This window comes from Podarcis erhardii, assembly GCF_964252035.2.
Source record: "Podarcis erhardii genome assembly, chromosome: 12".
NCBI classification, from domain to species: Eukaryota; Metazoa; Chordata; class Lepidosauria; order Squamata; family Lacertidae; genus Podarcis; species Podarcis erhardii.
In genome coordinates this window covers 22,176,153-22,298,048 of record NC_138513.1, presented here as the reverse complement: position 1 = coordinate 22,298,048, position 121,896 = coordinate 22,176,153, and the positions used below count along the sequence as shown (strand labels likewise).

Sequence of the window (121,896 nt, the reverse complement as noted above, 5' to 3'; positions counted from 1 at the left end):
AAGTTTTGAGGGGGATTTGTTTTAATGCGAAGTGGCTCGGATGTGACCTTTGCAACTTGTTCTATATGCACCAGAGATGCTTCAGTTTCTACAGCATTTGTTAGCAAGATGCAGAATCAATTATTTAGATTACCGAGGTGCTGAGCACCTGAACATGATGAGGATTTGATTGTGCTAAGGCATGTTATTATTCTATAAGGTGCCTCCATGTATTACTTGGTCCAAACTATAAATGCCTTTGATTGCCGAGAGGAATTTGTGCAAAAAAACGGGAAAAGCTTCTCTTAGAAGAAGGCTACCATAGAGAAGGAAGATAATGGACTTTGAAGTTTCCCACTGACAGTGCCTGGATAGTAGAGAGGGCAGGGCCACAGACCAACAATAGCCATATTGATGGTTTCAAATTATTGGCTACCTCGCTTCAATCCCATTAAACAGGATCAGCATGGGGGAGATTCTTCATGTAATCCCAATCATGTTTGAAACATACTATGCTATCTGTCTCCGGTAATTAGTTGCAATCAGACACTCCCACCACATATGTAATAAATGTGTCTTCCCTGATGTACATTTCCAACCTTTGGAGTGGGTCACTGAGTGAAATCCATTGTGTCTTGCAGGTCTCAAGTACCACTGCAATAATAATTTATATTGTGCCTCATGAATTGGTAAACGTAACAACCATCTTTCAGCTTGACTCCAGATCCTGTTCCACTGCTGTTCTGAGACTGACCAACATAGTTTCCTTTCCCATTATATACTGACAACAGCATTTCCCTCCCTCAAATCCCTTAATATCTTACAATACTTGAAAATATCACACTAATTAACAGTACAGTGGTACCTCAGGTTAAGAACTTAATTCGTTCCGGAGGTCCATTCTTAACCTGAAACTGTTCTTAACCTGAGACACCACTTTAGCTAGTGGGGCCTCCCACTGCTGCCACGCCGCTGCCGCACGATTTCTCTTCTCATCCTGAAGCAAAGTTCTTAACCCGAGGTAATATTTCTGGGTTAGCAGAGTCTGTAACCTAAAGTGTATGTAACCTGAAGCGTATGTAACCCGAGGTACCACTGTATTAATTACAAGTGTGTATGTACACACACACACACACAAACTAGGAAATGTTGAAGTTAAGAAAATTATGTTAGTTCTTTCAGTTTTTCACACATTAAGACACAACCTTAGTTACACACAAACACACACACACACACACACACACACACACACACACGTCCTAATGTTTGTGTTTCAGCCAATGATGGTATTCAAAGGGGTGCTAAGGTGACTATTCTACAACTCAAGCATTTCTGCTTGCCCAGTGGAACAGTCTCCCCTCTCTTCCCACCCTGCCATGTGCTGTTCTGAGGATTCTCCCAACCCTCTGGAGCAGATTTGGGGTGCATGCAGTGGAGGACCATTGTGTAAGTCCCATTGTGCAAGCAGAACTTCTTGCGCTTGCACAGCTATTTAATTGAATACAGCTCCAGACTACAGCTGGCAAGTACCTTTTGCAGCCAGGCCAGATGAAGGAAAGCCAGTCCATCAGGAGGCAGAAGCAAGTGTGCGTGCACCAATGCTAGCAGGGCAGAATACAAGCCCTCTTTGGATTCACATCAAGGGATCCTGGGGTCAAGTGGGGTCAGGAAGCAGCCCTACTCACCTTGATGGTGTGGTCTAGGTAAAGTGCACACGACCCTGTTTGCCTCTTGCCCTAGGCAGGGTGTGACTCACCCAAACCACTGATTTAGACCAGCTGCTGGCACTGTTCATGCCCTCTGCAGATGTTTGTTTAAATAAAATGTGGCCCTAATTCAACCAATTTTAGGTGTCTTGCCTTTTATTTCCTGCTTCCAGTTGCACAGGTTTGTAAAACGGTTTTGCTGTTCGGAAAAATTAGAAAGCACTATATTTCAAGGGCCTTTGAGACGTTTAGATCAGCATCTTTCAAAATGTCTTACAACAATGGTATCCTTGTCTTATTGCAAAATAAAACCATCCAATATTGTTTCCTACAACTTTTCAGTATATTGCCGTCAGATTATCACACAATAAAATGCACAAAAAGAAAAGACTAAATTTCATCCTTTACTAACACAGTTTCTGTCAGCAGAAATATTACAATTTCTCTTAATGATTCATCCCATGTACCAACTCTGAGTCTAGAAATAAAAAGGAAGGGATCATTTGGCTGTAAATGTCAAAAATATGCTTTATCTAAAGACCTGGACATGCTTTATTTATAAAAGTTGAGTAGAGATAATTTATATGGCTAAAGGAGTCATTTATTTCTTAAATTGGTTTTGTCTATAAAATAAAATCAGTTTGTTCTACATCAGGTAACAGAACCTAGGGCAGTATATGCCATAAATCTCTGTCACTGAGGATTAACGCAATATTCTATTTGCAAATACTACACGCCCTTAAAATTTACACTGCCTTGAAAACTTGTGATACGACTCCAGTCACGAAAATTCACAAAAGGCTTTGTCATGGGGTCAAGAAACAGACATCTATGTTGATTATGAAGACCAGGGAGGCCATCCAAGCCATTTACAGAGAAACGTGTTCAGAGTGAGATTGGGCTCTTAAAAAAAATCCCAGACTTTTTATTTACAGATTTTCAGACCCAGCATCAATTCCCAATTTAGCAATAACAACTGACTCGCTGTAGGATAGTTGCTCAACCTACCTCACAGGATTGTTGTGAAGATTAAAAATGTACCACATCTGCCATTTTGAGCTCCAGGGGGAAAGGGCAACATTGAGAACGTACTAAATACATGCAAATGCATCATTTGTTTATTAGAGAGGTTTCTAAGCTGCCAAACTGGGGGCAATGCCCCACAAGGCAACTTCTAATATATAATACACAACACTTCATTAATGGTGATGCCCAAGCATTAGTCATCCTCAGAGCAGACCTATTGAGATCAATGTACCTAAGTAACTTAGACCTATTGAGTTAAGTGTTTCTACCCTGAGTGCTACTTAGCTGGATATCACTCAAAGCATATCAAAATACCATAATTGTCAGAAGAAGAGCCTGCTAGATCAGACCGAAGGCCCATCTTAGTCCAGCATCCTGTACTCACAGTGGCCAGCCAGAGGCCTATAGAAAGCCCACCATCAGGACCTTAGTACAACAGCACTTCTGTGGTTTCCAACAACTGGCATTCTGAGGCATTCTGATCTGACAGCAGAACTGAATCACCATGGCTAGTCAAAGTCCTCATCTGTCTTTGAAACTCTACAGCTGTGGGAAAACAGGCTGGAAGTGTGATGAGAGGACTCTAGGAAGCTGAGCACTTCCTTCTGCCCATAGAGATCAAAAAACAAGATGCCACAATGTGGTGGGCATCTGCTGGCAAGCAGAGTCCAGGGCATTGGTCCCCAAAGGTCACACTTTGGAGGTCACTGCTCGGAGGTCATTGTGAGGGCACACAACCCTTTTTGATTTGTTCTTCTTAGAGCATTATTGTTCTCTAAGGGATATTATTTTTATTTTTATATTTAATCTGATTGACTGGGATGCTTCCTGGGAAGCAGTGTCAGGTGTGCGAGTCTTTTGGTGTGGAAGGACTTCACCAGTTTCTAGCCATGCTTCCTTCCCTTTATATGCTTGGAGATGCTTCCTCCACTGAAGTGAACAGGGAAAGTCAGAACATAAGGAGTGTCACTGGATCATACCAGAGGCTCATCCAGTCCAGCATTCTGCTCTCACAGTAATTAAGCCAACAGAAGCCCACAAACAAGAAATGAGTTTAATCCCACATTGGAAAGCCATTGTGGGTCTCTGTGAACTCTGCAAGGAACAGCTGAGCTGAGGTGACTATACCTTTCATAGCCACAGTCTGGCTAGGCTCTCCTGGCTTTCTCTATAGATGGAACGAGAGCATACAAACTCACGCACTGTTAATGCAACTTCCATAAAAATACATTCAATACTACATTGAGATTTTATGTTTTGTAATTGCAACGCCCACTTAAATAGATAATAATCTCCCGTCATCACAACACAGTGAACAATCACCATGAAGCATCCATTATCTGATGATAATGGTATTAAGTCATTAGGTTCTGATCCCATATGTGCAGAATCGCCAGGCAGTTATTCGGTGGAACATGTTACAGCTTATTAAGCATAGTAATAAAAACAACAACATTAGAAACACAGACAGTTGTAAAAACAATTTAAACCTAACGCAGGCTTCATAAAAATATTTAAGGTCGTCAATTTCTGTGCTCCAAAATTAGCACGCAGAGGTGCCCATCTAGCGTGACTTAATGGAGTGCATTTTTTCCCCTAGCCCTGTGCTCAAATCCAGTGCAGCTATTTCAGCACACAAATATCTAAAGATAGGTGTAGATAGAGATAACGGTTCTGCAGATGAATAAATAGAATTGCACAACAGGATTCTCCACCCACAGGCAATGTCCAAGAAACTGGAATGGGATAAGGAAGCTCACAACTTGGTGATGTTAAGTCACACATTCTGTATCCTTAGATCAGGGACAGAGGATCTTTCTCTGCTCAAGGACTGCATTTCTTAACGAAGAACTTTCCAGAAGCTACATAACTTTTGCCAGTGGCAGAAGTGGTCAAAACAATGGATGAAATGCTCACCTTTGTGCCTCATCATCATCATCATCATCATCATCATCTTATTTGTATGCCATCTTTCCATAGTTAAAACAATGCTCAAGGCGGCTTACAACATGACAAGATTTCCATAATTACCAACGTAACAAAAGTCATAAGCAATAAACAAAATACATCAAAAAGTACACAACCAAACGGAAAACAATTTCCACATAAATCATAAAATAGAAAACTAAGAATACAGCATTAATATCAATTGCAATTTAAAATGATATAGATAAAAAATAAAAGCCATTTTAAAATCAAAAACAGAGCCCTCCCTGCCTAGCAGCAGCAGCAGCAGCAATCCTTTATGGAGCCTGTCAGACCCCACCACAAGCCAGGTGGAGAGAAGCAAGGCCAGTCTCCCAGCAGGTCAGTCCTGGGCAGCGGCCGCAGTGGCAGCAGTCCTTTATGGGGTTTACTGTTCAGTAGGCTACATCCCAGCCATAAAATCCAGGCCTTTCAGCATGCAGAAACAAATCTCCCCATCCTCCCCATCAAAAGCAAAGAAAGAGGCCTTCTCACAGTTTGCCACATGTGTCTTCATGTAATAGACCATTTCCCCAACTTTCCCCTGGATTATTTGCTCAACACTATTTCTGGATCATGGCTAGCAAGGTATTTTAACTTCCATTTCTACTCTTAAAAAAACAACACTTACTTCCAACTCCAAGGTTATCTTATTATCTTGTACACCAGGCATGGGGGAACAATGGCTCTCCAGATGTTGCTGGACTCTCATCACTTTGACCAACAGCCATGCTGGCTGGGGCTGATGTGAGCTGGAGTCCAGAAATAGCTGGAGGGGCACAGGTTTCCCACCCCTGTCTTACACTGTGGTTAGCGTAAAACAGTGGCTAATAGACTGAGGTATGAACTGAGAAGTTCCCAGTTTGAAACTCACTTCTGCCATGGATTGACCATGCAATTTTGAACAAGCCACTCTTCAGTTCCAAATTCTGGGGTGATATTACTGACCTAAGCACAGTTGCTGTAAGGATTTCAGCAAGAGAATGTATTTATTGGTCAGCCAGCTTTAAAGCGTCTGCTTCCCTTTTCTTCATAAAACAAACTCAAAGCAGCTTACAAAAATAATAATAATTCAAAATCCAAACAAAGCACTGTTCAAATGATAGCAAACACAGGTCAAAGCGTTGTAGAACAATAAAGCCAAAAATGGGATAAAATCACTGGGCTTAGAAACAAGGAGGCAGAATTTTTATGCACTCTAGAAGGATGGCAAAATGTAAAGGTCTTAGCAGCTAAAGAGGGAAGAAGACAACTTAACTTCTGTAGGGAAGGAGCTTCACAACCTGGGTGCCGAAACAGAAATGGTACTTAAAAATGCTAAGTACTTTGAATTAAAGTCACTATGTATATGCAAAGTATCAGAGATGGTCTGCCAGAGGCAGGGTCTTTCCAAAGCCAATCATGGAAGCTTAAGCTAATAAGAGGTTTCCATTGCCATTGGTAACAAAGTCCATATCTCTGGGCCCATGGAATAAGTGGCATTGTGCATAAGAGCTGTTCAAACCCACTGCTACCTGGGCCATAGATATTTCATCTTCGAATTTGAGATAAGAGGTTTTGAGGAACCTAGGCAACAGAAGGAAAACACATGATTCTTAGACTAATTATGATGCTATCTACCAAAATGAATATTGATTGATTGATTTTTTTTTTTTAAGAATAGCACTACCAGCATAAAGAGAAATCATCCACTTTTTATGTTTCACCATGCATGTAACCTGGGTTTCTGGTGGATGAAACAATACCAAAAGTGTCTTTTCTATTCAAGGGAGCCTACATGTGCTGTTGCTTTTAAGGGATGGGGACTTACTGGGTGAGGTAGCAGAAAACAGCTCCTTGTTTTCTTTTCCAAAAGCTTTTGGAGGACCCAGGAAGATCCCTGCCGGTTCAAGGTAAATACCCATCTAATTCATCATCCTGTTCTCACAGTGGCTGGCCACATCCCCAAGTGGGAAGTCCGCGAGCAGGACCTGGGTGCAACAGCACTCTCCCAAATTACAATTTGCAGCAACTGGAGTTCAGAGGCAAAGGGCCCTTCCAGACACCCGTTTTATTGTGCATTTGCGACGATTTCTGCTCATGTTGGTAGCAGGGTGGTTATACACGATCCTGAACTATAGTGCAAATGTGATAGCATTGGGGAAGAATCACAGAACTAATAAAGTGGAATAATGAGTGGATAATCCAAAATAAACCAGAATGCACCCATAAAAAAACAAGAGCAATACCTAGCCTGGAGGAGCTCATGCTGCCTCTAATAGTGGAGCCAGATGATAGCCTTACTGTTCACAGATATGTCTAACCCTCATTTTAAGCCAGGAGTCAGCAAACTTTTTCAGCAGGGGGCCGGTCCACTGCCCTCAGACCTTGGGGGGGCAGACTATACTTTGAAAAAAATAATAATGAACGAATTCCTATGCCCGAGAAATAACCCAGAGATGCATTTTAAATAAAAGCACACATTCCTGTGTACCATCTCCTCTCCCTCTGTCCAGTTGGATGGATGGATGTTGGCTGGATTTAGAAGGTGATTGGGCCGGATCCCTGGGCCTTAGTTTGCCTACCCATGTTTTAAGCCATCCAGGTTCTCCTCTTGCTGTTGCAGATGGAGGCAGAAGCTATGCTCCTATGTACCATCTCCTCTCCCTCTGCCCAGTTGGATGGATGGATGTTGGATGGATATTATCTCATGCCATAGCATTCCTGCAAGAGCATCATTGGGGAGAATTGATGGTGGCTTCCCCCCCGCCCTCCCAAAAGTGACTGAGAATTTTCACTTTCATATGGGGCTGGGAAAGTATACAGTAATGCACTTCTCTCTCTCTCTCTCTCTCTCTCTCTCTTACGCAGCCCTAAATACAAGCCAAGTTCAACAAGGGGACAAATGTGACCAAGCATTTATATGGCACGAGGTTATTCAGAACAGTTCTTTTTCTGAAGGAGAAAGGTTGAAGACAAAGAAATGGTCTCAGAGGAGAATCAGCAAGTTGGTAAAGGCTTTAACTGTGAAATCCTATGAAGACAGGCCGAAAGAACTGAAAATTCTTAGCCTAGGGGGCAGTTGGAAAATTTGAAGATGGGTTATAGTGACATTTTCCAAATATTTGAAAGGATCTCAAAACAGATGGGGTTGTTCACCTCAAAACTGTTATAAGGACCCAGAAACATTTCTTGCATTGCATGTAATTATACAATGTCTGTAAGATATGTTTGCTCACATATAAAAATGCAATAGACCTGTCATTTGGCTTACACACAGAGCAGAAATGAGTGTATGTGTATGTATATATATAACTTTACAATGGAATCATTTTTATTGAATATATAAATATAACTTTAACAATGTGTATTACACAGTTGTTTTATGAAGCAGCTTACCAAAATAACTAAACTGAAGGGTATTTGCATGCCACAGCTCTAACAGCATCCAGCTGTAAACATGAGAGTGATAACTTCTGCACCTGAAAGTTGTAAAATATATATATATCGCAGAATACCAGAATTATTGATGAGATTTCATCTCTTTTTAATTCCAGAGCAATGAAAAATCAATGTTTCCTGAGATGTTTACATTTGGGTATCAAAACTTTATATAAATGTGAGCTGCTACTAGAGAGCAAATAAATTACATAGTAGGATTCATTTTTTGCCATAGTATCTAGATTATGGGATGAAGGTTTATCCCAGCACTATTAAATGAATCATACAAGCAGATCCATGTACACAATGCATTAAAAAATGTTTCTGCCACATTTAAGGGAATATGCTTTTTCTTACAGGAAAATTACCTTATTCCTGGAAAAGCATGAAAAGGTGAAGGAACCATAAAGCTGCATGTGGTGCTATTCTAGCTAGGGAATGTGAGCCACTGGGATACAAGGGACTTACTTCCAAATAAAGATGAACAGGATTGGGCTGCACAACCAGGCTGTTTGAACTACAAGTGTTGTAGGAGTAGTGAATGCAAGATTCAAGCTCTCAAGCGATTTTCTAATATTGAGATACTGTTCTAATTTTTTTGCACGGCGCATGCTGTCATGGTGCAATTATAACATGGCATGATTGACAGGTGGCTTCCCAAGAATCTGACAATCAGCTGGCTGTTGGGCACTTGGGAAGCACAGCATAAGGGGTGTTGCCAGCCCAATGCTCAGTGCTTATCCAAGTGCTAAGCATAGGACTAAGAAAGCCTTCTTTCTCCCCTCCACATCAGGTGATGGAGTGGGGGGGGGGGCAGTGGAGAAAGAAGTCTGCATCCTGCAAGCATGGGATGCAAGCAGGAGAAGTTCCTCTCGCAGCGATTGCCTGCAAAAAAATAGGGCTCCTTGCTTTGGCTGCATTCACCTGTTCCCAGCAGGGACCAGATATGCATAGCCAAACTGAGCAGGATTTAACCTCTCCATCAATTAAATCCTGCTGCTTTGGTAGGGACTGCTGGTTCCCTACTACAAACAGGCACATACCGTGTGGCTTGGGAGGAATGACCTTTAGGGTCAAATTCCCCTGGTGGGCCAAGATTGGCTCAGTAGCCAGGAGTTTCCTACCCCTGTTCTAATGGGTGTACTAGACTAGACAAACCTTCCCATTCTGATGCCCTACAAATGTTATTAGCTGCATTTTGCTTGCACTGTATTTCTAATGTTTTAAGTTTAGATCTTAAGTGTTCTTGTACACTGCCTTGAGATCCAGTGCTAAAGGTGGTGTAAACATGTTTTAATAAAATAAATGAATTAATGCATACACAGAGAGAAAACTGTCAATAATGTGTTGGTGTGACAGAGACCTGGTTGGATGAAGCTGATGAGCCTGTCCTTGCCGCTGCTTGCCCACCAGGTTTCTCTTACGCACAGCAACCCAGGTCATGCGGGTGGGGAGGGGGGGTTGCAGTGATTTTTAGGAAGTCATTAGTCTGCATCAGGCATCCTATTGGGAAGACCCAGTTTTCTGAGTGCATGTTCTGGAAGCTGGGCAATAGGGGCAGTATAGGATTCTGCACCAAGGATTCCCTGCCCGAGCTGCTTCAGGTCGTGGTGGATATGCTCCTGGAGACAGCTAGTTTAGTTGTCCTGGGGCATTTTAACATCCATGCCGACACAACCTTACAAGGGGCCGCTCGGGACTTTGTGGAAAGTATGGCCTCCATGGGGCTGTCCCTGAATAAGTTTGGCCCAATTCATAGCCGCGGACATGCCTTGGACTTGGTGTTTACCTCTATGGATGTTGTTGATCTAACACTAACTAAAAGCGAAACAAAAGAAGTATTATGGTCAGATCATTTCCTGGTGCAACTGGACTTCTCTGCAACCCTTCCCCTCTGCAGGGAGGTGGGACCAATTCAGATGACTCAAAATTCTGACTCAAAATTCTCCTCTATCCCTACAAATGAAGTATTTATTTCACATGGCCTTTATAGGATGCTGCATGGGGTGGAACAGGGTCTGGACATCCTACCCAAATCTGGTGTTGAAGATCTCCTAAATTACAGCCAGTTGGATATGCCCTAATCTAAGTGCTGGGGACACACAGGCACAAGCAGAATAAATTACTAAATGGGACAGGTTAATATACAGAATATCAATGCCTGTGCAATGTCAATAAATTTTCACCGAGTCCTTTTCACATGTTATCTTTGGATTTTTCTTGCCCAGTCCCATGGCCTTCTTTAAGCTTTGATAGGATTAATGTAAATTCATTTAACAATGAATATTCAGAGAAATGCTGGGCACACATGCTAATGCTGACCAGCCTAAAGCATTTGCTTGCTTGCAGTCATTGTCAGAATCAATGTGCCTGGCTGTTGTGAATTAACCCAGGGCACTATCCTACTTCTGTACTGCCACGATAAACAATGCAAGTGATCTGATCAGCCATTTATCAAATTCAGCCGAATAAATTATTAGGCAAGCCGAATGTGCATGTGCTAGGCAAACACTTCCTAATTGCTAATGCAATGGAAAGAAAACATACTTGAAATATGTTTAGCGGTGTCAGAAAACAGTACCGGCTATTCATAGCATGTTGGTATTCAATTAATTCATTCCACTACACCGTGTTGGGAGTTTGCAGGGGTGTGTTGTTGTTTGTTTTAGTGCTGACCTGTCATTTTTCTTCGAAACGGATTACAAGAGTAGACTCAAACCATTTGATAGTGGCAATTCATTTTGTGAGAACTATAGAAATAAGACAATATATCAACATTTTCTCATTTCAAAGTCTCATTTGGCGGGGCGGTGGATGAAAATAATCATGAATCTAGATTCTGATTTGTATTTCCTTCTGATTTGTATTTTCAGGAACGTTGCAGCTCACAACTCATCCTCAGCACCTGCTTCCTTCTTTCTAAACCCACTCATAATATGGCTTGTTTCTATTCACATGGGTAACATCCATAGGTGTCGGCAAATGGGTAACTTTTCTTGAGGCAGCTTGCCTCAAGATTGCATGGAAATCATATTGCAAATTATGGGCTCAAACACATGAAACATTCTTTGAATTGAACTTGTAAGTCTGAAGACCTCTTCAGGCATTCTTGATGCCATTGACAGCAATGAAACAACGAAGGGATGCAGCACTGAGCTACCCACCACAGTCACCATTCTCACCATTCTCCACAAGATGAAGGAACACAGGAAGTTGCCTTAAACTAGGTTAGACCATTTGTCAGTCCAGTTGTCTGCACTGCCTGGAAGTTGGTCTCTGATCTATCCCAGCCCTACCAAGAGATGCAAGGAGTTGAATCTGGGGGCCTTTTATAAGCAACACAGATACTCTACCACTGAGCTACAGCCCTTCCTTGCAGGACAACTGCAAGAACTATGGAAAGAGGAGACGGGACCACTTTTTAAAGTGGGCAGCCTCCCAAGTGCTTTAGGACCTTGACTTTCCAGGATTCTAAAATGCACAGGCTGCCTCCACAAGCACGGAAAAGCTCTCTCCTTCAGAAGACCACTTTCTAATTTGTGCTGAGAATGACAGTGAGAGGGATTGGAGCCAGTGAACTCATCCTTCTAGCCCGCCCACCACACCATCACAGCATGCATCCTCAACATACCAAAAGAGGGCTTGAGCATTCCAAAGATCTCTCCAACAGTTCAAATCTTCAACAACTGACCTTGCCTGCTGGAAGCATTGATACATGAGGCTGAGGAATGGCAGCTAGCAGTATTTGGGGGCAGGGGGATGTTTTGCATCTTGAATGCCTGATCCTTTCCCATTTCTTGTGGATCTTTTAAATTGATCAGGTAGTGAAGAATGCATGCATGAACCTTTCACAACTGACATGGCATGTTTTTTTTTAAAAAAAATATTTGCACTTCTGAATGAAAACACAAAATTTGTGTGAGAAGTCACATGTACTCCAGTCAGTTAAAATGGAAATGAATCCCACCTAGCAAGAATGGATTTGCTTCTTTATCACAGAAGATACCTAGTTATTTGTGAATAACGACATCACAATCACATTGATTCTTATTCATGCCCATATCTCATCCCACAATATCGAAGGTCCAATTAAAGCCCATAGATTTGGGGTGAGTCAATTATGGCATACTTTGTCTCTAGGGACCACGTGGGCAGAAGTTAATTAGTTGGAGAAATTAAAGCCTCTAAGTTCAAAGAGTTAATTTCAACAGCAGCGAGGTGGGCAGTGAATGCAGCACAACAATACATTTGCACAGTGGGAAGACCTAGCTGGAAAGAGCCAGTTCACATTTGGTATACAAATTTTACATAACAGAAGGAACCTCACAATAAGGTAAACATCAAAGGCCTTCTAGAAGAATGGTGATTGATTCCAAAACCATATTCCTTGGCGCAAAGGGTATTTTCATACACAATATATTATTTTTAAAAATTGCTGCTCTCACACCTACCATCTTGTTTCATATGCTGGCTGATGGTCTGTGACTGGAGTCGCCAACCTGGGGTGCAGCTGTGTCTTTGAGGATGTCCCACTGCTCCTTTCCTGCTGCTCCCTTCATAACGGAGCATAACGGTGAGGGTGGTTGCCTCTTCATCTCTTGAGAAAGGCATGGAGCTGAAGGAGGAAATAAAAAAGTGCAGGAGATGATAGGGGTTGTACTTCAGCATAAAGGTTCCCCACACCTGACCTAAAGGAACCTTGGCTGCTTGCCATTCCCATATTCCATTGCTCTTGGAGGTTGGTTCTCTGTATTTCTGTCATGCTACAGCGGAGCCATTTCCAATTTGGTGCTCCTCTGGATGCTATGGACTAAAGTTCCCATGCTGGCTGAGGCTGATGGGATATAAGTCAAAAACATCCAGAGGACATCAGGCTGGCAAAGGTTTCTATAGTGGGACAAAGTTAAAGCCAAAGTTAAAGAATGAAAAAGAAGTAGAATTGTAGAATTCAGAGTAGTAGACTTCCTATACAACACAATAAGGGCCCACCAAATCCAGCATCCTGTTCTCATAGTTCTCTCCGCCTTTGGGAAGCCTGCAAGAGGGGCAGAGCTATTTTCAGGGGACGTGTCAACGCAGCAGCAGAAACCTCCCTCTGAACTGCTGCAGCTGAAGTTGAACCTTACGATCAGGCTGCAAAGTGTCATTTGTAAATGTAAAGCAGCTCTAAATGGTGAATAAATGATTAGTAAATGTTTCCTGTAAATTACTAATCAATAGTTATAGATCCAAAGAACAATTTAGGAAGCTTAGAAGTTGCACCATCAAGCTGAGTTCCCCTGCAAAGATCGATCCATGATTCTGAAACAGCTTTCTCCAGTCTGGTATCAGACAGAAGTTTGGGTCTTTGTACTGCTTGGGGTTGATGAGAGTTATATAAAAACAGCAACAGCTGGAGGGCGCCTGGCTGAGGACAGCTGTTCCGAAGCAGATTCATACAAGCGTTGAGCCAAAGGTAGTCAGCCAGCAATGTACAACGCTCTCAGAGGGAGGGTCAAAAACAGACCCTGAAGATTTTGTGATCTTCATGGGTTGGGAAAATTTTAGTGGTGGCTGGTGCCATTTGGCTGCCTGCCTTCCACCTACCAGTCCCAAAGAGTAAGTGGAGAAAGAGCCAATGACAGGCAAAGCCATCTACTTCCAATTTTGTCCTCCTCCTCCCTGCTGGCTTCTACAGGGGCAACATTGAGTCTAAGGAGGAGAAATCTGGCAGGCTGTGCCATCCCCATGGACTGTTTGTAAGCAGGCAGGCAGGTGGGGGCTAGCTGAGAGCAGACTGGGGTTGGTGGGGCATCTGCCCAAATGGGCCAGCCTCAAATGCCAGAATTGCAGTGCTCTGAAGGGCAAAGTGGGCTTATGATGAAATAGATGATGCACTCAATAGTTGCAATCTTTCTTTTGCAGAAAAAAGAAAACTTTGCCACCAGTCCAGGCAACAAGAAGGAGCAACCCATTGATACATCTCTCCATGGGGCAGCCGTTTTATGTTTACCCAGAATGCCCCTTGGAATGGAGCCGTAATAATGGCATTTCACAGTATTTGATATCTCATCCAGTTCTCCTTAACATCAACAACACAAACACTCCACAAGTCTTAAAAAGATACTGTTTGACATTTCCGAAATGGTCAACATAGCGTTTTATCCCTGTTTCCCAATTGCAATGTAGATGTTGACAGTATAGAAATTACAGGCTTCCAATTTTCCTGGCAGAGTTCTATGTTGTATTTATTTAACAGCAGCATCACAACTCTCTCCTGAAGCCTTGTAATGTGAAAAGCAAAGCTATACTGGATGGATTTCTCCTTAGATGGGCTATTTTTATTTTTTGCTTCTGATGGGGGAAGGGTGACAACCCTTTCCTAACAATGAAGCCCTCTGCATGTCCTCTACTCAAAATTAAGTCCCACAGCGTTCAATGGACTTTACTCCCAAGTGAGTGGATACAGGATTGCAGCCTAAATCTGGTTTGTGTCAATAAACAATGGTTTGGATCCAGCCTTAGGAGGCAGTCAAGGAGTGTCTCATTAAACTCAGTGGAACTCACAGTACAGGCTAGGCATGTCCACTTAAGACACAAGTGTGACAATGATTATTTAAGCCAGCTTGTCCAACCTGGCACCCTCAATATGTTGCGAACTACTGTCACCCATAACCACTGTCCATGCTGATGAAAACTGGAACCGAGAACATCTGGATGGCTCCTGGTTGGAGATAGCTGGTTTGAACTTCCAACAAAGAAGGAAATAAAAGGCAATCTGTTCTTTATAAATCCAATCTAAGCTGCTGGACTGTTATCTATTCAGTTGAATATAATGGTACAAACGTGTCAGTCTCCCCCTACCCCTTAAATAAATTGTTGATTGAGAAAACCTGGTGATGTCTGAAAAATCAAGAGACTGAGATCCAGCCTACGCACTATGACCTTCCTCCAGAGGTTACTGTAAACAGCAGATTCGTATAGCACTATTCTGCCTGGAGAGAGAGTTTCAACTCCAGCTCCGCATGTTCTCAGTGCCTCTAGTGCGGGTCTGGAGACAACATTTGTTTTTCATTAATGGACTTTCTAATGGCAAAGTAATTTTAATAAGCACAGCATCCATTACTATGGTTCTTGTCCATTTCTCAGAGAAACTAAGAGTCACAGTCCCCATTTCATTCATCCCCCCAACATCCAAGCAAAAAAGGCCCCCATTCCTCACATTTCACAGGCAAAGAAGTGGGTGTCATTTAGATTCCTAATTGCCACTGTCAATGCAAGTCCACGCATGTCTCACTCATAAGTAAGTCTCATTCAGTTAAATGGGGCTAATTTCCAGGTAAATGAGCGTGGCTTTGTCGCCTGGCAGTTATTAATATTGTATCTCTTAATAATAGCCAAGATGGGTTCTAAGCAGCTTACAAGTATAATTAATTAAAATGCACAAAACCATTTCACAAGAACATTAAAATAAACATGCACCATTGAAATGTACAATAAAGCAAGTCCATTGAAACAGCACAATACCAGCTCCATCACTGAAGACCCAGGTACCCTCAGCAGCTAGAAGTGCCTTTAACCAGCTTTGATGGGTGCAAAAGCTGTGATCTGCAGAACTGACACCCATTACAAGTGCCACATAATACACTTTCCAGTCCTGTAAGAAATTGAGTGTGGCAATACCTACACTTTGGACTTCCCAGTCTGTTGACATCAGACAGGAACCTTTGCTATACCTTTTTCAGCAACTGCTTAAAACATTTTAGTTGAGGCAAGCCTTTCAGGACATATACAGTACATGTTGACTTGTTTTCATCTACTGTTGGTTTTAATAGTCTTTTGAATACTTTTAATTCCCATTTTAATCAACTAGTTTTGATGTTTTATTTTATATTGTTGTGAACTGCTAGGAGGTTTGTTTGGTTTTTTTTTAACAATCAAGCAGTATATAAATTATGTTTTAAAATAAATAAACAAAACAAAATAAAGATATAGATAGCTATAACTATTATTATGTTTTCTTTAAAATACTGAGCACATTTCAAAATCTTAAAATGCCAGAATCTCAAGCACTTGGCAAGTATTATTTTTTTCTTCAGAAGCGGTATAGGGCTCTCTTTACAAAATAAAAAGTGGTTGGAAATGCAACCTAATATCCTTTGATCATGGAATCTGCTAATTTGAAAAGATCCATAATATTTTGTGGCTTCCTTATTGGTTAGTCTTTGAATATTGTAAGAAGATCCAGGGAACAGACACAACTAATGCATTTATTTTAAAAACACACTCCTAAATTATATTTGGCATGCCATTTAAACATAAACATGAAAGGATAAAATATGGGCATTTTAGAATTAATTTTTGGATGTCATAGAAGTGTTTCTACTCATAGAATTTTGTTTTGAAAATATGCTGATCAAATGACGCACAAGGTCTACAGTAAACTAGCTTAACTTTTGAAAGCTTGGCTTATTTTATTGCATTTCCACAGAAGTGTGGGATTTCTGAACATGAAGAAAGACTACATTTTATAAACTCCTGAATAAATAGCAAGAGTCATGTAACTGCACTGGGATCTGCCACAATCAAAGCAAACCTTTTAAGCTGTGCCATCGAATCCTGCATCAGATGGGACAAAACTCTATGCTATTTCCCAGTTGACTGAAATTTTTTCCTATATTGACCTATATTTTCCATAGATTGTTTTCTCTCTGTGCTGCTTTGGTTTCCACGCGTCCCTTTTCCATGAGCTTAAAGCCCCCAAGTCATCACTGTTCCCTTAAAAATGTCTTGCAGTACACAGATTATTAATCATCCAAAAACAAGTTTTCTTCGAAATCAAACTGTAGTTCTTCATGAACTTTCAAAAGTTTTCCTAGATCCCGGCAACCTGATGGGTAGTTAAGATGTGCATTCTGGAACAAGGTAAGTGACCTACCAATGGTAAAGAAACTATTTGAGAGGTTACCTTCTTTTTCAATCCTAGGCGTTAGAAGTCCTACCTTGTTCAGTGGGGTTTGTGTTCAAGAAAACAGGAGCAGAGAGAGACCACTGGTCCATTACGTTCAGTATTGTCTACTCCAGCCTTCTCCCTGCTGTGTATGCCAGATGTTGAACTACAACTCCCATAATCCCACTGGCCATGCTGCGTGGGGCTGATGGGAGTTGTAGTCCATAACATTTAGAGGGCACCAGGTTGTGGGGAGGCTGATCTTACCTACTGACTTGCAGTAGCTCTCCAAGGTTTCCCCAGATTTATCTAAAGGTAAGTTTTGCAAAACACATGCTCTACCACTGACCTTAAAGCCCATTCCTTAATAGGCTCTGAACATGCTATCTTAAACATAAAAGGTAAAGGTAAAGGTACCCCTGCCCGTATGGGCCAGTTGTGACCGACTCTAGGGTTGCGCGCCCATCTCGCTTAAGAGGCCGGGGGGCAGCGCTGTCTGGCGAGCCAGCACCAGCGCAGCACACGGAAATGCCGTTTACTTTCCCACTATAAAGCGGTACCTATTTATCTACTTGCACTTAAGGGTGCTTTTGAACTGCTAGGTGGGCAGGAGCTGGGACCAAAAGACGGGAGCTCACCCCGCCGCAGGGATTCGAACCGCCGACCTGACGATCAGCAAGCCCTTAAACATAGATAATGCATAAATGCAGTTTGGGGAGTAAAGCAGCAACACTTGCAATAACTTACCTGAACCAGTGGTAGGGAGGGTGATAGACAAAAAGGTAACCTATTCTTTTTTTTCTTGAGTAGCTGCAGGTTGTTCCTCAGGTTTTCCTCCCTTCCTCCTTTGTCTCTAGATAAGTTAGCGTTAGACCTTCCATTTGTTAACTTCTTGACTCCATGATGGCTACATATAAGCTTCTGTTCAGAATGGCTTTGTTTGCCTTAATTTTCTTTATTCTTTTAACCAGTAGTCTTACCAGACTACCTATTTCTCCACTCCACTGCTATATATACAGTGGTACCTCGGGTTACATACGCTTCAGGTTACATACGCTTCAGGTTACATACGCTTCAGGTTACAGACTCCGCTGTCCCAGAAATATTACCTCGGGTTAAGAACTTTGCTTCAGGATGAGAACAGAAACTGTGCTCTGGCAGCGCGGCAGCAGCAGGAGGCCCCATTAGCTAAAGTGGTGCTTCAGGTTAATAACAGTTTCAGGTTAAGAACAGACCTCCAGAACGAATTAAGTACTTAACCCAAGGTACCACTGTATACCAAACTCCAACAGGCAGGATAGGAGGAAAGCTGAGAAATGGCGAGAGGCTGAACATTACCTTGAGCAAAATGGAAGGGGGTGATTCTGTGGGGAGAGCGATGAGCCAATAGCGAAAAAGCTAGGAGAGGAAAATACTCAAAGATGTATTGCAAGACGTAGCTACAGGAACAATACACCCTCCCCTGCAGAAAAGGTGGCATTTTAAGACATAACAGAAACCTGTGTATTGCAAATCAGGGTTTTAGACAGAGTTTGCCCCATAAGTCATACAAATTTTACAAGAGACATATCAAAGTGATTAACAGGACATTAAAAAAAAAAAGAAAAAGCATAGTGAATTCCAATAATCTCCCACCCAGGTCGCACTGTAAAAAAAAGTCTGTCACCACCTGGCCATGGACTGAAAACGGAACAGGTGCCGTGACCAACAGGATAACTGATCTTTGCAACTCAAGGACCCTGTTGAGGACCAGCTAGATGAAGATGATGAAGACAGAATATTAAATCTCAATATTGGGGTGTGGTTTCTTCACCACCACCCTGCACAGATATGTATATGCTTGCAGCTGGCTTAAATATTTAATTCTTTAATCAGGGGTTAAACAATAATAAATAGCCCATTTATATTCTTTGTATCATTATCAACTGTGACCCAGGATATTTAAGGATTTTGTTCTCTTTCAATTATTTCCTTAGAGTTGAGGCATAAGGTTCCCCCCCCCCCCGCCTGACTGCTTTGTGTTAATACCACTAGATGGCATAGTTATATTATAAATTCTGTTGTCTTTCCCTCTTTTAGGTGCTTAGATTAGAGGTCTTGATGACTTCATTGTTTTACCATACAAGTTTGCTGATATGCCAAGCAAACCAGCTGATTGAGACATACACTTTTTAAAAATGGACAGAACAAGAGGACACTGTTATCAATATAGAGTACAAATATGCATGAAGATCCCTGTTAAGATTTTTAAAATGCATTCCACAGCTAGGTATCATGCGTCCAAAATACACTTCTCAAACAGGGAACAAAGCCAGACTGTTTTGTTGCAGTTTACAGACTATTTTGTCGCACCAGATTCTTCCTCATCCAGGTCTTGTCCTTGATCATGCATCTTGCTTGTCTGGATGTGTGAATGTGTGCAAATTAATTAGCCTGTTCCATAAATGTAAAATTCATATACTCCAGTTCACTGCTTTGCATAATTTGCTTCCATGTTAAAGGCTGGAGTGGCTTTATGCACTTTTAAAATGTCTCTTCTAACATGCCTGTTCTCAAAATTAAACATTAAATGTTCAAACTTTTCCTCATGTAGGAGACTTGCTCCAGCCACTTGATCATTTTGCTTCCCCTTTTCTTAATCTTTTCTGACTTTACCATATCCTTTTTTGAAGCAAAACAGCCAGAACTGTACACAGTTTCCCAAGTGCGGTTGGACTATGGCTTTCTATAACAGCATTATGTGCTTCGTAGGGCCTGCTCCATTTGGACTGCCCCCTCCCCATCACAGGGCCAACAGACACCATCCGCCTTGTGAGGAAAAAAGTGTGAGAGGCAGGCACAGACGACACCAGGCCTGATGGCACCAGGGCCTGCTCCAGTCACACAGGCCTGTCCTCCATCTTACATTTGCCTAAGTACTTCAAAAACCGTCTTGGGTCCCTTGGCAGAAAGGCAGTATATAAATGCAATGTAGAAATAAATTTTCATTTCCTCCCCCCCTCCTCCCCCCTCCTTCTCATTTATTACATTTTTGTACCACCCTCCATCTGAGGAACACAGCACAGTTTACAATATAAAAACACAAAAATAGATACAATAATAACAAACAATAACTCCCTAGCATTGATTTCATCATTTTTCACAGCTGCCGCATACAGGGTCAACATCATCATCACAGATCTATGGTTCCAAGGTCTCATTCTATTTTGAATGAATCAAAGAAGTATATATAGTAGAACAAAATATGCATCAGTCATACTACATATATTCCAAAAATGTCAATCAAACCCCGTAGCGCAAAAATAATAATAAAAAAAATCACTAAACAAGCCACCTCCTTCTGTCCCCCAAGGTGTCTTTCCTGCCTCTCATCTGTAGAGACAGGTTTCACCAACAGGTCTCACCTAGGAGCACAAGCCAGTTCTTTGAATGACATAAAATTAATATATAAATTATGACAGACATGGCCGACATAGTGCCTTGCAGACGTTGCTGGACTCCCACTCCCATCAGCCCCTGAGACCATGGCCAGTGGTCAGGGATGATGGGAACTGTAGTCCAGCAACATCTGCAAGGCACTATGTCAACCATCCCTAAATTATAGTAGCAATCCAAGTAGAGTATTTTCAAGGCTCATTGATTTACTCTCCCATGGAAGTCAGCTAGCTCATGTGGCAAGCCCCACTTATGGCTTCAATGTCCGTGAATGCAGTATTATAAACTAAAGCTTGCTTTTCTGTACCACCTCATGCAATCTTTTCGAATGCCAGTAGTAAACTGAGATCCAAGTATGTAGTGCAGCACTCAGGTGACCCCCTTCACTTTGACAACTATCAATCCAAGCTGGCAAGGGCAGCACAGACTAATAATAATAATAATAATAATAATAATAATAATAATATCTGCTTGCTATCAACCAACCAATCCTGTTTCAACGAAATGAACTTCCTTCCACACATAGATTCTTATTCTTTATCGCAAGCCTGATTTTATTAAGACAAAATGATTTCAGGTACACATTTCTCCTTGCCAACAGCATTTAACAGCCATCATAAATGTAGTTGATTTAATTTTAATAGGCTTTATTTCTAAGGTGTAAGGAAACAAAAATCAATACGGTTCAAAATTCTTTAATCGCTCCTTAGGCTCTTGTGTACACGGTGCTCCCATGATAAATTATTAGAGCTGACACCCCACCATGGCAGAATATCTTTTTAACTGGCAAGAAAAAGGGAAAGGATCCAAAATTTGTGTGCATGTATAATGATGTCACATTCCCAGTCCAATGAATACTGGTTTGTTTGATCAGCATTGCACCTACGCACCCCGCCCTCGTCCCCTTCCCTTCTCCCTTTGCACACTTGGGTCAATACATTATTTCCTGGTCTGCTAAATCACCTGTTGTCATGATGTCCAAACTGGGAAACCATTGTTCAAGTGCTTCCTACAAAGCAGGACTGCAAATCACAATTGTATCCTGGGTTGTAATTATCCTGGCATAGATGCCAACTCTATGGGGTCTTGGTCCCTTCAGGACCCCCATAAAATACTTAGTGGGGCTGCCCCCCATATTTTTAAACAAATTGGTGCCTGCCTGCCTGCCTTCCTGCCTTCCTGCCTTCCTTCCTGCCTTCCTTCCTCGCTTAGGCAGCCACCTTGCCCCCAGCCAGGCACTGCCCTCTTTTCCTGGCTTGCTTCCTGGCTTTCAGAGCCATTTCCAAGTACATCTGAGCCAGGAGAGGTAGCTGGGGAGAGGCAGATGGGTAGGCAGGCCGGCCGGTAGAAGAGGCAGGTGGGCAAGCAGACAGAAACTTCTTGCTCATGAGTGGGTGTTGTAAGGCCAGGAATGATGGGTGTTGCAGTTCAGGAACATCTGGGGTGCCAAAGGTTCAATCAAATTAGGTTCAGTGACTTATTAGAAATTATGAAATTATGAAATTATGAAAGGGATTTAAAAGTGCTTAATTGTGGCTGTTAATGTAAGCTCGCGGTTCTTTCTTTTGGTTGCTGTTGTTGTTGGACGAAAGTTAATCTGCTTTCTCTGAAAACTAATTCCGCCCCCATTTCCCAGCAGAGCAATATCAAACATTTATATATTTACAGATTTTTTTTCATGTCAAACAATGCAGTGCAGCAGTCCCATGAGGAGCTTTGGGCAAAAACTGCTGTAAACATTCGGAACACACTAGCCTCAGACACACAGAAATTAATGATCTCATTGCAATTAATAAAACACAAACGTTTCATTAGAGCAAAGGAGGGAAGAGCAACTCTGATCCCCCCCGCCCAGCTATCACGGTTTCTAAACATGCACAGTTCCTTTGCTGTGAAGCTATTTCACACTTTTAATTATGCAAGCAATACAAATCAAACAAGAGCAGGAATGATACACTATCTTCAGATGCTTTAAGACCCATAGTTTTGCAAAGAGGGGGAACCCACCATCCTTCTCTAACTTTCAACAGCTCAAGGGTTACTCCCTGCGTGAAAAACAGAAAACTTTTCAATGTATTTTCTGTTGAGTGGATCTTAAATGTTTATCACCAGGCAGGAATGTAAAGTTTAACTGGGAAGATAAAACTATTCGATGCTGAAATGTGTGCATTAGAGACAAACAAAGTAAAATGCTTTTTTTATTCCCTTCCTTCACCTTGTAATCACTGGTAATTCAGCTGAGAGGTCTCAGCATCTGTCATACTCTTCAAAAAGCTGCAATTTCTCTCTCAGGTTTGCTCTCTGCAAAAAAACACAAACAATACTACAGCAACCTTCCTAAACATTTTGCAAAATCTCCTCCTCTGTGCTCTGCTAGCATTGTCCTGGAAACCCAGAGGATATTCCTGAGAACATGATAAAACCCACCTGTGGCAGACTTTGAGCTGTCAAATTTCAGTGGTGCCCTGTGCAAAGCTAAATTTTGGCATGTGCCTCCCACCGCCTCTCATACTCCATTCTACATCATCGTTGCTGCACTCTAAAACCGCCCCTGAATCCACCTCACATAGCATTATTTTTTCAGATCTACTGCAAAATGGCATGAATGCAACCTCCTTCAGTTCGGTGCTGCCCAGATGTTTGAGGCTACAACTTACATCATTCCAGACAATCAGCCAAGTTGGCTGGGGCTGATGGAAGTTGGGAAGATGCCCAAAACATCTGGAGTGCATCAGTCTGGGAAGGGTTGCATTAATGGCACTGCTAACTTTTGCAAAGGTTCCCTGGAGACAATTGGCTTGTATTCAGTTGTGCTCCTCTGCTGAATGAAGGTTCTTTGATCCTTCTAGGTGTGGGAAAACTCGCCCATGCTCTTCCAAAGGGTACCCCAACCATCTGGGGGGGGGATTCAAAGAAAAGAGACCATCTGGGGAAAAATGCGTCCATCCTTACCACTTATGGAAGCAAAAGCAGAGGGGCATATATGGATACAGCACAGTGGCTTCACTCTCTCCATTCATGGGATGACTAAGTGAGCGTTGGCAATTTCTGCTCCCGTTTCCATCAGAATTTTGCAACATCCCTACATCTCGCACAACCCATACCATGCAGCGCAAGGGATTACAGATGAGGTCCCTCCATTCCTATCGCAGTCCCCTATCCTGATGGTGTTGGATAAGTATAAATCAATAACTGGGCTATAACTGACATGCTCCTCAAAATATTCCATGCATGCAAGAAACAAAAATCCATATATTTAAAAGCCAGGCAATGACATAATGAGAACTGGTAAGGGAAGCATTTTTTACTTTTTTTTTTAGTTTGGATTTATGTACTTGTAAATTCATAAATTTGTTCTAGTCAATGTGATCTATCGTTGCTTAGGCAAAGTGCGTAAATTTAATATAAGGGAAAATATAAGGGAAATTGCTTTTAAGTACTCCTCCTCCTCCTCCATTAGAGCCCAGCATGAGGAATTTTATTTTTCACCCTCTGCATGATTTGTTTTAATGCTGAATGATTAATGATACAGTATAACTTCATATTGGGAAAACAGACTTCCTTTTATGACTTTGGATGGATAATTTAGCAAGAGAGTTAATTTAGGCTTTCTACTCTGTTCTCCAGACGAAGCTCTGAAACCAACTACTGTATTTAAATCTAGAAAGTACTGAATACTAATTATTCTGAATTAATGCACAGATCCTTCATGGACTCTAATGGTCTCAGTCTCAATTTATAAGTACTGTACAAGTGCAGACAAGAACAGGACCCTTGATAGCATTCTTTGGACATGTCCGCAAAATTAGTCCAGTCTTTCTACTGAAATTTAAGCCCTTTTCAGCCATGGACTGTTCTAGCTGAAGGTGTTTAAAAAATGGACACAAGAGGAATATGGAGGGTTGTAGCCAACGTTAGTTCAGTCACAAAAATGTCTAAGGCAAGATATGTGTTCAGCTAGTCCCCCTTGCCATTTGTTCTGTGTTTCTAAATATTTTACAATGTTTTGGAAATGTCAACTTAAGCCTGCACCCTCAACTTCAAGCTCACAAGGAGATGGACCTGAGACTTCATTTTTTACATTAGGTAAAGCCTCCATCTTTACAACCCCTTGACTAATGCCTTTCTCCTCTCAAGAATAGTCCTTGTATGTGCCTCCGGCACATATAAGTTGTTTTGGTTACTGGGTATGCAGCCAGCACGACATTGCTTTTGCAAATGTCCATTAAGCCTTTACAGTTGTATAATTGCAATGTAATGCCTGGAGGAACTCAAATAAGAGAGTTCAAAATGTCAATGTTTAGCTTTATGTTATCTGCCATGAAAATTCAACAAAGAGAGAAAACACAGTTTATAACTTCCCCGACCAAAGGATGATACTGCACCATGCAGAAAAGTTCTCTATGCCACCTTCAGGCCTTCAAGAGTCCTCAAACTAGCTAAACCTCAGTCTAACAAAAAGAGATTGAAACAATGGAAAAGCATGAGTTCCTTGGACAGAGATGACCCTATCATTAGACAGAGGTAGACATTACCTTAGGCATGACATTTTGGGTGCCATGAAAGAGACAGTGAGCAACCTGTTAAATTGTTTAATTTATTATGGTGCTGCTTTTACTCCCATGGAAGGACACTTGTGGGATTTTCTGCCTCAGGTACCAAAATAATTTGGTCATTCTTTGTACAATGCTGTTGATTTGGGCTGGAGGGCAGGGACTTGTGGTTCTGCCTCAGGCAGCAAAATGTCTTGAGCTCAGAATTTGAGCAGAAAGAAAAAGTGGCATTTTTACATGTTGCAAGCCTCCTTAAGCATGGTTTAAACTATGGAAAGGCAACATGCAAATAAAATGATGTTTGTATTAACTCCAAAATGAATGCATACTCTTTTGCATATCTCCTCCATGACATTAATGGTTTCATGCAGATAATTGCTTGCCATTAGAACTGGACCCATAGTTGCAACGGAAGGTGGTGTGCTTCCGTTGCAGATGCCAAGATCAGGGTAAGTATGTTTGGGGATAGCTCTGACTTATTGGTGCAGTAAACGTGTCATTTATATCACATCCAGTGCAAGATAATAATTTCCCATTTAATCCCACCTAAGGCTTTAGCCAAAGAGGTTTACATCCCAATTACTGTGCAATTAACAACTTGGCTGCTATTTAATTTTCTTGCTAAGTGGGTGGAGTGCAAGGAAAATGCATCCAGGCATACAGAAATGAATGCAGAGATTCCTGACACATACACTACTGCAGAATGCCAATCAAGGAAGAAATGAAATCGTACATAGAGCAGAAGAAGATTCCTAGTGACATTTACTGTGGGGAGTGATAACACAACCATAATTGCATTACAGACAGATATAGGTTTTCTGCATTGAATGTGATGAGAATGAGATGTTAAACCTTTGAAGATGGATAAGAAATGACAGGAAATAAATTAGGTTTGCAGTAATCTAACATAATGTTAGGTTGCCGTTGTTATACAAGAAGCAGGGAGGTTCTGTAGGAATACACAAAAGTGACCAAACAGAAAGTGGCAGGAAATCATAAGTAGTATGATTCACTGTGCAATTTGAGGCCAGTTATTCACGTCTCAACTTACACATAAAAAAGGTCAGCCACACATAAGCAAGAGGGAGCATAAACTCCTCCCGACACATGCTATGTCCTTGACCGTGTAGGCATGCCTATAAAAATAAATGTATGGCCAAGGGCAGGTCTTCAAGGTAGCTTCATACAAATAGCCTCTGAGTGGAGGCCACTTGAAATTGCACTACAGGCGGCAAACATTTTGCACGCGTCCAAATGACGTGTGACTGTTGATGCACAGGTCCTTTTGGATCTGGAATAGGGCAGAATGTGGAGTGGAATGGGGTGGGACAGGCGCAAGATGGGGGGAACAGGAACATAACAGGGAGAGGTAGGCTTACACATACTCCAAAGATAGGGGGCAGGAACGGAACCTCTGGGTAAAAAGGTTGCAGCCTGTATTTAGAGCTTGCTTTCTCTCATTCGAAAGAGCCAGGTGGACCTGGTATTTCCATGCTATTAGAAATGAGGGATGGAAGAATCTGTCAATTTCAGTTCCCAGTTTTTCAAAACTCAAGTTCACTTTGCACATCACTTTGCAATTTGTTTATTTAAAAAAGTCCTCATGATCATTCAAAAGCATTTTAGTGCTAATTTCTCCAAAGATATTACTATTATTATTAGAATTGCACAAGGTATGTCCTATGAATGTCATGGTGCACCACAATTTGCAGACTAGATACAAGGACCAGGTTGACCTTAAATGTCCTCCTTCCTGTCAGCTCCAAATACACAACTTGTGTTGCCACAAATAATCACCCGATCGTGTTGATGCTGACAGCTGCTAATGGGATGGCTTGATGTGTCAAACAATAATCTAAACCTTGAACCTGTGCCCAGGCTTCCAGGCTGGTGCCACCGCCTCCTCTAATTAGCAACTCAAAATTTAGAAACCAAAAGGTAATTAGTAAAGTCATTGCCTGAAAATATATGATAGCCACTTAGCAACAGTGCCTTGCAGCTTGCAAGAAAACATGTGCAGAATGGACTTTTTGCAGCAGGGGGGATTGCTACAGGAGCTTCTCACTTGTTTTGTTGAACAACTCAATATTTAATCCCGTTCCAAGATGCATATTGATAGGGGGTCTTTATTTTCCTTGATGAGAAAGTAGGAATGAAACTGTAAACTGGTCCTGACAGAAACAGATGCAGATTTTGCAGGGATCAAATAAATCAGGGAAGGGGAACCTTTGACCCATCAACCCTGACCATTGGCCATACTGGCTGGGGATACTGGCAGTTGGAATCTGCAGGGCCCCAGTCTTCCCACCCCTGGCACAGGTGGCATCAATGTCAGAGACGAGTCCAAGGAGTGGGGGAATGTGTGGGCAGAGGCAGGGGAGCAGGACAGTGACTCAGGGGAAGGGGCCAGTGATTTGTGGGATTCTGTGCCACCCGTGAGGCAGGTGTCGGAGTGATGGAAGAGGAGAGTCAAGGGGAAGAGACCAGGCAGTCAGAGACAGGTGAAAGGAGGTGGGAGAAGAGTTGCAACGAGTCTCAGAGGCAGAAGAGGCAATGATGCTCCCAGAGAGAGTTGTGGCTTTAGAATCTCCCCCGTCCTCCTCTCCACTGTCTCCACGCACAAGGTGGGACTTAAAGCCATGGGAGCAGCTGAAGCTGCCAGTCAGGGGGAGTCGTGGGGCGCTTGCAGGCACCACCATGTCAGACAATGGGGTTTAAGTAAACTGAAAGGGTCACACTGTTGCTCCCACTGTCAAAGCACAAGACTGTGAAGGAAGATTGCCTAGACAGCTAATTAGCAGGGGGTGGTGTATATAACCCTTGCACATTAGGAGCTGGTGTGACTGAGAGCTTTGCCAATAAAGATATAAACTTCCAAACGCATGTCGTCATTGGGTTGAGTGTGCCTGGGAAATCCACTGGTCTATGTGAAACAAAGCAAACCAATCTAGAAAAGCTGTTATTTAAAGCAGGACAAAAGCAAGACAGGCTCTCTTGATACTGAACATTTCTTGAGACAATGTGTGCAACGGCAGGCTATCCATTCCTTGAAACTCGAATCTGGCAATAGAATTTTCTTTTCTGTCTCTGTGTTTTGGGGGACAACAGGGTGTTTGTCAGTGTGGATTCAATGCCACAATTTGAATAATATGTTCAGCAATCGCCGCTGCACTATTCATAACCAGTTGATTCTCTCTAGCTACAATTACGCACCGTGTTTGTTTGTTTTTAGAACTCGCTATGTGGTGTTAATTTTCTGTCTTAAATAACATACATTATTAAAAGATAAAAATCTTCCCCTCCACGCAAGCCACCCAATAATTCAATCATTATTTCATTAAGCTGCACAATATCACCCTGAGGCAGGAAGCCCATCTTTAAAATTTACAGCAGGCTCAATCCACAACATATACTGGTAGTTCAGCCTGACCTCAGTTCATAAGATACAAAGGTCAATAGCACAGGGAATATTGCAAATTACTCCCATTTTGGAAAGCATTTTCAATCACTCATTCATCCATCTAAACACAAGCTGTATACCCAGAACCATTAGATGTTCTTCTCATAACTGTTTAACAATCTCCTGCCAAATCTCAATCTTTCTGGCTGCATATGATAATTTTGATTTGCAACGGCTCAGGATTGTTTGGCTTCCATGTAGTCAGTCATAACTGATAGAAAACATTGGCTTTTTAAAAAAATAAAAACATTGCCCAAATTATGGGAAAGCTGTAAAGAAGTCAATGAGGGCATAATCAATCAGTGAAACTAACTCGAGAATGGCTCTATAATAATAGATGGGATGAAAACTGCCTTGATTAACAGAATCTGAGAAAAATATAAGCAACAAGTATAAGCTAGATGGATCTTTGGAATGCAGGGCTCTCTTTTTCATATGATAGTAGGACCCAAAATGTGCCATGAAAGGGAGAATATGGAGTTTTTGAACCCCAGATTTTTTGAAAAACAAATACACACACATACTGCCTTCTTTCAGAATCCAAGGCAGCTTTGACTGTCAATTCACAATGGTCAATTCACAATTAGTAAGAATAAGTTGTCTTCCACTTCAAATACATACACACACATTCCCATACTGATAGTTGCTCAATAAAACTAGGTTTTAGCAGCAATTTTGTCCAATTCAATAGGATATTGGTCTAGAGTTACAAGTCCTATCCTAACACTGAAATTTAACATTCAAGTGCCTGCATTAATAAGATAGCCATCAGTATAAATAAATATTGCTGGTTTGAGTTGGTTTCAGACTTTGTAGCAGTTCTTTGTATACTTAGATTAAAACTATAGTCATTATTTACACTTGTCAAATTTCAATTTACACTGTGTACTTTTTCATGCATATCACCATAATTTTTGCAGTCAGTGTGAAAAAACGCCCCCTGAACTTTTCAACAAAGCATTGCAGCTGAACCCTAGCTATACAAATAAAAGTGTATTGCATTTATTCAACTCTACAATGAGATCTTTGAAAAATATTACACATGGACTGGAGAGAGACCCAAGTTTGAATCCTCATTCAGGTTTGAAGCATAGTCTGATGGGGCGTTGTAAGGGTAAAATGACAACCCTAAATGTACCTGGAGATGCCGGGGATTGAACCTGGGAGTTCCTGCATACAAGGCAGATGCTCTACTACTGAGCCATGGTCCCTCCCCGCACTCCTGCACTTGTCTGGAACCATAAGATCTCAACTGGGCTTCTTCAGTAGTGGTCTCACCACTGCCAGGGGAATCAAAGAAGGAAACCACACCACCACTCCTCTCAGAGAGGCCATAAACCACCTACAAAGTCCAGACACTCAACCCAGTTCAACCCAGTTCAGCTACATCATTGTGTAGCAGGGGATTTCAAAGATCTCCACCGGAGATCCAGGAGAACCTATGACAGTCAGATCTGCAAATGCAGAGCTGAACAAACAAATGTGCATTTTTTGATGTCCCTAAATGTAGAACAGGACTGTAAATCCAGAATCAATGGAATTATTAAACTCTTACAACCAAAGCAGCTTTTGCCATGAATGTGCACTATAATCTGGCTTTTCACTCCACAAGCAGAAACACTACTTGGATACAAAAAGTCAGTCTTAGGTAGGTATATAGTTCTGTAAGTATACAACTTCTGCAAGTATTGGCCTGGAGGATTTTGACAGAGATGTGTTCACTGGAGAAAATGGGGGGGGGGGGTGATCACTGAAGCAATGACCTCTGCAACACACCATTCACTAACATCCTAATTTCCTAATGGAATCTGAACTTCAGTTGATTGACAGTCCTGGGAGAACAAAAATCACTGTCCCCATACAATAAAAGGGTAGCTTCCATCTGATACTAGAAATCATGACTTTTGTTTTAACGGCATATATGTAAAAACAATTCCTTTCCTTACTCTTTTTTTAAAAAAAGCTTTTCATCCTCTGGAAGCCTGCAAGGAGATTCTAGTAATTCAAATAATAGATACTGAGTACGCTGGTTGCTATAGCATTTATCTGGTTACTTCATCAGCACCTGGGACCTATTACGAAGTAATTTGACAGATTAATTCCTGTTGTGAACAAGCGGGGAATCAAAGAAGGAATTTGAAAACCAACTTGCTAAGGATGTTTAGCAAATAATAATGAATTTAATGCATTCAGACCAGGAAACTAAGAACTCTAGAACATGGGTAGGCAAAATGGTGGCCTCCAGTTCTTGTGGGACTCCAACTCCCATTAGCCCCAGTCAGCATGGCCAATGGTCAGTGATGATGGGAGTGAGAGTCTACTATCAAAGGGAGGCCACATTGTCCACCAATGGTACAGATTATTCAATAATTTACTCCAAAAACAGGGTGGGGGTGGGTGCTTATTCCCATAACAAAAGCATCACTACCTATCCAGCTCTCACTAATGTTATTTACGAGCTCTGAACAGTCTGTTTTTAAGCAAGAAGGTGTTCATACTGCAGATTTGTCTACATTATTTGAAAACAACACCGCGATTTATGCTTAGCTTATAAGCAGCTAAAGCTGATTGGTAGGCCAGTCTTCAGTCACTTTAAACCAAAGTGTTTGACTCTTCTCCAAATTAGCCCCACAGGCTTCAATAGAGGTAGTCAATACAATTCATTTTAAGCATTTGAACAACTATAAGCTATGAATTGCGTCACAACATGAAGTCATCACTAAAATCATTGCACCCCAATGAGATGCAAAAGGTAAAGAACTATTCAGGGGACTGATTAAAGAACAATCTGTTTTTTAAAAAAGATGGTCTGCTTTTTATTGTTTAAACTACATTGACCATATAACTTGGGCATACAGTGGAACCTCGGGTTACATACGCTTCAGGTTACAGATTCCATTAACCCAGAAATAGTACCTCGGGTTAAGAACTTTGCTTCAGGATGAGAACAGAAATCGTGCAGCGGCGGCGCAGTGGCAGCAGGAGGCCCCATTAGCTAAAGTGGTGCTTCAGGTTAAGAACAGTTTCAGGTTAAGAACAGACATCCAGAACGAATTAAGTTCTTAACCCGAGGTACCACTGTATAATTAAAATATCTGAACTGGCATTGTGGTTTGAGGACCTGACCCCCCCCCCAAAGTGGAATGAATACACAAGGACACGTGATATAAGGTTAATGGGCAAGAAAAGGCCACAACTTTATTGATTACAGCAAGTGAAAAGGTATTGGCTTAGGCATTGGATTACATCAGCTGACTCCACCCCCTCAGAGAGGGGTGAGTCTGAAACAAGGGGGGGGGGGTTATTCACCAGTAGATGGAGCCTGTTGATGCTAATCCAACTATAGGCTCTCCCCTGATGTCACCGAGGGTCGTGCCATGGCCTCCCGCCAAGCAGGCATTGGACAGAATACACAACCGCCAGATTCCTTTAACGGAATACCCAAAAATTGAAGGCATAGGCAATGGCCACACCTAGCCCTTCGACACCACGACACATTATTCCAATGCCTAACCTACCCACCAATACCACGAAAGTTGTGACGATTGCTACGAGGTAGGCAAAAAAACCAAAAAGCCTAATGCCAAATGGAAAAATTCCTACCAGGTCCCCCGGACAACCAGGGCGACCAACCTAAGGTCCATAGCAAGGCCAAGGAAAACTAAGACCCTGAGCTCAAAGGGAGTGGAGGGTGGGTGAATCGCGACGGGACGACGAAGAGTGAGGCCGAGGAGGGGCTGGCGCCGCAGTATTAAGGCTGCTGTACACACCCCCTTGGAGGCACCTGGTTGGGTGCCTGCCGATGGGCGTGGGCGCCAGCCAGGTGAGTGGGAGGCAGGGGGCTAACGCCCCCTGCTAGAGACGGGGCTCGGGCTCCCGCCCACAACCACTCCCCTCTCTTCAGGAGGAGAGTCTTTAACAAACAAAAAACAAAAAAACCAGAACAAAGAGAAGCATGAAATGTTTTTTGCTAAAACATAACTACCAGAACCATTCTATGCAGCAACTTTGGATGAAGTGGATTTATTTAATTAATCTAGCACTACTGTAGGTTAATTTTTTACACAGCAAAGCAATATGAAAAATAATTAGGATCTCAACATGCTAATTTGTGATGCCCAGATGCCCAACAACATAATTATTTACGGGGTTGTACCCATAGCAGTTTGTACTAATATCTAAGTCTGTGAACCATATGAAAAAGGGGCCTGCAAATTTCTTCACTGATTATTGTTCTCCAGGTTCTGAAGGTCATTGTGCCTGCTGGTTCTTTGTCCACAATCTTTTAGACACGTTGCCCAGCTTTAACCGTCAGATGTGAATAATAAATAAAATCAAAAGTAACCAAAACACTCATTTCACTTACAAATCATCATATGACTTGGAAAATAGGAAGCTGTGCCTTCTGCATTATTTTGAAAGCATGAGCCATACTTCTCCTATTATATGATTATTCGAGCACACATTAATTATACAATTGCAAACATTTTTCAGCTGTGAAATGTAATTAATTGTTATGAATTGGTTCTCAAGCTGAACATGTTTGGCAGTTTTTAAACTACTAGAAATCTGTAGACGTATTTCCCTTCCACCACTCCCAATTCCTTCTTCAATGATATTCAAATACAGTATTGTATTGGAATGACAAAGTATAATTCACAGGAGACAGTCAAAATAGATGGAACAAATTTAACAGAGCCCAAAATGTTTCACACACATTAAAAGAGGAATACAGCCTGTGCGTTTTAAGTTCATTTCCTGCAAACTGAACCTCTTTTCCATTAATATGATTTTTCTGTTTATGAAATGTCTATTACAAATGTAGCAAAAATCATTTTGTTGTTGTTTAGTCGTGTCCGACTCTTCGTGACCCCACGGACCAGAGCACGCCAGGCACTCCTGTCTTCAAAATCATTTTAGAGAAGCAATTTTCAAAGGGAAAGTCATTATACTCTTTATGACACAAACGGAGAATCCTAGAAATACTGTTATCACTACCCTGAGCACAGTGCCAAACTGGACTTTCAAATAAGAAGCCCGAGATCCATGTGGTTCTTACACAACATTCCAATTGTTTGAACACAAAGCGTGAAACAAGAATATATGCAAGAGGTTCATTAAAAGTTTCACTCCTTTCTGCACCATTTTCAACTATACAGTATCTTTTTTGAGCTGGGGCATCCCAAACTGTATATAGCATTCCAACTGTGATTGTGCCAGAAAAGTGTATGATGGTACTTGCATAAGAGACCTTTGGCCTGACTTATTTGTTTTTTTAGATGGATGGCCTGTTGTATCCTCAAGGCTCTCTGTTTTATGGACCTCATGTGAAGGTTGCTGGAAAACATTCCCGCATTTGGCACTTTCAACATCAGGCCAGGGTACTATGTTCAGCCAACACTTACTACATGGACACCTAATCATTTGGAGTCTTCTGACAAATACCATATATTCCTGGTGGCCAGCATCACCAGCCTTGAGGCTCTCCATGGAACTTGGAGAAACTAAATGGATCCTGGGAGATGATGCATACCCAGTGCTATTTCTTTTAGGAAAAATGGTGCTGGAACTCACCACGAACACCTCCCTAGTTCTCTTAGAATGGCAATGACGCCCACCTGAGAGGTGCCGGAATTGAGTTCCTGTGAGTTCCTGCTGGAAAAAAGCCCTCTGTATACCAATTCCAAGTAGTCAGGGTGCTTCACAAGCATTATTAAGAGAGTAAGCTACAATACTGGGTTTTGTTTTTAAACTACTATTTGATAATTCTGCTCTTTGGTTGTAATTTTTATTGCTCTACAATTACTGAATAGTTCAACTGGGATTTATTAAGTACTGCACTTAGAAGTTTCAGCCATTTGCTTGGGACAATATGTGCCTGAGCTGTAGAAGATGGAGCGGAGGTGGCCACGGATGCTGGGGTTTGTTTTTAGGAGGCTGTAGGTATTTTTTTTATACCAACCCGGCATTCATATCATGGGTTATGTGATTTTTAGGTGTGGGTTTACTGAACTCATTGGCTGCTGAATTGCTGCTGATAGGACTTGATGGTTACTACAGGTAACCACTTAAGGCCTGGTTCTGAAATTGTGTCGAATGGGCCTCCTGATAAGATGGTACCTGCAGGATGCAGTTATTGGCTGGGTATATAGGGAACAAGGTGATCTTCGAGCTATCAGACTTCCTGAATCAGATAAATCTTCCATTTCTTTCCAAGTGCAGCCATTTGGCACTACAAGGTCCCTGCAGTTCAGTTATTAAACTCAACCTCATGGTGAAGAAACTAAAAGCTCTAGCCTGTACATATCTACCCACTGAACACAATGGGGCTGGTAACTGGGCATCAGGCACAATGGGATTTTCTTCTGAGTAGCCATATACAGGACTGCCCTGTAACACCCTCTTCTTCAAAAAAGGCTTTACATCCACCAAGCCAGCATTCTGCCTTCAAACTCCCCCCCCCCATCACTTTTGTCCACAATACTGTGAAAGAAAAATAATAATTTCCCAACTCCATTACAGAAAAGTACATAGAAACTGCCCTGGTCATTAGCTTGAAAACACCCTCCTGAGCTTTAAGAGAAGCACAATAATGCTGGATAGAGCACAGTACTCTAACTTGTTCCCCTAGATAACAAGCCAATTGCTAAATTACAGCACAGCAGGTCAGGGGGCACCACGAACTCTATGGATATGATGACCTTCCATATTATCTTCAAGCCACTGGAGAGGCTTGTTCTTTTATTAAAGGAAGCATGCGGCGATTTTCCCCTTTGAAAGGAGAGAATAAAGCAGCCTTGTCATTTGATCTAAGTTTTATCTGCTGACATAATAGCTTGTCCTCAGAAGCACCATCAGGAGGTTAACAAGTAATTTTAAAGTACAGCAACCAGTAGCAAGTCTGTAGTTCAGAGTTTACAAGTAATAGTAATAGTAAAGAGGAGGCATTAATTTCATGAGCTGTGGGCTGATTGGGGCTTTAATTGAGTCAGGCTACATTGTGAAATGCAAAGTTCTTTGGATTCTGCAGAGGGCAAACAGTGGCTATATGGTTGCTCATGCTCAGACAACTTCACAAAAATTAACTATAATGAACAAGCCACATGACACACCCATTTATCCTAGGCTACTATGCCCTGTACCTCTCCCTCACTCTTCCTGACAGACATTCCTTCTGTTGAAGTAACAGACATACTTTCTGATTTGTTATTTCTCAGATTTTATTATGTTTTGATTTTTTTATTTATTTAAAAAATCCTCTGTTTCAATATTGTATTGATATTTGATTTTTTTAAATGTCTACTACCCCAAAATCTACATTTTCGATGAAGGAAATAATAGATGTCAGTAAAGTCCTTAAAGTCCTTTAAAATCATAAACATTTATTCAGGTTACAAAACGCTTTGGGTACTTTTGTAATGATGTGGTAACTGAAAAGGTTAACAGAAAGCAAACTAAAGCCTAGATTTTGTACCCTAGAGGCACTGTCTAATTATATACTCTATACATTTATTTACATCCAGTTTAACCAGGCCTTTGGTTGATCTGATTTACATCCTATGCCCTTTTAAAATGTGCTTTTTTGTGGGGGGTGGGGGCAGCGGCTATTGGGTTGTTTTTGTTTTTATTAGGTATTTTGTGTGTCTATATCTTGATTTTATTCTGAGACCCCCGGGTATAGGGCGGTATATAAATTCAAATAATAATAATAATAATAATATCAGTAACTATAATGGTTTCCTCCAAAGCATCTTAGGAAGTGTAGTTTGATAAGAGAGCCAAGAATGCCTTTATAGATCCCTGACATCAGAAGGTAGACTGTAGGGTCATTATTCCTGGAGAGCCCACTGCCTATTCTGCTGCTGATCACAGACACTCAGTCCCAGCAGCACTGCTCTCACCATTGGAGCATTGGCAGCTGTGACTTGTGGCCACCATTTTAACTCTCTCCACGATACATTTGGCCTACATTGCAGGCTATAAACTAGACATACTATTAGGATTCTTTCCCAGCATTTTAAACAATAGGTTGTGTTTAAATTTCTTTCGCTTTTGAGTGAGTGTTCCCCAGCTCCATTACGACTATCTTTGAACTACAAAAACATTCCTTTCTTGTTTCCAAAACTCATTTCTCTTGCTCTTCCACTCACTCCATCCATATCAAAGCATATATTGCCTGAGCTTAATCCTGATGGAGAAACACCCAGATAAAGGTGAGCACCTTCTTCCTTTGTGCTGACAGCTACAGAAGCCAAGATTAGAGAGGTTAAGGAATAAAGTTAAGGTGAATAACAAGAATTTGCTAGGGCAAAGTTGAACTCAAAAGAAAAAAAATAAAATCAATCCAAAGTAAAGAGATGAATCCTATATCACCAGTCACCCATGACACGGACCTCACTTCAGGAGCCCATGAGACAGAACAGGTTGTCTGATTTAGGAACCCTACAGATGTCCTTTTTATTGTGCGTTCATGATTATTTTTTGTTCATGATGCTATTGGGATGGTTATACATAATCCCACTCTGCATACCCTGAAACTTCCTGCTAAAATTCGACAACTTTCCACACCACCAATGTTTCCTGGGTGTGTGGGTGGAGTGATCACATTATGGCTGCGCTATATCACAACAGTGCTGTTCCAGATGGCTATAATGTAGTAATATTGGAGAAACACTGAACAACACTAATATTGGAGAAACACTGAACAACCAATAAATCAGAATGGTATGTGGGCAGCCCAGTATAAATCCACCACTAATGCACTATTATTGCATCAATAGCATGTTGCAAGGAAATGGGCTCCTTTCCTTTGGGCTCCTTTGGAAGAAAAAGTGGGATATAAATTTAATACATACATGCATACGTTAACTGTTTTGAATTTTGTGTTTTGAATTGCAGTATTGTAACCTGACATGGCATCGACTGGTGAAGAGTGGGCAATAATAATCTCTCCCCCTCTCCCCCCCCCCCAGGCCAACCAGTCTGGAATTTGACCTCTTGCTCACATCTCTCCTTGCTTCCAGATGATGACTATGTTTCTGACATTTGCTCAAATCAGATCAAATCAAACTTAATGATATTGGTGATGGTGAAGATTTAAAACACTGGGCTGGGAGTGCACTGATGCAAGACTACCATGGTAACTGAGATGAAAGGAACTGTCCATTTTGCTCTTCATTTTATGCAGAAGAGATCTCTCTTTAATCTAGAGTACCCGGGAGAGAAACAACAGGGGGCATTTACTTGCTACATCAGATGACATATTTATCTGAAGGTAAGTCATCTTGGGTTGAAGATGTTGCTACTTTTCAAAATAAACAACTAATAAACATTTTGAGCACAAGGCAGCAAGCCAAAATAGGTATCAGGGTGTGTGCATAGAATAGTGCTGCAGAAGCCATTTCTGCTCCCTTTAAGACTTATATTGGCAAGGAGTTGCAGAAAGCAGGGTTTGCCGCACAAAATGATCAGTCCCTGGTAAAGCCCAGATGAACTTCAGGGGCATGGGGTACCACCCAAAGTGCCCCATCAGAAGATCTGTATGATGCAGCTGGATTTCATAGTTCATAAGTGTGTTGTTATAGCTGAAGGTCATGACAAACTTGTAGCAATAATGTTAGTAAAATAATACAGAGCATACATCCATCATATAAACTGACACCCATGATGTAAGAGAGAGAAGATACCAGAGACAACAAGCTTAAATCTAGCTTGATTTCAGAATAACCTCTGAATCACCAAAACAACTTAAAGCAATTTTATCTAACATTTTTTGGGGTAGCCAGTGCATAGAAAGCCACTCTTTGTGTTACAAAACTATTATTGTCACTCAAAGAAACTAAACCATTTCTGCAGGGGGTACCTGCTTGAACAAAGATTTCAGAAAGTGATCTCTTGGGACTTGTCAGGGAACTGCCATCAGAGCTAGAGGCGGAGGGAAGGCTCCAGAGGGATGCCGGAGAGGGTCCCAGTAGGGAGAGAGGCAGCCCATCTGCTGGGGAAGGAAATCAGCGTAACACCAGTGGAGAAGGGGGGCAGATAGGGGATTCGGAGAGAAGGCTTCAAGACTCTTCGCCAGAAACCAGCGGGAAGAGCACGGGTACTCCACTGCCCACTCCCTCCCTGCGCAGAAGACTTCCGCACAGGGAGAGTAGGAGGAGACTTGGCGTCAAAGAACTTCTTTGCTGGAAGAGATTCAAAAAACGCCCACTGACGGATTCTGCCAGCGACTGAGACAGCCACGCAGTGAAGGGCTGTCCAGACAGAAAGGGTTCAACCAGGCAACCAAGCCAAGAGTGGTGGCAACTTACGCACAAGCAACCCCTAGAACCATTACAGGTCTCTATATAAGGAGCAGGCTAACAGATAATGAGTGGTGTCTGAAGAAAAGGTCTGTCTGTATATGAGACCTGGTCATGGCAGCCATCCAAGACTGTGGTGGGCATCTTAAGCAAAGTGGTGAGAGTTTGGTCAGATAACTAGTTCTAAAATTGCTGTGTTCTCAAGAATGGATACCAAGGAGGAAACTCAGTGTTTTGAATTAGTTGCAGGTCCTGTCTGGATTCTATCCAGAAGAGCCAATCCCTTAGTTGACACTTATTCAAGGTTAATGCAGAGTTTGGTTCTGGAAGAGAATAATAGTCTGAAACATCTTGATGAGTTCCTTTATAGAGTTGGTTATCACCCAATTCCACATAGCACTGTGCAGGAAAATCCTCAGTTGGCACAGTAACAATTCCAAAACCTTAACAGAATTTGAATCAGAGTCCCAGATTTCAACGCCATAGGAAATTTGAGTAAGGACCTTGCTATGTATAGGGCAGGTACAATCAGCTGCCTTCCATTATTGTAATAGAGCTTCATTCAAAAGCAAGGATAGAGAACCTGTGAGTCTGCAGTTGCTGCTGGACTCCGACCAGTGGCGTAGCGTGGGGGGTGCAGGGGGGCCTGGCCGCACTGGGCGCAACATCTGGGGGTTAGGGTTAGGGGTAGGGTTAGGGGGCGCAAATCCACGGGTTAGGGGGCGCAAATTACTTGCCTTGCCCCGGGTGCTGACAACCCACGCTACGCCACTGACTCCGACTCCTATCAGGCACACAAGAATGGACAATGGACAGGGATGATGGGAGTTGGAGTCGGATTATACACACAAGGTACAGAGAGGATTGTTTGTCAGACAAATGGCCAGACAATAGTCATGAAATGCAATGAACTGCAGTAAGTCGTAACACATCTACTGAGAGTCAATATATATACAAGAGAAGAATGGAACAATTCATTCAAAACAAGAGTCACTGGTGAGGATGCACAATCTCATGCTTTATGTAATAGACACTATTTTTGTTCTTTATGCAATGGCCAATGTCTACAAGCACTGACTGAGTGAATACTATGCTCCCAGCTATGCCAATAGAACACCAGCGGTTTAATTATGTAAATTGAATAGAATCAATAATGCTTTTTCAGGTGTTCAGGTGTAGTCACTGAACACATGAAGAGGCTTCCGAGAATGCACCCTGCCAGCTAGACCCTGGCAACACAAAATGGTCATGCCACACCCCAACCAATTCACAGTTGGCATCAATCTGAAGGGGCCTATCTAGGTACAAATTACTAGGCTACATTCATGGTATGCAAACTCATGTAAGACCACTTCAGACTGGTGCTGATTTTTCACTGACTGGCAGGGAATGGACAGAACAAACATCAACATCTAGGTGGTGATTTTAGCTGAAAGCACCCTTAGAAGCTCCTTCATGAACATGGTACCAAGTCCCTGAACAGGGTTAAATCTGTTGTTGAACCAGATTTACAACTTAATATCTGCTAGTAGTTTAGGAATTTTACCCTGAAGCCTTCCTCTGAAGTCTTTTTGTTGAAGCATGAGGGCTTTGAGGTCAACAGCAGTGTCCCAAGAGACGGAAATGCTCTGTCACCGGTTTCTGAAGATTGCGATTTTTTAAGGTCAGATTTGTACAAATGTACCCATTTGTTATCTAGCATAAGGACCACAGAAAGGCAATGTTGGTCAATAATGGCATGCATCATGTTAGAGAATATAAAATTTAACAGATACGGGGGGAGGGAATGAATCCACTTTGAATACATGTATATTCTCTGCTAGTCTAGTCATTAAAGGTAAAGGTACCCCTGACCGTTGGTCCAGTCGCAGACAACTCTGGGGTTGTGGTGCTCATCTCGCTCTATAGGCCGAGGGAGTGGGCGTTTGTCTGCAGACAGCTTCTGGGTCATGTGGCCAGCATGACTAAGCCGCTTCTGGCGAACCAGAGCAACGCACGGAAACACCATTTACCTTACCGCTGGAGTGGTACCTATTTATCTACTTGCACTTTGATGTGCTTTCGAACTGCTAGGTGGGCAGGAGCTGGGACCGAGCAACGGGAGCTCATCCCATCGCGGGGATTCAAACCGCCAACCTTCCGATCGGCAAGCCCAAGGCTCTGTAGTTTAGACCACAGTGCCACCCACGTCCCAAGTCTAGTCATTAATCTCAGTTATTTACAACAGCATTCTTGGGAGGGGGTGCCCCTCCCATCGCTTGATCAAATTTATCCATATTACCCATAATGGGCCACACCCCAAACACTTTGCACCCATTCCTATGAATATTGCCCTTGTTACTGTTGTTGTTTTTGTTCCAGTATCTGGCTAAGGGCCAGAATAATTAAATGCAACAGGATTTCATATTATTTTCCTTGAAAACTACACCTCTAACATATACTGGTAAAGCAATATTGCAGCCTTTATCCACTTCCAGATTATTATATTTCTTTTACTTGTAAGCTTTCATGGAGGAAATGCAACTGACATTGTTTTGCCATGCAAGCCAAGCTCATTCATTATCTTGTTCCATATGCAACTGATTAAGTACTGGATAAGTGCTGTTGATTGTTTCCCACCAATTTCAATTAAACCTAGGCAGAAGTTTTCTGCTGTTTCCCCCTCTTCCCTCCCCGAGACAATGGAAAGTAGCAGTGGTGGAGGAAAAGTAGAAGTGAAAAAATAATATATATTTTTTCAGGAAGTAGAAGAATTTCCAAACATTTTCTTACTCTGAAGTGGGGGCTTACCATGATACACAATGGCGGCAGCAGTTAGATCACTGGTCTTCAGCTGGTTGCTTGGGGCCCATTAGTGGGTCATGGCCTGACTCAAGGTGGGTTGCAGCAGGAGCACTATCACCACGCAAATACATGGTAAAAGATTAAGAAATAGGTTCCCAAAGGCATGTTTGGGTTAAAAGTGGGTCCTGGGTCTGAAAAGATTGAAAATACCCCCATTAGAGTAAGCATTGACCAGCAGCAACAGAGCAGCAAGTGGTGGCTCAGTGAGCTGTTACTCTCTTCAAGGCCTATCCTGTTTTGCTGGGATATGGGGATCACAGGGGAAGCTGAAGCATGAAAGAAGAGCCCTGCTAGATCTAAGTAAGAATTCACCCTAGACTGGCATCCTGTTTCTTCACAACAATGCCGAAGTATAATTGTTTAATTGTACATTGAAATAGAAAATAACTGTAGGTGTACTGCTAAATGCATAGCATGTAAACTTCCACTGTAGCTAAACAAAAGAGTTGCGGAGAGCCTAACAGGTTGATAATCACCTTAGATCAGGCTTCCTTAACCTCGGCCCTCCAGATGTTTTGAAACTACAATTCCCATCATCCCTGACCACTGGTCCTGCTAGCTAGGGATCATGGGAGTTGTAGGCCAAAAACATCTGGAGGGTTGAGGTTGAGGAAGCCTGCCTTAGATAATTAGATAACTTAGATAAGTTGCTAAATAACTTGGGATGTATCTCTGTTACTCTGTCACCAGGTGTTTAACTTTAGATCACATGGGGAATATTCAATTGCAAATCTCCATTTTGTGAGAGTTAGTCTTTGTTCTCTTTCTCAAGCACTGGAGAAGAAAGGATATGTGCTTAATCTCTCTCTAGCAGAACACAGCATCGGGCTAATGCAGTCTGTGTGAGAGACAACAAAACAAAACAATTGGAAATAATCATTTAAAACATTAAGAACATCTAAAAACATGGGATGGGGGGAACTGTCAGGGGTTTTTTTCTAGCCGGAACTCAGTTCTGGCACCTCTCAGGTGGGTGCCATTGCCATTATAAGAGAACAAAGGAGGCATTTATGGGGAGTTTCGGCATGTATTTTTCTAGAAAAATAGCACTGGGTGTGACCTATAATTAATTTGAGGCTGGTAACAACATTGGGACCTGGATATACAGGACATGACAATGCCTCTGTTTGAACAAAGCTATGCCGGGATGTAGTGTCTTTCCAGAGGGACTGTGGAGAGGTTGTGGGGAGATGGGGGCCCTTTGCATCTGCAGTCAGAAGATTATTCACATTGGCAGACCTCTGTGCTCAGCCAGCTAACACAATAACCCCGGTCATAAATATGTAAGAATGAAATAACTGCCCTGCTGGATCCAATTGAAAGTCCACCTATCCTATCTTCCACAACAGCTACCTAGAATGATTCTCCCTGTATGGCCCCACCCTGCTGTTGCTCCTGAGCAACTGTAATTCAAACAAGTGTGCCACTCTGTAGATAGAATATTTGAACTTTTGAACTTTTTACCTATTAAGTGCTTTTAGTTTAATGTTGACCACATGAGCTAGATAGGGTGCAAATCTTTTTCAAGAGTAGCACAGACTCCTTGGTGCATCTTGCACAGCGCAAACCACTTCATTCTCCTGAGATTACAGAGAGTGGCTTGTAGGGTTGACCTATTGAAGCAGAAAATGCATCTTTCCTATAGACTTTATCTTTTTTTAAAAAAAACCACAACAACAATGCCTACACTTATCCTGTGGAGTGTTACTGCTTTCCTGGTGCCACAGCTGATGGAAGAAAGAAGTGAGGAACAATTTCTTCCTCTGACAGAAAGCTTTCAACATCGGTAATCATAAAATGCTGTTGTCCAAAATTGTTACAACTTGGCTTTGCTGGCACTGCCTTATCCTAGCTCTGAAAACATCTATCTGCCTGGCAAGGGGGTGGGGAATTGGAAGCAAGCAATAGAAGATGATGGAGATCCTAATCTTTGTCCCTTCCCTCCCTCCCAACTGCTGTCACTCAGCCTGACTGCACCAATGTGATGAGACAGCTGTAAGCTGATGGTTTTTAGATACCGAGTGGAGGGGGTGCAGAAGAGATGGCTCCTCAATTAATTCAGAGCTTTGGATCCCTTTAGACACCATCCAGCATCTGACAGATCTTGCTCTCAGTCATCGCTGAAGATGTTGCCACAGTAATCCTCCAAGACAAAGCACTCTTTGATTTATTCTGCAGAGATTTCTCAGCTGCTTGTTGTATCACGCGCCAGCACCATGGCTGCTTTAATGGGAGACGCTCAGGGTGCAAAACAAAATCTTGATTTGTATTGCTGTGTATTTCATGTTGATTCAAACCAACGAGCTGCAATATAACTGGAATGTGGCCCTCCAGATGTTGTCGGACTCCAGCCCCATCCAGCGTGATCAATAATCAGGGAAGGTGGGAGTTGCAAAGCCACATGTTATATAGAGGCTAACCCAGAACTGGGATCAGCACCCTTGGAAAACTCTCAGGGGGCAGCTTGCCTGGCAGGGTCCACCAGTAGCAATGCCACCCGCCACTCCTTGTTGTAGACTTTTCTGGTGGAAATGTCTGGGAAGCTGCCTTCATGTTAAATTCCCCTCAGAGCAATTAACATCATAAAAGTGGTACAAAGAAGGAATTTACATTAGTTGCTCTACCCGCTTTTGCCTCTAGTTCCATCTATCACTAGCATGAAACCCCCAGATGGCTGCTAAGGTGGGAACATGGTCCTTGGATTAGGGGTGGAAAACCCTACTCCTGGTAGGTAAAAGTAAAGGACCCCAGGCAGTTAAGTCCAGTCAAAGGCGACTATGGGGTGTGGTGCTCACCTCACTTTTCAGGCTGATATGATACTCCTGGTATAGTGCAACCTCATATCAGCTAGCCAGTGTTTCCCAAACTTGGGTCTCCAGCTGTTTTTGGACTAAAACTCCCATCATCCCTAGCTGGCAAGACCAGTGGTCAGGGATGATGGGAACTGTAGTCCGAAAACAGCTGAATTTCAAAGTTTGGGAAACCCTGAGCTAGACCCTTCCCGCATCACATTTTGGCTGGCAGGTCCTGAGAAGCACTTCCCGCAAACTCACGTGTGCATTTTGTAGTAGAAAATGACAATGACTTCAGAAAACAGGAATCCACTATCTTCTAAACAGAATATATGTGCTTTTTAAAAAAATCCATGATGCAAAGCTGTCAATCCTGACCAGAATCATCACTCACTGTAGTTTGCTGGTGTTTGTTAGTTAACATTTGGTTATTTGCATTTAGCTGACAGGATGCCTAGAGCACCCTTCCCTGGAGAGAGTGTCATGAATCTAATTTACAGATGGCCCTTATAATTATGTTGTAACAGATACACTCTGCCATTGAGCGTTCATTACCACCTACATACCAGAATAGAAAACAAAAAGCGTGGGAAAGGATGAGAGGTCATTTTGACCGTGGTATGCAACTCTCTGTTCCAAGGACCGACGTTCTTTCTAAACTTCTATAAGATTTTTTGCAAAATGATGGCCTGTTGATTCCATGATAAACACCAAGTTTAGGAAGGCAAAGAGGCATTTTTAATTTCCTCTGGAAATGAACTTGAGGTGATGACTTGTCTGAGAGCTTGCTCTCAAAGCTAACCAAGTCAGTACAAAAGTTCAACAGAATTTAATTAGGACTGGGACTAGTATGTGAAACAAACAGGGGCAGCACATCCTGTTTCACCGCTTGAGGCAACATGGGAAATACTGCCTTGCCACCGCCGCTCCCGCCACCCCTTACTTCCTGCTGCTGCTACCTGCCCTGCTGCTGCCAGATCTGCCACTGCTGAAGAAGCAGTTGTGCCATCAGCACCAACTTCAGCCAAGATTGCACTGATTTCGAGTGAGAACATGCCCAAAATGGATGCAATGTTGCCCAAAATTGGAGCTGATGGCAGCGGAAGGCAGGCGAGGCACCCACAGCACCCATGAGCCTGCTGCTGGTGGTGGGGGCTTCTGCCGCCTGAGGCAGTGGCATCACACTGCCTAATGACTGGGCCAGCTCTGGAAACAGAGAATGTATTGGACTTCATAACTGGTCTTTGAACACATATGGCTGGCACACAATGTTAGTTCACGAGGGAGAACACTTTTGACATGCTGTATCGCCACAGAGGCAGAAAGGGTTTTGTCCATTTAAAAGGATATACGAGAGCACTTGATCGTGCAATCCCACACCTTCATTCTGAAGTGTTGCAGTAATGAGATGGCTATTCATCATACTTTTCTACAAATACATATATTAACCATAAGTCATGCAGGGCAAGAAGGCCTTGAAGGCAGAGCTGAGCTAAAATGTCTCAGAAGGATACGTTTCTGAGATTTTTCTTTTCTTTACTATCCCCATCTCCAGAAAAAAGGACAATTTGCTGAATTTTCTCCATCAATTTTTTGGGGTGTGTGTGGATTTTTTTCCTCTGTACAATGTCATAGAATAACACTAGGTTTGGTGCTCTGGAGAGGATACAAAATAGTGGCCAAGCTGTTGCTGCTGCCATTGCCATTTCTAGTAGGAGCACACACAGAGAGAGATGCAGACCAACCTTACGGAAAAGCCTTAAACAGTTTTAAACTGTTAGAGAATTTCTCTTCCTCCTGGAGAAATTAAGTGAAATGATGCTCCTAGTTTTTCTACTCACAAACTAAGTGGAGAATTTCAAAGGCGCGGTGGCACTGTGGGTTAAACCACAGAGCCTAGGGATTGCCAATCAGAAGGTCAGTGGTTCGAATCCCCGCAACCAGGTGAGTTCCTGTTGCTCGGTCCCTGCTCCTGCCAACCTAGCAGTTTGAAAGCACGTCGAAGTGCAAGTAGATAAATAGGTACCGCTCTGGCAGGAAGGTAAACGGCGTTTCCATGCGCTGCTCTGGTTCGCCAGAAGCAGCTTAGTCATGCTGGCCACATGACCCGGAAGCTGTACGCCGGCTCCCTCGGCCAATAAAGCGAGATGAGTGCCGCAAACCCAGAGTCGGCCAAGACTGGACCTAATGGTCAGGGGTCCCTTTACCTTTACCTTTGCACCCAGCTCTCCTTGGAAATAGTTGCTGAGCCAATGCTTGGACTGTAGGCAGCTCCCAGTTTTGAGGCCAGCCGTCTGCAGAAGGATTTGAGCACATACCATAACTTTTTGGTTGGATTCAGTCTGTCTCAAGAGACAATGGAAAGTGCCTGCAGCCACAAATCGCTGCATTAGAAGCACCAAACTGACCTCCTCAGGGTGCAATCCTGAGCAGTGTGTATGGAGGTCCTGGGATACCCAGAAAACTGATGTGATCCAAAGGAAAGCAGAGCAATACGTTTGGCACCAGCTTGGCTGCAGGATTTGCCAGAAGGAGGCGTACCACTGTACTGCAATTTTCCAAGTTAAGAAAGCTGCAAATGGATATTTTATGGAATCAAATAACATGAAAATGAGTACTAAATATATGATTTATTCTATTAATTTTCTGCAAGTGCCTTTTACATCATGTGAATGCTAAATATAGCAGAAATTAATAGTTAGGGAAACATTGGGAAGATGGAATAAACTGCCATGCAAATGGAGCCGCAAAGAATATTCAATAGGCAGTTTATCTGGAGAAGCCAGAAGAAAAAAAAAGTATGTATTTATGCCAGGTAGAGCAAACATGCATATGATCCAGCCCACTGAATCACAGGAATAAGATTGAATGAGGATATGCACAATTATTTGAGTACAGGATAGCAGACAAACAACCACAAAACATATAGAAGAAGAAATGAGAACAATTACACAGGAAAAGAATGAACAACAACCAAGATGGAAGACATCATATCCACAGTCTTGAAAACCTCCTAAGGAAGAAAAGGGAAAATAAAACATGTTGAGCTACTGACACAAAACGTACTGGAGAGAAAGTGAATACGTACTAGGAAGAGAGATAAGACATAGGAGTTGGAGGAGGAACGCAAACAAAATAAACGACTGCATGAACCAAAGTAACACAGGATAAAGCAGAATCCCTCTACATGGAAAAGTTGCAGAAGGACAATGCTTGTTCCTTGCTTCCAATTTGTAGGAAACGTCTACTTGTTAAAGCCTATTATATGCAAACAAACAAACAAAACCTGAAAAGCAGAAAATAATGTTGTAAACTCTTGGTTTGTATTTTTAAGCATCTATTTAAACCATGTGCGAAATATAGCTGGTATATGTTAACAATCTCAGTCTCATTATTGGGAGAGTTGACTTAGAATTGCTATAGAATTGTTCGGAAGCTGGATGCCCAATATGAACCAGAGCCTGGGCCACCCCATGCCAGAACCAGAGCCTGGATCGCCTGCGCCAGAGCCGCCCACCCACGCACTACACACACACACACACACACACACACACACACACACACACTTCTCAAATCCAGGACATTTGTTTTAAAATGTAACATTCCCCCCAGATGGGCATGTAGGACCCCCGAAAGAGGATATATCTGGGAATTCCCAGACGTATAGCAACCCTATGTGCAAGAGCAATTTCAAACCAGCGTTTCCCAGCTGCAGGAAATCATTACTACCACATCATAAATTATGGGAAACCTGGGGGATTGCAACTTTTTTTTTCATATTACACTTCTGAAATTGCTTCACATTCACATGTGTCAAGCACCTTCTTCTTTCTTTGTCTTTTCATCCAGTGAAGTAAACAGCTCACATATATATGAGAAAAAACTTTAATAGTAGAGAAACATAATATAGTAACATACTGACTGAGAGAAATGAAGCATCTTGAGGCAAGTGACAGTTATCCTCTTAACTGAATTGACAACCTGAAGGGATGGACCTATTCTAGAGTACAGCATAAAAGTCCCGCCTACTAGAGGCCAGGTATTCTATTAATCAAATTAGGCTTCAGTGCTTTTCCTGCATAAGCACCATCTGAACATCCTCCCCTGTTTGCGTTTGAAGGCATATGTGACCTCTTGTGTGTGGTGTTTGATTCGCGATCCATCTTTCACCCATGCACTTAATTACTTAATACTGCATTCTTGAAGAACAGCCATGAGAGAACTGGCCCTTTGGAAAAGAAGGGTGTTACTGTACATTCTCCAAGAGCAATTAAAGCTGAAATGGGCAGCTCCAAATCCTTTTTCTGGAGCTTATGCAGTCTTTACCGGCTCTCTCCCAGATGTTCTCTCCATAGCTGATAAGACTTAGAAAAATGAAAGTGCAATGCACATATTATTTGTGCAATTTCTTTAGCTCATAATCCAGTTGTCCTTTTTGCTTACAAAGGTTATTGGAGGGAGGTGGAATCTGTAACTAGATCAACAATTTTCCCTTTGCTATTATGGAGCTTTTGCTGCTGTAATGTTTTTAAATTGGCTTTCATGCACTTTGTAAAAGCAGCCTTTTATGTGGTGGGAATCTCGGGGCATTCGACCTCTTTATTTATCCTCCAATTCAGCAAATTACAGAAACTTTGCAAATGGAGGTATTTTTACTGTTTAATTTTAAAACTGTGCAGGGTAGCAGCCATTGCTCAGGAAGGTGGTCAGCAGAGATTCATCTGACTACCTCCATAGTGAGAGGACTACAGTGTGAATAGCTCACACCTCTCAGTTTGTGTCATGTTTTCTGGGCTTAATCCCTTGGCTCAGGGGAAGACTTGGAGGGGAAAGAGGGAGCACCAGGTAGCCTTTCTTCCCTCACTTCAGGACCTTCCAAGCAAGAAAATGTGGCTTTATCCAACTCCTTATACTTGGTTAACATCCCCCAATGTAGTCCTCAACATTCCCATTCCAGCAGCTGCAGAATAATAATAATAATAATAATAAATTTTATTTATATCCCGCCCTCCCCAGCCGAAGCCGGGCTCAGGGCGGCTAACAACAATCAACAATCAAACCATCAGATATTCACACATTCTAAAAATATTACATTATAAAAATCAATTAAAATCAAATTAATCAGATTAATCAAATTAATCAGATCATGGCCCTTTAAGAAACAGGCAGCTCTTCAGAGCATGGACCTAGCAGCATACCTCGACCAACCAGCCTTCATAAGACCTCAGCTTGATGCTGAAACAACAGCTCTCCTTAAGTAAGCACCACTTAGCACCTTTCCACTGTCTGAGGATCTGTCCAAGGTAGATGGAGCCTTGCCTTGACTACTGCAATCCTGCATAGCCTATATTGAATCTGCTATGATGCAGAAGCTTTGTTATACTGGAATTCAGGAAGAGTGGAGCAATAAAAGGATGAAACAGGAAATTCTGCTCATCCATTCTGATAAGACACTAATAATAATAATAATAATAATAATTTATTTATACCCCGCCCATCTGGCTGGGCCTCCCCAGCCACTCTGGGCGGCTTCCATAGAAACCAAAAATACACTAAAATATCACATGTTAAAAACTTCCCTGAACAGGGCTGCCTTAAGATGTCTTCTGAATGTTAGGTAGTTGTTTATCGCTTTGACATCTGCTGGAAGGGCATTCCACAGGGCAGGTGCCACTACCGAGAAGGCCCTCTGCCTGGTTCCCCATAGCTTTGCTTCTCGCAATGAGGGAACCGCCAGAAGGCCCTCGGCGCTGGACTTCAGCGTCCGGGCAGAACGATGGGAGTGGAGACGCTCCTTCAGGTATACTGGACCGAGGCCGTTTAGGGCTTTAAAGGTCAGCACCAATGTTGTGACGTGGGGTTTGTGATTTCAGCTCTCTTGACATAATATGCTGGAGACAGTTCTCTAGTAACACTTCTTTATTAAGGCAACAAGACTGAGACTTGAGGAGGGGAGAGCTACATTTATAGGGACAGGGAACTAGCTAGAAAGGATACATTTTGGAGGGAACAATATCAGGCAATCACAGTCCTGCCTTTTGGAGGCAACCAATAAGACAGAGGATCCAAATACAGCAGCTTAAATGAACCAATAGTAGCTGTACCCTCTGGAACCAAAAGGCAGTTACTTTACCCTAATGCAATTACAGACAATAATAAGACAGATATAAAATCCTTTGACTCAATACACAACAACCAACACTTTGAATTGTGCTCGAAAACGTACTGGGAGCCAATGTAGGTCTTTCAAGACCGGTGTTATATGGTCTCGGCGGCCGCCCCCAGTCACCAGTCTAGCTGCCGCATTCTGGATTAGTTGTAGTTTCCGAGTCACCTTCAAAGGTAGCCCCACGTAGAGTGCATTGCAGTAGTCCAAGCGGGAGATAACCAGAGCATGCACCACTCTGGCGAGACAGTCCGCAGGCAGATAGGGTCTCAGCCTACGTACCAGATGGAGCTGGTAAACAGCTGCCCTGGACACAGATTTGACCTGTGCCTCCATGGACAGCTGTGAGTCCAAAATGACTCCCAGGCTGTGCACCTGGTCCTTCAGGGGCACAGTTACCCCATTCAGGACCAGGGAATCCTCCACACCTGCCCGCCTCCTGTCCCCAAAAAACAGTACTTCTGTCTTGTCAGGATTCAACCTCAATCTGTTAGCTGCCATCCATCCTCCAACCACCAAATGCTAAAAATAATCATTATGCATCCTATTTGCTTTCTATTTGAAAGAGTCATTTATTTCAAGGATTGTTTGGTCCCAGTCCAATTTAAAGAAAAAAGAAGCCTCATGAGGATGAGGAGCAGCCTTGAAGTTATCAGTCAACAGCACCTGGACAGCAGAGTGAGCAAGCGCACAGGTCTCCTGGTCAGCCTTCCCCAATACTGTAATTCTATTTAGGTTATTAGTTAGTCCTTTCAAAATGTGTATCTAAGCATATACAGTAAGTTAGCACATGCAAATTTTGTGCAAATCCTTGTCCTCTTTTTTTGGTGACCACTCTAATAATTGCAGGAGTGCCTGATACCTAACAATGTACATTAAATGTTCATGCAGTCATAAAGCATCAGAATTGCAACATATTAATTAGGCAGATGTTAGGTCGAGAGTGTATGCGTGGCTCATTCTCTCCCAATTGGGAACCACCTTTCTTTCTACAAATAGCCTCTTTTCTACTCAATTGATAGGATTCCAAGCAACAATCAGTGCTCTACACATGCATGCATGTACTCTGGAACTCTTATACCAACAGTTACATGAAGGAGGAACCCAGCAGAGGTGCTGCTTCTCAGAACAGAAAGTACTGACCTAGATCAGTGTTTCCCAAACTTGGGTCTCTGGCTGTTTTTGAACTACAGTTCCCACCATCCCTCACCACTGGCCCTGCTAGCTAGGGGTTATGGGAGTTGTAGTCCAAAAACAGCTGGAGACCCAAGTTTGGGGGGAAATGAACCAATGGTCTCATTCAATATAAGGACAGGAGGGAAGCCACAAGAAGGAGGCTTTGGCTTAAAGCTGAGCAGGACCTAGTCTTGAAATCTGTTTCTAATATTAGGGAATATTTAATAACAGTAATCATAATGATATAATGAAGAAGAGAATGCTCCTTTCTGAACAAGAATAAAGAGAGAAAGGATTCAACATTAGTTAGCATGTTTGTTCCAAGAAAACTTGAATTCAGACACTTCTATATTTAGAAAATGAAGTTTTGAGGACAGGCTGTCCTTTTGAATGGAGAAACACTGGAACAAATAATATATTTTTTTCTTTCCTGCATTTTTTTTAATTAGCAGATCATTTTCCAACTTTGGTATTGTTGTTGTTTAGTCGTTTAGTCGTGTCCGACTCTTCGTGACCCCGTGGACCAGAGCACGCCAGGCACTCCTGTCTACTACTGCCTCCCGCAGTTTGGTCAGACTCATGTTTGTAGCTCCGAGAACACTGTCCAACCATCTCGTCCTCTGTCGTCCCCTTCTCCGTGTGCCCTCCGTCTTTCCCAACATCAGGGTCTTTTCCAGGGAGTCTTCTCTTCTCATGAGGTGGCCAAAGTATTGGAGCCTCAGCTTCACGATCACGTGAAGTATTGCTATTGTTAGCCATTGCTAAATGAACAAAACATCTAAGATGTGATTGCATCATCAAATGGTTTCAATACAATTACGCTGCATTCTAAATATCTGTTCTAATTATATTTCCATTTGACAAAGCAATAACACTACAAAAAACCGCAATCAGAATAATTTTTCACAGCAAACTCTGAGAACAGAAGGTGAAAAGGTTCATTTAGATGATTTCATTAAAGTCTGGCTAAACTTCATATAATTAAAGATCCACACCAAGAAAAGACTAATAATAATGATATAGCAAGAGCTTGCATTTTAATCTTACTTCATGCATTCTGGTGCTTGTATCCCATAATATGGAGCTTTAGTTAGATATTTGTATTTCTCTTCCCTTTGCATTAATTCGCTTTCCTGGCATTAATAATGAACAGAGGAGTTGCTAATAGACTTTTGGATCCCACAGCAAAAGAATTCTACTGCGTACTATACATGTTATGTATTGAAGTTCTCATCCAGGCCACCAGGGGGTATTGTATATATAGTTTTCACTCAGGTGTTGACAGCTGGCTGCCTATATAAGCAGGCCAGCTGAACTGTTTGCTGTTCAGGCCAGAGGCCTGGGCAGGCCGGGTTGTCCTCTTATATACCATATTTTTCGCCCCATAGGGCGCACCGCCCCATAGGACGCACCTAGTTTTTTTGGGGGGGGGGAAATAAAGAAAAAAATATTAACCCCCCCCAGGCACGGGGCTGGCGTGGGGGAAGCCCGAGCTTCCCCCAATCCCAGCCCCGAGAACAGCCTGCTATCTGCAAGCCTAGGGAGGCCAGTGGTAAGTCGCGCCGGTCTCCCCAGGCTTTGGAATGCAGGCAGCTCGCCCCAGGACAGCAGGCAGCTCTGCGCAGCCATCGGGAAGCGGGCGTGACTTCGCGCCCCGCTCTGGATGGCTGCGCAGAGCTGCGCTCGCCCCGGGACTGCAGGCAGCTCTGCGTTCGCCCCATAGGACACACTCACATTTCCCCTTCATTTTTGGAGGGCGAAAAATACGGTACCTGCTGGGATTGAGAAGGCATCTGACCACCCTCACCTGAATCTCATAGCTCTCCTGTAGCTGCCAAACCAATTAACCAGCTAGAAGGATTACTGTTAATAGCACCAGTTTTCCTATAACTTGATATTGCTGGATAGTTTTGATGAACTGCAAAAGCGTTTTTAGTTTGCTTTCTGTTGCCGCCCTGGAACTTTTCTTTATTAGTGCCACTTTGTTTTGTATTGGGTTTAACACTTTTTATGTTACAAGGCGAGTTCTAACTCATCGTATAAGCACTGGTAAACGAACGTTCTAATGGCAAGTAAGCGCATGCACTTTCAACTGTCAACTGTCAGTTCATATTGGGGCTTTTATGGTATAGTCCTGTGAGTTCGGGTTTCGTCTTCCTATGAGTGAGCCATTGTCACTGACAATGTTGAATAAACGTAGTTGAGGAACTTACACTGCCTTGGGCTTCTGACTTTTTCTGAACATTTAACATTGGCGATGTGGATGGGATACATGAGCTCCCGCCGGCTACCAGAGGTCCAAGACAGCACTGCAATTATGAAGCTGGGGGCATCTGTTGGCTGACAGAGGTTGGTAGGGCAGTGCCCCATTTGCCATAATCGGCCAGCCTCCACAGTCCTGAGGAGCAGTTACAAGGGGCATTGTTGTGATAAAGGGATAAAGCGTAATTAACAAGCACAATGGATGTCTGGTTCTCTCTTACGGCAGCTACTTTACAAAATGGCTGCTGTGGGAGAAAGAGGACCCATAGCTGAGAAGTGGGGCCAACGTCATTCTCTGAAACCTCCCCATGCTTTCTGCCTGTTCACCTGCCCTCTCCAAATGAGCAACAAATGTGAGGAGGAGGAGGAGCCGCCATAATTGCCACACACCATTCAAAGCCCAGCATTCTTTGCAATTGATTTAAATCCAGAATTCCTATGTTTCACTAATAACATGGCCATAACTTGGCTTTCTCATGCTCTAAGAATAGAATACAGTTTTTGTTTTTTTTTATAGAGAGGGGAAAGGATAGAGATGGATGAAAACCTGAAGTTGGTGCCAAATGAAATTTATTCTTGAAAAGGTATAAACAATCCAGTGTGTTTCAGTAAGTCCCCTTTCATGTGGGAATGAATTCTGATGTGCCTTCCTTTCAGTGAAAGTTCTTCTGTGACATCCTCTCCCTGGAATATTGTCTAGAGAGAGGTTCTCAAGAAAAAGTTTCCTCTGGGAGAAAAAGATGTCAGAATGCATACTGAAGCCAGTTGCTCTCTTGCACTTTTTCAGAAACATATAATCTCATTTGGTGCCAGCTTTGGGCTCACTTTTTCGCAAACTGAGCTGAGAGCCTGTTGGGTATACTGGAAGGAATGTAAATTCAATAAATGTTTATTTTATTCTGCTTTGCAGTGTCACAAGTTTCCAAAGCAACATGCAGCATTAGAGGTTGCCATGAGATAGCAAGTACTCATATAGGCAAACACTCCTGCTTGGTTTCTATGAGCAGAACGAGGGTTGGTCACTTTCATTCTGCTTATGTACACATACCACCCTGGTCTCCTATGGGAGGAATCTTAAACTGGGCAGGGGGATGCATTAGGATAGAGTAGCAGGCAACCATGGCTGGCTCCAACAGTACAGCAGTTCCTTCATGGATGGGAGTGTCCCACCTGTGCTTCACCTCCTTCCCTCAGGCTTCTTTGAAAGTTGAAGCAGATGCTATCAGTGTATTGTTGCTGGAATATCTTCTTATACCTGGGATCATCAGGATTAAACAATGTCCCACATGCTTAATGCCACAAGTGGCTCTCTCTTGATAGGACAGGCCATAAATAGGGTGTCACCACCAAAAGGTCCCTCGCCCCAGTTGCCCCCTCTGAAGGTGGGCTTTTCAAGGAAAAAATCTCAATCTAACTCTTGTTTTAAAACAGCTCCATTGCTTGCCGTTTTGTTTTTGGGCTCAGTTCAGGATGTTCACAATGGTGTTTAAAGCCCTGAAACGTTTAGACCCCCTATTCCTGAAAGACCACTGCCATCCCTACAGATCTTCTAAATCAGCCTTTCTCAACACTGGGTCCCCAAATGCTGTTGATCTGCAATTCCTATCATCTGTAGCCAGCAGGACTCATGTTCAGGGATGATGGGAGTTGTAGTCTAACATCTAAGGACCCAAGGTTGAAAAAGGCTGCTCTAAGGTGCTGAACATGCACCTCTTTCTCCATATATTTTGTTTTGTAGGACCCATCTCTTTTGCTGGATCTATATTGTGTGTGTGTGTGTGTGTGTGTGTGTGTGTGTGTGTACACCCACACCCACAGAGTCAGGCCTGCACATAAGCCTTCGGATCTTGTCCTATATACACAAACCTAGGCCTACTGCTCTGGTGCTGTCACAAACGCACCAGCAGTCACACTTGAAATCAAAGAGTTAGTTTGGCCACTTGAAGTTGTGGAGCAGCCAGGAATGCTGTACACAAGGAGGGGAAAGACAATTATGATTGGCGAGGTGAAGCTGCAAGAAAGCAGAGCTAGACAGACTGGTATTCAGATCACAAAAGAAAAATATTAACACAGACTGCAAAAGTCATCATGACTCCTTCTGCTCCCAGAGGGGTTTGCTCATGCCATTTCCAGTGTTTACAGAACATTCCAGGTTGCTCTTAATCTTTTCTAAAAGTTAGCATTTAGCAAACAGGCAAAAAACAAACAACAAAGAGCTTGAAAATACATTTCAAGTATTTAGAGTCCTTGGTATTCATTATTTATCACATGGGAGTCCCAGTTTCAGCAACCTGATAAAGGACTATAAACACAGCACATGAGAACTATGTGATCTTGTCAATCACAGAGACCACCGGCAAATGTAATAGTTAAAATACGGCACATGGTGGTAGGTGGGCGGGTGGAGGAGCTCATTTGAGTTGAAGAAAAGCTCCACTGGCATAAACCAACATTGACTCCTGAAAAAAGGAGCCGCTATATCTGCAATAAATAATTCAAACTGCTCTCTAGTCCCCCTGTGGCAGAACTCCTACAAATGCAAAGATCACAGGAGTGGCGCAAGATATTGCTAACCCATTTTCTTTCTTGTGATCATCAGAGGGTGGTTCCCCCCCCCCCATTAAAAAAATTGATACACACTAATTAGTTCCTTCAGAATTTATCACAAGCTTATGATTCCATCCCCCAAGATGAAAAACCTCCAAAGTTATGCAAGACATTAGACAGCAGAGCGTATCTTTTGCAATAAATTAACAATTAACTGTGTGTCAGTATGTTAAGCAAGATTTGAAGTTAGGCCTCTGAACATTTGAAAAAGAGGGCTGCCTTACTTTCTTTAGCTGTTCCCAGTTCCCAGCATTTAAAGCAATGTTTCACTTTGAAGCGCCAAGTAAAAAGCCTGGTCAAAATCAGTGTATTTGTTACGGTAATTGCCAGTTGAGCTAGCCGGCTGTAGATCATCTGCCAGGAGACACAAACCTCTTTTTCTACTAGAGTAACTTTTTATTGTAATTACACGAGTATCATCTAATTTTTGTAAGTGTTGTACAACTCAGCATAATTGCCAGGTTGCTTAACAGCATGGGTACTTGCTAGCCAATTAGGAATTAGCAGTACATTGGGCTGAAGGGCGCTTTAGTTAAATTGCCTTTTTCTACGTAGCTATTCATAATTTGCTTCTTCACTTGAGACTGGTTGCCCCCCCGCCCCCAAAAAAATATACATTTCCTCTCATATTCAGGCTCCGAAACCTATATCATCATAGCTTCAGACCTTCCAACCTTCCCACTTTGAGTGGGACATTCCCGGATGTCCTGCTTCCTTGTCTGCTGCAATGGTGAGGCCAAGACCTCCTCTGCAGCCACTGCAACAAGGCCTCCGCCACTGCTAGGCCTCCACCGAGGCTCATCGCAGCTGCTGACATACTTCTGGAAGCCAGTAGCATGCTTCCAGAAGTAAGTCAGCAGCTGCAACGAGGCGCCGTTGCAACAGCAGCAGCGGCAGAGTAGGCAAAGAGCACAGCTTGCGAATCTAAGGTGGCAAATCAGAACGGTAGGCGGGTGATGGCAGCAGCAGCAGTGGGCCAAGGCGCCATGAGCAGCCAGGGAGGCAAGTGGCAGAATCATGTGGGGAAACGACACAGGCCGAAGCAGGTGGAGAGACGAGGTCATGCAGGAGGTTGGCAGTGGCGGGCTGATGGAGCCTGAGCAGGTGGGGAGGTGAGCAGCAAGGCTGTGCAGGGGGGCAGTGGCAGTGGCAGTGGCAGTGGTGGGCTGAAGCTTCCTGAGTGGTTGGTAAGGCAGTGGCATGAATCATAGAATCATAGAGTTGGAAGAGACCACAAGGGCCATCGAGTCCAACCCCCTGCCAAGCAGGGGAGGGACGTCTTGGATTTATCTTCAGAAAAGTTGGAGGGCTTTGTGCTCTATACCTTATACCAAATAAGACTATTTGCCCATCTAGCCCAGCATTGTGTAGTCTGAGAGGCATTGTATTTCCATGGGCTCTGCCTTTCTCATCACCTGCTACCTGGTCCTTACTAACTGGAGATGCCACGGATCGAACCTTGGATCTGCTGCATGCAAAGCATGAGCTCTTCCACTGGTGTATGGAGCAGGAGGTGTGCATCGGAGAGATATCCCCCCGTCTATGCCGTACCCCCATCCTCCAGACACACATGCATATTGCATTAATAAAAGGTAAAGGTAAAGGACCCCTGGACAGTTAAGTCCAGTCAAAGCCAACTCTGGGGTTGTGACACTCATCTCACTTTCAAGCCAAGGGAACCGGCATTTGTCCATAGACAGCTTTCCAGGTCATGTGGCCAATATGATTAAACCGCTTCTGGTGCAATGGAACACTGTGATGGAAACCAGAGAGCACAGAAACGCTGTTTACCTTCCCGCTGGAGCGGTACCTATTTATCTACTTGCACTGGTATGCTTTCAAACTGGTAGGTTGGCAGGAGCTGGGCAGAGCAGCAGGAGCTCACCCCGTCGCTGGGATTGGAACTGCCGACTTTCTGATCAGCAAGCCCAAGAGGCTCAGTGGTTTAGACCAAAGCGCCACCCACGTCCCTTCTATGTGTGCACATTGCATACACGTACCCTGGCACAGCAGACAGCTGGCTAATGTGAAACTCAACAGAATGGACAAGCTGATCAAAACCTTTTTCCAATAAAAAGATGGATTTTCTTATTCCATGGAATGTCAACCACCACCCCAGCTCAACCCTGAATTCATCCAGACATCAAAAGTCAAAAGGAAGAAGGAAGAAAAGTTAAGGTTTTCTGTGCAATACACTTGATGCCAAGACAACACGTGAACAAGGCCTGGGCAGCACTTGTGTTCCTCCGAATTGTTTTTTGCATTATTCATGCAGCATTTTCACAAATGGATGAAATATTTAACTGCCCTCTATTTATTGAGGTTCAGCATGGAACAGCTTCTGTTCTCCGAATTTTATTGAAGATTTCATGGAATGTAAATACTTTCATTTTCTTCTCCACTTTTCCTTGATGATACAAAAAGAGCAATTTCAAAAAATATAGGCAGGCACAATAAATTTGCCCTCAGCAGGACAGAAACTAGAGTCAGAGCATTTCTCCTCGTACTTATCCAAAATGTACAATTAGGCTACCCCCTGCATTTCCCTTATGTCAGTCTCTCAAAGACCCTGTCGACAATCAAAGCCGCAGGAACAAAAGAGGTGCAGTTGGATTGCCATCGTAAAAATTAGAAGCTGTATTCAAAAAGCACAGACTTCCTGGAAACAACCAGCCAAGGATTGGCTGGTTAGTTCAAAGCACTGGGTGAAATACAGCCCATCTCCAATGGTGGAGCTATTCATCAGTCCTGTGGGTTTTTATTCATTCTTCTTTTAAAAAAATCTCTCTCTTTTATATCAGGTTTTTGACATACACCCCAATTGCATCCTATTATTCCCTCTACCTGACTCTTACAAATGTACCATTTTGATTTAATTTATTATGTTCTCAGAATGTTGGAAACAGGGATTTGTATGGAAGGGGCAAATCCTCCTAACTAACATCCATCCATCCATCCATCCATCCATACATACATAACAAGCATCAGGTTACTGGGATGTAAGAACAACCTTCTGCATCAGGCCAGTGGTCCATCTAGTCTAGCATTCTCTTTTCACAGGGACCAACTAGATGCCTGTGCAAAATATACGCAAGTAGGACTCTCCCCTCCTGCAGTTTCCAACAACTAGTATTCAGAAGCATGTGATTTGTGCTTCATATGCCCGCTCAACAACTTTGATCAGAAGAACTGGCACTACTACAGATACAGAACAATACCCGTTCTGTATTTACAAGAAATTTGGCAGCATCTACACTTTGGAACTCCCTGACTATTGAGATCAAGCACTGTGTTCTTTCTGGCACTTGCCAAAAACATTCTTGCTTAGACAAGCCTACCAAGATGCTTAGAAAGTTGAGGTGATTTTAACCTGTTTTAGTATTTTAGCTTTTGTAAGTTTGAAAAGAATAGTTGTGATTTTTCTTCTTCTTGATTTTACTCTTTCATCTTTTAGAAATGACTTTGAGCTTCTTTTTTTACAATCAAGCAGTGTATAGGTAAAGGAAAAGGGACCCCTGACCATTAGGTCCAGTCGTGGCCGACTCTGGGGTTGCAGCACTCATCTCGCTTTATAGGCCGAGGGAGCCGGTGTACAGCTTCCAGGTCATGTGGCCAGCATGACTAAGCCGCTTCTGGCGAACCAGAGCAGCGCACAGAAATGCCGTTTACCTTCCCGCTGGAGTGGTACCTATTTATCTACTTGCACTTTGACGTGCTTTCAAACTGCTAGGTTGGCAGGAGCTGGGACCGAGCAACAGGAGCTCACCCCATCGCAGGGATTCAAACCGCAAGTCCTAGCTCTGTGGTTTAACCCACAGCGCCACCCGCGCCCCAAGCAGTGTATACATTTTATGAAATAAGTAAAAAATGTGTCAGGTTCTAAAAGTGCTAGAGACTTGCTTTTTTAAAAAAATGAAAGCTGTGAATCTAGGGATAATACCTACATCGAACCTTATTTTGCATTTTAATGACCATCCACCCAGCTTGGAGAAATCCTTTTGAAGCTCTTTGTGATCCCTTTTTGTTCATAGTGACCTGAACAATTTGGCATCATCAGCAAACTTGGCCATCTCTTTATTTTGCTCAGCTCTAAGACAAAAGTCATTTAGGAGCAAGTCTAAAAACACAGATCCCAATACTGATCTTCGGAAGACTCTACTTCTTACAATCCTCCACTGTGAAAAATGTCCATTTGCTCCTGCTCTCTGCTTCCTTTTCTGTCACCAGTTGCTGATTCATAAGAAAATAGATTGCTAAGCTAGGAAGCTTACTCTGGAGGCTTATCAAAAGCTCATTGAAAGTCTAACTACACAGTGTCTCCTGAATCACCTTACTGACGCTCTCAAAGAACTCTAAAATATGAAACGGACAGGATTTACCTGTGCAAAAACCATGCTGGATCTTATTCACCAATACCTGTTGTCCTATATGTGTGATAAAAATGGGCCATTTGTTTCACAGATCTCCCATGGATCCCTTTGTAAAAATTGATTTCACCTTGGCCATTTTCCAGTCCTCAGATGCAGAGGCTAATTTTAGGGACAAGGTACATTTTGTTGTTGCAAGAACAGTAACTTCACATTTGAGTTCTTTAAGAACTGTTGGATGCATAGGAGCCAACTCCTAGGGGCTCTGGGGGCTTCGGCCCCCACAACATTGATGGGCATTCCCATTCAAATGGGGTGTGTGTGTGCACTGCATCATGTGATTGATTAGCCAGGGCAGGACTTACCTGGGTCCCCACAATATTTTATTCAAGCTGGCACCCCTGGTTGGATGGATACCATCTGCACCCAATGTTTTCTTAGCTTTTCGTTAACAAGGCAACCTTAGAGCTTTTCTCTTGCCACCACTCCTTGCTTCAGTTCCTCAGACTTCCTTCCTGAAAATGTCAGCTCAGGAGCAGGGACCCACTGCGAATAAAAGGTTCAAAGAACTAATCCATCTTCTCGGCAGTCTCCTTTTCCTCCTTTAGCCCTATCCTTGGAACTCGTTTCCTGTTGCTAATTCATTTAAATGATGATGATGATGATGATGATGATGATGATGATGATGATGATTTCAGCAATGTGCTCCTCAAATTATTCTTCCTCCAACCCATCAGCACAAACTCTAAACCAATGCAACATCCTTCTCAAAAGTGGAGCAGAGAAAGCAAAGACCTCCTTACCCTCAACAATGTTCTCTCTGTGATGCCAGCACAATACAGATGACTTTGCACATGCAACTGTGCTGACAGATGCTTCTCCACTGGAGCTTAATCAAGTCGATGTCACTCAGGTTCGGGATTGTGCCAATGGGTGATTCCTTGTACCTCATCATAGGCATTCTGCCATTTGACAAACCACACTGATAATGCGGTAGCAGGGGTTATATAATGAGGTAATTATATTAGGGTGTACAGATGGATGAGGGACAGAAAATAACCATAACCAACTAATTTCTCCTCCTTCCGACATACAAAATCTCCTTTGTTTGCCTACAGCAACTTCTCTCATACCTTTCTGTTTCTGTTTTCCAGTGTCTAAAAAATGGAGCTAATAAGTTTATGCTTCCTCCCTCACAGGATGCTGGAAGAATTAATTAGCTAATAATGAAGATAAAAAGCAGGGTACAACTAGCATGATCATCATAATTATGATATCTCCTGAGGCTCCTTCGGTAAACTTCGGTTAGCATATTTTATTAGGTAGCAAACAACAATTAAAAAAATAGTGCATTGTTCAGTGACTGGCTTCTCAAGACTTCTGAAAATATATCCATTGCATCTCCATTTTACGGTGTGTGGGTTTTCTTTCAAACCACAGTTGGATTTGATTTGGCAGGGTGGGGTGGAGATTTTCTTTGAGGAATATTATCTGCTTCCACCCCTTCTCATAATTCATATGCTTATCTTGTACATGAACACCAATAATGAATGAGGGTGTACACGGAGCCAGGCAGGAAATTCTGTTTGGAGTGCATTTACATTTTTGACAAATAACCCAGTGGGATATCCTTGCAGCAAAATGTTACCTTGTGATTAATCATGTGACACGTATTAAAATTGTTTTGATTAGTCTTGCAGACTTATTTCTTGAGAAGAATGTGCCTATACATGAAACATTCTATAGATTAAAACCCCTTTGTTCCCTACTTTACACCTGTTAGTGCTAGAAACCGGTCCAAATAGCAGTTGGCCTTTAACCTTATGCATACTTACTCAGGAGTAAGTCCCATTAAGTTCAGTGGGGTACGTGTGACTATGGTAGCAGTGAACCTGTAACAGTGCAATCCTTCTATGTTGTTTTCAATGGGGCTCAGTCCCAGTTAAGTATATAAAGGATTGCATTGCTAAACCATTGAACTTAGTGGGACTTGCTTGGGACTACACATGCAATGGATTGCACTGTAAATTAATTTACAGTAAGTTTGCACCATCTTCCCAGAAACATCTTTTGCAGCTGCTCTGCCAGAATGCAGAGGCCAAGAAGTTTGCTATGCCAGAGGTGTGGCCTTCTGTTAAGCAATTTTGCCTTTTGAAGCAGACAGCTGCATTATCCTGAGCTCTTCTGAGGAAGCAGATGTAGAGCAAAGGCCAAGAAACTGCATAGCATTGAGGACTCATAGCAAAGAGGTTGCAATTCAAGCTGCCCCTCTCTCTGACTAGCCTTATTTTCTGGAAATGGCCCGATTCTTGTGGGTCAAAAAGGACTGCCCTCCCAATACTCTTACCCCAGTTTCTCCTCCTCCTTCGAACAATCATTTTCCTTGCTGTATGGCTTGGGATATTGTTCTGGTTTGATCTTTATCAGCCTGGATTAGCTACTGTCAAGGTCGGTCTCTGCCATGCAGTGGGGCGAAGTGACCTACTGACTGTGTCAGGCACCATCAAGAGCAGGAACAGGCAGGAACAAATGAAAGCAGGAATTTGTGTCTGAACAACACAGCAGGATGTTTTAAAGTGTTGGCCCAACCAGCAGTAGGGATGTGTTGGGCCTCTGCTTCAGTCAACATCACGTATTGGGCAAGGGGGTACCCTCCATATGTTGCTGAACTACAACTCCTTTCATCCCTCATCATTGACCATGCTGGCTGTGCATGATAGCTGTTGTGGTCCCAGAAATATTTGGAGAGCACCACACTGCCTACCTCTGAGCTACTGTAACAAATGAGTTGCACTGTACTTATGACTTTCATCATCTGCTTTAGATTCAGGACTGGTGCAAGCCATTTTGCTACCACAGGTGGAAGACAAAATGGCGCCCACTTCCTCCATATCCTGTAGCCAACCTGGCAGGTAGCTGAATCTTAGCCATCCTGCACTGCACCTGAGCGCAGCTGTCATGGGCCCTTGGCTCCATCAGGGTCTGGCATACTTTGGTAACCCCAGAAGACCCAGGAGGTAGGGGGCTGGAAGGCAGGCACCCAGGGTTGTAGGGAAGAGTTCCTCCACTTGTGACTCTAACATCTAGAAGCAGGGAAGGAGAAGCAAGTCTTACAGTCCCTCCAGCAGAGCAGAGAGCCTCATCAGGGAGGCAGGAGGACTTCTACTAGCCAGAGGATGGGGTTGAACAGGAGGAGGAGGAAACACTGGAGCTGGAGGCAGAGGGGCAGGACACAGTCTTGCAACCAAAAACCAGGTGCCACCTTTGTGAGATCTTGCCCAGATGAAGCGTGTGTGCATACAGCAGATTCATAGGGCAAGAGAGTCCCATCACCTTACATTTAAAAGCTTGGTGGGAGGGGCATGTCAGTTGTCAGGACATCAGCATAGCTTCTGTGGGGTTATGAACCTCTTGCCTTGCTCATGTTCCTTGACTTCTTGACCTTAGGTTGAGACTATAAATAGTCTTAATAAAGATCTCTTACTTACAAACAAAAGTTGTTGTAATTGTGTTTCAGGGTAAGAGCCTAGTTTAGGTGGCACAGGGTAGACCATGTGGCACGTGTGTTTCCAAAACCTCACTGCTACTTCATGTACACCAACATCTGCTGCATGAAGCAGCTGCCTCACTTAGTCTCATGGTTGGGCCAGCCCTGCCATGGACCAAAAGTATATGCATGCTAAGCTGAACACAACAAGGATACCAAGCAGAGATGCCAAGGGTGGTTCTAGCTGGGTGTTGTTTGCATCAAAATCCCAGAGTGTATCCCTGGCCCAGAATTCAATTCAGGAGAAATAGGATGGGGGGGGGGGGATACAGAAACTGTTGCCAGTGACCTGTTTCCAAATTAGGCCCCCATCCGGAATCACTCCAAGATTCGGTTGAGTTTTATATTTCTCTTGCCTTTGGGACCTGGTCTTTTAAAAACTGAGGAGAAAGCCATGTGTACAGTTGCTGCAATGGTCTCAGTAGGCAGGAACCGTGGATGCTGAGACATGAGAGCATTTCAACCACAAGTGTTTTTGGCATATGCATAACCAGCAGGGCATATGTGGGAGACTGTGACATATTTCTTTCTTTCAAACCCATATGTAAAGTTTAAAATACGAAAAGGTCACCACAGCTTACCAAAGCAAATAAAAAAAAGAGAGATTTCTTCTATTTTGATACCTTCACTTTGCACTCTTATAACTCAAAGATGACTGCTATAGTAGTCAAAATATGACTGCTATAAATATTCTATTCTTTTTTATATATTAAAAAACCCCACTGATAGGAAAATAAGTACTATGCTTTTTTGGTATTTAAAAATGAATGAAATCTCTATTAATATTTTAAAGCACGGTTACTTGAGGTTCAATTATTAATGTTCAATAATTTTCTCATACTTTCTAAAATATGTACATCAGTGTTAACACTAGGACCACTCCGTACACACTGGGAATTGATATTCTGTGATAGCCCAAGAAAGGTCTGGATAGTAGCCCTTTGAACACATTATACCCTTGGTAAAAATTTAATGATTTCCTAAATACACTCTCCTTTTCGACTGCTTTATAGTACCATAATGCCATCTAGAGGTTGTCCAACAAAGAGGACCTGAATTTAAACTATACCAGGCAGAAGGAGATTTGAGTGAGCACATTCTCAAGGACCAATATAATCCTAGAACTCAGAGAGAGAGAGAGAGAGAGAGAGAGAGAGAGAGAGAGAGAGAGAGAGAGAGAGAGAGCCTGGATAGTGAATGTTTGGGGATAGTGGCAGTTGTAGTTTGCAGAGCACCACACCGGCCAATCCTAACACAGGAATTTGATATTTGTGAATTTCAGTATGAACTGGCCTGATCCACACCTCCCGGACTAACAGATCTATAACAGGTTGCAATCCTAACCATGTCTACTCAGATGTAATCCCCATTTATCCCTAGGTAAACTGGGCTAGAATTGCAGTGTTCAGTTATGAACCACTTCCTAGACATGACAATGCAGTTCTTGGCTAAAAAAATGTGAGAGAAAATACTATTAGAAATGTGAGAGAAAATATGTTAAAAATATTGTTTTAATGCATTTTTTTATGCAGGTTTTGTAAAAGAAACCCAGATAACTGCAGAAATGGGAAGTATGGATGAACATGTGTGGAACAGGCATGGAGAAGAAACAGACTGATTCATTCATCCCTGACATTACCATCCCAGCCATCTGCTGTACTTCCAATTACTGCATGTTTTCTTTCCTTAGATAGTTTTACAAAGAAAATGAGAAGCTATAGGTGCAAGATGAAAGAACCGGAACATGCACCAGTTAGAAAGATGGAACAATAAAATGTTTTCAGATGGATGCGGAGGTTGTGCTCCTCCTCCTTCCAGTTCTCATTTTAGGAAAGCCGTGAAACCATCAGAAAAATTCGTTCACTTCACATTTTAGTTCAGCCCTGCCTAATTCATACCTCCTGAAACAAAACACAAACCAAAGCACAGCTACACTTTGAAATTCACGCTTCTCTTCATTTTGCAATTCACTTCTCCAATCAAGAAATGTGTTCACTGAGAGCCAGTGTGGTGCAGTGGTTGGAGTGTCAGACTAGGACCTGGGAGACTAGGATTCAAATCCCCACTTGACCATGAAAATCACTGGGTGATCTTGGGCCAGTTGCTTCCTCTCAACCTAACCTACCCCCACAGAGTTGTTGTGGGAATTAACTGAGGAAGGGAAGAAGCATGTACCACCTTGAGCTCACTGGAGGAAAAGGTGGGATAATGATGATGATTATGATAAGTGAAAATAACATAGAATATTGCATTATATTGGGGAAAATAGCTTGCAAATGCATATATTAGGCAAAATTGCATATGAAACTATATATAGTAGGAGAAACATGTACACTAAAATGCTGGTGAATGTTTTAAAAAATCACAGATTGAATGTGGATACTTGTACTTAAAATTGGGAAAATGAGAAAATAAGAGAAACTGAAACTGACAGATTTGTCTACCCTTAGCCGTAATGCCTCACAGAGCAAGGAGGTGATGAACACAGAAAGGCAGCAAAGTTTTGAACCCCAGTATTTTGTCCATCACACACCTTCTTTGGGCACTATCGTTACAGTTAAAGAGTGCATGGAAATGGGGACATAAATCTGCACTGTGCAAACTTCTCTGAAGGGAGGAGGCTTTCATGTGTACAGGCTTCCACCTGATCATTCCAACCCAGATTGCTCAGATCCCATGGAAACCTTCCTTCAGATGGCTGTACAGTTTCTATGGATCCCAGAGGGAGGGGCAGCTCAGCCCCACTCCTCACTCACACGTTCTCCTTAACTGTAAGCATAATGCCTGGTCACCCGAGTATTAGTGACTGTTATGTTAAATCAGTATATTGCCATAGAAGGTGTCCATGAGAAGAGTAGTTCATGGTTGTGCCTCTCTTTGGATCACCAACACATTGCATTGCTAAGTAAAAAATGCTATCTACTATGGCACTGGGGCCAGCCCTACCATTAGGCGGAATCAGGCAGCATTGGCATTACTCTCACTATTCCTCCTGAGCCCCTTGGATGGACTCTTCTGTTAAGGTAGTGAGTGCCCTATAGCCTGTCCTCCACCCCCACAACTAGCCTGCTGCTCTCAGGTAGCAGAGAGGACACCATCCCATTAACAATACTGTGGGAGGCAGAGGAATTTAGCTGCCAGCCCAGTTTCTGTATGAGGAATAATGAGATGGGTGCCATATTTTCCTTAGCCTCAGGCAGTAGAATGTATTGGGTTGGCCCTCCTTCTTGCCAACAGACGCGGAAAAGGCAAGGGTGGGGCAGTGATTTTTCAGCAGATAAGATCAGCTCACCGAAAATGTGTTACTTCCTTAGCACACAAAAGTGCTACGTCACTATTTTAAAGTGTAAGGATGAAGGCAGCAGAAGTGCATCCTCCTGCAAAGCTGAGCTGAGGGAAATGGGTATCTCCCAGAGGGAGGATGTGTGCCTTCCTCTGCCTCCTATCACTGGCTGCCCCACATTTAGACATTAATCATATACGGTGGTACCTCTAGTTGTGGACACAATCCGTTTCAGGGTGCCATTCGCACCCTGAAAAGTCCGCAACTAGAGCGCCTCTTCCGTGCATGTGCGTGGTGCAATTGAGCGCTTCTGCGCATGCACAAAGTGTGGGGGATGCTTCTGCGCGTGCGACAAAACCCGGAAGTATACACTTCTTGGTTTGCCACATTCACAAGATGAAAAGACACAACATGAACCTAACACAACACAAGGTATGACTGTAAACAGTTCCTTTGAATTTGCTAAGGGCTTCCCAGTTGTCACTGTGTTTTTTCCTTCCTTTGATAATCATTTCTTCTTTTTGAAAGATATGGTGGAGAAGGCCAGAGCCACTTTGGTGCATGATATTTAAGAGGCAGGTAAAGGTACCCAGGTATGAAATATCCACCTATTGTTTCAAATATGAAGGAAACAGATGTGTAAGTCACAACTCCCCACCCCTACCTTTGTGACATGCCCAAGAGCAGCAGCTGAGAAAGAGCTGCCTCACTTGCTTTTATGCATTTCAGAAGTGAAAGCTGTGGTTAATTCACCTCTGATGCAACATGCTGTGGATTTTGTACACAAGCATAAAAATATTGCATAAGTTGAATCCCCAAATGTTGACAGCAGATGAGTGGGGCGGATGGCAGTGCAATGGCAAACAGCCCAAGTGTCAGGCACCCAGCATGACACTGGTGGTAACCCCAACATCCTTGTAATGCAAAAACACTTGCAAATGTTCTCTCTCTGTGTGTGTTTCTGTCTCACCTTGTTACAAGGGTTGGGCATGACTGGGGTGTTACCGCACAGCATGTGTGACTTTTGCAAAAAGGAAGGAATAAAAAGGAATCCATTACCTTGCCTTTGTATCACAGTTAACCTGTGGGGAGGTGATCAAGCAAGAAACTAACCAACTGACCAGTTACAGACCCAGAAGTAGCTCAGCAGCTATTAGCTTCCTGCCAGGTGGGTGGTTATTGCGTACCAGAGGGACAAGGGGAGGTGAGTTAGTGGGGAGGTCAGTGCAGTGTAAATGTACTGGCGGAACCAATCTGGCCTTCCTGCAGACACATTTGCACTGTACCGATGTCTCCACCATCTCATCCTCCTCTCTTTTTCTTTCTTTCTTTTTTACTTCTTGAAGACAGTGATGAGTGCAACTGGAACTATGCAGTACAGAGGGATTGGTAGCCCACAATCCCTTGTCTTGATGGTGGAGAGGAAACTCCATTATATTTAATGATCCTTGGCTCAGCCTTATGGAAAAGTCAAGATAGGACTGGATAGGAAGACCTCTGCAGTTCTTGATAGATTTGTAGCCTTGTTTTCCCCTTCCCCTTATCTTGAACTGTCAATACTCTCACGAACTTCTAGTTTATGGCTTTTTCTCCAGGAAGATTTCTTTCCTTGCACAACAGTTTGCTGTGTCTTCATAGCATGTAACTAACTGCATGATGATTGCCTGTGTGTACCATGCATGTTCCTAATGATGGAGCTGTATTCATAACTGGAAGCTCCATCACAATATGCCCTTCTGATTAATGTCTGTGTGGCACTGAAGAGCAATGCCACACAGCCAAGAGCTCCCACAGCTTGAGAGCTGCCCTGATAGCACAAAGTCTAAAACATCCAAAATCCAGTGTCCCCAGTTCAAGCCCGCTGGCACCTTACATGTCCTTACAGAAATTAAAGGTCCTTGCAGACATGGACAAGCTGGAGAGAGAGTGCAGTTCAGCAAGAGAACATGCACTTTGCAGGCAATGGGTCCCAGCTTCAACTCCTGCCATCTCCACTTAAACTAATCAAATACCGTACTTTTTGCACCATAACACTCACTTTTTCCCTCCTAAAAAGTAAGGGGAAATGTCTGTGCATGTTATGGAGGGAATGCCTACGGGTGGCATGCCTATGGATTTTCCTCCTCTAAAAACTACGTGCGTGTTATGGTCGAGTGCGTGTTATAGAGCGAAAAATACGGTAAATATGAGGAGGACCTTTATCTACTGAGATCCTGTGGTGGAGAGTCACAACCAGGAGTACAGAAGGGATGAGGAACCTCTGGCCCTCCAGATGTTGTTGACCTCCAACCCTGAAACAGCTTCAGGCTACAGAGCCAATGGCCAAGAACTATGAGAGTTGAAGTTCTGCAACTTCTGGAGGGTCACCATTCCTCCAGAAACTAGACTGGCATTTAGTCTGACCATTCATTCATTCATTCATTCATCCATCCATCCATCTATCCATTCGTTTTATTGCACTTCTATACCCCCTTTCCTCCAAGCAGCTCAATGTGGCATGCATGGTTCTTTTTCTCCCCATATAATCTTTGCAATAGCTCTGTGAGATAGGTTAGGCTGAGAGACTGCAACTGGCCCAAGTGAGTTTCATGGCTGACCAGGGATTTGAACCCTGGTCTCCCAGGTCCTAGTCCTACAATCTAACCACTACGCCACAATGGACCTTCCTATGTTCCTATGAAGAAACCACAACATAACATATAATTAATCCCTTGGGTCACTTTTGTCACAAAGGAAGCTCTAGGGTGAATGGGCTCTAACCTACTAATGGATATGGGGGGGAACCAGGCATTAGTTACAGCAATTATCCTTCTGCACAATCAGACCTCATTATGAGAGGACACAGTATGCTTCAGAGATAAGGTGGCTTGAAGAGTTCCATAAATTCATTGCTGTCTGCACAACCCTCTGGGCCTTTCCCTTGTTCAGTGCTTAAGGAAAATGTGCAGTTGAATTTTGTTGTGCTTGCCAAAGTAACATCCATCATGACGTTTCTTAAGGATATAAAGGCTGTTTTGTAAAGCATTCCTTTTTCTACATGACACACTGCTCAGTTGTCCACAGCGAAAGAACAGCCTGTACATGAGTATTCACAAAGGGTCAATCCCAAAGGTAAATATTGCTTAAGGGCTTAAGACAGTTTAAGCCAGCCCACAGCAAGGAAGCAAAATAAACCTAGCATTGTCAGATGTCTCGCTCTACTTACTGACGACAGAATTTGTCACTAAGTTTACACCCACGCCATATAGTGAAAGCACATTTAGACCACATAGCTTCCCGAAGAATTGTGGGAACTGAAGTTTGTTAAGGGAGCTGAGGGAAAGAAGCCACATGTGTCACATGTGCTTTAAATCTTAAATATATGGTGTGGATGTAACTTAATTCAATTCTTTCTTGAATCGATTATTCTGGCATGGTTTTTTGTTCATCTGCTTCATTAATGAAGCAAAATCTCCCCATGCTTGATGCTTTGCAGGCGTTTCCTCCCCAGAAATGTGCATTTTACAGTTCTTCAGTTTTCTGTCTGAGCAAACAGATCAGTGTCTTCATCCTTCCCCCAAAACAAAACACTGAGGAGTTTGTGCTAAACGAAACGAAACGAAACACAAAGCTGTTTTGGCAGAGGATAGCGACATGGAAGACCAGCTGTCTGCCATTATGACACTGATTAAGAGACCTGAACTGTTTAGAAGAATGTCAGTTTCATGGGAAGCTTTGACTTCTGAAATATAATTTCAAAATTAATCTAAGCAGAGTAATAGTTTCCTAGTGCTGCAAAAAGCTGCCTTATCTTCTGCAACTGGGGTGCACGGCGCTGTGGAAGTCTTGAGCCTGAGTTGCATGAGGTGCTTCTATTTTTAGTTAAGAAGAGTAGATTAATCTTTTATGCCATGTGTCACTCGTCTGGTTGAAGGGCAAAGGACCTTAGCTCAGTCGTAGAATAGGAGCTTTACATGAAAAAGGTCCCGAGTTCAAACAACAGCAACGCCACTCACAAGTATCAGGTAGCAAGCGATGGGGGAGATCTCTGTCTGAGTCCATAGAGAGCCACCATCAGGTTGCCTGCACACTAAACCTTTGAAGCACATGCAAAGTGCATTATCTACACTGGAAATTTTTTAGAGCACCACCAGAACATAAATGAAAAGCACACACTTTTCATATTGCTGTGCAATATCTGGTGTAGAAAATTTAACGCCTGCACAATTTTCTGGTTTTGTGGTAATCTGAGGGATCAAAGAAGAGGGGGAGAGAGAGACGGGCATGTTAGCTGGGAAAGAAATGAAAGCAACACGGAAGTAATGGGCATAGAAAGTGGAGCAGCAGAATGTGAAGGCTGATCCACCCACTCTGAAGCACTAAAGCAAATTGACTGTGACCCCAAGGGGAGTGGTTTGCAGCTTGATTTCCCCCCGTTAATTGCATTATCCCCATTATCAAGTAAACCCAAAATTACAGGGGGGAAGCGTTGGAACCTGTGTTGTTTGAGGGTAACATCGTGTGGGTTATGCAAATCAAATGGGTATGCAAGTAGCAAATACATGGTTTACTCTGGTGTGGACAAGATCTGTGTGCTAAAAGCAGAATAAGGAAGTATCAGCATAATACCTGCGCAAGCAGAAGAGGATGGAAAGTTTCAAGGAAGGGTGTAGGAGGAGAAGTACGGTATTTAGGTCTTGCTTCATTTGTTCCACTTGCTTCAAACAGGGTGCTCAGCAGCCAGTTGCAGTACAGGAAAGGTGTTGAACATGCAGAATACCACCAGAAAGAAATATAGGTGCCTGTGCAAAATAAAGTGCGCATTTTAACTGAATTCACTAAAATCGCTATAATCCAATCAAAATGAAAAACAATTGTTATTAAACCTCTGCTTCTGGTAAAGTATTGTGATGCAGTGGTTAATCTATTGGACTAAGTAGTGTAGGTCTTAGTGAGAGATCCATACATCTTTGCCAATGATGGAGGACTCAGTGGTGCACACTTTACGCTTTTCTCCTGCGATGCCAACGGAGATAAAACACTACAGACTTTTATTTGGCAAGCGTAACAGTTTCATTGCAGAATATTTTCTCGATTATTTAAGGCTGGGATCGTGACAAATATTTCTGCCACATGTGCAATCTTGTGATCTACCAAAGTGAATTTTTACAGCTCCCGCACAAACACTGGTGAATTATTAACATTGCCTACAACACCCGATATGTTTCTCTTGCTCCGGCTGTAAATAAGTGGAATTTGCACATAGGTTCTGGAATCAGCTGAACCACCAGCACACAATGGAACCAAAAGGTCTCCCTCCAACAGTGAGTTACTAAAGAATGTTACCATCAGCTACATTTTAGAATCCAAGCCTTATGAGGAACGGTCATGGGAGTTAGGTATGTTTGAGAAGACCGAGAAATGATAGGATAAGGTAAAGGTACCCCTGCCTGTACGGGCCAGTCGTGTCCGACTCTGGGGTTGCGTGCTCATCTCGCTCTAGAGGCCGTGAGCCGGCGCCATCCGAAGACACTTCCGGGTCACGTGGCCAGCGTGACGAAGCTGCAGCTGGCGAGCCAGCACCAGTGCAGCACACGAAAACACTGTTCACCTTCCCGCTATAAAGCGGTCCCTATTTATCTACTTGCACTTAAGAGTGCTTTCGAACTGCTAGGTGGATAGCCATCTTCAAATATCTGAAGGGCTGTCCCATGGAAGATGGAGCAAGCTTGCTTTCTGCAGAGACACGAATGACAGAGGTCTATAAAATTATGCATGAGATGTAGAAAGGGACACAATTTCCCCTCTCCCTTTCACATAATATCGGAACTTGGGGCCATCAAGCACAATTACTTAGCAGTAGATTTGGAATAAAAAGGTCAAGGGACCCCTGACCATTAGGTCCAGTCGTGACCGACTCTGGGGTTGCGGCACTCATCTTGCTTTATTGGCCGAGGGAGCCGGTGTACAGCTTCCGGGTCATGTGGCCAGCATGACTAAGCTGCTTCTGGCGAACCAGAGCAGCGCACGGAAAAGCCGTTTACCTTCCCGCCGGAGCGGTACCTATTTATCTACTTGCACTTTGACATGCTTTCAAACTGCTAGGTTGGCAGGAGCAGGGACCGAGCAACAGGAGCTCACCCCATCACGGGGATTCGAACCGCCAACCTTCTGATCAGCAAGTCCTAGGCTCTGTGGTTTAACTCACAGCGCCACCCGCGTCCCTAGATTTGGAATAGGTTTTGTTTAATTTACCAATTTATGGCATGTACTGCCAAAAAGTAATATACCCTTGGGTAAAAGTTGCTGGGTGGGAGAGAGACAGCAGAGGAGGGCTCTTCATGCTGGCCTGTGGCCTTCCTGGAGGCATAAAAGTGGTCACTGAGAGGAACACGTTGCTGTACCAGATGATCTTTAGTCTCATCAAGCAAAAGGCTATGCTTATGTTCCAACAAGAAAATAAACATTTATTTTCTCTCAGGTTAAAATTGAGACAGTGGTGGGGTCAGTTGTGACATATTATGCTTCTTTCAGGAAACATGATTAGTCAGTTTAATGCTTGGTAATAACAGGAAGTGCTCCCTGACCAATCAGAAGACCAAATATCTGGTGTTTTGCATCATAGGCTTCAGAAACATGGTCACGTTATCTTTCCATGTTTCTATTGTCAAGCAGCACTTTTTGACATCTGAATATGCCCTCAATGTAGCTTTGGTTGGAGCAACAATGGCACATTATGGGTTGCAACTTAATTAGCCACAACCCTATGTATAGTTCTATGATTATTTTTTCTCTGGGGGCTTTCTGTCTTTATTTACAGAGGTCAATGTATCCCTCAAAACCACAGTCCCAAATAACTTCGGCCAAACAGATCCAAAGGGTCTGAATCTGGACCCAAACTTAACAGTTTCTTATCCTTATTTTACTTTATTTTTAAAAATCAACAATTTTATCTGGGTTTAATTTATATTCTAATATTTCTTAGAAAAGCTGCTTTCTGTTTGCCATGTTTTCCAGATCATTTTTTCCTCTTTTTTTGGTCATTCTTCTGGTGAGCTTTCGGCTCATTACCAGCTGTTTCCAGGAAAGAATCAGTTACGGGAAATATAAAAATACGAGCCCACAATTTAGAGAAGCCAAGAAAGATGGACATAAACAGCACATCTTTAGCTCCCTAGACTATTTTACTGTATTTATGTAATGGTTAAGCTCTAACGGTAAAGTAAATATATACCACAGCTGCAAAAATAAGGCACTACAAAACCAGAATACAGTTCTTGCAGCCATAACCATGACAATTTTGCCCTCTAAAATGGCTGGGAGCTGAACTGCCAATGAACTTCTCTGTCAAAACTAATTTCTTGACAAATTATAGCACACATTAAATTCCCCAATAACTATTCAGCAGCAGAAACAGATTTCATTAGACTTCTATTTGGAAAACTGGAGGGCAAGGATGGGGTCAGAACTAAATGAACACGCAAACAAACTGCTGGCTGTCTACAAGAGTCCATAGATCTGGCCTGGCTCCACCATTACACAGCAACACACACGGGAGGTGTTTTATCATATCTATAAGGCACTTTGTGGAGGAATTTTTCCTCAAAAGGTGGACTAGACAATTTTAAATAAATAAAAACACAGAACAGGTTGGCCATCTCAGTTGGCTGGTGGGGGAGCAGAGAGGCAACAGTATTGCCCTGCCATTTCTTCTGCACACATCTCCCCAACACCACAAATTGGAAGACAGATTTGTGTTTGCCATGCAGCCAGTTTTGTGCTCCTTAAAGTGGCCCTTAGGCATGGTGGAAGACACAATCCCATCATCAGCACTGGAGTCAGAGTGAACTTCCAGTCTAGTCCACTTGTGTGTGTGGAATGAAAGTGCGGCGCCATTTTGTCTTTTGCCTCAGGGATCCAAATGCCTTGGGACGTCCTGTCAGTGACAAACAGAGAGCAGAGAGCATTACTAACTAAATATTAATACTAAATGCTAACTGTTATAATGAGGTGAGGAATCTGAACTTCCAGGTGTTGCTGGTCTATATAGCTCCTGTCTTCTTCCACCATTGGCCATGTTGTCTGGGGCTGATGGGAGATGCAGGATCTAACAGGACCTGGAGAGTCACAAGCTGCCCATCCTTGGCTTGCATGTCCGAGGGGCAAATGACAGGCACAAATCACAATGGCACTATTGTTGTTGTCCTATGGCACTCACAGTCACCCTCTTCAGTGAGTTCTTGCATGCTGGCCCTACACATGGTTCCCCCTAACCTCGTAGCAGCATTTAGTAGCAAGGTCTGAAGAAGCCTTGTAAGAGGGTCTGCTTGCATGTGTTGACAAAAAAACACACACCCATAATCCGAAGCCAAACAAGATTACAAGACCCCTTTGGACCTGTCAAGAGTGGAGAAGATGGTTTCATGACCCTTCGCCTCAAACAAACTTTCAGTTTAATGATGCCTGAAGAGGACTAGTTCCATAGCAATATGTCAGTGAACCAAGATAGTCAACAAAGGGTCAGAGCTAAAATGTTCTGGAATTTCTTCATTCTATAAACAAGGATTAATATGGTAACAGCCTCTGACTTTGGATACTGCAAGTAAACTCTGAGACACACAGCGTTGCATATTTTGTTGGTCCCTTTTACGGCATGCTTAGCTGAAGTTTATCTCTCATTTTTTTATTTTTTTATTTTTGTTTACATATTGGTAGTTTGTGCTATCGTATTTTATTATCTGTATAAAAATATGCAATGCTATGTCTGCCCATCAGAAACATGCAGGATTGATTCCCAGAATCACTTGTGGAAAAAGTGAGATGTGAGATATTAACCCACCAGCTTCACACAGTGGCTGTCAAGGACATTGCCTTGTTTTGATTCAGATCATGGGTCCATCTACCTCAGCACTGTCTACACTGACTGGCAGCAGCTCTTGGGGGTTTCAGGCAGGAATCATTCCAAGGCTTGCCTGGCAATGTCAGGGGCTGAACTTGAGATCTTTGGCAGGTGTTCTGTCACTGAGCCACAACACACCATAAATATAAATGTTCAATACATGTCTTATAATCTCCTATAAATGGACCCCAGTGTAGCACTGGGTATCACTAGGGAATTCCTTCTGTGTGGGGTACAGAACAGTCCATAGGGAACAGGACGGTTGCACTTCCATTTTGCTGCCTGTGCTAAAGAGCAATATAGCACCTCCATTCCATGTGCAGAAGCTGATCCAAGTGGCAGCTGAATCTTACTTCTGTAGCGGTGATGAGGGCAGCAGACTGGCTTAATACGCGTGCAGGACAGGCCATGTGATCCAGACAGTTCTGCTCTCCTACATCTTGCTGTCATTTCCCAGAATTGGCTGCCTGAGGCAACTGCCTAATGGGAAGGCTGGCCCTGCCCACTCCCACCATGTGCCTCATGAGCGAAAACAGTCTCATTTCCCTAATATACAATTATCAAAAGAGATAAAACTGTTACAACTATAAATCAAGTAAAACCATTCCAAATGGAATAGAATTTCGGCTGAAGGCATTCAGGCTTTTTAATCTCACCACAAAAGTCTAACACTAACGTTTGATAGAGTTGTTGCTCCTACTGGTAATGGCTGCTGAGCAATATTATGTTCTTCTCTTTGAAAAGAAAAAAGAAATATACACTGAAATTTTATAAGTCAAGACAATCTCCAGAGGACATTTTTTTTAAGGTGCAAGTTAACAGATGTTTTCTACCCTTTTGTGCTCTTGGACTAATCTTATTTAGGGAAGCAAAGTTGATTCAAAATACAGTCTTGGAGATGTAGGAAGATCTGCAGCTGAAGGGCCTGCCTGAGTTTCCAGAACAGGTTGGGAATGCCAAGTTCTGTCTCTGAATGTGGTCACAACGACCCTGTACATTACAAGTTGAATTACGCAAGATCTCTAGCTGGAATAAATGTGGAAACAGCACCTGCTAATAAAATGCTTAATTAGCCGATAAAACAAAGACAAAACCTCATACATCTGTAGTTGTAATGCACTGGAAACCAGTAAAACCAGATAGCATAAGTCAAACTATGAATGCCAAGCAAGCTATCCTATGTTCAGGAAAAAAGAGTTTCATAAAGAAAGCAGCAGTACCCGCTAAACCTCTTCTACTCCTACCCCACTTTAACAGTCATGGCTTCCTCCAAAGAATCCCGGGAACTGTAGTATGTTAAGGGTGCTTAGAATAGTTAGGAGACCCCTCACAGAGCCTAGCAGCCTTAACAAGTTACAGTTCCCAGGATTTGGGTGAGAGGAGCTATAACTGGTATAGGAGTGTACATTGTGGATGGGACCTGACTCAACTATTTATTTTTGTTACAACTCAATGGAAAGGTGCAGGTAGACAAACACAGGCTAACTTATTGAGGACTGTACCCAGTTGCTGGTTTCTCTGAACCTGGGACTGCTTACGCCCCTGAGGAGATCATGTAAATCCAACTGCTCACACAGCCTCCTGTTGCAAAACTGAAACTATTCCATGCTGGTCTCTCACATAGTCAGTTTCATTCTGAGGCCTTCTGGGGTTGGCCTCTTTAAGAATCAGTATACAATAACCCTTACCCCCAGACCGAGTAGCATGTCATTCTTGTCAGAAAATTTTGTATCCACTATGGTTTCCATAAGGCCTCACTCCAGCAGCTTCAGTGACCACTTTGATTGTCTTTCTACAGAAGTTAAATCATCAGTGATGGGGTTACATTCAGGTAATGCTGGAGATGAGCCCATGATGATGATGATGATGATGTGAATAGGGTGGCACTTTTCAAAGGACACTATACTTGATGTTTGGAGTATATAGATTCTTCATGACATATGAGTGTCTCAGTGCAGCAAGTCAACGTGATGGCATCCACAGGCCCTATAACTTCTGCAATTGCAGATGAAACAGTTCATGGACCAATTCCATAACAGCTGATCCCGATGGAGAGTTTTATGCACTGAAGTGGTGTCCAGTTCCAGACACTCATTCTGGGACTCTTCTTCTTACAGCCATGACAATATTTTTCACCTTGCATTCATTTTGTCAATGCTGTTCCTCCGTAAAACATGCAGATGGCCAGTGTTGGATACTACGTGACCCTAAAGGCATGAGCCTCTGTACTTGCTGATGAGCACATGGCAAATTTCCCTTAAATAGTGGGAGGTGTTTTGGCTGCTAACATGTGTGGTACAGTAGCAAAAGTCCTATCTGGGCTGGAGAGAAGGCAGCAGTAAACTGCTTCATTGTTACCTCCACAGATTAGAGGAAGCTGCCCAGGAGAACTGCCACTTTCTCTAAATTCATTAAGGTGACACGGCTCATAGACATATTCTACTATGCTTGCACTGGTTTGCTGATCACGCTTTTAAACATGAAGCTCTGTAGGCTAACAGATGGTATCATGCAGAAGTAACCAGAAGAGCCAAAGACACTGTCAGATTTGGGGGAGGCAGAAAGAGAAAGAGAAGGTGGCAGCTCCTTGGCTGAACTCCATTGCCACTCTTCAAAAATGAATAAATCAAAGTGGTAGACAGCTAGAGCCTTGGCTATCGATGCAGGTGTTTGCTTTTTTGCCTGTCACCACCACTTTTTACTGCAGTAGCATCACCAAGGCATCTTCAGGATGATTTGGGGCTACACAGGGCCCTGGGCCTGTGCCCAGGAGTCCAAGCCTAGCAGACTACTGCATTATTCAACATAGGTCTTGGTGTTTGGTAAAGTTGGTTCCATAAGGGAACAACCAATAGAAAATTTATTTGCTGGTTGACTTACACCTGTCGATTCTTTCCCTTCTGTTTAATGGTGTTTTATAAAGTTTTATAAAGTAACAAGAGTCTCCAGATGCTGATTGATTCACATAAAGTTCTTTAATATGGCTCAGTACCATATTTCCTAACTAACGTCCAGGAACGTGGAGGATGGAGCACAACAATCTGGTCTCAGAAAGTTGTTCTCACAGTTTCAGGGACTCAATCCATTGAAATTAATTCCTACCTCGTTGCTAAATATTTATGTAGTGAGGGAGTAGCATACGCTAGACTTCTCCTAATGAATGTCTACTTTTTACAACTCACTGAAGGGCTGATGGAAGTTAAAAAACAGCAACTGGTGAAATGAAGGCAACTTAGCTAGAACTGTTTCTCATTGCAGGTTCCTCTGGGCCTGGGTCTGCTTAAGGTCCTGAGGAAATCATGCAAATCCCACCAATCATAACAGACTCATACTCCAGATCCGAAAGTGTTCTGCCAGTTCTCTCAAGCCTTGTGCCTCATGCCAAGACCCATTTGGGGCTTGGCTCTTAATGAGTCAGTTCTCAGCTGAAACTACCTATTACAAATGGAATCCTGCCCAAATGAGGAAAACAGAAAGTGGAGCTTCTTAAACATGAATCTACAATGTGACAGGCCAGCAGACTGTTTTGCTATAACCATTGTTTTGTCTTCAACTGGCAAGGAGTAAATAAAAGCAGAAATCTGGCACTGCCAGTGATTCTTCTGAAACATTTCTGGTTTGGCTTTTTTAAAATTACTTCTGAAGATTTCTGCTTTTTTAAAAATTTACTTCTTGACTGTCAAAAGATGTATTATTAGGTTACATTGCAAAAAGCAGTAAGTGCATTTACTAATGCTGCACAGGAAATTTCTCTTGCATCTTTTAAACCAGGCTTCCTCAACCTCAGCCCTCCAGATGTTTTTGGCCTACAACTCCCATGATCCCTAGCTAGCAGGGCCAGTGATCAGGGGTGGTGGGAATTGTAGTCTCAAAACATCTGGAGGGCCGAGGTTGAGGAAGCCTGTTTTAAACCATTTCCTACCAATTAAAAAAGAAATTGAAATCAAAAATTATCAAAGAGGGAGTGAAATTCATATAGGTTGGGTGGCAGGTTGTTGCTTTTTGTATGTGCTTATTTTACTTTTGAGGTGCCGGGAGGTACCTGTGAGTGTACTTCCTTTGGTCCTGCAAATTATCTCACCAGTAGTCTACAGGTGATCTATGCTCTGCAGCCTTCCTGGGTGCCCTGGCCGCAATTAAGGCCTGGGGTAAGATGTTGTGCAGACACAGAATCACAGATTCATAGAACTGTAGAGTTGGAAGGTACTCCCAAGGGTCATCTAGTCCAACCCCTGGCAAGTCCCATGAGAACTTTTTTCAAGAAGCAAGGGCAGCTGAGGAGGCTGCAGAGTGCTGGAGAAATATTTGTAGAAAACTATAAGGAAGCTTGGGCTCCATGATCACTGCAGATGGTGACAGCAGTCACGAAATTAAAAGACGCCTGCTCCTTGGGAGAAGGGCGATGGCAAACCTAGACAGCATCTTAAAAAGCAGAGATATCACCTTGCCAACAAAGGTCCATATAGTTAAAGCCATGGTTTTCCCAGTAGTGATGTATGGAAGTGAGAGCTGGACCATAACGAAGGCTGATCGCCGAAGAATTGGTGCTTTTGAATTATGGTGCTGGAGGAGACTCTTGAGAGTCCCATGGACTGCAAGAAGATCAAACGTATCCATTCTTAAGGAAATTAGCCCTGAGTGCTCACTGGAAGGACAGATCGTGAAGCTGAGGCTCCAATACTTTGGCCACATCATGAGAAGAGACGACTCCCTGGAAAAGACCCTGATGCTGGGAAAGATGGAGGGCACAAGGAGAAGGGGACGACAGAGGATGAGATGGTGGGATAGTGTTCTCGAAGCTACAAACATGAGTCTGACCAAACTGCGGAAGGCAGTGGAAGACAGGAGTGCCTGGCGTGCTCTGGTCCATGAGGTCATGAAGAGTCGGACACGACTAAACAACTAAACAACAACAACACCATAAGGAAGCTTGTAACAATGAGTACAGCCACTGAAATTCTTAAGAAATTTTCAAGTGCTCTGAGAAGCAGGCAGAAAAATGAGGAAATAGAAGATTCAAGACATTGGAAGGCAGTTTTTGGGACTGCTGTGGCATTTACTGCAATTTTAAATAATTCATCGCAACTATAACAATTGAATAATAGATGGCAAGGTGGTATCTTTGAACAATATTTACCTACCATATAAAGGGCCCTATCATGTTCATAAATGACTGCCGCTCAGGGCATGCAACCATAGAGTTGGCCAGAGATACAGGCAATTCTGAGGAATAATCATATACGGATTGAAAGATAAGAGTTTTCTCTGGACTCCCTAAATGGTCATTAATGGAAAACCTGGAGACAATTGAAGTAGTACAGTCACATAGCAGCTGAAAGAACTGAACAGCAGTGAAGGTGTATTCTTTTTTTCTGCCTCAGCCTAGTCCTAGCTCTTGTCTCACAACTGACATGAATCCTCAATGGCTAGTTTGGCATCTCAAAAGGGAGATATAAAAAAAGAGCAAAACAAGGGAAAAAATGGAATTTTTGCTCCTAGGGACACTTTGATTCAAAAGGGGGCAGCTTCATTATATTTTCCTTTTCTAAGAGAAAGAACTGACTGTTCTTTAACTCTTAGCACATGCTGGCTCCCTGTCGTTCCCTGTGATTTGCATTATCGTTTAAAAAATGTGCTCTCTCTCAACTGACGTTAACCCCTTTTGGGATTTTATTTCTGACAAAAAAACCCAATGCAGTGTGAATGTGGCTTTTCAACCCTGGACTGTAAGCCCCCCTTGAAAGCAAAAGGCAATCCGCTCAAAGGGCCTTGGGATTTTGGTAAGCAGCCAAAGCTTCATTCTTCTAAATTTGACTCGCAAATGTCTCTATTAATGGAGGAGCAGTCAGGTCACGCAGGAGCAAATGTAGGCCCCAGGGAGGCCAATGATAGTGAGTACATTTTCAGGCTGCTGTATTATCGCTTGCCCTGGCAAGGGTGCCAACACCCTCTGGCAAGCAACCTGCCTTCTCCCACCTTATACACAGACGGATAGAAATAATCCCAGCAGCTGAGCAATGATGCTAATTCCACCCTCAACAAATCACATGTTAGGAATAATCAAATGTGTGATATCTTGCACTTATTTTAATTGCAATGTTTTTGGGTGGCATTGGGTAGATATGGAACCTTAACGTGGGGGCGATTAATATACTGCTACACTGTATCCCTGAAGTAGAGATTCAAGAGAAATTAGCTGTAGTGTGCATTTAGAGGCGAGTTATTCCAAAACAATATGCAAATTGAAACAAAGCCATCCTTTGAAATTTGCGCTTGTCCAAATATTGCAACACAGTTCACCAGCCAAGTAAAATGTACAAAACGTATACCAGGGCAAAGTGTGTCAATATAGATGCGTATATTGATGAGAATAACATACAATATGCATTATATTAAGGGAAAGCATCCTGAATAAATGTGTATGCAAAGCAAAATTGCAACCCAGAATGTGTTTCTTAGGAAACAGTTGCATTAAAATGTGATGAATTTTCATGAGAATTGTTTTTGGGGGTTTTTGGAGGGGAAATTGCAAATTGGTGTGGAAATATGGAGAAATGAATTTAAAGATTGGGATAATGAGAAACTGGGAGAACTGGAATTCACAGAGCCATTCGTCCTTATCCTGCAGCTTCCTTCAAGAATTGGTGGATTTGAAGCCACTTGACTTCAATTTCTATCCTATATCAGTGGTGATGTTGGGGGCATTAGACCACCACACATGCAAGATGCTTCCCAGAAAGATGCCCTCAGGCAATACTGATTTTTTTTTCTTGCTTGTCTGATTAAAAATAGTTGAATATCATCTTTAGCCATGAATATGTCATTACCTCTCTATTGCTTTCTTGTGTTGTAGTGGGTGGAGTGTAATATCCACTTTATTTATTCTTGTATTTTCTTGAGGTCCTTTTGTATCTAGTGTGCTACTTCAGTGGGGAATAAAAAGGAGACACTTAAAGAAAGCCTTTTTCTAAAACTGACTGACAGCTTTTGTTTATCAAAAATGGGAAATGGTATCAAACTCCGCCCGCCCCCCAATATCTCAACGTCAGCTATGCTGATGTTTTTGTAATATGCAAATATATGTAATTCTCATTAATTAATAAGTTGAAAGGGAGGTGATCAATCAACTGTACTAGGTAAACAGCAATCAGTGAACTAGAAAAATTAGAGCACAGTAACTGCTTGAGCAGATGATTGCTCATGTAGCCCTAGTTAAAGAAAGAAAGAGCTGGCAGAAACAGCAGTCAAATGTTTTTGAAATCCAGTTTTCTTTTAAGAAATGTGCAGTTCCTTTCTTTTGCACTCAGATGCACCAGAGGCTATTCCCCCTTATGCTTTATGGATGTTAAATGCCCATTTGACTACTTCGATCTGAAGAACTGGCACAATTACAGGTGCCACATAACACTTGTTCCACACTAGTAAGAATTTGTTCTTCTAGTGTAGCAGTACCTACACTTTGGAACTCCCTGCCTATGTGCCTTTGCTATTCTCTTTTGGCACCTGCTTAAAACAGCCTACCCAGACATGTAGAACCCTGACATGCGTTTTAATCTTTTTGTTCGTGGTTGATTTTAATTATTTTTTAATTGTTAAAATACCTATTTTTAACTTTCTTTTACTGGTAATTGTAATGTTTTGTTTGTCTGTTTTTTGTAAACTACAGTGGTACCTCAGTTGTCGAACATAATCCATTCCGGAAGACCATTCCACTTCCGAAACGTTTGACAACCAAGGCACAATGGGGAGTTGGCAAATTCCATTGAGAAAATGGAGAAACGCGCCTTGGAAGCCATTCGACTTCCAAAGGGTATTTGAAAATGGAAGCATTCACTTCTGGGTTTTCAGCATCCGGGTTCCAAATCGTTCAGCTTCCGAGATGCTCGAAAACAGAAGTTCTACTGTATTACAATCAAGCAGCAGATATATGTTATGTAAGAAATAAATGTTGTGTAAGAAATAGCTACGCTGACTGGCAGCGGAATCTTTGCCATACCTACCTGGAGCTGCCAAGAGTAGAACCTGAGATCTTTTGAATGTCTTCATTGCTGCCACTGGTGGCAGCCTCTGGTCTCCATTCATTGAGTGGGAAAGTCTGGAGAGTGAATCAGCAATGAGCTGAACACTCTTTGAATCCTTCACATCAGCATTGGCCATTGTGGTGTCCTTCAGATGTTGTTAGACACCAACTCCCATCATCCCTGACCATTCGCCATGATAGCTGGGGGTGGGGCTGATGAGAATTGGACTCCAACAACATTTGGAGGGTGTCATGTTGAGTAGCCCTGTTCCATGTAAGAAAAACCGTACTGGATTCAGCCAAAGGCTTATCTAGTCCAGCACTCTGCTTTCACTTTGAACATAGCTATTGTGGCTAGTAGTCACTGATAGTCCTATCCTCTGTGAATTTGTCTAATGCTCTTTTTAATGCCATACAATTAGTTTAGCTATGAAATGTTTGCTTTTCTCTGTCATTAATCTTCCAACATTCAGTTTCATTGGTTGCCTCTGTCCTGTTCTCACTAGCCTCCTAAGTAAAGGAACTTCTTAACAGGTACACCGATAGGCCAGCAACAACATCAAAAGTTTTATCCAGGGCTGGTCCAAGGTCAGGGTCCAAAAGAAGTGGCCAGGAAAGAGGGCAGCTCAGAGCAGTTCAAGGCCATGTTCCAGTTCACCCATGGGCAAAGCACAGGCAAGATACAGGTCCAGGGCAGTCTGTGGACAGGTTCTAAATAGGCAAGAGATCAGATAGCAGATAAAGTACAGTGCTAGCAGGAAAACATTGTCCCAGCTGCTATTCCAGTCTAGCACTAATCTAAGGTAAAAGGTAAAGGACCGCTGGACGATTAAGTCCAATCAAAGGCAACTATGGGTTGCGGCACTCATCTCGCTTTTAAGGCCAAGGAAGCCAGCGTTTGTTCACAGACAGCTTTCTCGGTCATGTGGCCAGCATGACTAACCCACTTCTGGTGCAAAGGGACACCGTGATGAGTGCCAGAGTGCACAGAAACACAGTTTACCTTCCCGACGCAGTGGCATCAATTTATCTACTTGCACTGGCATGCTTTTGAACCGCTAGATTGGCAGAAGCTGGGACAGAGCAACGGGAGCTCACCCAGTCACGGGGATTCGAACCGCCGACCTTCTGATTGGCAAGTCCAAAAGCCTCAGTGGTTTAGACCACAGTGCCACCTGCATCCCCACAAGCACTAATCCAGAGCCAATGGAGCCACACCCTGACCTCAGCCAATTCTTTTCAGCTATCGTCATCCAGAGATCCTCAATAGGAAGATTTTATTCACAGGGAGTTCTCTCTTGCGGTTGGGCACTTCTCCAGAAGAGGTGGGTTTCTGTCTGGCATTGAGGTACCATCTTTCCCTCAGGTTTGGGACTAGTTTGGCCTTAACATCAGAGGCCAAACTCACTCTCAGCATGGAATATCCCTCCTCACCCTCATCTCCTGGCTCATTCCTCCCAGACTGAGCCTGTTCCAGGCCTTGGTTAATGGCAAGGCCTCCAGGTTGTAGCTGAGACATTACATTCCCATGGTTCCAGTGTTGTTTGAGAGGGAGAAAACTATTTTCTATCCACTTTCTCCACATCATGCATAAGTTTACACATCTCTGTCAAGTTCCCTCTTACTCACCTAACTAAAAAGCCCCAAATGTTGTAACCCTTCATCATATGGAAGTTGCTCAACATACCCATCCCAATCATTTTGGCTTCCCTTTTCAAGCTCTACAGTTCTCTTCCTTGAGCTGAGGCAACCAGAAGAATACACAGCATTCCAAGTGAGGTCTCACCATAGATTTGTATAACAGCATTGTGGTATTGGCAGTTTTATTTGCTGTCTCTTTGCTAATGATCCCTAGCATGGCTCAGGAATGCTTCAGGACCATGACTTTCATTTCTGTGGAGGACTGCAAGGGCATTCAGCGGAATACACAAAGATTTCCCCATCAGACTTTCCCAATCAATGCATGAAGGTCAAGTATGGAGTTGTTGGGATGAGAATTATCAGGGGGCTATGCTTCCTCAGCAGGGCTAAAGCATGGAGGGAATGCCTCAACAGGGCTAAATGAGCAATTATCTGGCAGTGGTGGAGAGGACACCTTCTCTGTCTAGAAGGGGAGGGGGAAACAGCATCAGAATGCAGCAGATGTGCTCAGAACATCTAGAAAATTGAACTGCTCTTCACCCATACCTGTGGCTGTTCTAACAGAGAGGCTATTTCAGATTTGCAAAGGGGTGAGTGGCTTGGGGTCAAGATTCTCAGCAATATTTCAAGATTGCTCTTGGCTGTATCAAAGATTCTACTGCAATAAGCAACCTATTTTAAGAGTAATTTATTTTTATGCCCCATAACAACTATATAACACTACAGACCATTTGTATTTTGTGTGTGTGTGTGTGTGTGTGTGTGTGTGTGTGTGTGTGTGTATTCATGCTTACCACATGAATACCTAGTACAAAAGTGCACTCACTTAGGGAAGACTCAGGTTCATCTACAAAGCTTATTGAAGGGAGCTGGAACAGTCACACACACACACACACACACACAGACAGACAGACAGACAGACAGACACAATCTTTCTCTAGCTAACTTGAAGGGTAATTGTGAAAGTAACACGGCAAAGAGATGGAACTACACACCCCACCATGAGCTCCTTGCAGGATGGGATTAGCTAAATAATAAATAGGTGCCCCCCCCACTTCACTAACCACCCACTCCCAGGAAGTATTTTGAATTTAGCTAGTTTAGTTTTGATGCTATGTATCCTTTTCTATTTACACTGTGCATCAAGCGCATGTAGGCAAAATACCCAGGAGGGATGGGACACCAAGAGATGGAGGCAAAACATGGTCACAAGTATATTGATTTCAGAGTTTGGTGTGGCACCAGGCAAGAATCTAACCACTGCCTGCTGGCCGATTCCTCTCCCCAGCCTGTTTGCTGGACAATTGGGAAGGAGTTGCTAAGCTCTCAGCCAACCATGGTGTGAGGCGCTCCTGTGGGCCCTGCCAGCAACCTGAGTGTGATGCAGCCTGCTATAGTCCCCTACAAACTTGAAGCGAAGCCTTAGCAGACCATTGATTGATGACCCGGATGGGCCACCCTACAACCAACTTGGGAACAAAACAGCTCCCAGTCCTCCAACACACTAGGTGGTATGATAAAGCCCACTACATAAGGGCTACTAGCCATGGTGCATTGGCAACAAGCCACAATGGCTATGTTCTACCTCCTCTATTGGAGGCAGTATGCCCCTGAAGGCCTATTGCTAGGAACCACAAGTGGGGTGAGTGCTGCTGGACTCAGGTCTTGCTTTGGGCTTTAGAAAGTCACCCAGTTGGCCATTGCAAGAATACTGGGCTAGGGGGATCATTGGCCAGGCTCTTATGTCCTTAAATGCAGCGAGCTGAGGCTTATGATTATTTATATTGCAAACTTCCCAGCAAACTTTGTGGTGTGACGTGTCATGCAAAAATGCCACTAGCAAGGGAATAAACTGATGAATAAAATTACCACTCATGATCTGCATACGAGATAGACATGGCTCCTGTGGTAGCTACAGCTTCCTTCTGCCTTTGAAGCAGCTGAGTTACTTCCAACTGTATAAACTCAGAAGAGAAGGCAGTTTGAACAAGGAGCTGGCAAGGAGCCAGAAGTTCAGCACTTGCCAACAGGCAGAGTAAGCAGCCGTGGCTGAACCTTATCCAATGAAAAAATACCAAGGCAGGGAATTTCCCCCAAGGCGCTTGCCTGGAAATTCTGTTCCCTTCTCCACCCTCCAGGCCCAGACTTGCAAAATCCCCAACCTCCCTCTCTTCTCCCTCCCTTCTCTGCCTCTCCTCTCCAGCTGATAAATGTCCAGGAGTAACAAAGTACTTCCTCATTCTCTTCCAAGCAAAGGGAAGCATCTGTAGTTCCTCCAGCCAGATGCTGCCTGCAGCTGCAGCTGTGCTCAGTAAGTGACAAGGAGGGGTGGAAATACCACAGGCAGCAGAGTGTGGAAGGTAAGTGGCAATTTAAATTGAGAACTTTGACAAATCTCACTATTCCCCTTGGGAGACCCACCGAAGTGTTTGCAGAATGTCTCAGTTTGCACCTTCTTTATTGAATGTGATATTTTAGAAACAGGCACCCTTTTCAAGTTAGTCTCTGCTGGGCACAGATGCTATGCGGTGGCTAATCCAAACTTGTTTCTACTTTCCTCCTGCTGTTGGAAATGCAAAGGAAAAGAGCTTGCATCTCTTTGGTGACACTGCAAAATGTGAATAGCTGGTCCAAAAGTGTCATTCAAGGCCAGACTAGACATACATAGGCAACAAAGGATCCTGTGGCAACTTTTAAAAAATGAATAAATGGGAAAAGCTTTCTGGGACTTAAGAGTCCACGTCATCCCATGAAGTGGAATGCAGACCTTTTTAAATATGTCACTTTTGGTTTCTCCCTGTTCTTCATTTTTCCAATCTTAAAGTCACTTCTACACATTTCCACATCAGTTTGCAATTTATGTATTTTATGGTTCTCATGAAAATACAGCAGCACTTTAGTGCGATTTTCTCAGACACATTTTTTGTGTTCGATTTAGCCCAATATGCACATTTGGAAAACCAATTTACCCTAATACAGCACATTTGTATGTTATTTTCACCAATACATGCATTGCTGTGCACACTTTATACTAGTAAATGCACCTTTACTATATACATTACTTATCCAAAGAACTGCATTGCAAAGTTCAGAGGAGTGCAGGTTTCGAAAGATGTTTTTGTTTTTCCCCGTTTTGAAAGAGGAAAAGGCACTCCCAGGATTGGCAAAGTGGCAGAGCAGCGGGAAAGGTGTTAGCATTCCCTTTCTCATCACACATCTCTGATCCCCATCACACCTCCAGAAATGGCTTCTCCAGTTTTGGGATTGTACCATGTACATCTGCCCCCAAGGCACTGGAAAATTTAGCCTGCTTTGCCATCCAACAAGAACAACAACAAATCCACTGTGATGGAGTCACCAGCATTGGGTATTGGGTACCAGGTTTGAAATATACTCTGTGTGTATTTTTGATGTGCTTAATTCAAGATCTAATTTCTTTATTTATAAAATTATTTATATACTGACATACCATAAAATAGCAGAGTAGTGTACAACAGTAAAACATTAAACACCGTAAAAAGCATCTCCCAATTCCTGATTACCTAAAACCATTACATATGGTAGTCATGGAACTGCCCTGTTTTCAGTCTCACTTGCGATTATGTGGTTCTGATGGCTTTGTTTTTACACGTGTATATATTTTCTTTTGATAGTGTTCGTATGGTTTTGTCATGGCCTTTGCTAGTACAATAAAATCTTATTTACCATTACATATGTGGGATACAAGAGAAAATAATCTGTTTTCTATTATCTTTATCTGTACCCTCAGAAGGTAGGCTTTAAATGTTATTTGCTAAATTGTCGTCGCTATGTTGTATTACATTTCGTATTAAGCGTTATGACTAGTGTGCCATGATTGTGCTGGATCTGAGCTGAGTGCACTAAGTTCCCATTAAAATTAATGGGGCTGAGGCTAAAGATTGGCTAAGTTGCCCCATTGATTTCAATAGGGCCTAAGTTCAGTTAGCTTGGTCTAGATCAGTGGTTCCCAACCTTTCTTTGGCCATGCCCCACCTAAGCATCTCTAAAATCCTGATGGCCACCCCCCGTGACATATAATTCTTATTATTCAAAAAATGAACTCCAATTCATGTGGAGGAAGCCTAAAAGTCCATTAACTGTTAATAACTCATTCTCGAATTGCCCCCCTTAAAAATCAAATTGCTTCCCTGTGGGGCGTGTGCCCTACGTTGGGAACCACAGGTCCAGATCTAACCTACTTTATTCATAGCTTGGTTGGTTACAGCACAGCGCTGGTAACTCCAGAGTTGCAGGTTCAGTCCCCGTATGGGACAGCTACATATTCCTGCACTGCAGGGGGGTTGGACTAGGTGATCCTCAGGATCCCTTCCAAGTCTACAATTCTATTATTTTATTATGTCCAGCCCATGAATAAGGATTGTGGAGGGCAGTCCATCTAGTCAGCGCATCAGCAGTAACCAAATACCACTGTCTCATGACCGACTTCCTTGATCACATTAAAGTCCACTTAAAGTGGGGAAAATTTGGGGTGGGAAGGGAAGAAAATGCAAAAGCTCGTTTACTAAGTTATATGTTCTTTGAAAAATGTAAATATAAATGATCCTGTAACTGAATCTGCAAGCATCTTAGTAATATCAATAGCTTGAGTTTTAATCCTTTCTTTGCAGTTGTAGCACATCATTAATCCAGACAACCACTATTGACAGTATTTCATCTCATCCCTGTAAATCTGCACTTTTATTATTATTTTTTTAAAAGTCCCTCACTTTTCAGATAGTTGTAAAAAAGAAAATTAAATGATATATTGAAGTAGGAACCATGACATTATTCTTAAGAAGGAGAAAGATGAGATATGACCTTTCCAAGCTCCTAGAATGGTTGGTAGGGGTGATTTAGTGTCATTTGAAACAGTAATAGCAAAGGAAGTGTTCCAACTGCATACTAAAATATTTGCATGCAATCTCAAGCCATAGTCTGCATCACCCGATGCACTAAAGAAAGTAACTAATGAATCGAAAGAGCACCAGACCAGTGAGGTTCTTGCAAATGTACTCTGTGGTGCACAGCTGGATTTTCAACATACTGGTTCCTTGAGCAAAACATTTGCAAAGCTGGACAGGGAGGTTTAGTTTGTAGATGAGGCTTGCTATCAGTGTTGCGCCCTATTTATTAATGACCTATATCCACACCCATGCCCTGCTTTTTATGCCCACGCATATGCACAGTGCATATTATACCACTCGGAAAGGAAACACAGGGTTATTCATTTAAACTGCAGCAGCATAGATAATAGGATTTGTTTTGTTGTTTGTAAGGAAGAGCACTGACAAAACTGTCAAAATAATGAGGAATGATGTGAGTCATAGGAGCCAACTATTAGGGGCCCAGGTCCCTTTGACACCCCCCAAATAAAATATTTGAGGGGGGCAGGCCCCCCAAAGTTGATGGGCATTGCCATTCAAATGGTGTGTGCATGTGCCGCATCATGTGATCGATTGTGCAGGTGGGGCTTACCTGCCCCCCCCAGACAATATTTTATTCAAGTTGGCACTTCTGACCTGAACTTGTTTTAACTTGTTCATATAAGATTTAGAGGTAGGGACAAGCAGTCAGGCAGGTGGTACCCAACTGCTAGTACTCAATTGCTGCTGATAACCAATTGTTCAGGGTGGCTAAAACAAAATGGGACTTCAGGGAACTCCAGATGAACCTCTACAAACTGGGTGAATATGCAGTGAAATGGCAAATGCAGTTAGATGTGAAGAGTACAGGAATGCACACCAGAGCAACCTCCCCCCCCCCCAATACAAAAAGTTCACTGGACTGGACTGAACAGGAGGAATGGGAAATGAGCCCTTGGTCTGATCGGCTCTTCTCAGAAGGGGAGGGGGAGGGGGAAGCCCCCCCTACAGTTTCAGAAGGAGAAGGAGACAGGGCTGCTTCACAGCTGTGTGAAGAAATGCCTAGCTTCAAGATAGTAGAGGAAGAGGGGGGAGTTAGAGAGCAACCAGAGGAGACCTCCCTGGAGAGCCTGGAAGACCCTCCTTCACCAAGGGCACATAGGTCCCTACACATTCAAGAACAAAGGATGCAAAGGAGTATGACTCCTGGGACTTCCCGTAGGTTACCAGGATGTTGTGGGAGACAGAAGAGGGGGGCTCAGACATCTCCTATGCGTAGAGACATGGGTCTTTTGTCTTGCAACCAGACAACTGAATAAAAAGCCATAAATACAAACTGTTTGTTCTTCGCGCTATCTGAGGCTACCGGGGGAGGAGAAGATACTCCATGCCTGACACATATATGCTGATGGGATCTGAACTGGTGGTGGTTGACCAGAAACAAGACCTTGGGGTTGTAATGGATAGCTCGGTGAAAATTTCAACCCAGTGCATAGCAGCTGTGAAAAAGGCAAATGTCGTTCTAGGGTAGGGTTGCCATACGTCTGAAATTTCCTGGACATAGCTGGGATTTGGTCATCGGAAACCGTCCGGGTGGAAATCACTGAAATGTCCGGGAAAATCCGAATGTATAGCAACCTATATTGGAAGTGTAGATTTTGGTGAATTTCCTTGAAAATAGCTAAACAAAAAACCAACAACAACAGCTCAACAACTTTGGCCCAAAATGAGGTTTTTATTGTTGTTTTTAGATTCTGCAAAAATAAATAAATCACTTTTTGAAATATGGCAACCCTATGCTAGGGATCAGAAGAGAGATTGAAAACAAATCTGCCGATAACACGCCACCGTACAAATTTGCAGTGCGACTGCCCTTGAAATACCGTATACGGTTCTGATTGACTTGCCTCCAAAATAAAACTCTACAGAGCTGGAAATGTTTCAGAAAAAAGGAAACAAAAATGATTGAGGGAGTGGAGCTACTCTCCTTTGAGATAAGGTTATAACACAGAGAACTACCGTATTTTTCGCTCTATAAGACGCACCTAGTTTTTAGAGGAGGAAAACAAGAAAAAAAATATTCTGAATCAAATGTTGTTGAAGAGGCTTTGTGTTGCTTTCGCTGAAGCCAGAACAGCAAGAGGGATGGCTGTTGTGCCAATGGGAGGAACGCTCCCATTGCACTCAAGAGGCTTCGCGTGGCTATCCCTGAAGCCAGAACAGCTATCCCTCTGGCTTCAGGGATAGCTGCGCAGCCTGCAATCGCTCTGTAAGACACACACACATTTCCCCTTGCTTTTTAGGAGGGAAAAGGTGCGTCTTATAGTGCGAGAAATACGGTAAAAGGCTTAGAGAAAAGACCAATAAGAAGAGACATGATAAGGGATGCGTAAAATTACGCACAGAACGGAAAAAGCCCTTCTCATACTACTAAGCTAGAACATCCAATGAAGTGGAATGTTGGTGGATCAAGGATGGACAAAAGAAAGTAGTCCTTCACACCAGGGCATAGTTAAAGTAGGAATCTGCTCCCACAGTATGTAGCGATAGCCACCAACATAAGATTAGACAAAATTAGTGTGCACGGGGCTGCTAATCTATACCTACTAACCGCAATGGCCATGGTCTCCCTCCAGTGTCAGAGGCAGTGTGCCTCTTCACGCTGGTTGCTGGAAGTCAAAAGTGGGTGGGTGCACTCTGGTCATACCTCCAGGCTTCCTGCGGCCTGTGCTTGGACACTGTAAGGACATGGTGCTGGATTAATGGGCCTTTGGCCTGATTCAGCAGGGCTCTTTTTATGTGTTTGATGGATGTAGAGGCATCTTCCCCAGAGGTGCTTTGTGTTTTTTTTTAAAGAAGAGAATTGGTTAAAACAAATTAAGAAGAATGGTTTCAGCATGCTGTTTGTTGCCTCAGTGTAGGAGGGTGAACCGGATGCCTTTTAATTGCTTTCCAGCCAAGCCCATAATTAAAAAGGAAAGTATGGATACTTGCAAGAGGTTTCTGTTTTTAGTAACATGGTCCCTTTTGAGCACCCAAACATCTTGTTGCCTAAAGAGGACTGAGAGTTTACCAGAGGAGCAGAGTCAACAGGTGCAAAATATTGTGGGCTGGCCATACCTGTAACTGCTATGTTGAAGATCACCTACTAAATGTCCCTGAGCTAGGAAACTTTCCCTCCATATGTTTTAAGACTCCAACTCCCATCATCCCTTACCAGTTCTGCTGGAGGTTGGAGTCCAACAAGATCTGATCATCTCTGAACTAGATCTCCATCTGTAAATACGCTGAAAAATGTAAGGCTGAAGTCCATATTTACTATTATTTATTATAAATCCTAATATCTGCATGATGCTTTTCAGGACAATGGCCTTCTAAAGCAGCTCACATAAACAATGACCTGACTCACACATCACTGTAATCCATAATTGAGCTTAGCTATGGTTTACAGGTTCATTGGGCTTTGCTTTGCTCTTCCTTCTCATAGAATCAAAGAACTGCAGACTTGGAAGGGACCCTGAGGATAATCTAGTTCAGTGTTCCCCAACGTTGGGTCTTCAGCTGTTTTTGGACAACAACTCCCATCATCCCTAGCTACCTAGCTAGCAAGACCAGTGGTCAGGGATGATGGGAATTGTAGTCCGAAAACAGCTGGAGACCCAAAGTTGGGAAACACTGATCTAGTTCAACCTCCTGCAATGTGGAGCCTCAACACGCTTCTTCAAATTAAATCATTGTCTCTGTCCAAACAAACCACAAACTGTAACCACAAGGTTTGTTTGGGGAAAACAAAGCTCAAGCTCAGGTTCAGGTATAATGCTAAGTCCATCAATAGCTTAGTTGATGGCCAGCAGCAGGAACAGAGGAGAATCAAAGTGGCTGCAGTTTTAACACCATGCTACGTGTTCACCTTTGGGATGCGGGTGGCGCTGTGGGTTAAACCACAGAGCCTAGGACTTGCCGATCAGAAGGGCGGTGGTTCGAATCCCCGCGACGGGGTGAGCTCCCGTTGCTCGGTCCCTGCTCCTGCCCACCTAGCAGTTCGAAAGCACGTCAAAGTGCAAGTAGATAAACAGGTACTGCTCCGGCAGGAAGGTAAACGGCGTTTCCGTGCACTGCTCTGGTTTGCCAGAAGCAGCTTAGTCATGCTGCCCACATGACCCGGAAGCTGTACCTCGGCCAATAAAGCAAGATGAGCGCCACAACCCCAGAGTCGGTCACGACTGGACCTAATGGTCAGGGGTCCCTTTACCTTTACATGTTCACCTTTAAACCATACTTAAGTTTAACCATCGTTTATAAAGTGACATGAGAGCAAGGCCACTCCACTCATCACTCATTTTAACGACATAACTCCACCATTTCCAAACATCTATATCGGGGTGGGGAACTGGTGGCCCCTCCAAGTGCTGTTGGCTGGGGTTGATGGCAATTGGGAGTCAAACTCTGGAGGGCCCAGGCTCTCCATCTCTGATCCATATGTGCAGGACCCAGCCTGCTCCAGCTCCACCCAGCTAATCCACTTTCCTGCGGTTTCCCTCCAGTGATTCACTCAGAGATCAACTATTCCCCACTTGCCCTGCTTCTTCTAGCAATTCTTGTTATTCAGGTGCAGACTGTTCCCTTTGAAAGGACGGCTCTTTGTTTGTTATCCATCCAGGCTCCAGTTACAGATCCAAGTTCTTGAGTCAGCTGTCATTATTTCTTTCCCGTCTGTGTGTTTTCAGATTGTGGCGGAAGAATGTCTTTTGATCTGAAAGCACAAGGGGCTACATTATGCAGCACTCAAAGCCCTGAGGAGCTGCATGTGCACTTGCTGTGGAAAAGGCTGACATACACTTCCAGACATGACAAAAGCATGGGAGGCAACAGGGCTTGCTTTATGTGAGCAAACACCTGCTGCCCCAGTGAGGAATGGAGAGGTGGAAAATAGGGTTTGTTGTGTGCCACACACACACATACGAAGATAAATCGTAGAGACACTAAAATAAAGTTTTGATGTCCTAGCCAACCCTGTATTTGGGGGGGGGGGGAGAACCCACAGTTCTCCACAGGTGCTGAGAACTGTAGTTCATCAGCAACATCTGCATGGACACAGGTTCTCCATCCCTGCTGTAGCTTAATTTGTAGTACCCTGCAACATGTTAAAGAATTGGCCTGCAACTGACCTTTAGAAGTACTAACAATAACTTGGTGTGAAGAGACATGCATCACTACCTGCTCATTTTGTTTTCGAGAGTAACCTTGTTATAAAATCAACAGAGGCAAAGGCACCCATCAATATGACGGGCTGTCAGTTCTGCCTTATAAGCCCATGAGTGCAGTACATTTTTCTTAGGAAGAGCAAAGCACTGCCTATGAAAACACAACTTGGGAGTGAAAATCTCCTTCCCTACTGCCAGCAGCATCCTGGTTAGCACCTGGGGTCTTTGCATAGTTTAGGGTTGGTGCTGGAGGAGAATAGAGTGCTTGTGCCTCTAACAGCTGTGTAGCAGGCAGATATTCAGCAGTTTAGATCTCTTCTAGTATGGAAATGTAATTATGGGAAGAGCTTTACCTGATGTCATTATGTCTGTCAGGCATCTTATTATCTCTGTGTAGCTACTGACATGTTTTTCTTACACACACCCAAGGCGACGTGGTCTAAAACACTGAGCCTCTTGGACTTGCCGATCAGAAGGTGAGCTCCTGTTGCTCTGTCCCAGCTTCTGCCAACCTAGCCATTTGAAAGCACACCAGTGTAAGTAGATAAAAAGGAACTGCTGCAGTAGAAAGGTAAACAGTGTTTCCATGCACTCTGGCACTCATCACAGTCCTCCATGCACCAGTAGCGGTTTAGTCATGCTGGCCACATGACCCGGAAAAGCTGTCTGCGGACAAACACCAGCTTCCTCGGCCTGAAAAGCGCCTTTGACTGGACTTAACCATCCAGGGGTTCTACACACATCCATTCTAACTGCAACAGAGGATACAAATTTGCATAAGCATGTTTTGCTATTGTCCTTTCCTTTAATCTCCTGTATGAGTTTCTCTTTATGTTAGAAGCTCTTTTGTAGTACCTTACATGTAAGTGCTAAGAGGTCACAGACTGTGTTTTTGCAGGCACTTTACCAGCAGGAGCTGGCAGCAAGACCCAATTGCAACATCAAGGAACTTCCCGGTGTCAAACCAGAGCCAGAGGTGTTGTTTTAGCTGCTTGGCATAATGGTTATGACATCCTGCTATGGCCAAGGTCGTCATGTAACTAACGCCTCTGCTGTCAGAAGCACAGTTACCAGGAAGCCCATGATTATGCTGAATGCTATGGGCTTGCAGTGAGAGATGTAGTCAACAATTACCAGACGATCACAAGCAGAGTCTTAGCTAAAGGCTAGGGGTGGCTGAAGAAGTTCATTTTGGCTCAAATTTTAATGCAAACCTGCCTAATTCCTATTTCCTGAAACTATACACAAACCAAAAACACAGCTGTCTTTTCAAATTTCCATTTCTAATTCTGTTGTGCAGTTCTCCAGCAGAAAATAAAGTGTACAAAGATGCTTTTATTAGAGGTGAAATGTACACAAAAAGCAACAAATTAGGAAGAAGAAGAAGATAAGAGTTTAGATTTGATATCCCGCTTTATCACTACCCTAAGGAGTCTCAAAGTGGCTAACATTCTCCTTTCCCTTCCTCCCCCACAACAAACACTCTGTGAGGTGAGTGGGGCTGAGAGACTTCAGAGAAGTGTGACTGGCCCAAGGTCACCCAGCGGCTGCATGTGGAGGAGCGGAGACACGAACCCGGTTCCCCAGATTACGAGACTACCGCTCTTAACCACTACACCACGCCTTATATTTGAAGGAAAAATGCCTTATATTTGAAGGGGACACTGAATACCAAAATGTGTGCATTGGGCAAAATTGAATATAAAGATGTGTATATTGGGGGGAGAAATGAGTACTAAAATGCTGGTGCGTTTTCCCAAGGGGAAAAAAGAATACAGAATGATACTGAAATGTGGTGACCTGAAAACTGGAAAAATGAGAAACTGATAGACATCAACATTGGGGGGGGGGGGAATCACCCGTCCCTGATCATGGGGTGGGGAGGGGAGGCATGGAGGATCATTGGTCACATGGTATAGAACCTAGAAGTCAACAAAAGCTTAGGCCAAAACAAATCTGCTAACCTCTAAGGTGCCACAAAATGTTTTACTGCAACAAACAACAGCTACACTGCTGAAAGCTGTAACTGGCCACAAGCCGTTATTAACAGTTTTAGCTTATTTCCAGTATTTCTGTACTGTCCAAGAACAAAGGTTTTTGTGAAAAAACCATGAGATCTAAAGTAAAATACAATAAAAAAGATGAAATCTAAACATTGTGAAACTAGAGTCATTGTAAAATCAGCAACTGAGAATTACATCAGCGCAAAGGATAAAAATCACACTGTTGAAAACTACCATTATTCGAGATACCGATTTTTTTGTATCCCCTACAAGTCAGAAACCCGCATTGTTGCAGACAAGTGTATATTTTAACACCATGCGTAAACACACACACACACACACACACACACACACACATATACACACACCCTGCTCAGTCCTTTGTAAGCCTGGCTCTACCTTTGAAACCTCCTGGACTGTATGGGCTCATTTCCAATTCACTTCGCAGTTGACTGGACTGGATTAACGCCTGATACTTTTAGACCCTGAACCGTTCAACAACCCTGGAAATGCAAAGGAAACGACTCAACTTTTAAGCCTGGTCTTATGTATTTATGGGAACAGGTTGAGGCGATGAGATTTGCAGCTCTATCAGTAGTTTGTTATGATTTAGACAACATTAAGCACATCTTTTTAGACCTCTGCTTCATATGTCTCGGGAACCTCCAGGCAGCTTTAGTATTCTCCTGATAAAAGGCAGAGATGTGAGGAGCAGAACAGCGGCACATTCTCCACAAGAGGATTTATCACCTCTAACAATTCGTTTTATCTGCTGTGTCAAAACTCACGGCGCAGAATCTTTTTGCTGAAAGTATGTGCACTGGAGAAAGGGGCTCATTTCCTTAAAAAATAAATTACACTGATAAATTTGCTGCATTACGAGCCTGGCCCTTGGATCCCCCCCCCCGTTTATTTTGTATTTCTCAATGTGCACCTCATAACAGAAGGCTCTTATAATTCACAACATACTCGATTTTATTTTACCCCTCCCCCCCCCATTTTAAGTTAGACACTCATTTCCTAGATGTAGCAATATTGGAAAAACAAAAGAGAGTATGAATGAAGAAAGAATAAGAAGAGGAAAACGTGGGAATTCCAACCCCTCTCTCTACCCCCCCCAGCCCCGCCCCAAAATATAGGACCAAAATATAAGTGTTTCTGGGAAGTGTAAAAAATAAATAAATTGCACATTAGCAATGCTATATCGAGTGTGTTTGCTATGACTCTGGTCCCCCATGACTATTCAGTAGAAGTGGGCAACCTTTTTCAGATTGAGGGCTTCATTCCTATCTGGGGGTGTCACATGACAGTGGTGGGTGGAGCCAGCAGCAAAGGTGGCCATTTAAAGTAATATTCACCTCTCTATCCTCCATCTGGGCAACCAAGAGGCATGATGAGGATTCAAGGACACAAGCGAAAATATGAAGCAGAGCACCAAGCAGGAGTGATGAGGTGCGGGTGGCCTGCTGATGGTCACAAGGGCCAGACAGGGAGGTCTGGAGGGCCACATTTTGTTCCTCAGGCCTGTGATTCCCCACTACAGTGGTACCTCGGGTTACATACAGTTCAGGTTATATACGCTTCAGGTTACAGACTCCGCTAACCCAGAAATAGTGCTTCAGGTTAAGAACTTTGCTTCAGGATAAGAACAGGAATTGTGCTCCGGCGGCGCGGCAGCAGCAGGAGGCCCCATTAGCTAAAGTGGTGCTTCAGGTTAAGAACAGTTTCAGGTTAAGTACGGACCTCCGGAACGAATTAAGTACTTAACCTGAGGTACCACTGTACTTTACAGTTCCCCACTGCATTACAAGGATGGGGTACCTGTGGGCCCTCCAGATGTTGTAGTCCAACAACATTCAAAGGGCCACAGGTTTCTCATCTCTGCTGATCGGCTTGATCCTTGGAGATAAAACGAGGCTGCACATGCCTTGCTGTTTTTCCTAGTAGTCAATGACTACTTGGGATTCCGAAAGCTATCAAAAAGGTCAGTTTTGATTGCGTAACTCTTCAGCACAAAAGGGCAATAAAAATTATTCAGGATGTGGGGTTTTTTTTTGGGGGGGGGTGCATTCAAAGTGTTTGAGACCCCTCAGAAAAGGGGTTTGAATGCGTATACTCTTGAGTATGACAAAGTTTTGGTCAGTGTAGACCCAACTTAGCCCTTGGGTGGTACAATGGGTCAGTGTGTCAGGCTGTTAACCAGGGATGGCTGTGGGCAGTATTCCTGCATTACAAGGGTTTAGACTAGATGACGACTGGGGTCCCTTCCAACTCTACAATTCTGTGAGTCTATATTCATTAATTTTAGTGGTTCTACTCTGAAAACCATCCTGCATTTTGTCTCTTCGGACCTATTTTTTTCCAGGCATGTGCACATTTATGTAGGTTTAATCAGCGAGGGCAGCCCTAAAACATACCCCCTTGGCAACGCTAGTCTTCCCCTTTTTATTCCAATTTTGAGAAGGTAAAGCCATAGTTAGAAAAATATATATAGTGTGTACTAAAAGCTGTTTCATTTATTTATAGAATTTCTATAGCATTTATTTCCCACAAGAAAAACAAATATATCTCTTTAGTATTTCCTTTTCAAGCACAGGTATATAGCCATAAGGCTGACATAAAAGCAGAAAGACATAAAGTTGCAAAGCAAATCCATGCTGCCACCTAGTGGCCAAATAGGCTTTCAACATTCCTAAAGCTAAAAGTTTCCTGGGGGTTTATCTGTGCATTTATTGCACCAAAATGTCCCCAGGTAGGGAAGTAGCATAGATTGTTTGAATTCTCTCAGGCTGTTGTAAAGAAACTGGGGTTTGGGTTTTTTTTGGTGTGGGTAGGGTGGGGTGTTGCTCTCAAGTCAAGGAATTACTAAGGAAGTAAGATCCATTCATCATTTCATAGCCCATCTTTCTAAAGCTGAACAGCATCCAAACAACTTAGAAGTTTCTTTCTGGGTGGGGTAGTGATGATTAGCGTTGTGCCCAAAATATTACCCCACATTTCCTCCTGCCCTAGTATTCCCATCAATAAAGGAGGAAATAAATAACATTCAAAAATTATTAAAGGGGAGAGAAAATTTTGGTCAAATCATCATGGGTCGCGTGCAGCATTCCCCTCCCCCCATGTTTACCTGACTTTTGAGGTGGCCAAGGTCTGATACAGATGATTTTCCTAAAACATGGCACCCCTTTATTTCTTCAAATAACTTTTGAAGTCACAAAGGAATATATTTCTTTGACAAAACTATTTGCTTTGTGGTTTTGCATTTCCCACTTTAGGGGAAAAAGAAACTTAGTGAAATGAAGGTGTACCATATTGGCCCAAATATAAGCCACACTTTTCTGCCAAATTCTGACTGTGAAAACTTAAAGTGCAGCTTATATTCAGAACCAAGTGCTGCACTCCCGCCTCCCGGCACTACTGCCCTGAACAGGAGACAGGGTACAGCTGGTGCTGGCTTGGGGAGGTAATGCAGGAAGACGGTAGTACCAGGAAGCAGGCGCACAGTGCGCTCAGAACCGAGCACTGGCACTGGCGGTAGTGCTGGGAGGCGGCCTGCACCTGCAAATAAGTCTTTAATTTTAAAGGTGCAGCTTATTTGTGGGTGAGGCTTATATTCAGGCCAATATGGTATATAAAAGGAAGGTTCTAGGGACCCAAAAAACACCCTGAAGCTCTCATTAAAAACAACAAATTCATGTAAACACACAGTTCCACATAGATCTCTGCATGAAAACTACACATAGTTTTGCAAAGAGGTTTTAAGCTGAGGCTAAGTTCAGAACAACAAGTCACATAACAGAAGCACCTCCTGTGTTTTGTGCTGGATCCCAAGAATACTTGCAAAAGGAAACTGCATAATCCCACACACACACACTTGAATCTCTCAAGATACTGAGAGCATCAGAAAGTTTTTTTTTTTCTAAGATGGCTGGTCTCTTGCTTGTTCTTGCACACCAGAGAGTGAGCTCAAACAGTGCAGTGAAATTGCCCACTAACAGCATCCTATGGAAGGTCTAGTTTCAGTTTCTTGTAAGTTAACCTTGTGGGATGTACTGCTGTGCCAAAAGAAGTCAACTGTTAAAAGGAGCATTATATAAAATATTAGCATACCTCAACAGTTTTCATACCAACAGGCACGTTTCTAACACACACATTACTGCAGATTCCAGCAGGAAACAGGACAAATGCCTGTGACCTTATACAACCCTCCTTACTGATCTGTAAATCACGGAGCTTGAGTTATTTGAGAACTAAACTGAGTTATTTTATCCCTAGCGAGTGCAGATATAAGGTTTAATATGTACAATTTTGTATATTAGTAGGTGACCATCGTGCCTGTCCATTATGGAGAAGAACACTACAATGATTCCACTGACTACAGATGTACCTAACAAGAAGGAGACGGTGTGCATTTTTGGAACAGGCGATTTTGCAAGATCTCTAGGACACAAAATGATGCAGTGTGGCTATTCTATAGTGTTTGGAAGCCGAGGTGCTCAGACTTCTTCTCTGATCCCTGAAGGAGCCACAGTGCTTTCTCATGCAGAAGCTGCAGAAACATCTGCTGTTATCATTTTAGCAGTCCACAGAACACATTACAGCTTTCTGGAAAACCTAAGGGAAGTTCTCCGTGGGAAAGTGCTGGTGGATGTGAGCAACAACCTCAAAATAAACCAGTACCCGGAATCCAATGCTGAATATCTTGCCCAGCTCCTGCCAGGCAGCAAGGTGGTGAAAGCATTTAACACCGTGTCAGCCTGGGCTCTGCAGTCAGGTGCTCTGGATGCAAGCAGACAGGTAATGAGATCTCTGCAGCAAAAGATGCTCACATTTAAAGAGGCTTGAAAGGTGAAAGCCCAGTTTTAGATCTTCATTTTGCAAATCCTAAAGCTCTCTAGGTGAACTGCTTATGGCATGATATAAAACTGTTTCTAGACTGGAGATCTAACCATCTTAGGTTGGCAGTCTTAGTTTTATATTGTGGTCCCAAAGAGCTGATAAGAAAGCAAAAAGTTTGCATCAAGTGAGAAGTCCAGCCTTTAATTTTCTTCTTTGTGGGGAGGAGGGAGGTAAAGGGCCCTTAAGGAAAATCACAAGCCCTAGACCAGGGTTGGGGAACCAGTGGACCTGCCGTTGGACTCAAGCCTGAGACATCATGGCAAATGGTAAAGGATAATAGGAGTTATATTCCACCACCTGGAGACCGCAGGTTCCCCATTCCCTGCCATTTCTGATTCTTCTGTTTTAGCCAAATTCTGGTCAGTTGATAGCCTTCTATAAACACAAGCTAATTGTGGGCATTAGACCTACTCTGGCAATTCAAACACAGCTTCTTACTGAAGTCAGAGCAGTGTTCGAAAGCAAACACTGGCAATAAATAAGCTCTCCCTTCATTGTGTTGTTGTTGCTGCTGTTTTGCTCCAGGTATTTGTCTGTGGAGATGACAGCAAGTCAAAGGAAAAGGTGATGGAGATCGTTCGAAGCCTTGGTCTTACTCCACTGGATAAAGGGTCTCTCTTAGCAGCAACGGAAATTGAGAATTACCCTTTGCAACTTTTCCCAATGTGGAAATACCCCATCTATCTCTCCCTTGTCCTCAGTGCATTCATCTTCTTCTACTGCGTGGTCCGCGATGTGGTCTATACTTACGCTAAGCAACAAGTGGACCGTTCCTTTTCTATTGCCATCAGCATCCCAAACCGTGTCTGCCCTGCTGTGGCACTCATCCTCCTCGCTCTGGTTTACTTGCCTGGGATCTTTGCTGCTGTCCTCCAGTTATACAGAGGTACAAAGTACAGACGCTTTCCAGATTGGCTAGACAAATGGATGCTCTGCAGGAAACAGCTTGGCTTGGTAGCCTTGGCTTACGCTTTCCTCCATGTTTTGTACACACTCGTGATCCCTATTCGGGGCTACGTACGATGGAGGTGGAGCTCTTATGTCATTGCACAGGTAAGTTGATATTGTGCTGTTTCTTCTCCCATTCCACCACCAGCACTGAGGTCTTTGCAACTTTGTATGGGGATGTGATGCAAGCAGGGCTTTGAAGCCATCAAACATAGCTGTCAACTTTTCCCTTTCCTTGCAAGGAATCCTATTCGGAATAAGGGAATTTCCCTTTAAAAAAGGGAAACGTTGATAGCTATGATCAGAAACATCGCAAGGGCTTAGGATATCATGCTTGCTGCTCTCCATCCTGCACAGATCATGCCCTCCCTGCTTCTCCCATGGAGACATCCAAATGTAAAAAAGAGTGAGGGGTGTTCTCGAGCTTCCAGTAAGAGCAGCCCTTGGTTCTTACTGGGGGGGGGACCTCAACTGTTTGAACCCCAGTTGCCATTTAGAACCTCTAATTACCACCAGCCATCTTAACAGTAAAAGCAAAAACCATGGGGTCTTTATCCCATGCTGCCTCTGGAAGGCAGATGCCCCCCCCCACTCACAATACTGTTACCACACCAAGGATGAAGAGCTGCTGGGGAAGGCTGTGAAAAAATTCTAAGATTCTGCTCCTCTGGCACTTTTCTGATTTACGATTTATTAGTGGTCTGAAGCCTAGAGATTGTTCTAACACTTCGGTCTTAAAAATGAAGCCAGATATACTCCATTCACCAACCCACACACATACCCTGCAGTTGGATTTGGGCCCAATTCAGATCCACTGCCTAGTCACCAAACATGTTGTGGCATGGAATTGACCCCCTCTTGCCTGCTCTTCATTCATGACACTGTCCACCATGTAAGGTTCTGGACCTTTCAGAGGCGGACATTTGAACAAGGTCTGTGCTTGTCAGGTCAAGCAAGCTAGCACATCCCACAGGGAAACCTTGTAAAACTTCTGTCACCTGCCAGAAACAAACTTCCCTACACAGCTGACAGAAACAAATGTTGGCAAATCTAGAAAAGAGGGAATTCCATTTTATCTCCAGTCTTTACCATTCTAAGACGACAGAAATTTCCTGACTTCTGATGGGTGCAACTTTTGTCAATTTGCCGTGCACCTACAAAACCTGTCAAGAGCACCTTGAATATTTCACAATATTAATTTAAAGCCATTTTATAGCTGTATTTTAATCTGTCTGTGCCTACTGGGTATTAAAAAATATTTTTAAAACTTTTATCACCTTAGGTGTTGAACAACAAAACAGAACCATTGAACAATGAAAGAGCCTGGATGAGTGACTCGTATGTTTCTTTGGGTATCTTGGGGTTCTTTCTGTTTGTCCTCCTGGGAATAACATCCTTGCCCTCTGTCAGCAACAGTGTCAACTGGAGAGAGTTTCGCTTCGTACAGGTAAGAGAGCTTGCTAGCCAGCAAGCTAACTTTCCTTCTTCCTCACTTTCAGTGTGTTCCTATGGACATTTCTTCAGAAGTAAAGCCCAATTATCCTGGGGACATCTGGTTGGCTACTGTGGTAAAGACGATTCTGGGATATATAGGCCGTTAGCCCAATCCAGCGTGGCTCTAAATTCAGGTATGGAGAACCTGTGGCTCTCCAGACATTGCTGGACTACAATTTCCATTCCTGATATATTGGTTAGGCTGCCTAGATGATGGAAGTTGGAGTCCATCCTATATAGAGAGGGCCACATGTTCCCTATCCTAGTCTTAATATTTGTCTGGAAATGAGGAGGAAAGGGGCCTAACCCAATCCAAACCAACCGTTCAGGAAGTCTTCAAAGACACTTCTCCAGGTTCCCTCATTTTTGGGAAATTAATCACTCCTGCAAGGACTTCTCTGTGGCTTCTGCAGATAAGAGATGTTTTGTTCCTACTCCTTGAATTTTTATGTGTTTGTGTCAGGGCCATCTGTTTGCAAAGGTTTCTCTTTAGTCTGATTGTAGGTTTTATGAACGACATATTGTTGAGTTTGCTTTTTCACATCTGGGAAAACCAATAATCACAGGTTTTAAAATTATAATTTTTAGAAAGTTTTGAAAGTGAAATCCACCAAAAAGCTGGGAAAAATAGATTATACATACTTTTGCTAATCCTCCCTACCGTTCATTTCATGTATCTAACCCAAAGAAGAGAACTGTGCCTCATAGGCCTGATTAGTTAAATGTCCTGCCACTATGATTGAGAGCTTCCTTTGCACACATTGGTGTTGAAAGGTAGCATAAACCTGGCAACGATACAGCACGTGAAGCCATTATCTTAATGCATTATGAACTGCTGCTCAGCCCTGTGGGCAAACTTGCCCAAAGGCACAATGGGTTTCTTTATCCCATCTTGACCAAGAAAATTGCCAGCCGGAATCAGTAGGAGAATTGAGTTTTGGTCATCTGTTGATAACAGAATAGAATGCTTCCTGATTTGCCGCCATGTATCTCATAATAAGGAAGTTATCTTTGCAATCATGTTTTGTTTGTTCTCTAGTCTTATCTGGGCTACCTGACGCTGGTGTTGTGCACTGCCCATACACTGGTCTACGGTGGGAAGAGGTTCCTGAATGCTGGCACCTACCCATGGTGCCTTCCTTCCGTTTACATCCTCTCTCTCATTATCCCCTGCATTGTGTTGGCCATGAAGTTTTTCCTCATATTTCCATGTATCGATCGGCCGTTAACTGATATTCGACAGGGCTGGGAAAGAACACCCAAAGGCATAAGCCAGACAAACAGCAGCCACTGCAGGTCAGCTGTATAAGCTCTTAGCAAATGTAGAGTTTCAACACACATATCTGCAATAGCAAAAAAGAAGAGTGCAAGCAATTTATACGTATCGAAAATAAGCTCAAAAATTATGTGTTCCATTATTACTCTGCAATGTAAGGCCAAGCAACTCTCAGCGGCAACTGGTCAATATTCATCTGAGCTGTTTCGAGGACGAGTGCACCTTCCTTTTCTGGATTTGAGACTGAAGGAAACCATTATCTCCTCAGTGTAAGAGGAGCCCAACATGCAGTGGGCCACATCTGAGAATATGAATTACACTGATGTTGAATATGTTTATGGCAGCACTCCCTTCAGTTGTTTTGCACTAGTTCCCATCATCCCTGATGACTGATCAGTTCAGAACATTTGGAGGACATTAAGTTGGGAAAGGCTGGTCTATAGACAAAGCAATAATAAATTTGAACTATGGCTTTTGGTCTTACTCTGTGCCTTTTCAGATTTATGTTCTCTTTCAAATTTGAGCAGCACTTTAAAGGTTCCTAAATTGACTATGCTTTCCTAGGCCGTGTATACTGTGTACACACCTGCAATTTCCTCTCATTGTGATGGAAAGTGTTCATGACTTTGTGGAGAATGTGTTGATAGTCAAACACAATGGACCCCCCCCCCTATAAATTCATGGTCAATGGACTTTGTGGTTTTGGACTGGATTTGAATTGGAATTTTAAATTCATTTTTGCTACGATGGACTCAGGATCCAACAAAATCGTTTAATTATAGTGTTTCCCTGCATATACCTATGAATAAGGTTATGATTAAGCTGCACTTACAAGCTTAATCAATAACAGGCAACTGCTTTTATTCAAGCGTCTTGGGCTCCGAAACTGCCTACTGCTGTATATTATGTATTGTATTTTTTTACCATTTTTAATAATATTCAGTAAAACAAATGCCTTATGTTTTCCACACAAAAATCACTAACTGTGGTCAGCGTACCATAAACAGATCCTACTCATAAACCTCTATGCAGAAACTTTGCTCACCAACATTTATATTCTGTATATCCTGATCATCATAATAAAGAAAGTTTTAAGAACCAAGTCTCTTTGCTGCACCTACAAGTGTGGTCACGGGTGGTCGCGGACCAGATCCAGGTGCTCATAAACTGATTTTCCATATCAGGGCAACCCAACATTTCATACCAAGTGGGCTGCAAGAGTACTTGCTTGCAAATACTCATAGAGCAGGGGTGGGGTACCTGCTGCTGTATGGACTCCGGCTTCCATTGGTGGCTGGAGGTAATGCTTCCAAGACTGTTGGTACAGTGCTACCTCGGATTACATACGCTTCAGGTTACATACGCTTCAGGTTACAGACTCTGCGAACCCAGAAATAGTGCTTCAGGTTAAGAACTTTGCTTCAGGATGAGAACAGAAATCGGGCTCCAGCAACGCAGCAGCAGCAAGAGGCCCCATTAGCTAAAGTGGTGCTTCAGGTTAAGAACAGTTTCAGGTTAAGAACGGACCTCCGGAACGAATTAAGTACTTAACCCGAGGTACCAGTGTACAGTTGATTGTCAGGAGCTGCAGAACGCGTTGACATCTATGGGCCGAGTTGTGAAGCTTTACATTGGGCTGGGGTTTGGTTGGCGCTAGACAAATCCAAGGAAGCCCTATGCCAATCTGCTTAATATGATTGGAGGTTATGGACCTGTCAGTCTTGGTGGGGTGCACTCCCTTATCAGCCACCACTGCAAAGCACAGAGCGAGGGGTGGGGCGTTGAATCTTAACTAAATTATCATATTACATTCCACAAGTGGGTCCTGCAACAAAATGTTGCAATGTGGAGCACTGGCGAGGAAGGCGGGTACGGGGTGTGTGCCCTGCCCTGGGTGTCAGCCATGAGGAGGGGTGACATTGCCACATGCCCTCCCTGATGTGGAGTGCTTCTATTCAGGGTGCCGGTCAGTCGTGCCCTCATCAAAATGGCTCAAGCAATTCAGCAAACAGCAAAATACAGTTTTCATACTTTTTGAACTTAATTTCCTGTAGGGATTGATTCTGAGGCTTAAGTGCAGGCAAAAAAGATCCTGGCTGCAACATCAGGTAACTGACAGGTGGCTTTTTCCTTCCATCTTGTTCACACATTTTTCACTTCTCAGCAGTCCTGCGTTATACTTCATGACCCAAGCTTTGCAAGAAACTCAGATTCGTTACTGAAGAGACAATTTGCAGAGCGTTGGAAAGGTTATGGGGTGAGGGAGATAACACACTCATTAGCAGACAGACATTTTTGTGTGAAGGTGAAGAAAAGGTAAAGAAAAATCAGCTTGACAGTTCCATTCCTTAGAGCAACCTTCACCAATCTTGTGCTTTCCAGATGTTTTGAACTACAATTGGCTATGCTGTGGCAAACAACATCTGGAAGACACCAGTTTGAGGTTACAGGGAATTTCTTTTCCCCTGTTCTACAGTTAGCTTTACCTCCCAATTGTTCTAGAGGTGAACTACTGACAAGGCTCAGAGAATTGGAATTGGAGTCCCTATTTAAAAACAAAATAGGCCAAATATACTTATTTATATGTGAGTAAATTTTATATATAAAATAATCCACCAACCAGCTGCAACAGGCCACTCTGTTAAAGGTGATGCCAAGAAGATTGCACCAATTAGTTTTCCATATTTGTTTGGTATTATGAAATGGCTGAATGTGCAACTTACGTTTCAACAGGTATTTATGTACTGTGCTAATATGTTAACAACTAGTTGAAGGATAAAGAAGACATCTCTTGCTGTCAGGAGAAAGACGCAACTCCTCACACTGCCACCCTCCAAAAACAAAACAAAAACACCCTTCAAGAGCCACAGTAATAATTTGAAATCACCAAATTATTAAAAAAAAAATTAAGCACACACAAGAGGACACCATAATCATATTAAACTGAGTCATATTTACTGAATGTTATAATACATGATTAAAGGTAGAAATTAGTCATTTTGTCTTAAATATGCTCATAGTAATGTTACTATGGAAAAAGGGTGTGCTAGCTTCATGAATTTTGATGCTTATGGAAGTTAAGTTGCATTCAAAGCTGTAGTTATTAAGGTTCTGCATTATCATTTGTCAAAATTTCAGCAGGAGAAGTATTGAGACAGTTCCAAACAGTAAAACAATTACAAAATGTCATATGGTTCAGCCTCCAATAGTGAATACAGTGCTTGTTTTTACCATATCCACAAGACAAACACGCTACTGCAAAAAAATCAGCCATTGGATATATAGTACAACAAAGACATTGTAATAGAAAACATTTGCAGCAGTAGATTTAAGATGTCACCAATAACAACTGCTACTTGAAAAACCTTGCAATAATTCTAATAAAAATTGGCCACCCAAAGTTAAGGGTGTGTGTGTGTTTAAATTCCACGGATAATTAATGGCCCTAAAAGCATATTTACATTATGCTCGGATTGTGGCTAGTACGTAAATAATACAGTGGTATCTTGTTGCTCAAAGATTGTGCAAAGGTTTACAGTTTAATATGCACCACACTGTGTGCCCTAGCGAATACTACACAGATTCTCAACACAGGCAAACAGCAGGAATTATTAGACCAATATACTTCGTATCTTTGTATTTACAGACTTGCTACTGTATATTTTATAGTTAACAACTAGCACCACTATATTCAAAGGGCAGTTAAGCAAGTGCTTCTAAACTGGTTGTAAAAATATACTTTGCAAAAATTGAATATGTAAGGTCTTAAGGCCTCTCAGGCTTAAAAAATAATAATAATTGTGTCCACTGTAAAACGGGCAGGATTTTAAGCTTGTCTTTTGTTTGCATGCATCTCAAAGGAGAATTGGTAGACAACCTTGTGGTTCCTGGGAGGGCATCTGAGAAGGCTATAGGACCCTCTCTCTTTATGGATAGAGAGGCAGGTATGCCCTTGGAATCCCAGCCACCATGGAAAGGACCTCTGTCATTGCCTCTCTGTTGTCACTGCTCCAGAGGAGAGGACAAATGGAGAGCATATCAGAGTGGATTTCCCATTTGCCCAGGAGTCAGTGTGCTTCTTTTCCTCCAGCTTCTGCCTGGCTGGTGTAAAACCAGTAGGGTTCAGAAAATGGTGGCTTTACTGCCAGAGATTCTCTCCATCCCCTCACTGAATTGCTCTGCTCAAGTCTATTGGCAGGATTCAGACTGTGCCATCTTCTACCACCCTGATTGTCAAGCTGATATGGTGTATCCTACCATTGCACCATCCCTTATCAACTTATTTCAGTTGGTTTATTCCACTTTCGTTTTTCCATGGTTCTAAATATCCTATAGCTTCAGCAGTTAGCACAGCTATTTCTGTTACAAGATCAAGCCTCTAGCGTGTGGGTTTTTGCTTTGTTTTTAAGCTGCGTTGCCTATCCCTAGTAACTTCCACACACAAAAACCCAGTTGTATCCAATGTTAGTTCTATTCAGAGTAAACCCATTGGAAATTAATGTGCATGTCTTAAGAACCATTACATTCACTGAGTCTACTTTAAATAGAACTAAGTTGGATTCCACCCATAATACTACTTTATTAATAAATCATACTGCAACTAAAATATACCTATATATGTTAGAAGAAAAACTGTTGTAAAATATTTCTTGTTTTCAAAGTTAAGAAAATGCTATTACTATGTTCTGAGTTTAAGTTGTTGTTTTTTTAAAATTTAGGCTGGTTGCTGTGGCCCAGCTAAAAAGCACTAGTTGACCCTTTCCTTGGATTTTAGCTCTCCAGTTGGTCTTGAAAATGGCACCAAGCGTGGTACTATTGCTGTGTTTACATTGGCAGTCTAAGGTAGCATGCCTCTACTCACCTGGGAGCTGGCCAAGTACTTCTAAGTGAGCATACATAGACTTGCTCTGTATTATTGTTGTTTGTTGAATTTATATACCGCCCTTTACCCGGAGGTCTCAGGGGGTTCTGTAGAGGTTGTAACATGGAGTTACAGAGTTACTTCTGACACAATTTCTCTACAAAGTTGGGGAACCCGTGGCCCTTCTGATGTTGCTGAACTGCAGCTTCCAGCATTCCTGACCATTAGCCACTCTGACTGAGGATGATAGGAGTTGAAGTCCAACAACACCTGAAGAGCCACAGGCTCCAGAATTCTCCTGTGGAACTGAAACATCTTTTCCACATTGTACACCTGCATGTAAGGGAGGGATGGGTTCTCTAAATTTTGCTGGGACTGCAGCCTCCTTCATCTCTGACATGCTGTTTGGGGCTGGTAGGAGCTGGGAATCCAACAACATCAGGAAGGCCACGTGTTCCCCTGAAGTGAGGAATTACAGTGCTTACATGGTTTATCTGCAGGTCAAACATACACACAGCCCTATAAAACAGCTCTCAGCACACCTGGAGATGCATGGCTTATCTTTCACAAAGAGGCTTCACATGAATAGGTGCTGTAGTGGTATTATTACACACAGAACAACAACTCATTAAACATTTCTCTGAAGGACAACCATGGAACTGTCAAAGATTACAGCAAGAGGAGTCAAATTTTTAGTAGTGTAACATGGAACACTGTCCCAAATGCCACTATAGATCCTACTTAAAAGCTGCTCTGTAGACTGTTTCACATTTGCACATCTGGCTATTTCAAGCTCTGATGCTATTAAAAAGCAGTTTTTATGTTCCCCCGGACATGAGATGAGCTCTTTTAAACTCAGTTGGAGCCGAGTGGGATGAAAAGGCATGTTGTCATTATTTAATTTTGTGCCAGAGCTCAAAGCTCATTATAAAACATTAATCCAAATGCAAGAAATAAAGTAAAATTAGCTATAACCCTCAAGAAGCACACAATACTGAAAATATTGGAAGCCATGTTGAATAGACCAAACTAATTTCTTCAGAACTTATTTGTGTTTAAGGAAAGCTTTCAGACTCCAAATTAAGCAATGAACTCCCTCGCCTCTTCCTCCACACACACCAGATAATCTTATTTGAAAATGAAGACATTTGAGTGAAAATGAATGATCAGCAGTGTAACCATGGTAGGAAAGGGGAAATAGTGATTGTCCCCCCCCCCCCAAAAAAAAAACACCACAAAACTGTCATGGATTCCTTACATTAATTCCTGTGAACCCACCAACAGAAGTGGATTTTTACACACAGACAAAAAAGTAGCCATTTCAAGTTAGCAAACTATAGCTACTTCTAATGTTTTCACTCACTACCTTATGATGCCAGATTCAGACAACTGAACAAAGTGTTAGACTCCACCACTTATTTTCACATACCTAAAACAAACTCTAAGCCAGCAGGTGTGGACTAACATTTCAGCAACACTCTGGAATGAAATTTATTCTCACTTACCTTCATACTGCTGCTGTCTTGCTGCATGTTTACAGAAGAAACACTCTTTTTTAAAAACCCAAGTTGGGTTGGCCTGGGCCTGATTTCAGGCCTGGTAATTCAGTTGCCAATCAAATGCAGCTGTGACAGGTCAGGTGACTTGTGCTGAACTAATTACAGCTGCAAACTATAGGAAAGGTCTGTTCTGAGGCCTACCAGGTCCACTCCCATTCTTTGCCTTTTAGCTGTCCATTTCCTTCCTATATAAAGGCTTTGCATACTACCGTTTGTGGTGCCTGACAGATATTAATAATAATAATAATGATTTTTTATTTATACCCTACCCTTCCCGGTTCAGAAAACCGGGCTCAGGGCAGCTAACAACAAATTTAGAACACTTCATTGGAGAAGCAGCATAAAAAACAGTATAAAAACATGAATAACAATAAAATTCAAAGTTCAGAAATCAATTTGGGGGAAATCCATCTAATAAGCATTAGAGAGTCACCAGGGCTAGCTAGCTGGATTAGTCCTACTTGGGCCAGCGAGGAGGCATGGGGAGAATTAGCTGTGGGGTCTCAGAGTGGGCAATCTTCATAAAAGGGGAGGGGGAGGGAGAGGGAAGAGAAGGGAAGGGAAGGGAAATAAAAGATGAGGCTGAATTCAAATTAAAGGCCAGGCGGAATAGCTCTGTCTTACAGGCCCGACAGAAGGAGGTTTAATCCCGAAGGGCCCTAGTCTCATGGGACAGAGCATTCCACCAGGTCGGAGCCATCACTGAAAAGGCCCTGATTTCTTAAGTCACCCCCCATCCATTGCCTTCATTTTGCCCATTTCATTGCTGCGTAAAGGCTTTGCAAACTATTGTTATTCCTATCATGAGGCACATTGAGCAACTTGTCTCAGGCAGTAGATTGACAAGGGTGGCCAAATGCATGTTCCATGCCCCCCTTGTCCTGCCAAGCTATGAAGCATCACTTTGGGTTCCTTTCTCTTTTGTTTGAGGCGTAGCAGCCACCACGCTTCAAACAAAAGAGGAAAGCGAGTGGTGTCACCTGAATAGCCGTACAAGAAAATCTGTGGCCACTGGCATTGGGAGTAGCAGACCAAGCAACGGCTGTCCACAGAATGAGGCTGGCCCAGCTACAAAGACTCCTTAGTCACCCCTCCAAATCTCTCATGAGACTTAGCCACATGCTTAGTGAAGTCTCACAAGAGTTTGGGGTGGCTTCTCTGTGGCACTGCAACACCTACAGTAAATAACAGCAAATAAGCTTTGACGGTGCCCCCAGCTACTGTTCATGGCTTGTTGCTGCGACAGCATCCTAGGGAACCTCACAAACACCACAATCCTTATTCCAGAGCCAGAGAACCTTAGGTCCTCCCAATTTTATTGGACTACAACTCCTATCATCCCTGAATACTGGTTATGCTACCTGGGGCAGATGTGAGTTGGAGCTCAACACCTGGAGGATCACAAATTTATTGCCTTCTGCCTTTCTGTTTTCTTTGCTGGCGCAGCGGCTCATAGGAACAAGGCTGCAGAGTTGACATCCATTTCAATCACATTTTACTAAGATATCTTTTACTGGAAATCTCCACAGAAAGGAGACATGCTCATTTATCCTGAGAAGAAATAAATATTGTGGGGAACCTTCCATTGCCTCTGTCTGTGAACACAGTTCAGCAGAAGCATCTTCAGAAGTAGTCTTTATATACTATGATTCTATTCTATGATTCTCCATATGGCTTAAAATAAAACAAACAGATGCCCCGGACCTGTCCATATGGATCAAAAGTGTGGGGATAGCTAGAAGCAGCACCTCTCTCAGAATCTTACCTCTTCTGTCTTTCAGGACTCAAAACCCATTAGTTAACCTTCAGACTTAAGTCATCATTTCCTACTGACCAGCATTCGTGACCTTTTCACACACCAAGGCAATCCAGTTTTGTGAGCTGAGAAATCCTGCACTAGACCATGGAAGTAAAAGCCAAGATTTATTAAAATTATATTTTAACTTTACATTAAGATTACTGAATGGGTGAATATTTACAAATATTAGTAATGGTCAAAACAATGGTAGGTAACAGTGTATGCCATTAACTGCAGACAAGGGTGTATTCTCAATGAATGTTCTGAAGTTGTCTCAACTAACACTACATTACATTCAGCTCTGTCTGGCAAAAAAACAAAACTTCACTCTTCCTAATGACCTGAAAATAAAAGATGGAGGAGGATTTTTTTTTAAAAAAAAAAACAACTTAATCAGTCTTTTTTAAATGATGCTTAGGTTTGTACCAAAACAGAAAAAGATCCAAAAAGGCACATGATATACATCTAAATGTTTCAGATACTGAGGATCAAAAAGCTCTGTGTGTGTGTGTGTGTGTGTGTGTGTGTGTGTGTGTGTGTGTATTCTCTATAATTAATATGGAGGTGGCCTTTTTATTTTAACCTTCCTTTAACCTGAGGGTAGGTTGCGTTCCAGAAGTTGCTTCAAAATCCACTGAAACCAAGGGAAAGGCAGCCAGGTTTTCAATCAAGTTTCCCCAAGTCTAATGGCACAAGATGTTAACTTAGCTTTCACCCTCCAGTCTCTGGCTGACATTATATATTTCCAAAATTATACTTTTATATATACTGTACAATCCTTTAGACATTTTCTCAGGTGGGAATTTGCTCTCTCTCTTTTTTAACTTTCCTTTCCTATTTATTACAAATCAAAATACTTACCCAGCTTTATGCTTCTTATAGGGATTATTTATGACTGCAAGGCCAGTGTTGTATAAATATAACTGGCAGAGTCTTATAAATATAACACTTTAAAAGTCTTACATATTTTACAATTGGAGACATTCTTAAATGTACTTTATATTCGCATAGAACCAACATTTTCAACTAAGTGGAATTTCTTAAAGTAAGTCCAGTTACATCAGGGACAGGTGAACCTGTGGCTCTCCAGATGTTGGGCTACAGGTCCCACCAACCCAACCAGTGACTAGGCTCAGTGGGGCTGATGGAATTGAGAGTCCAACAACATCTGGAGGGTTCACAGGTGCTCTATACCTGAGTTAAATGAAGGAAGGCCACACATGTACCAAAGAATTGTGTGAAACAAGTATGAAATTTAGAAATTTAGAAGCTGTTTCCATTCAAATACTGTCAAAAGATCAGATGATGCCCTTGCCAAAGAATGCTTTAAATAGAGATTTTTCAACAGCCCATTAATTCCTTGCCATGCATGTGGGTATCACTTTATTCTGGGTTCTGCAAGTCAGTGTTTTCCGAAAATCTCTTCTCTAGTTGCTGCTAGGGAAAAAGCATGTTGGAATCACTGGGGGGAAAGATCAGAATTAAACATCTCTGGTCCCAACATGTATATGTTGCAACTTCTGATACTAACAAAGCATCATATATAAAATCTTGCCTAATACATACCTTGAGAGCTACAACACACACCACAGACCTATAATAAGGTGCTTATTCGTTTTTATCATTTTACCTCACAGTTATTTTGGAATGCAATTAACATGAGTACGGGAACATACTGACTGGAACATATTGTTAATTTAAAAAAAATACACAAAAAACATTATTTTGCAAATGCCTTTGAAGATTCCTCTCCCTTTCCTTTTTGCATATGACCATCACCTGCAATGTTACATCACAGAATGGGGAACCTGTGTCCTTCCAGATGTTGCCAGACTACAACTCCCATTGTTCCTGGTGATTAGCCATGCTGGCAGAAGCTGAAGAGAATTGGAGTCCCAACATTTGGAGCGCCACAAATTTCCCCCCCATCCCTGTGCTTAGTAAGTCAGGATAACAGCTCCTATATAAGAATCTATACTGGCAATATTGTGTCACCTTCACAAGATTCCCTATATTTGATTTTTTTTAAAAAACCACAACTTTGCAAAATCTTTCATAACGAACTCAGTTCAGGAACATCGATGAATGTATATAGCCAATAACAACATAGTATACCAATAGTGCATAGTGCACGGTGTAGGAACAGAGATTCCTCCATACATGTATTATGCAACTCCATGTAGATGAATGGCCTCTGGTAACTTAACCAAACCGTTCAGTTAATGGCTCTTATTTGGCCAAGAAGTGCATTATTTACATAGTATTATATCAGCACATAGGATAAATTGGTGAAGCCAAATAACTTAGGAGCTCTGGATAGCTGAACGTCAGAAAAAAAATGTAATATATACAGCAAATGTGCCATTCTGACCACCATCACATTCACTGTTGTGGTCCCTGATTGTGACGCCATTGTTTTTTATGAGTGCTCTGTTAAAGTCCCATTGATTTCATTGGGAAGGAGAATAACATGTCTTGCAGTGAACCACTGTTTTCTGTGGATCCAGGAAGGCATTCTAGACCCTTCAGGTTAGCACCTGAGCTTTGGCATAGCAGCTACAGAGGGGCGGTTTTTGAGGGGGGAACAACACAGTTGGGGAAAAGATTGAAAAATCCTCCCCCAACACTACAGAACCATCCCTCCCCCTTGCAGCCGTTATTAGATTTAAAAATATATATTGGAAGCTGTCTTATTTCGAGTCAGACCCCTGGTCCATCTAGCTCACTGTTGTCTACGATGACTGAAAGCCATTCTCCAAGGATGACTTTTCCAGTCCTGCTTGGAGACGATTCTGATTGACGATTCTGAACCTTTTTCATACAAACCATGTGCTCTTTCATTGGCCTATGGTCCTCCTTCCATGCCACGCCTACTTTGGCCCTTAAGATTCTTTGACATGTAATGTTCACTCATGAGTGTTCTTCAAGCAAAACAAGAAAACCCCACATTATATAATTGCATTGTTGGTATTTTACAACTTTTTACACACGTATGAGTTTCTACTTAGAATATAATCACAAAAAGTAATAAAAATTTAAAAAGCAATTTTTTTGTTGTTGGCTGCTTATGTCATAATGTTTGCCTCTTCAGATCCCACTTGCGGAAAAAACATTTCTTACTTCTGCATGCTAGTTTTACTAGAGTATAATGACTAGTCCCTTACACATGGAAGGTGGTGAACGGAGGAATTCATGCACACAGCATAAATGTTTACATATCAAATTCTGAATTCTTTTTGTTTTTGTTTGTTTGTTTGTTTAAAGTTATTTGGGATTATGTTAGACCAGAGAAAAACCCACATTTGAGACTCCCAATTAGTTTCATTTGCGCATCTACATATTATCTGTCATCATGCGGAATACTCTTTTATATTTTCAGTTCCATGTATCCCAGGTAAATGGGGTATGTATATGGTTTGGTTGCTCTTTACTTGTAATTAAAATCCTAATCTGCTGCAGAAAATTGCCTTTTCCTTCTTCAGGGAACTTGTTTGCTCCATGCTGGTCAGCATCTCTGCCCTTCAAATTGTCCACTTAGCAGATGAATGTTCAGCGACTCAGCAATGCTGAGTTTGTATAAAATCTGAAGTAAACAGTTCTGGTATCAGCTCAGGTAGACAGTGGAACTAAATGGAAGTCTCCCATAGCTGTAAGAGGACAAAGAGAAGAGAAATATCCATTATTGCTGTTCCTGTTATACTACTATTTCTGCATTGCATGACCCCTGGGATCCTTTCCAACTTTACAATTCCATGATTCTACAATTTCTGTATTCCATGTTTTAACTATGCAATGGAAACTTCTGTTGTCTGAGTGAAAGCAGCTACTGTGGCTCATTGCACAGAAACCCAAGTTGACATACCAACCAGACCATTGATGGATAAACAGCTGGCTCCTCCAAGAAGAGACCAGTACAAACAACAGTGAAAGACAAAATGGTGTTTGTCTGCATCTAGCTTAAATGTCAAGTACGCAGCAGATCCAAGGAAGAAGTGAGGCTTACCCTGGCACTTGCTCTGTTGGCCTTTTTCTCCTCATCAGGAAGTGGAGGCATCGGGTATGGGTATTTTCTGCTGGAGGCAATGGAGCCAGTAGATGACGAAGGGGACTTTGCAGGGGAAAGGGTCCTGAGGTGTTGAATAGACAAAAATAAACAGAATGTCTAGGGATACCAGCCTTGCTACAGAAACTGGAACTACTTTGAAGCTATGCTGGGAATTTGATTCAATCACTCTGCCACACATAGTTGGAAAAGAAGCCAAAGGCTTCCAAGCTAATATAGCTTAGGAAACGGTTCAGTAGGACCAACTCCTGTGCAAATCTTGAGCAATTCTAATTCATATTAATGGAGACTTTGCAAGAGTTGTTCTCAAGGGACTGCACTTTTTGACAGTGACTAAGCTAGTCCTCACCCATCTTCAGATGTTTTGGACTATGATTCCCATCAGCCTTACTCAGAATGGCTGTGCTGGCTGGGGTTGATGGGAGTTGTAGTCCAAAACATCAGATTGGCAAAGGCTGAACTACATACTATGAACAAGACTTCTTATCATTTTATGCATCAAATGATAAAAAATAAGCTATTTATAAAATTGGGAATATGATTTGTTATGAACCAGATTTAGGGTAGCATGGTGAATAAGAGACAGAGCTATAAATGTTCTCCCCTCAGCCTAAGTGGCTTCAGGGAAGCCACAATTTAAGTCTATCACCTGGAATTTTGGAGATAATGATATCGGTCTATCTTATCAAATTGTTATAGGGATTAATGAGGTAATATATGTGAAGCTTTCATTATTATTTAATTTAAAATTCTTCCTTTATATCACATTGTATCTATGCCTTCATCTGCATTATAAAAAGGTAAAGGGACCCCTGACCATTAGGTCCAGTCGCGGATGACTCTGGGGTTGTGGCGCTCATCTCGCTTTATTGGCTGAGGGAGCTGGCATACAGCTTCCGCGTCATGTGGCCAGCATGACTAAGCTGCTTCTGGCGAACCACAATTCTCACAGCGGTTTAACTGCCAAACCCTCTTCCCATGGGAAAGCCAGGGCTGCTTGAAGTGGTGCGATACTGCTTTAAATGTATAATTCAGATGAGGCTTACGTACCTACTATATATATTTTAGAAAGTTGTTTGTTATGCATTTGGATGCCTCTTAAGATATATTAGCCAAATTTTGAATGATGGTTCCTGAGATCAAGGAGCAGGTTTTCATCCATGTTTGGATACATTTGGATGCTATTTCAAATCAAGAGAGCAGATGGGTTCACTGCACTGATTTTTAGCCCCTAATCTTTGTGTTTCTTAAAATTCCCAAACAAAGCTGGGTATGAGGCTGCTAGTGCATACATACAAAGCATCAACATTTTTCCTTTATTCATGCATTTTTGTACTGGCTAAGAAAATGAGGAACTGGCAGAAGAACTTTTTTTTAAAAAGTGACTGTGTACTAAAGAGTCACCAACCACTTATACCAGGCATAGGCAAACTCAGCCCTCCAGATGTTTTGGGACTACAATTCCCATCATCCCTGACCACTGGTCCTGCTAGCTAGGGATCATGGGAGTTGTAGGCCAAAAACATCTGGAGGGCCGAGTCTGCCTATGCCTGGCTTATACTAATGCAAGTCCCACTGTCAACTGTGCACCTATGTCAAGGATGAGGACATCTGGAGCCTTTCCAGATGTTGTTGAACTCCAACTCCCATCAGGTCCAGCCAGCATGACCAATGGTTAGGGATGATGGGAGTTGTACTACAACATCACCTTGAGGGCTGCAGGTTCCCCATCCTTCACCTACATTGATGTAAGTCTTCGCTGGCTCAGAGCTTAACCGCAATCTTATGCGCAACTACTCAGAACTAAGCCTCAACTACGTTCAGTGAGGCTTACTCCCAGGCAAACATGTCCCGGGTATAGGGCTGCACATAAGTTGCTTTTTTGAAAGCAGCACAGCAGAAACATTTATTACAGTGTATGAGAACGTGTTACATTATACAGAAGGCATGCAGTTCAGAGGCAAAAAAGGGGTTAATTGTGAAGAAACAAAGGCAAATACAAAGAGCTGAACACCCAAATTAGTAGACATGCAAGCAACATCCAGTGCACAGTGGTTCCAGCCAAATTAGGAGTCTGGTTTGGGGGTGGGGGCGAGGGGTGGGGAGGAGAGACAAAAATGGACTGATTAGTCAGAGAAATCAGCATTTCTGTACAAGGTAAGGAAAGCACTAGCAAGTCAATGTCGGCATCACACGGAAGGGCATTCTTGTCCGAGTCAATAAGGCGTCTGCACTTTATTGACTAGAGTTATACACACAAGGGCATGGACAACTAAAGTGTCTCAAGAATCAATTCCGGAATCAAGACAGACCAAGGAAGCTCTGTATCTGGGTCATGTGCAAGAAAACATAAAAGTCAGAAGCACAGCTGGTCTCAGATGTTCCGGTACCCTGACGAAATGCTAGACTCACTCACCGCCCCGACCCCAGTCCTGTGCTCATGGCAGCCCTTCCTCACACTCCATCCTGGGTCCCTCTGGCTTGCTGAACTCAAGAAAGGATGTTTTTAAAAATCCCTCATCACATGGCTGTGCCAGCAGCCTCCTTAGAT

The 121,896-nt window shown here is 42.8% G+C and overlaps 2 protein-coding genes and 1 long non-coding RNA gene across 16 annotated transcripts in view; 1 reads left to right on the top strand and 2 right to left on the bottom strand.

Annotated features, from left to right (window-relative positions):
- Positions 1 to 12,570: 12,570 nt before the first annotated feature.
- Positions 12,571 to 75,895, bottom strand: LOC309325836. Its single transcript, XR_014150058.1, has 3 exons — positions 75,796 to 75,895; positions 72,427 to 72,599; positions 12,571 to 12,711 (listed from the first exon to the last, which is right to left on the bottom strand). It is a non-coding gene; the product is annotated as an uncharacterized lncRNA (long non-coding RNA).
- A 12,650-nt stretch (positions 75,896 to 88,545) lies between these two features.
- Positions 88,546 to 108,162, top strand: STEAP4 (STEAP4 metalloreductase). 2 transcript variants are annotated; one of them, XM_081834913.1, is made up of 5 exons: positions 88,546 to 88,717; positions 102,770 to 103,244; positions 103,872 to 104,399; positions 105,577 to 105,741; positions 106,828 to 108,162. In XM_081834913.1, exons 2-5 carry the CDS (start codon positions 102,792 to 102,794, stop codon positions 107,095 to 107,097), a joined length of 1,416 nt encoding a protein of 471 aa, XP_081691039.1. In that variant the 5' UTR covers positions 88,546 to 88,717; positions 102,770 to 102,791; the 3' UTR covers positions 107,098 to 108,162. The 2 variants fall into 2 exon arrangements, with proteins under 2 accessions (XP_081691039.1, XP_081691038.1); XM_081834912.1 differs by having other exon boundaries at positions 88,547 to 88,717; positions 102,767 to 103,244.
- A 7,226-nt stretch (positions 108,163 to 115,388) lies between these two features.
- Positions 115,389 to 121,896, bottom strand: part of ADAM22 (ADAM metallopeptidase domain 22) — a 120,252-nt gene continuing 113,744 nt past the window's right edge. For 11 of the 13 annotated variants that reach the window (XM_081881942.1, XM_081881936.1, XM_081881944.1 and 8 more), the window contains 2 exons: positions 119,286 to 119,409; positions 115,389 to 118,929 (listed from right to left, as the gene is read on the bottom strand). In XM_081881942.1, the coding sequence (XP_081738068.1) occupies positions 118,909 to 118,929; positions 119,286 to 119,409 (145 nt within the window). In that variant the 3' untranslated portion in view covers positions 115,389 to 118,908. Of the gene's footprint in view, positions 118,930 to 119,285; positions 119,410 to 120,347; positions 120,527 to 121,896 lie in introns of those variants that run through there. The other 2 variants (XM_081881939.1, XM_081881937.1) reach the window with 2 other exon arrangements.

Bases quoted from the DNA above. Each gene is read 5' to 3' on its own strand.
- STEAP4 (XM_081834913.1), top strand. From the start codon at position 102,792: ATGGAGAAGAACACTACAATGATTCCACTGACTACAGATGTACCTAAC. The intron at 104,400-105,576 runs GTAAGTTGATAT...TTATCACCTTAG, and splicing joins GCTCTTATGTCATTGCACAG to GTGTTGAACAACAAAACAGA. The intron at 105,742-106,827 runs GTAAGAGAGCTT...TTTGTTCTCTAG, and splicing joins GAGAGTTTCGCTTCGTACAG to TCTTATCTGGGCTACCTGAC.